A 144,179-nucleotide genomic window follows, 5' to 3' on the forward strand; every position below is an offset into this window, starting at 1 on the left:
TATCTATTTCCACAAGATCAGCTTGCCAAAGATCATCAATACCTTTTATAACTACACTTAATCTGTCAAAGTTTTTTCTAGATGGTTTGTGAATTTCTTCTATAATGTCTTCTCTAACACCTTTACCATCATATAGTCAATCATTCTTTTTAACGAATTGAGATTTAGTAACATCACATACAGAACAAATACCTTTCTTTAGATATCTTCCATTCGTTTTGTTTGTTCTATCCTAATGGTATCTTTCTCTGTATCTGTCAATTTCTTACATTTAACACAATACATTATCATTACTATTTATTGTATGGAAAATCAACGAAAAAATAAAATTTATCATTACCTAATACTATACTTTTAACATTATCGTCATCATCACTTGATTCGTTTTCATCTTCTGTTTCTATATACATAATAATCAATAATAACTTACCTTCTTTCAATTCAGAATCTTTAGATGGTCTAATTGTTAACTGGTCATGTATATTAAAGTGTAATGGAAAACTTTCAACTAATGTCTCATTTAAAAATAAGTCTATAAGATGTTTATTAAGACTCGATTCTATATGCATTAACCTACCTCTATAAAGAAATTTGTAAGCAGCAGCTAAATTTTATACAAAAAAGGCTGGTTTCCCAAGATCATCTTCTGCCAATCGACATGGTAATTCAACAATTTCTTTCCTTGTAAGTAAATTAAACTCTTCTTTCACTGATTCAAGCTGTTCTAATGTTACAAGCTCTTGTTTATCAATAGCATTAGATACATTAACCAATCTTTTGTTCTTAAAATCAACCCAGGGTGTAAAAACTTCTCTAGATTCTTCCTTTATACTTTTAATGTTACCAAAAATATCCATATTTATTATATAGCAAACGTCTTTAGGAAAGCTGTCTTTCTATGTACATTACAACAAACAAAAATTGTCCTTCTTCCATAGCTGAATTTTTATTTGGTTTAATCGTAATTATATCGTTGTTGTTAAAGTTAAAAGGTAAATTTTCAATCAAAGTATCACCCAAATATACCTCTAGGAAGTATTTATCCAAACTTAATTTCATGTGCATTATTTTCCCATTATAAAGAAATTTGTAACCATTAGAGATATTAAATATTCTAAAGATTGGGTCTTTAACATTCTTAGTCCTCAATCGATATAATAGAGGTATAGTTTTTTTGCATGATCAATTTAGTAGTATCCATCCTAATCTTTTGAAAATCTTTCTTTATGTACGTGTCTTGTAACGTTTCTAATGCATCTTCAAATCGTTTTCTATCGTTCTCTAATTGAGCTTCTATTGACCTAAGTTGAATTACGCTAACAACATCATTTAAGTTATCCAACAATTTTAATGTTTCTTTACTAATATCAACATCACCTTTTCTATCTTTAAAATTACCAAATATATCCATACTCATTTATTATACAGAAAATGCCCATTCTAATTTTTGAAAACATTTCTTTAACATCTCTATTTGTTTAGGTGAATATTTAAAATCAATATCAACGTGAACATCATGCTTTTTCAACAGATAGTACAATACACATTTTAAGTTAATAAACAATACTCTTTTCGGATACAGTTCTTTAAAGGTTTCGTGTAAGTTTTCGAAGTCGTTTATAAGTGTTTCTTCCATATGTCGTAAGTTTCATGGTTTTTGATCGGTAACGTGGTAGTGTATTAAATAGACATCATCATAACATTTTGTATATTTGTTTTTCTTTAGTACTTTTAGAACATCTTTTGTTGATAATAAATCTTTTGATATATCTCTAAATTCATCATTTAACACCTTGAACACATCTTCAGGAATAATTCAATCCTGTAAAGCTTGCAAACGAGATAACTGTAACTTAAATCTTTTTGTAGTATCATACCATGGTTTTCTTACACAACTAGCTCTCATTCCTTCATTAGTACTAAAAACCCGACCATTCGCTACAGAACAATAATCACAAATGTAACTACTTATACCTTTTGTTAATGACTTACTACCACAATAATCACATTTTAATGCTCCAGAGTTATAACTTGATAACAAGTCCTTTAAGGTAATTATTGGATATAACTTGTTCAACTCTTCTTCCGTGTACAAAAATTTAGGTCTAAACATTTTCCATAATTGAATAACTGTATATACCTTGTTTTTATCTTTTAAGTCTATCTTACTAACATACTGAAATTACCGATAAAAATTATAACTAATTAGTCCATCTAGTTCATCTTCACGCTTCTGATAATAATCTAAAAATCTATTGTGTATAGCTTCCATATTTATCTTAAAAAAACTTTTATGGATATAAATCATAAAAATACTTAAACTTAATCATTTTGTTCATTTTTAATCATATACATAACGTCAATAAAATAATATCCATGATTTAGAAGATTTAAAAGCTTAACACAAAGATGACAACATATAATTGAATTAAAGTCTTGTATTCGTTCGTCATTGTAAAATAAGTTTTTGGTACCAAGATATTGTACTAGTTGTTTAGGAGGAACACCACCATAAGAATCGAACACGTACTTTTCGTTGTTATCTTTCGAATAGCATATCCAATGATACCAATGTTTTCTGGTTTATCGAGGTTAACTACACCACACTCATTTACATAGGGTTTTTGTGGAAGTTCGTCACTCATAAATACACCTCTAAATTGTTTTATCTTTAATTCTTTAACCAACCTCTCTACATCGAAGTTGGTCAATGGTTTTACTTTTTTGACTTCTTTGGCTTTCCCGCTCCATGTTTTTCTTCTATAGCCATATTGTGTCTTTTTTGTTCTTCAAGTTCTTGTTTATTTTTCTTAGCATCAAGTACAGTTTTAGTAATCGCTGCTGCACCACCTGCTAATGATCCAACTGCTCCTAAAGCTGCTAGAATGGCTGGAATTGTAAAGATAAAAGCACCCATATGCTCTTTCTTAATCTTTTTCATTTGTGCAGTAGTTAAAGTTAAATCCATTCCTTTACCTTCTTTAATTTTCTTAGATTTATCGCTAAGTTGTTTCTTTGTTAATACATGATCGATATTTAAATCTTTTAGTTCGTTATAAGGAACAATAAACATACAACCTTTAGTAGAACACATCTTGGTTTGTGAAAGTACAGTTGTTGTAGCTCCACCAAAATCAATTAAGGAATCATTCTCATCTGTTATCCTTATCTCAAAATTATCAACCTTGTCTTTGGATATAGGAAAAAATAATGGATAAGTAGGCTCGTAAATAATACTGTTTAAATTCAGCATCTGTTTTAAATCATGCTATAATCTCTGTTTCTCTGTGTGTACTCAGTATCTTTAACAAACAAACCATCAGCTATATTACAGCGAACATTAATTGTATCAAACGGGTGAAACTTTGGCAACTTACTTCCAATATGTGTTTTGTTTTTTTCTAAAACCTCAAGAAGATTAAACTCAAGGACAGTACCTATACCCCAATTGTAACATCATTACTATCAGTTCCTATTTTAACTCTATTTCTTAAATGATCTTCCGGTAATGTTATATTGATGGATTGAGATTTTAAATACTCATTAAGTGATTTTAAATTATATTGCCCTACTGGTATAAAAACTTGTCTATCACCATATGAGAAACTGTTTTTTTCTGTAATGTTTGGAGTTAGATATGTACTGTAGAACCCAACTAGTCCTATACTTAAATAGTTGTTACTGTGGTCTAATTCATAATGGAGTTTCTTCTTTAAAACAGAAGTATCACTCGTTAACTTAAATACCTTAGCCATTTATTATATAATAAATGAATGAGTTTAATTTACCTAGAGTAATTCTAAGAGAGAAAGTAATCAAGTTAATAGAAGATATCATTCAAAAGTTAGAATACAGTTTAAAGAAGAAAAAGAGAAAACTACGAATTGTTAGATATGCATACTACACTTTGATCACGTTATTAGTTATACTTTCTGCAACAACTGGATTTATTAATATTCTTATACCTGTAACAATTTACTCAATATTAACAACGTCTCTTGCAACTGGAAGTGGTATTATAACAGGTTTGCCTTCTAAGTTAAACATAAGCAAAAGAAAAGATAAATATAAAACCATTGTCACTTGTATTAAATCATTTAAAGAACAGTTAGAGATAATAATAACATTAAATGGCGAAATGGATAACGAATATATAAAAGATACGTTGCTTAAGATCAGAGAACAACTTAAAGATATAAGATCATAAAAGGTGTTAGCAGACGATTTTCTCAATAATAAATGAGTAAGAAAACTATTAATTGGGATGTAAAAGAGATTAGAAAAGAAACAATAGTTAAGAAATGAAATGGTTAGCTTATACCTGACAATATTCGATGTCTTACCGTCGGTCCATCTGGTGGTGGTGAAACATTTCTATTATTTAACTTCTTATTACAGCCAGGTTGGTTAAACAATAATTACTTCTATATATATTCTAAAAGCATGAATCAGCCAAAGTATGAGCAATTAAAAGATCGATTTGAGAAAGCAGAACTAAAGTTTAAGAAGCAAATAGCAACGTTTTTAAGCAGTAATGATTGTATTGTACCTATTGATGAATGTGAAAAATACTCTGTAGTTGTGTTTGACGATTACATTTTGGAGAATCAAGATACTGTTAGAAATTACTTTACAAGAGGTAGATTTAGACTGTTTCTTTCTTGCACAAACTTATTCAAAAGTACCTAAACAGCTTATAAGAGATAACGTTAACTTCCAATGTGTATTTAGAGAAGATGGTACTAATCTTAAACATGTGTATAATGAGTTTGTTGGAGGAGATATGTCTTATGATAAATCTAAAGAGATATGTTCAAAATGTTGGCAAGAAGATTATGGTTTTATAGTAATTGATATGACAAGGAAGGTAAACAATGGTAAGTATAGGAACAAGATAAAACACTTCTTAAACGTTTGACGTTTTTTCACGTTTTTACATTTTAACGATTGACGTTTTTTCAGGTTTATTGACGTTTGTTCGTTTTTTATATAATAAATGGATGAGAAAGAAATTAATAAGAATATTAAGTTAAAGGAGTTTTTGATAAAGGGCTTCAAATCTTGGAATAAAGAAAGAGCAGGTATATACGATAAATTTAAGACGCAAGAACAGCCTGTAATTGATGCTATTCAAAACTTGGGAAGTGAGATCAAAGAAGTAGCAGAACAAAATAAAAATCTAATAACTGAACTTGTTCCAGCTGTACATAAGACGGCTTCAATAGATCCTAGTCTACTAGAAACACCTAAAAAGATAACTTATGATAGTTCCCCAAGTAGTAGTGATACGCCTATAACAGGAGAAATAAAACAAATGAGAAAACAAATTAAAGACAAAGTCGAAGGAGTAGAACCTTTAACAACACAATCATTTGGTAAGATTGCAACGAAATATTATAGTAAAAGAAATGATAGTGTATTTGGAATAAGAGCTGTAGAAGAAGATGGAAGAATATTAAATAAGATAGGAAATTCAGAAGTTAGAGTGAGGGGTGATGATTTGATAATTAATGGTAAAATTTATAAAGGAACAGAAGGTCTATGGGAATGGTTAACGATGAATACTAATAAAACCATTGAAGATTATGATGATGACGATTTTGAACAGTACAAGGAAATAATAATAGAATCAGATGCTGCCTTCCAAAAATATAATCAAGATAAAAAAGTAGCATCTAATAGAGGTTTTAAGTACATTAATATTATCAAGCTTATTTGGGATGATTATATTAAACCATCTTTACCCCCAACTCCTAAAAGCACTGGTGAGGTAATTAAACAATATACAGAGATACCTAAAGAATATATATGGATGGATGATGTGAGAAAGTTAATTGATCGGTTAATAGTTATAGATGGAGAAGAAAAGGCTGGTAATAACTTTTATAATGAGAAAGTAGGTATAGTGAGTATGATTAATAATAAGCTTTCACAATTTATTCCTAATGATCCGAAAGGTATAGACTATTTGATTAGGATCTTAAATACATTACCACCACGATTCTGGAATGATGAGAAGCTTGGAAAAGGATTAGTAAATGATTTGATTAATAAACTCCCATTTGAATTACATATTCCTAGTATGTCGTACTGTGGTCCGGTGACTAAACTTTAAGAAAGGTTAGAAAGAGGTGATAAAGGAATAAACCCATTAGATGAGGCTTGTAAAGAACACGATTTATATTATAGAGACAATAAAGATGCAGAGTCAAGACTTATTGCAGATAGGGAATTAGAAACTAAAGCATGGAAAAGGGTATTTAGTAGTGATGCGTCAATTGGTGAACGATTAGCTGCTTTTGGGGTTGGTACTGCTATGAATGCTAAGGTTAAGTTAGGATGGGGATTATAAGTTTTTAAATGTTATTATGTATGGTTCTTTTATGGGTATATCAGATAAAAGCGTTGTTTCAAGATTTTCTTTATAATAAATGTATAGTATTGAGAGTTACGAGTTACAGAGCTTTAAAGCGAACACAAGAACATTTAATAATTTGAACGAAGCTAACAAAGATATTGAGTTTGATTTTGATGTGGGGGATGGGTTCATACATCCACACAAAGCAGATTGTCATATGAATTTTGAAGTTGTTGGTGCATCAGTCGGAGGAACATTTGGCGCAAACGATACTATAAAACTTGTAGATAACTTCTTACCATTCTTCTTTTCTCAAATTGAGGTTCGAAAGCATGGAGTTGTTATAGATAAGATTGAACTACCAGGAATAACATCTACAGCTATTGGAACATTAAAGATTTCCAAACCAGAAGTTGAATATGTAAAACAAGCAGGATTTGAAACGGATGATAAACTTGGTCTAAGAAAGGACTTTAGCGTTTTGTACCCATTAAGATTAATTCCAGGCTTTTTAAGTGATTATAAAGAGGTTATGTGGAAAGGTGGATTGAGAATAACATTTACAAAAGTTAACAACAATAACGATGTTTTGTACAAATGGGTTGGAACAGGAGCAGGTGCAACAGCTCCTCATGATGGAAAAATAACAATAAAGAATATGGAAATAAGAATACCTATTGTTGAATACGAATCTAATTACGAAAACAAGTTAAAGTTGAATATTCTTAAAGAACCTAAATTAATGTTTTCATTCCATACTTATCAATGTGTTCAGAAGACTGTTGTAGGTTCTTTCTTGGAGTTCGATGTTACTACTCAATTTAATTCTAGACAATTTGATATGCCTGATTTTGTAGTTGTAATGTTCCACATTGATAGAAGTAGCAAACAAACAGCAAATGCAAGTAAGTTTGATCATTGTAAGGTAAAGAATATCTAAAGAATGGAAGGAATTAGGTATTTCCAAAAGAATCAAGAAACTTAGATATTGCTAACAAGGATTATTTTAAGATATACGAAGATTATACTGCATTTAAGAGAATAACATGTGGCAATACGGAAATATACTATGATCCTAAAGAGTTTATAGATAACAGACCAATGTATGTGATTAATTGTAAGATAAACGAAGATTATACTGCACTTAAGAGAATAATATGTGGCAATACCGAAATGTACTATGATCCTAAAGAGTTTATAGATAACAGACCAATGTATGTGATTAATTGTAGTAAGAGGAAGAATGCATCAGTAAACGAGAGAACAAACATAAAGATTGTAGTAGACTTTGCAGAAGCTGTGGCTGCTAATACTATATTTTATGCGACTTTAATTGGACAAAAGAACTTTACATATGATCGTCAGAATGAGAAAGTAGTAGAAGAGTTTTAGATAGTTACATGTATTTTTGTGGTGTTTATGAAGGTTTTTCCATAAACGAAATTAACAAAAATGATTAAAATATTTTGGTGAAGATAAAAATTGAAGAGTGTTCATTGATTTTCTATATAATAAATACGACGGCGAGTCATATTGAGGTTTTAAATGAACTTGGAAGTCTTCAGCAAAAACAAGTTATTGGATTAAGAGAATTAGAATTAAATACAGAATATAAGATTGTGAAAATGGAAAAGATTAAAACTAAGTTTGGAAAGAGCATTTTTGTTGAGTATGAGGAGTTCAAGGTCTTTCTTCCACCTAGATTTACAAAACACTTAACAGATAAAATGATTGATGAGATCGTTAAAGATGGAATAAAAATTAAATACACTGGTTTAAAAGATAACTATCCAACTGTTGACTTCTGTATGTAAATTTCAAATGAGAAGTGGTTTTATGAATTTCAAATGAGGATGAGTTTTTATGAATATTTTCATAAAACCAACATTTTCCTTATAACAAATAAGAAGCTATGGCTAATCATTTTAATAAGAAAATGACGTTAAAGCATTGAGATTTCTTCGCATAGATGAGTGAGAAGAAGGTAAAGCGTACGAGATAACATTATGGAAATTGATTCAAACTCAGCATTATGGTCAAAGAGTTTTAGTACATTTAGATGAGAAACATAAAACGTTATTACCACAAAGATATAATGATGAAACTGAGCAAGTGTTGAAAGATATGAAAAAATATAAGTTGGTTGTTAAGTACGAAGGTTTGAAAGATTTAGATAATGGTTATAAAATACATCAGTTTTACTTTAGAAATGAATACAAAAAATAGCAGAAGATTCCATTATCAATATCCGAACTTCCAATTTTAAGTATGTTTTGAGTGTATAAGTGTTTTTATAGTATCAATACTATAAAAAACTAAGACCTTTGGATATACAGAACATAACGTCAATTGAATTTTAGACACATGTATAAATAAGGGATTTTTTGAGTTTTTGTAATTATATCCTTAGAGTTATGCAACCTACAAAACATTCAATAGATAGTAAATTTATTTGTCTATTGATTACCGTTTGCAATTTTAAAATAGGTTAATAAACAACGGAGGTACAGCGGTTTCAAATACTATCCTTAAAGGTAGGCAACCATTTGAACACTCAAAAAATTGCAGATTTTTTCTCTGTCGAATGTCGTTTGAATTTTGAAAATCGGTTAATAAATAACGAAGTTATAACAATTTGAAAAAATACTACCCCTTCAATACACCACTAATGACAGGGTTGGTTATCGTGCTCAAAAAATTATCATGTTTACGTTATTTATTACTAGTTCATTTGTAATAGTTTCAGAGCTTAATTCGTAATTTTAACAATTCTGGAAAAACATGATAAAAAGAATTAGTTTCCAACCGTGTTTTCTAGATTATTTGATACAACTTACTTATTGAAATCTGGTATCACTGAATGCTTCAACTCTAGAGATATGTGGGAGAAAGAGAGAAGAAGATGTGAGAAATACATTTTGTATATGGAACACTAGCGCATGCATGTGGCACGTTTTAGAACAAGATGCTGACTCTGTCGACAAGGATGCTAACGGCGAAGATGCATTCGCTTGAATTGTGATCGTTACGACAGAAAAGTTGAGCGAAGAATACAGCGCCCGAGCTATGCTTAGCTGTTAAATTTAATGTTAAGTATATGGGAGGCGAAGAATACTGCGCCGTTACTCCGCTGTTAATCATTCTCTCTCTGTTTCTATTGCACAAACTTCTCTGTCGTTCAAAGCTGATGGGAAGGAAAGAGAGAGAGAATTGGCAAGCGTTCAAGTTTTACTTCTTCTTCTTCTTTGCTATATAGGTACATGTGTGCTCGACAGCTGATGTTGTAAATGTGTGTGTGCGATTGAGCGAGAGTGTATATACACATACATCTAAAAACTGTATGCAATATACTTAACTTTAAGCTTTTATAATTCAGTTATTTGTGAACCAATTTCGATCAAACAAAAGCTATTTTTTCAATTAAAGACAGCGCTATAAGTTTTGAGCTTTAGATGTAAGTTTTTATAATTTTAATTGTCACAAAAGCCTATTCAATCTCACTTTGGGTTATCCTTCTGTGTTAAAATACAATAGTCAGTGATGGCTTCATATTTTTTTTGGTAGTTAGGGGTGGAAGGGGGAAAAGTGTCCTAAAACATACATACATACCCTACTTAAAGGGTCTGGTCGTTGCAGTGCTTCTGCAACACAGCACAGTTTCCAGTGAATGAGAAGGTTTTTCGCGCTAAATAAGCTTTCGGAATGTTATTTTACTAGCAATTAACAAATGAAATTTGTTTATATGCATTCATATTTTTAAATTACGGTACTTATACTGAAGCAAATCAATATAATGACAATTAAAAAAAGTGATAGCCTAATTGCAACATAAGAAAGAAAATATGTAGTAGAGCAGAAATCAAATGAAAGTAGATCCGCATTTACAAGTTAATTCTTAGCTTATATAGATAATAAAGGTTTCTTCTAGAGTAATTTGTGAACCAAATATTAATAAGTCAATATGCAGAATCCCCCCTGTGGATAGTATTTTAGTATATTTATATTTCTTTTATAAAATAAGTGTATTTTATACTCTTGATAAAACTATATGGTGGGGAACGCCACATGGAATTTGAGACTAGTTAGCAATGCTCAGAGGCGTAGCCGTGAGGGGGTCCACCGGGTCCGGATCTCCCACAAATTTCGGATCTTGACTAACATTTGTAGACTTTCCTAACTATACTTGTTTAACAGAGAAATGATTGATTGTTGAGTTGAGTTGATTTTAGTTTAGCGTCCCTTTCAGCAGCGAGGCTATATGAGACGTGGACCTACTGATTAAGGTGGAATCCGAACCACATGAGCTCCCGCCGGGAATCGAACCCGGGTCTCACACGCCAAAGAAATGATTGATGTACGCTAAATATTTTATTTTACACCTCATCATGTACTCTTTCTTTTCTTGTAGAAATAATCGTTCTATCATTTTTTCTAAAAATATAGGTGACAGTAATTAAGAATTACTTATCTTTTTGGGTATAGTGTAAGACAGGTTCGTTATTACGTAGACGTATTGGACCTTCCTCAAATACTTTGGACCCCTCCCAGCTAGCATGTTGTTCCTATATCTGGTGGGTTTCAAGGTTGCTTTCCAGAAAGTTGATAAACAGTTTCGCCTCATGTGGAAGTATATTGTGTTCATCGTGCATTGCGTAACAACCAAGACGGATGATTTGGAGTTTAGATTTTTTCTTTTACGGACATTAGTGTGTGTGTGTGTGTGTGTGTGTGTGTGTGTGTGTGTGTGTGTGTGTGTGTGTGTGTGTTGATATATGAACAAAGTTGCCAACTCTGTAAAATAAAAAACCCGGCACTTCCTCAGAATTCCCTATGATATAGGTCTCAGCGCGAAGTATCTCTGTTCGGACTAGTGTTGTAAATAGAAAAAAAAACGTTCGTATTTTTTCAGAAATGTACGTTTTTTTAGAAACAAAACATTGCCTCTCGTTTTTTTTCTAAATTTCGTTTTTTTTTAAAATAGTCATTTGTAATGCATCTTACGTCGATTTAAGTATGAAATATTTTTATGTAGCTGTAATCACCGTAAAATGCAACTTAAATTAAACGCTAGATACTGATACTCTACAAATATTTTACAATTTACATGAATACCATACCTATTAACAATTTGGGTTTCAGCAGTTTTCATCAATATCAACTAAGAAATAAAAGTAGAAATGAAATTTTCTTTTTTCGTGAAAGCAGGCCTTTAATATGTACGAAAATAATGTCACGAACAGTATAAAATTCAAATAACTTGTCTAAAGGTAAAAACTAATACTAATTTGCCTACTAGTATTTTTCTAAATATCATATATAAATAATTTGTCGACTAGATATAAAGAGTCGGCTCTACCATACCTGTAACACGTGCATTTGCATGGAGTGGCAAGTTTGGAGGGTCCGGCAAAATCTGTTATAAGTAGAGACCGGATGTTTAGGCATTAAAAACTTGGAAAAAAGGTACTTAAAATTTTAAAAAATAAGCAGTAAAATACGCACTAAAATGTAACTCGAAATAATGAAGATAAATACTCATTACAATTCAAAAAATAGATTCGTCATAAATAGGGTTCAAAGAATATAGCAACATACCTGTTTGTTAATGTATTCTTTCATCATTCTATATGTAAAGAACAAAGCTTGATATGTATTATATATATATATATATATATATATATATATATATATATATATATATATATATATATATATATATATATATATCAGGCACGTAGCCAAGGGGTGGGTCCGGGGGGTTGCACCAAGCGTTTGGTTACTCTTTCTTATGAGGAGCTTTGTGTCGAGGAAACTTTGGGGAGGGGTTAAGTTGAAATTGGATATGATTATAACGGAAAATTCCGAATTTCATCTAGCTTCATGCTAATCCTATGGACTACAAATGACGATCGATAAATCAATTCGATCATGTAGTCTCTGAGGAGAACTTAAGAAGATTGAAAGAATATATCTTTTTCAATACTTTTTTATATACTTTTACTCGACATTCTTCATAGTTCTTTATTAAAATACTTACTAACATATCCTAATTTAATAGCCCTAACAAACCAACACGGGTATGTTGCCAGTAAAATAGTTTAGATTGATCGAGCCCGTGGTGTGTATCCAGATTATTTCATGTCATGCCCCCCATTACGAAATCCTGGCTAAAGGAACCTATATACCTTTGCAGTAAAAGACTTTAGATTGATCGAACCCCTGGTGTGATAACCGCAGTATTTTTCCACGGACACCCCTATTGCGAAATTCTGGCTACGTGCCTGATATATATATATATATATATATATATATATATATATATATAGAGAGAGAGAGAGAGAGAGAGAGATTGTAATGTACCATGCGCTTGTGTTATTTACAGTATATAAATTATATATATTTCCCAATTAAATCTGAGCTCCTCCGTGGCTAAGCGGTTAGCGTACGCGCCTTTGGCGTGTGAGGCCCGGGTTCGATTCCCGGCGGGAGCTCATGTGGTTCGGATTCCACGTTAATCAGTGGGTCCATGTCTCATATAGCCTCGCTGCTGAACGTTACGTTAAACTCAAAATCAACTCAACTCCCAATTAAATCTTATTTCAAAGAAAATGCATAGAATACGCAACATTAGGCACTAAAGCAATTATTTAGGCAGTGAGGGGCGAAATAGGCAAAGTAAAATTGGCTGAGATCGAAACTATAATTCCCGATACAAACTTTAAAACGTTATTTTTGATCATATCTTTAGCATTAAAAAATAGGCATTTTGCCTAACATCCGGTCTCTAGTTATAAGTATATTATTTAAATTAAATATTTCTTGTTGAAAACAGACTCATGATGATAGTAGTTACATTTACTAAGCTGACCTATTTGAATACTACATTCATAAATTATGTTTAGGTTGCATTAGTTTAAGGTTACATGGACAATGCTAAAGCAAATGGTCAAATAAATCCGAGCACAAATTGCTTGATTGTTTTCAAATGCAAGAATTCAATTCTCGAATAGTAGTTAATATCTGTTCCCTTTGTTTTCAAATGCAAGAATTCAATTCTCGAATAGTAGTGAATATCTGTTCCCTTTAGTAAGTTATCACAGTTTTGATATGTCTTGATTTTGTCAGAAACAAGTTCCTTATCATTGAAGATAGAAACAAGTTTTTTAAAAAATGTTAACAGATGTAGAAGAAAAATCAAGAAATAAAGATAAAAGAACTAGTTGCACTGCAATTGCAAACCGATACATTGAGATTGAAGCTCGATATTGAATTCTATAAAAAACATTACCATCTTTCCTCTGCAGGTGTGTTTGCTTTATCTTTCACTAACGTAATAGATTAATATTTAAAGAAAAAAGAAACAGACACAACGGAATTGCATTTTTAGTAAGTATTGAAGCCTTTCTGAGTGCGACTACACTTACCCTCCCCTTCGTTGTTTATGCTGGAGTAGCATACTTAAAATCATGACTTTTAAGATTGGTTCTTTCTGGAGAAAAGGGGAGGCGGCAAATTATGCCATTGCACGGGGCGACAAATTGCCTAGGGCCGGCCGTGTGTATGATGATGAAACTTAGTAGTTGATAATAATGGCACTTTTTGTATATGAATATACAAGACATGAGTATAGGATGACTCAATTTGAAGTAATGCAGGGTGTTTCAAAATTAATGTTAGGGTTTTGAAACTTTGTAGTATCTTTTACAATTAACTTACAATTATAAACATTATATCAAATGAAAGAGCAACTCAAACAGTTTTGTTAGCACGCATGTGCAAAGACTTAAAACCCCGATATTCATTTTGAAACACCCTGCATTTCTCACCAACAGCGTTGGAAATAACAAGCAACCCTAGGTATCTATCAGAGCGCAATTTTCATGAAACTTTGTATATAGAGAGAGTACCTCGGGAAACTCGCACAGCCAAAATTGTAGCTGTAGAGTCCAAGACGTCGGGATACTAGGGCTCGAGAAAGATCAAAAATGGAACATCAGTATATTAAGGACATTGTGAGAAAATGCACGTTTTTCTTTAAAACTAATCATTGTAGCGAAACAAAATGAGCATTCATCGATACGAGCTGGTTGATATGATCTGTTAAAAGTTATAAAAAGGATATCAGCCATCTTGAAAGACGCCATGTTGAAACTGGTGCGATTGGTGTAAATGAGAAGAGGGTCGCCCGATGCATTAATTTGAACGGAAATAGTCAGAAAAACCTGTTGGTGAAGTCTGTTGTGGGATTACATTATTCCTGTGCTTCTGGTAGAGTGGTTTAGATACAAGTTAAGCAAAGTGTATCTCTTGACACTCGAGCAAATGGAGGGTATGGAGCGTTATGAGTGGGATCAGTGCAACTAGAAAACCGAGCGAAATATAATCTTAGCACTACATCATTTGTGTCAGAGTCAACATGTAATTGGTGTGGATGTGCTGATATGACGGGTTCAATCTTCATAATAATGTCATGGTTGACATGAACTTGTAACTTTTTATTACACTTAAATTAATTCGAACAGAAATCACAACGTCATATCAGTCCACCTATAGCGTTCCATACCCTGCATCTACTCGAGTGTCATGAGATACACTTTGCTTATCTTGTACCTAAACCACTCTACCAGAAGCACAGGAATAATGTAATCCCACAACAGACTTCACCAACAGGTTTTTGTGACTATTTACGTTCAAATTAATGCATCGGGTGACCCTCTTCTCATTTACACCAATCGCACCAGTTTCAACATGGCGTCTTTCAAGATGGCGGATATCCTTTTTATAACTTTTAACAGATCATATCGACCATCTCGTATCGATGTAAGCTCATTTTGTGTCGCTACAATGATTAGTTTTAAAGAAAAATGTGCATATTCTCACAATGTCCTTAATGTACTGACGTTCCAATTTTGATCTTTCTCGAGCCCTAGTATCCCAACATCTTGGACTCTGCAGCTACAATTTTGGCTGTGCGAGTTTCCCGAGGTACTCTCTCTATATACAAAGTTTCATGAAAATCGGGCTCTGATAGATAACTAGGGTTCCTTGTAAGATGTAAAAAGGAGAGAAAATTTTCCTTATAAAGTTATTGTTTACAACAACGATATTATTATTAGTCGAGACTATAAGTACAACAACAACACGGGTTAGTAGTCAAAAAAATGTAATCAAATGCACACTAGGTGGCTAAAGTGGCACACACGGGTGTGTCACTTTTTTAATCCGCTCCTCTGTGGACACTAATTAAGATATCTGGATATTATTCTTGTCAAATATGATTGGACCATAGTTTATCATATTAATTTCTTTTTCTTCTGGTGTCGAATTTCCTTCTCAAAGTTCACCCGTCAAAAATTCGAGAATTTTCTAATTTCCAATTTTCTTTACTTCTTTCTTCCCTGTAGCTTCCTACGTTGTAGAAAGACTTACTTAAGACTTGCCAGATAGATACTTCCTCCGATGGATACGTGACATCAACTGGACGGGCCTGCGCGTAGTGTTGCCAATTAGGGAAATTAAAACTTCCCTAAATTTGGGCAAAAAATTCGAGGTTTTTGTTTATAAATCCGTACCTATACGTCCGAGTGCAAGTCAACTTACGCCAATCGAACATTTATCCTTACTTAACAAACGCAACTACAGATGATTACAATGGGGTAATTAGGGAGCGCACGAAAAATTCGTATTTAGGTTCTAACCCTTGTTTTTTCTAGTTTTTCCCTTTTATGTTTACCGTAATATATTTTTGGTAATTAGAAGCTTTGTGCCTTAAATACCGCCATAATACTTGTAGGATATATTAGGGGTGTATCAATGTTTAATTTAAGATAGTTTGTGTCTGTCTGGTAGCAGTGTTGCCAGCTGCAGAAAATTTTAATTCCAGATTTTAGGGGGAAATTTTGGAAAAATTATCTGTTTTGTCTCTATTATTTCCCACTTGTTGGTTACATCGGAACAAACGTACCAGTATCTGGAAGTCTCGTCTTTGTCCTACACAACACACTATAGAAAGTTTCAATAGGATAATTAGGGGAAGTACAGTTGAGGTTTACAGTAGACCTTGTTCTCTAATTGGAAAGATAATTGTGATTTTTTTAAGGTAGAATGAGATTTTTTTATTGACATGCTTACTTTATTAGATATTGTCACAATACTTGTAGGATATATTAGAGGGATACGAAAACTTATTTTAAGATATTTTGTGTGTGTCTGATAGCAGTGTTGCCAGCTACAGAAAAATTTAATTCCAGATTTTAGGGGCAAATTTTGGAAAAAATCCCTTTTTGGTTTCTATTATTTCCCTCTTGTTGGTTACACTCGAACAAACGTACTAGTGTCTAAAAGGTTCGTCCTTAGCCTATAGCGCACCATAAAAAGTTTCACTAGAATAATTGGGAGAAGTACAGCTGAGGTTTATAATAAACCATGTTCTGGAAATAGTAAGAAAATGGTAAATTTCTGATGTAGAATGAGATATTTTTTAAAATTTCATGCTTACTTTGTTAGATATCGCCATGATACTTGTAGGATATATTTTTGGAGTACCAAGGTTTATTTTCAGATAGTTTTCGTCTGTCTGATAGCAATGTTTCCAGCCAAAACAATGAATTCCTGATTTTAGGTGAGAAATTTCGAGAATTTCCCTTTTCCCCTCTATTATTACCCTCTTGCTGACTACATTGAAACGAACGTACCACTACCTGAAAGCTTCCTCTTTTCCCTACAGAACGCACCGTAAAAAGTTTCATTAGGATAATTAGGGAAGCTGTAGCCCCGGCATATCTGTTGATTTTTGATTCTGAGACGTAAAAAGTGTCAAAATTTCATGTGTATGATGACAGAGAATTTTTTCTTTCTCTGTTTGAATGGAAGCCAGCGACTTCAGGATTTCACTGTACCTTGTCAACACACCAAAGATTTTTTTAGGTGACTTGAACTCATATAGCACCAGTGGTGCGAGATAAAAAGAGAAATCGGTAGGGATTTTTTTGTAAATTTTCAACCCTACATTTACCTCAATAATTTTCCACCCGTTGGCATCAATGCAATGTAATTTACACCCAACAATAGCCACAACCATTTTCTAAAAAACAAGGCCTTAACCATATCAATCGAATGAATGGTTTTTGAGCAATAAGTCACTAACTGAAAATGTAGGAAAACGCCAAAAATGACCTGGGTCCGAAAGGAATAATCACAGCATTTTGCTCATATAGGTACAAAGAAATAAACTATTTGTAAGTTACGAGGGCTTCGACTCAAGTTCTGTTGATTATTTCAATAATCTGCAACATAAATCAATAAATAATAGTTGCCAGAAAAAAACCAGACATTTAAAAAAAACATGAAAAGAACAATGTTTTTTATTGAAAAAAAGCTTTACAGAAAAAAAACGTTTTTTTTTACAACACTAGTTCGGACCTATCCAATGAAAGGAAATGTACTATCGTGAACAAAAGTGCATTAATATATATATTTTGTATGTCCTTAGAACATAGACTGAAAGTATTTGAGAACAGGATCCTGAGAAGAATATTCGGACCCAAGAGGAACGAGAATGGGGAATGGCGGAAGCTTCATAACGAGGAACTACATAGTTTATACGGTTTACCCAACATTGTTAGGGTCGCCAAGTCTAGGAGGCTTAGGTGGGCAGGTCATGTAGCTAGAATGGAAGAAAGTAGAAACGCTTTCAAAGTCTTGACTGGTAGACCCATAGGAAAACGACCATTAGGAAGACCTAAGCGCAGATGGGAGGACAACATTAAGATGGATCTCGCAGAGATAGGAATACAAAGTAGAAACTGGATGAAATTAGCTAAGGATAGAAGTCAGTGGAGAGCTTTTGTGAACGCGGCATTGAACCTCCGGGTTCCATAGGCCATAGGGTTAGTTAGTTTTTAGTTATGTCCTTAGAACATTCACTAATAAGCTTAATAGATATTTTGTGCTATAAATAAGAAACTGAAATTGATCAATCGGCATTGATCAATTTATTGTATTTACCAATAACTACCATTTCTTTAAAATTATCGAAACAGATGAACAAAAGTATAATAACCTTTACGTGACAATTTTGTATTTGGAAAATGAAATTCACCCTTTAAAATATAGTGTCTATTTCAACTATTGGAAATTGCTTTAAAAAGTCCTTTTCCACTCTTAATAAATGTATAAAATTCCTTGAAAGTAAATTTCAAATTTTCCTTGATACAGTCCCTGTCATCTCTCTAAAATTTTCTAAATAGGTGAACAAAATAGGTGAATCGTTGTTACATGGTGCAAGGTAACAGTTTTGAGTTTACAGAATGACAGCTACTTTTCAATACCTATACTTCCAACTAGATACAAATTTGAAAAAGAAAATGGTTTTAAAGGGGCTGGTGAGAAGTTTGTACCCGTAACCGGCTTTAATCAAAATGACAGCAATTTTTCCGGCCAGACCAATGAAAAGCCGGCTAGTTGTCAGCCCTATGTAGGAATATGTAACATTCGCAATTCATATACCAGTATCTCTTTGGTATCAGCTGTTTTGGTTATTAGTTATTAGATTTAATTTTATTGTGTGTGCTTTAATTCTGCACATAACCTACAAATTCTGAATGAAATGCATACCATGACTTCTGTAAATAACTTTCAAAAAAATTGCCCAGATTTCAACCGAGGAAAAACTTACAATTAAGGCTAAGACAAAACAAGCAAAGTGCTATTCAGGAGAGTGTTCGAAAAAAAAAACGATTTAAATTTACATGACAGTAATGTTGTATGCACTAGATACATTTCCACAATTTATCTTCAATTTTCCTAGATAAATTGTGAATAAAGCGTGTTTAATGTACATTTTTTATAACATTAACCTCTGCTACGAACTTTCTTCAGGCTACACTGAAGAGGAATTCGGATCACTGCCAGGGACTGAGTTTGCTAGAATGAATTTTTCACAATAATCTAGAAAAAATATTTAATGAATCTACAAAGCTTCTGACATTAATATTAACTGTACCTATGGCGTCAGTAAAAGAATATTTTTTCACATCAAAAAGAATTGAAACTTTCAAGAAATTGAATGTCCCAAGAAAGGTTACCACCATTGGTCATGCTTTCCAACGAAAAAGACCTGACAATAAGAATACTAGAGTTCAACCAGCATGTATTAGGCAGATTTGTTCCAATCAAAGAGAGAAGACTGAACTTACTACTTAATTAAGGTGATTAGTCGGATTAAATGTTATGCATTTTTTATTTTTAAAAAACAGACTTTTTAAAAATTTAACATGTCACATAGCATTTGCATCTAAAGTTATGCTGATTAGTAAATGAGTCCACTTTATATCTTCTGCCTCCAATCGTTCGTACTGCAACACCCGAAACCACAATCCACCCGCCGCCACTGGCGCATGGTGTAAATAAATTACGACACCAAAAGAGAAATTCAGAAACAGCTGGCAAACGGAGAAAAAAAGAGTAAAAATTGTCGAAGTGGGAACATAAAATACAAATACAAACAAATATGCTAACAACTAAACACTTGCCAAGCAAAGATCCTGGTGTAGTGGCTAAGACGCTATATTATGAATCCCTAGGACGTAAGTTCGAATCCACACCAAGTAGAATATTTTTTAATAATGCATACAGCACGTGAAAGGTGGTAAAAGATAGCGTACTACCCGTTTGAGAAGTTAAGTAAAAACGAAGTAAAAATTCCAGTTACATTTATTAGAGAAGTGAAACAATGAAAACGAGGAAGCAGGTATATCTATTCAGGGGTATGTATCAGAGGGTGGTGATCGGAAAAACGAAATTTTCCCGAATTTCACACATGTGAGTCTTTACAATCGGCAAACTTCTTCAGAAATATGCCTATTGCAGAAACCATCATACTCCACCGATTACCCCAGCCAAAATTTGTTTAACAAATGGTGTAGTGTTTTTTCATTCTTCTCGATTGTTTCGAAAAACAAACTTGAAAAGGATTTTAATCTATATTGATTAGCTGTATTACTCAGAAGTGCAGCACTTCACCCCTACACTATCTTGTCATGAAACATCATAAGCTAAATATTGTTAAGTTCAGCCCTGGTGTTTGGATCGAACCGGTAATGGTCTTCCTGTAATGATATTTCCACCAAAATTGCATGCCGAAGTTAATTTATTCGATGACGAGACAATTTAGTGCCCACTAATAAACTAAATAACATACAATGGAGTAAAATTACAGAAATGATATCGTATTGTACAGTAATTTCGCCGTGCAAGTTCAAAAGTATGATAATCATTGGCGTATTTAGGGAGAGCTTCTTAGCTTAAGACCCACCCTCGAAATCTTACTTACTATAGTAAAGTATATGACATATCTTGCTGAATTTTCACATTTTCAGGGAAAGCCCCCCTCCCGAAATTTAGCAAACCCCCTCCGAAAGAAAATCGTAAATACGCCACTGCAGAACATGCATACTTATGAAATTATTTTGATCGCAACGCTCACATCAGATGCTTCTGTGGTTCTTATACTTACCATAATTGAGGCATGCAGGAGTAGAAGAGCTAAAATAGCTAAAAGAACTTAAACTAAGAACAAATTCCATGATCAACGCAAGTTGCCAATCATATATACCATTAGTGGACAAATTTTGGACAATGATTGTAATCCTTTTTCCTGAAATGAACATATAGAGCTATCTCTTACACATCAACATAATTCACTTCAAAAACGTTCTTGCGCAACGCAAACTGAGTCACATTTAGACGTACAAGGCTAAGGCCTTCCAAGGGCAAACAACACCGAACACTTTTCTTTTTCATGACAAAACGTCAATATTAATGATTTAATCGAAACTCCTTTCACTGAAACACCACAACATAATTAAAACCGCCTTTTTTCCCAAGAACCTCTTCCACCCGATACTGAATCATTACCACCACCACCAGTTGATTTACTATGGCCAGGATATAAGTATGTCTTTAAAACAAAAGAACAACGAACGAATATTAAAGGCAACAAGCACATCGTTCCTTATGAATGCTCAATAATTTGGGATAGTTAGAAAAGCTCAAGAGGATACAACATCTTCTTGAAACGGTTGGACACTTACAATAAGTGCATTAAATAAATTTTTAAAGAAGGAACCGACACGAATTTGTCTCTTGAACATTGTTAGATAAACTGTAACTCATCAGCTATTCTCCAAGCAATAAGTAATATTCCTGAGTTTTCAGTGGGTCACCCTCAACACTGATTTAGTGCCATAATTAGTAGTGAATGAATAAATTAGTGAAAGTGTGGTACCAATTATTTCCTTAAAAATAATGTTTTAAGTGTGAGTTTTTCCAGAATCTTAACGATTCAACAGAATGTTTTAAGTGTGAAAGTGCAAACCAAAGTACGTGCAAAAATAATAAAAGTAATTATTTTCAATTTCTTAATTATTTATTAAAGATGATGCAATCCTTGTTGTGAGAACCACTGTATCAGCGGATAAGATATACAAGAAAGTCAGATCAAAGGTGACATGCTAATTGTAAAAACCAATTATCTTGCATCCCGCCACACTTAACTCTTGACACAAGCCAGTTCTACTCGGATAACGATATTATTTTGTATGCCCTTTACCCTAATCCTACACACGTATTGCAACCTGCTGATATAGGAGTATTCAGAGGCTTGAAAACTGAGTGGAAACGAATTATTCATGAATGGCAAGGACAGAATCCTAACCAGGTCCTTTCTAATGTCCACTTCTCTCGGAAGTAATACCACGTAGAGCAATACCAGAAGTCATAAAAATGCCTTCAAAAAATGCAGACTTTGTCCATTTGAGCCCAATAACGTTGATTATACGAAGTGTTTCAAATCGAGAAACAATGATTCCTTGCTCAGTAGTGTTTCTGAAGATAGCAGTAAATCTACAATTATTAATGAGAAATAAAAATTGCGCTCAAGGTTGTGAACTATGAACTTGGGTTGGATGTGACACAAAAGTTTCAAAAACTAGTGGAATCTTGTGGAAAAACGAACGTTTCTGAACACGAACTAGCTGTATTTACACTGTGGCGAAAACTTTGTCAATAAGCTGTTGAAAACAGACCCAGTAGTTTGTGTATGGGACGAATGAAAGTTACAAATGAAAATGTATTCCGAAGTCCTACGCCGGAATTGCTTGAAGTTGACGCTAGTGACCAAAGTACTAGTCAAGTTGAAAATATTCTTCAGACTTGTGCACTTCAATCTAGCATTACATCAAGTTCTTTTCAAGATCATCTGTGGTGGCGAGGCAAAGGAACATCAGCGAGGAAGAATAGCAACTGAAGATTAGAGAAACTTCCTTTCGCCGTGTCTTCTTCTGAATGAATAAAATACTACTCAGAGAAAGAAAAAGCTAAAGTCTTACAGGAGAGAAAGAAAGAAGAGCGTAAAAGAAAATCTACGGAAACAAAGGAAAAGATAAACTCTAAAAGCAAGCCAGTTACATTAGACGAAACGTCTACTTTGAACCGAGACAAAAGTAACCAAAATAAAGTTGAAGACAGTGCAAAACGTTTCGTCGCGAACGTGCAAGACAAGGACGAAAATGTAATTCAAAATAACATTGGCCTAACAAATACCATTGGGCTTCTTTCAGTGTGACAGATCTGTGCAAAAGTGTGCCAGCAAATAGGGAGAAAAGCAGAAGCAGAAATGATGTTGGAGATAATGCTGCAAATAGAAAAGTTGAGTGTAAGCAATGTAAACAGTACGTTGACACTGAATTGAATAACCCGCTAAAGTGCGTTACGTGTAAGCAATGTTCCGTAAAAATGCATTTGGTATGCATTCCCAAAATACACCGATCATTTTATCCTGATTTAGAGGCATCAACTGCACACACTTATGAAGAAATTCAGTGTCCTCGATGCCTTTATGGACAAAGTTACTTCAGTGATGTAGAATTTCTGTTGAACTGTAGTAGGATGTAAGCAAACTTGTTAATAATATTAATATTACAGTTCTTTTCACTATACTAGTTTATTAGAAGGGACAACATACAAGAAAAATGTTAAACAGTTTTGTAATATATTGTGATGTGTTTAGGTATATCTTTCATATTTAAGGCATAACTGTCTCATATTTTTAGTAGTCGACTACTGTAAATACATAGATCGACCACTGATTTTGTGTGGTCGAGTACTATACGTTTTAATAGTTTTCACAAAATTTAAATTTAAAACAACATTAGAAGAATTTTACTCAACGTTTGATCCGTTGTATTCTTGTAGAACATTGCACCCTATAAATTACATGTACTTTTTTCTTGTGTAATAAAAGTAAACACTAGCAAAGTTTCAAAGTAGGTAGTTGTCAAATTCGATCGACTAATGTTGCATTTACCCTATATAATTCGATAAGTTCTAATTATCATCTATACGTAAGCTACATACCATCAAACAAAGTTCTATCTTGCAATCTGAAATCTTGATACAGACAAGTTTCCATAGATTAATTTTCCTAGAAACCAAATAATCATATATCTATTATCCCAACAATACAGTATTAATCATTTTCACAATCATACAGTAATATCATGTACTTAATTTGTATCTCTATACAAAAAATAATGTCCTAAACAAATTACTTCAGCAAAATACAAGCTGTAGTCAACCTAATGTTCAAATAGTTGACCTGTAGAATAATCGTCTACCACATATATATATTATGTGGTAGACGATTATGTCAAATTCTAATATTATCGTGTATTGTTAATCTATATATATAAAAGAGAACGTACAAATCCTTTGTTAGCTCATCACGCTAATACGGCTGAACCAATTTCTTTCATTTTTGGGGGGTTATTAAGATTTGGACCCTAGATGGTTTTTATCATATCACTTTAATTTTCAATTACCAGTGTCTTGAGATAATTGACCATTCAAGTGTCCATAACGTACAAATCCTTTGTTAGCTCATCATAGCTAAAACTAACCGTATTTATATGCAACCCACATGACCGTGTCACTCGGCGGGTTAACATAAATGACAGGCGATATAATGTTAACATTTACTCCAATCTTCTATGGTTTTTATCATATCACTTGAAAGCGAAAAAGTAAAAATTATCTAAGTAACAAAGTTTATTGCGTTCCAGGGTGACCGCAGCGAAGCGGGGTGAACGCTGCTAGTTTATATATATATATCTAAACTTGACCAAATATCAATGTGTTGTATATATGCATCACATGTCAATGTGTGGACCACTGATTCCTAGCTTCAATTAAACCTATGAAAGTACTGTCAATAACGATATACTATATAATCAATTCACATATACCGTACTCCATCAGAAAATATTTTTACGGGAAACGAAGACACATAACATAAAATTTCGAGACAGAAACAAATTTTACCTATAATGAATGTGTCAGTGATTTAAATGTGTATAAATCGAGTCAAATAAAACATATGTATTAAAATATTGTTGTGGAACATAGAAAATAAATAATCAGCTTGCATGTCCAGGTGTTATCCAAAAGGCTTCTGAATCAAACCCACTTAACCCTTTCCGGCACCTGTTTTTTTGGGCTATTTTTTAGACTTTCAGTCAAGCAGTTACTGCATCGTCACTATTTATCCTAGGATCATGGATCATATCTCATTCTCTTCAGAATGGAGCTGGCTTTCAAATGATACTACTTGCATGCTCATACCATATACGAGAAGCGGGAAAAATGATGTCAAAAAGAAAATTTCGGAGGGAAATTTTTTCTCGCACTTTGGGCCCCTCTGGAGTGGCTCTGTCTGAACGTGGACATATAAAAAAATCTGATAAATAGTACTTGGTATACTGAATGTGTGTGCCAAATTTCAAGTTTTTATCTTGAATACCAAGGGCGGGAGGAATTTTATCAGGAATTCCAACCATGCCCCAAATTACCGTAAAACACCATGATCTCAGCTAAAAAATTTCCTGAGACATCCCTAATTATCCTAGGGTCATGTTTTGCCCATCATCCTCTTCAGCTTAGAACTGCCTTTCAGGCGGTATGACTCACGTGTCTCCATCATGTATCTAACGCGGGAAAATGAGGAAAAACTGGATTTTTTGAGTCTAAATATCCTTTTTTCAACTTTTAGCCCCCCTGGACCCTCCTGTTTTAACGCAGAGATCTGAAAAATATCTGGTAAATACTACTCGGTGGGCTGAATGTTTATGCACAATTCTAATTTTCCAGGTGCAAAAATAAGCCCGCCAAAATAAAATATACCGACAATGTCCCATATTCCCGTATACAAAGGGAAATTTTTAAACATTCCCTGAGACGTCTCTAATTACCCTAGGGTCATGTTTCGCCCATCATTCTCCTCAGAATAGAACTGCCTTTCGGGCAGCATGACTCACGTGTCTCCATCATGTGTCTAAGGCGGGAAAATCCTCTGAAAGGGATTTTTGGTAAAAATTTCTTTTTTTCAATGTTTAGCCCCTCTGTACCCCCTGTTTTAACGCAGAAATCTGAAAAAAATCTGGTAGATACTACTCGGTGGACTGAATGTTTGTGCACAATTTCAATCATCTACGTGCAAAAATAAGCCCACAAAAAATAATACCGAAAATGTCCAAAATTTCTCTATACAGCAGTATATTTTGGTAAAAATTCCCTGACACTTCCCTAATTACCCTAGGGCCATGTGTCGCACATCATCCTCTTCAGAATAGAACTGCCTTTCAGGCGGTACCATTCACTTGTCTCCATCGTGTATCTAAGGCGGGAAAATGAGGAAAAACGGCATTTTTGGGTAAAAATATCCCTTTTTTCAACTTTTTGACCCTCTGGATCTCACCCTGTTTTAATGCAGAAATCTGAAAAAAATCTGGTAAATACTACTCGGTGGACTGCATGTTTGTGCAAAATTTCAATCTTCTAGTGCAAAAATAAGCCCACCACAAATACTTTACATAATCCCCCAAAAAGTATTACACGAAAATATAAATTTTAGACTTATGACGTCATCACCTCCTATGTCTCTACGCAGGAAGTTGTGAAACCATACGTAATGCCTTATACAATGCCTCTGGACTTGAGAAACAAAAAAAAAAAAAAAAAAAAAAGAAAAACCGGACGAAAAAGCTCAAATAGGAGAGTTATAAGGCAATGTACCATGAAACACCCCTATGGTACAAATTGTACCATGGGATCCCCAAAGGGTTAAGGGTGCAAGTTTAAATATCCTCAGTATATTTACTTCAAAGTGTAATAATGCAGTCATCAACAAGCTTAAACTAAAAACCTCTCTATAAAAGGACTCAACTAAGATCTTCGCCTAAATCAATAGTCTTAGTACCAAAATCATTCTAAATCTTACTTCTCTTCATATATTCCGCAACACTATTTACCACATGAGAAAATAAGTTTTAGCTCTGCAATTATCAGCAATTTCCCATTAAATTCGCTTCAAACAAAGGAATATCCTCTACTCTTACTTATAAGACACACTGCGTAATTGGTAGCGCCAATAGTCTTGGTTCAATTTACGACCATGTATGTTTGTAATGGACAAACTCGTGCATGGGGATTTTTTTAGAGTTGTCTCCTTTTTTCCCAATTCCTTCATTCCACTATCTCATTCATTCTTATCATTCTCGTCTCTTTTGCCGTAGCAGGCATAATCGTAAGACGTTAATTTAGAAATATTAAGTGTTCGGCTGTAACCTCTGGGGCATAAAATTCTTAGTTCATTTCCTGGTAAGACTATCAAAAATCGGGTATTTCTGTAATCATATTTTTATTCAGTAAAAATATATTCATTTCGTCTACAAGGACAGTAGTTATCATGCAATAAACACTTATTCCCTTCAAACGCTGCAACAAGTTTTTTCTAAGTAATCAAAAATATAAATTTCCTACTATAATGAAAAGAATTCTAATTTCAGAGCATAATTCAATTAAGTAGAATGTAAATCAAACCGATAATGTTAATTTCATGCAAGCAAAACAGCTTGGAACTAGTGTAAGTTCTAGTGAAATTAGTACTGTATGCAGTAAATATAGTTTAATTAATAAAATAAACTCTTAACTTGACATAATCCGTAATGTAGTCATTATTTTCAATACAAATTGTATTAAATTAGTCATAAAATTATTAAATTCAAGTCTTATACCTAAAATATATACGCATTAATATAATAAACAAAAAATGCAGCACCCTTTCCATACTAAATAGAGAAGAATAAGTACATAACAAAACAAAAACAGTTTATCTTTAAAGAACCCGCCCTCCAAAATACACAAAATACAATTTCAGTTTGAAATAGATTCATCCTATGTATGAAATATCTATTCTTATACATACCAACATCTAAACAGTGCAAAATTAGTTTGGTAAACCTGTCTTTTACGCATTTTCAAATTGTTTGTTCGCTGCTACCGATTATATAACTCAGAATACACACAGTAAACATTAAAAATATAAATAATACAATCCCAAGGTAAACTAAAATCATGCTCTCCACAAATACTAATTAAAATATTAACTGTGTTATACATATCAATTGGTTGTAACGTGTAACTTCACATTAAAATAATAGGACATGCAATAAAAACGATCGAGTCTACATGCTAAGTACTATTATTTCTATATCCAATTTCATACACTAAAAATGCAATCACACATTTAGCTATAATAATTTTCTGTAAAATACAAAAAAAAAAAAAAAAAACTAACTCTCTCCCGCCAGATATATCATGACAAATAGTAAATATCACGAAGTTCCAATCCAATTTACGTAAGATAATCCTTATTTCCTTAATTCAAATAATAATATTAATAATTATTATTATAAATTGAAATATGCGGTGGTTCTAATAGAAACTGTATTAACAATGGAAAATGCTGCGTACATAAAACATAATTCAAACTTGCAAGGAGCAGCAAATATCCTACAATCAAATGCTGCGCCCGCAATCAGTGTCAAATAAGCCATGATACCGGTAAAATAGCGACATACAAGTACCAGCATGCAACGTCAGATTGCAAACGCATTTAGTTCCAGGTAGTATCCGTATGTCTGACACGGATCATAGAAATATCCATATTGCAATAATATAGTTTCCGTACTTTTTAAAAAGTATTTCTTCAATAAATAATGCACAATATTTATATTTTTCATAAACTTACATTTCAAATTCATATATTTACGCAATTAATTCGTATTTATTAAATTCGGTAATGATCTGAATCAAAATACTCAGCCGAGGTCATAAGTATACTCTAAAAACCATAAATTTCAATTGCGCCAACGCAAAATTTCTTCAATTCAGTTCGCGCCGGAAGTTCTTCTACGTCATAAAGAAGATTACCAGCATCAATGAACCAGCGGGCAATAACAAAAAACCAGCAAATAGGCAGTACCGGAGTAGCGGGTATGTCATCAAAGATAAGTGAAAAAGTATTTAATAAACTTTTCTTCATACCTGAGCTAAAGTGTAAAAGAGCCGACAAACAGGAAAAGGTCATTAGCGTCTCGCAAATTCATGAAAGCTAGCTGCAGTAGTTATGGCAGGCAGTCATACAAAGTGCGCTTTAGTCTATAAAGAGAAAAGTCGCGACGGGGCTAGACAGTGATGGCGCCAGCAAAATAATCTTACATATTAAAAAACAAACAATGCTTCATTATGCTTAATCCTGATAAGAAGTGAACAGAGCTTTCTATGGACTGTTTAAAAATGAACAGGGCTTTCTATGGACTGCTACAAATGAACAGGGCTTTCTAATGCCTAATAAAAAATGAACGGAACCTTCTGAGAAGGAATAAAAACCAAATCCATGTGTCTAAGAGATAATAAAAAAATGAATCGTGCTTTTTAAATGAAAATCCAGGTGAATTATGGATAAAATCAGGTCATTATCGGTCCACAAACAAGTAAAAAGTCCCCTCTATGTACATAAAAGGTATCGTAATGCCCAATATATCTGGATAACTACTCCAAAGGAAAAAGTTTTCCCAATAATATGACACAATACTATTGGCCAAGACTTTCATTGCGTTGTCTCATATGCCCTTGAGCAAATCTGCTGACACATCGTCGTCTGTAGTTGATTTTCTCATTCCGATTGGATGTACTATTTCACTTTTGAGTACACTGTACTCCTTTTTCCTCGTCACCCACCTCTTCCTCTGCTTCGATCGCAATATCTATCGGCGGCTCTTCTGATTATACAGACCTTTTATGTATTCCTCTCAAATTCTGAGGATTCTTTGATGGTCAGTAATTGCATGACTTGGTTGATCTTCGATTCCAAATGCTCGTATGCTCTTGTTAGGTTCCCTCCTGATTCGTGTACTTTCTGATACATCAAATCAGTCTTGGGAACTAACAGAACGTAAGTAACGCGTTACTTTTTAAGTAACGCTTTCTCGTAACGCGTTGTTTTTCCAAAGTAACGGTAACGGTAACGCCTTACAAATTTTTAAGTAACGTACCTAGTTTGAGTTGCTGTTTTCGCGTTACTTTTCGGATTAGTAACTATAATATATGTATTTTTTTCGGAAACTAATGTGTCTTCCCTGTTAGTGAATTTCTCACAATGGAATGATGGAACATGAACGATATCAGTGATCGACAGACACCGAGACACAATGAAACATCAGATCATTGTGCAACTTGCTGGTTTTAGATGATGAAAACAGCGTCAGGGAAATCGCATGTACCGATTGCAAGCACATATAAGATTTTGTCATATATTTTGGCAGTATCAAAACAATATATTCAGTGAGTGAACTACGAGTGCAACGGTACCGGTAGTCTATTTTGCTTTGATTGGTGTGTCTTTTATTAAGATGGAAAACGAAAATATTTTACTGTTCGAACATTTGAAAGATATTTTTTCTTAAAATCTGTGATGATGATACACAGAATTTAAAAGTAAAGTATCTGAAATGCCCCAGCGGGAAATACTTATCGACAACTAGGGTGTCATAATAATAAGGGGTTAATATGAATAAATTGTGTTCAGGTGAGCGAACTACTTCATTACTAGAAAATAGTTTGCTGATGGTATGTAATATTGGAAGTAGAGTGGGGGCACCTGACCCCCGGTAGCTGAAAAACCGCCTTTTTTCCAGGGTCTCCTGAGAGCAAGGACTCAGTTTTCCAGTGTCTCACGATACACTATGACCCACGCACCGTCCACCCACGATCTTTTACGACCTCCATTTTAGGGGTGTATTTGTTCCCTTTTATGAGCACTTTTTAAGGGGGTGTACTCGTTCCCTTTTATGAGCACTTTTTAGGGGTGTACTCATTCCCCTTTTTGATCACTTGTTTCAACCCCTACTTTAACATAGCAGATAACACATAAGATTACGAACATATAGCATAGCAGATAATACATAAGACTCATTCGCTTTTATGATCACTTTTTCCAACCCCTACTTTAACATAGCAGAGACTACGAACACATTCTCCAACCCTTATTTAAACATAGCAGGGAATACATGGAGATTACAATCATAGCACAGATTACATAGCAGAGCTAATAAAACCATAGCAGACAAACACCTATGTAACATAGCAAAGAGGGTGTACTCGTTCAACCCCTATTTATACATAGCAGAGGTAATAAAAGAGTATGGCATATTTTCCAACCTCAATTTAACATAGCAGATAATAAGGGAATGTATTCATTCAACCACTATTTTAATATAACACAGCAGGGCTCAGATGAGAACAGAAAGTGGTGGACAATCTAACACATTGAAAACTTGTTCTTTTGTATGAACAAAGCAGTCAAAAATTTTTATTTCGAAAAAGTTGAAAGTTGCACGATGTTTATCAAACTGGAATAGATGATGCGTTTGATGATCTTAAATCGAATGCTGTTAAAATTTTATTTCTATCTCTCACCGTTTTCCAGATATAACGATTCGAATTTTTCAAAATTTTACTAACTTCGACCCATCTGGTTTCTGAGTTTTTGAAACTCAGTATATGTGTACTCCACTGGAAAGACCGGTCAAAAATGTGGTTGTTTGCTCTATCTCTTACCGCTTTCGAGATATGACGGTCTAAAACCAAACGTGGTTAGATTATACATTTGATGATCCTAAATCGAATGCCGTTAAAATTTTATTTCTATCTCTCACCGTTTTTGAGATATGATGATCCGAAATTTTTTTGGCAACTTGGCCCACCCTTATCGTACAAGATTGAAACATGGTTCCATGAGTTCTTCATGTGTAAAAACGGCAAGGTGTGTCATAAATGGGAGATTTTTGGATTATTTTTTTGATATTTTTGACCGTTTTCGAGATATGGGCCATTTTATGAATTTTGGACACTCAAATGAACTTAGACGTTTTGTTTGGAGTATTTCTTGCAATGACGCTCTGAAAGTCGAGAAACAGTGCTTCAATATGTTATGTTTGCTCTATCTCTTACCGCTTTCGAGATAGGACGATCCGAAGTTTTTTTTTGGCAACATGGCCCACCCTTGTCGTACAAGATTGAAACATGGTTCCATGGGTTCTTGATGTGTAAAAACGGCAAGGGGTGAGGTACGGGGAGATTTTTTGATTATTTTTTTGATATTTTTGACCGTTTTCGAGATATGGGCCATTTTATGATTTTTGGACACTCAAATGGACTTAGAAAATATTTAGCACATATCTTAGCCGTTTTTTGTTTGGATCCAATAGTAAATAGTTTTATTTTAGCCAATGAGATACTTGACTTGCAGATTTTGCTCCAATGAAAAAGTTTTCATTTAGCCAATCAGAGGAAAGCAGAACAACTATATAAGGGCTGAGGTTCGAAGCAATTCTCAGTCAGTTATTCGTTGGATTGCAAAAAGACAACATCGTGTGCAGAGTGAGAGAACATTGAAGTGAATTTTAAGTGTGAATTAAGGGTATTTTTCGAACTTTGTTAAAATTTCGGGTGGTGATTTTTAAGTGTTCCTCATAACCTCACCCATGATTGACTATTTTTTGAAATATACGTTGTGGTGAATACGTTCATGAAAACTAGAGGTCACAGCGGTCAAAAATAAGTGAAATATCGATTTTTAAAAAATTAAGTATTTTTGAACTTCAAAATTTTCGGTGGTGATTTTCAAATGTTCCTCATACTCACCCATGATTGATGTTTTTTTTGAAATATACGTTGTGGTGAATACGTTCATAAAAACCAGAGGTCACAGCGGTCAAAAATAAGTGAAATATCAATTCTTTAAAAAAAATTAAGTATTTTTGATCTTTGTCAAAATTTCGGGTGGTGATTTTTAAGTGTTCCTCATAACTTGCCTTATGGTCGTTGATTGATGAAATATACGGTTTTCGATCATGCTAATTATGAATATTATATCTTCTTTCCCATAAATAATAGTTTATGTGGGATACGCCTAATAAGCGATTTTTTTGGATGATTTTGCAATGTAAGAAATGTAATAATTTGCTTTTTCTCTATTTTCAGGTTTAGAAAATATCACTAAAACATTAGGAAGAATACGTTATTGGAAAAAACACTTCTTGGTGTTCTATAGTGGGAACAGCCCCAATTACAGTAAAAGCATCAAACAGCGGAAATACGTGACATATAGTTTTTGTAAAAAAAACTACTTCTTTTACTACTAATAATAATTGCTAGTTGATAGAATACTATAGTACTCTAAGCAATAATAGTATTTTAAAAAATGGAAAGTTCTAGTAAAATTACAATTATTAACAATATAACAAGAAAGTACAAAAAATTCCGAATGAATGGTACAATGATAACTGCACAACTTGCGAGAGCCCCTGAAAGGGAAAACCCAATTTCCTGGTTGCGAAGTGGAATTGCTCAACTATTGAATATGTTGATAGATGTAGATTCCCACCATCAGGTAGGGCTGACATTATGGAATCAGAATAATCCAGATAGATCGTTTTGGTTTTCATTTCGAGAAGCAGCGAATGTCGGTGAAGACTTCGTCTGGGAGGCTCTGAATCGAGTTATACAGTCAAATGCAAAATTTATGGAACAAGATCGTTTTGTTATTGATTTTCATCATGTGGCTTTACCTATAGGGGAAGGGAGGAAAAGCAAAATTTTACCTCTGATGAAGAATATATGAAAAATGCAATGGTATAGTCGTTATTAAAAATAAAGATAGTAGTTTCCTTGCTCACGCCCTTGTAGTTGCTAAAGGGCTCATGGATAACAAAGGGAAGCCTTATTGTAATCAAAAAAAGAACTTTGTCTTTAGAAGCTAAATTATTGTGTAAGAGTTCTGGAGTTAATTTGATGCATGGTGGTGGCATACATGAATTAAAACTAATTCAAACATTTAACTGATTATACGATTACAGTGTACGACAATTTGACGGGGGAGAAAACATTTTTCGAGGGCATCGGTGGTGAGAAGAAAATTAATTTATTCCTGATAAATAATCACTATAATGTTATTACCAATTTATGTGCTGCATTTAGCTGTTCATACTTTTGCGAAACATGCCATAAGAGATATAATCAGAAAGAAAATCATATAGGGCACTGTAAGGCATTATGCCCTAAATGTCAAAAAAATTCTCAATGTAAGAAGACAGATGAAGTATTAAATTGTAATAATTGTAAGAGATGTTTTTACGGTAACGAATGTATGGCGTATCATATAAAATCAGGTTTGTGCTCACAGCTAAAAGTATGTACAATATGTCTTAAAGCGTATGTTATCAAGAAAAATAGAAATCCTCACCAGTGTGGGGAAACATTCTGTATAAACTGTGACAATATGATGCCCCCCGTCATTTATGTTACATGCAATCACGAAAATATTCAAACGTAGGAAAATGGATGATGATATTCTATGACATTGAGTGTAGGCAAGATGAAATATTCCGTGAACATGTGCCTAATTTGCTAATCACACAGCATATATGTTATCATTGTTTTAAGAATAGCGAGGGTAATTCATGTACTATTTGCAGCAGAAAGGAAAACATTTTTATGGTGAAGAGTGTGTTACTGATTTTCTGGAGTATTTATGTAGTAAACCATCCAATATTAATAAAGTTATATGCATTGCACATAATGCAAAAGGATATGATGCACATTTTATTCTGCGTGCAATGATATCAGCGAAACGATGGACTCGAAGCGTCCTAATGAAGGGTTGTAAAATAATGAGTATTGATTGTAAAAACTTAAAATTTATCGATAGTATTGATTTCCTTCCGATGGCTCTATCAAAATTATCTGATGCATTTGACATAGAAGAAACAAAAGGTTATTTCCCGCACTATTTTAATACGAAAGATAATGAAAGTTATGAAGGACCTATGCCCGACATTAAATTCTATGGTTTTCAGTATAGGAAGGAAAAAGAACAAAAACAGTTTATAGAATGGTATGAAAAATCCTCAAATCAAACATTTAATTTTAAAGAAGAATTAATTCGTTATTGTCGCATGGATGTTAAACTTCTACGGAAGGCATGTGTTACATTCGTAGTAGAATTTCATCAAATAACTTATGTTAATCCATTATTCGAAGCAATTAGTATAGCCTCGGCTTGTAATCTGGTATTTCGACGCAAATTTCTCAAAGAACAGACTATAGGTATTATTCCTCATAACGGTTATCGTTGGTCAGATCAACAGTCCATCGAAGCGATTCAATGGTTGGTTTACGAACAAGAAAGACTAGGTATTACAATCAAGCACGCAGCAAATGGAAAGGAAATGGTTCTAATAGGTGTTTTTAAAGTAGATGGTTACGCACGTATAGATGATCAGATCCATGTATGGGAATATGAAGGTTGTTTTTATCACGGATGTGTTAATGTTTTAAAACAGGTCGTAATAATCCTATATATAATGATCCACATACTACTCTTGAAATACGCTATGAAAACACCATTAGAAAAGTTAATCATTTAAAAAAACTTGGGCTACGTAGTACATGAAATGTTGAGGTGTGAATGGAAGAATGAACTGCGTAAAAATCCCCAAATTGCAGAATTGGTGGCACATCACCCCCTGTGTAGAAAAGATCCTATTAAACCTAGAGATGCTCTATATGGGGGGCGGTGTTCCGCTGTTAAATATTATAAGAAAGGAGGTGCACTACGTAGACGTCATTTCACTATACCCCTACTGCTGCAAGGTGAAAAAATATCCCATAGGGCACCCAAAAATCTATGTGGGTGCTGAATGTCCACCAATCGACAAATTTGAGGGTATCGTGAAATGTACAGTACTTCCTCCCCGGGATTTGTATCACTACGTTTTACCATATCGCAGCAAACATAAACTTTTGTTCCTTCTGTATCGCAGATGCGCCGACACTCTAAATACAGAGGAATGTGACAATAGTGATGAGGAGAGGGCCCTCACTGGGACGTGGGTGGTGGACGAAGTACGTAAAGCCCAAGAGAAAGGTTATAAAATATTAGAAATGCATGAGGTAAGGGAATATAAAGTAGTGCAATATGATCCTGTTAAAAAAGAAGGTGGCATTTTTACAGAATATATAAATATGTTCATGAAATTGAAAACAGAAGCTCATGGTTGGCCTAAATGGTGTAAAAGTGAAGAACAGAAAAGTAAATATATTAAGGATTATTATGAAAGAGAGGGAGTACAGCTAGACAGTACTAAAATTGGAAAGAAAAACAAAGCAAGAAAAAGTATATATATAAATTGGTCTTAAATTGTTTATGGGGCAAATTTGCTCAAAATGATGAAATGAGTCACACTGAAATTATTCGAGAACCTGCCATATTTTATGATAAATTAACAGACAGTAATGCTGAGGCAACCCAGGTAATTCCAATTGGTGAGGATGCGTTATTATTAAATTACCAGATATTGGATGACGCAATTGTTCCATTAAAAATACTAATGTAATTATTGCGGCATATACCACTATGCATGGTCGATTAGAATTATAGAGTTATTTAGAGAAGGTAGATAAAGATGTGATATATATGGATACCGATAGTCTTATTTATATAGTAAGAGTTGGAGGTGTAAAATTACCTCTTGGTGATTATTTTGGCGAGTTAAAAAATGAAATAGATAATGTAGGTCCCGATGCGTATATTAGAGAATTTTGCAGTGGCGGGACAAAAAATTATGCTTACGAGGTCTTCAGTGGAGGTACAACAAAAACATGTTGTAAGGTACAAGGAATTACTCTAAATAGTGAAACAATGAAAATTGTTAATTTCGAACAAATTAAAAATATGGTTCTTAATGATGCCCCTCCTGTAACTATGTCAAACCCTTGCAAAATTGCTAGCACAAAAGACATCAAAATTATCAGCAAAGTGGAAACGCAAACCTATCAATTGGTACATACAAAACGCAAAAGAGTTGAAGCAAGTTATGATACAGCGCCTTATGGTTTTAAGAGAAATAGACTATTGTAAAAAAAGAATAAGTTGTGTAAATAGATGATTATACATTATGGATAAAAAACAACTTTTAAGTTCTTTCTACTTCATCGATAATTCCACAGATCTTTGTGTATATTTGAAATATAGTAGTGATTATAAATTTTATGCGTTTGTAAAATTACGCATTGTTAATGAATGTATTGTGTTATCAATTAATGAATGGTCAAGGTTTTTATCATATTCCATGTATATAAATGATTATTTTAGAGAAGATGAGAATGCAACTGAATACGCACTAAGTGAGAAAACGAAAGTAATACTTGACGCTAATAATGACGATGTTAATTTAATGTATATTTGTGCAAATGATGATAATAGTAGAGTTGAAATAAATTTTTCTACATGGAAAAAAATATGTTACTATTTCCCATGTATTGATGAAGCAATTTCTTCATGTTCTACACTTGCTACTCTAATAAGTAAATATCTATATGAATGTGTTGTGAAGGGTAAATTTTCTAAAGTTACTTTTGTTGAAGATACTGTCACAGCAAATCGTATTCAGCTAGAATTAGTTTCTATGTTATTGGGTGATTGATAAATATTTTATTTTTGAAGAAATATAAAATAGAGAGAAAAAATGGAGTTTCGCCATCCTTTCACTTGCATTATTGCAGGCCCCACTGGGTGTGGTAAATCATATTTTGTAAAAGAGTTTTTAAAACATTATGCCGAAAACTGGAAAAATATAGTATGGTGTTATGGTGAGTGGCAACCTCTGTATGAAACTCTATCCTCAGGTTGTACATTTAAAGAAGGGCTCAACAAAATAGATTATTTTTCAGCACAAGCTGGCCCACATCTTGTAATTATTGATGATTTAATGCGAGAATGTGATACACGAATTGTTGACTTTTTTACTAAAGTTAGCCAAAATTTAAGTGTTATTTTTATAACACAAAATATGTTTCATCAAGCTAGAGGTATGCGAGACATATCATTAAATTGCCATTATATAATATATTTTAAAACCCCCAGAGACCAGGCTCAAATTAATTATCTACCACCCCAATTATATCCTTGTAACACAAAATTTGTGCAGGAGGCCTATCAGGACGCAACACGAGATCCTCATAGTTATTTGGTTTTTGATTTAAAACAGGGCACTCCCGATGAACATCGTGTTTGAACAAAAATTTTCCCCTCAGATTCTTACAATTATGTTTATGTACCAGTAAAAAAATAATCTCAATAACTGTTATATTTTAATAATCAATTTTAGTATAATAGCTACAAAAAATGATTAGCAAAGAAGAGTGCGCATTTACTAAAACTTTTAGCAAAGGCAAAACCTAAAGTACGCCAAGCAATTTTGCAAAATGCTGATCCTGAATTAATTCGCTCTATTTGAGAATGTTCTTATAACGTATTACAAGGAAATGTTCCGTTAAATAAAAAAGAGAAAAATAGATTAAAAAGATATAGAAAGGAACTGAGGTATTTAGCGAAAAAAGGTCCATCATTAAAACAAAAGAAAAAACGAATAATTGTACAAAAAGGTGGGTTTCTTACTGCTTTGCTTGCACCTATTATTGGAGGTATACTATCTACTTTAATTAAATGATTATGCAGCATGCACAAAAGCTTGTTTTAATTGCACCAGAAAAATTGAACCAATATCAAACTATATCTAATTTCGATGATGAGATGAAAAATATTTTAAATAATAAAAATATGAGTGTTGAAGAAAAATGGATACGCTGTAAAGAGGTGTTACAAAAATATTTACACATTGTGCAAAAACTTACTGCAACAACAACAACTAGTTTTGGTACTAAGAAGGAGGAGGAGGAGGAAGAGGCCGATGAAATACTATCTACTCTCCCCGAAAATTGTCTGCGTAAAGCAAGACCTTTATTACGTAAATTAAAACAAAGTTCCAACGTTCATTGGGATGATAATGGTAATGTTAATATTTATAATAAATTAATTCCTGATGCTAATATAGTAGATCTAATAGCAGATTTTGTCAGGTGTCGCAAGAAAAAATATTCCCCCTACAGGTTGGGAACCCTTTGCTGTACTGTTAGCAAAATCCAATATACCTTTAGAGTATATAGGTAACCCACAGCGCATAGAATATATTCGTAAGCTGACATCATCATCTGCCGCTGATCCAAAACAGGAAGAAGAAGAGGAGGAAGAGGAGGAGGAGCCACCACGTAAACGTAAAGTTGTCAACAGATGGCGTGATTATAAAATATGAAGAAGCTGGCCGATATTTATTATAACCCTTCACACTCTGCCTCGTTTTCAACTGCTACGTCATTATGGAAAGCTGTGAAGAAGTAAATTCCTTTACACAAGGTGCAACAGTGGGTAAAAGAACAGCCGACTTATACACTGCATAAACCAGTACGCAAAAAGTTTCCACGTAATCTCTATTTAGTGTTCAATATTGACGATCAGTGGCAAGCTGATTTAAACGATATGCAAAGTCAGCAAAAGTATAATGATGGCAATAGGTATATTTTAACAGTGATTGATTTCTTTAGTCGTTATGCATGGGCTGTGCATGTACGTACAAAAACTGGTGAAGACATTATAAAAGCATTTAAGCAAATATTTGCATCTACCCGTCGTAAACCCTTATTTCTACAAACAGATAAAGGTACAGAGTTTGTTAATAAACCATTTCAGTTATACTTAAAAAAGCAAAATATTAAATTCTTCACAACACAAAACCCCGATATTAAGGCAAGTGTAGTGGAACTTTTTAATCGAACTCTTAAGGAAGGAATTTGGAAATATTTTACAGCAAAGAAGTCTTACCGGTACATAGATGTGCTATCGAAACTTGTTCAGTCATATAATTCTAGACCACATAGAGCTCATCAATTACCACCCGCCAGTGTGAACCAAGACACTTCTCAACAAGTTTGGAATAAATTAATAAAACCGTGGCCTCATACTAACATTGCAAAATATAAAAAAGGTGATACTGTACGCATTACTAAAGCAAAACGGCATTCTGAAAAAGGGTACAAAGAAAAGTGGACTGTAGAAATATTTAAAATAAAACAGGTGATAAATAAGGAAAATAAAGTGGTTTATGTGCTGGAGGAATTAAATGGTGAAGTAATTGATGGTGTTCGGGCCATTCTGCCCTCTGTTTGTTTCATAAAATTAAGAAGAAAAGGGAGACTTATGTTTTTTCAGTGTTTGAGCCTATTGTCAACATTTCCAAAACTTGGAACAAAATATATGTTTTATGTAGTGTCAGTTTGGCTGTAGAGACGTCTCTGCAGGTCAATATGGTTTCTATTTGTAGTATCTTACTCTGGCGGTCTCTTGTCTTTCTTTTCAAAAATACCGTTAGGCCGTCTCCCGCATGTTTTTGTCAGTGTTGTGTTGTGCTTTCCTGTAAAAGCCTCGTGTGCGGGATCTTCAGTGTTTGTGTATTGGATTTTTTATTCGAACAATTATTAAATCCAGCAACTATACAAATTTATACAGTCCACAACTCCAGAAGCAAAATAAATTGTTATTGTTTTCAGTAACTCATTATCTGTTTAATTAAATGCGCAAAACAATAAATTATTGTTTGGTCGTCGTATACATGGTCCATCCGCGCCAAATTACTAGTGCCTATGTGAACTGTTGCTGTGAACAATAATAGACTAGTGATTGAGTGTTTTTTTTCTCACGAACATAGTGCAGTGTTTCAGAGATGGAGCCGCTAAAAATTAAGAAAAGAACATTAAAGTCAAAAATTACGCGCGAAGAAAAAGCCATCACAGAGTTGGACGCTACCGCAACGGCAGCCATCTTGGTGCATCAGGCGAAGGTCAGTGAACTCCAGCAGGAGTGTTCAAAGCTGCTGGATGATATTTCGGCGGTGGCAGGAGACGAGGAATTCGAAAAAGAAGAGGAAGAGTTAGCGGAAATGGACAAGAGAATAATGCAGATGTGTGTTCAATTGATGGATTTTCAATTGGAGGGAAGTAAAGGAGCCCAGTCTTCGTCTTCGTCTGAAAGGCAACCTGCTAGTGACGTAAGACTACCGCAGTTTCAGTTGCCAGTGTTTTCGGGAAACCTCCATGAGTGGTTATCGTTTCATGATTTATTTGTGGCTTCAGTACACAATAACAAAAATCTCTCAGGTGCTCAAAAGTTGCAGTACCTCAAAACATCCATGAAAGGGGAACCAGCACAACTCCTTCAAGCGATGCAAACCACGGACAGCAACTACAAAGAGGCGTGGGACATTTTAAACGCACGTTATCACAATAAGAGGGAAATAGTGAACGCGACAATTAAACGCTTAGTTACGCAACCCGTAACACAACAAGAATCGCCAGCCGCCCTACGTAAGTTAATTGATACCACAATGGAGTGCACGCGGTCCCTCAAGGTGCTCGAGCACCAGTCGAACACTGGGATGTTATCTTGGTTTATCATATCACGGATAAACTGGACAGTGAAAGTCGTAGACAGTGGGAACTTTCATTGAATACAAATGAACAGCCATCATTTGAGCAGCTCGCAGAGTTCTTTGATAACAGAGCCCGCGCGCTCGCAGTGTCTGCCGGCGGGAAAACGCGCGTCGCCGGAAGTAGTGAGCAAGTGAAGAATCGCTACAAGAAACAAACTTCCTCCCATGTTACCACCAGTGAACGTGGTCAAACATTATGTGACGTATGCAGTGCAATCTCCCCCTTTACAAATGTGCGGAGTTCACAAAACTCAAAGTGTCGGATCGTGTCAGCCTAGTGAAAGAGAAAAAACTGTGTTTTAATTGTCTTCGGAAATCGTGTAGAAAGGATACGTGCTCATCTAGTACATGTCGCAAGTGCGCTAAGAAACATCATACTCTCTTGCACTACGAGAGAGCTGAGTCACCAGTGCGTGAATCAAATATCACGGCCCATGTTGCAGCGGACGCAAGTGTACCACAGGAGTTATTATGTACTGCCATCGTGAAAGTAAGAGGAAATAATGGTGTGTATTAACCCCTTCAGAGCGATGCTAGATTGCGCGAGTGATTCTAGTTTCGTCACCGAGAACTGTGTACAAAAACTGGGTCTCAAGAAAAAGAAATCCAGTATTGTGATTTCCGGAATTACAGGAGCAGGAGTGGCGACAGCGAGTGCAATGGTGGACTTAGAGTTTCAGTCATTCGGGGGAACAAGTGAAACTTTTGAAACTCGTGCTGTGGTAGTTCAGAAAGTTACATCTGATCTACCCAAACAAAAGTGTCCTAGTGCTACAATCTGGTCTCATTTAGAGGGCCTAAGATTAGCAGATCCCACTTTCAACGTAGTGGGCCCCATTGACATTCTGTTGGGAGCGGACGTGTTTCCATCACTTATGTTGATCGGGAAGTGTATGGGGCCACCCGGGACGCCTGTCGCATTAGAAACTAGTCTCGGCTGGGTGCTATCTGGCAATATAGGTCCGACAAGTGGGAAGCTAACGGTGACGTCACATCGAGTTTCCTGCGAGATCGATGAAGCTCTTCGCCAGTTTTGGGAGTTAGAAGAGCTCCCACTTACAAAACACATGTCAAAAGAAGAAAGGAGCTGTGAAGAACACTTCGTGGCTACACACCACCGTGACGAGCACGGAAGTTATGTGGTGAGACTACCTTTCAGGGGTAACACAGCCCCATTAGGCAGATCACGTGAAATCGCATTGATGAGACTATTAAATATCGAACGGAAGTTAGCTAGACAACCCTCCCTGCAACAACAATATCGTGATTTCATGAGGGAATATATTCAGTTAGGGCATATGGAACTCATTCCCCCAAGCCAGAGAAACGTTCCAGCTGAAGCTAGTTGTTACCTACCACATCATGCTGTTTTGAAGCCCACCAGCTCCACTACGAAGGTGCGAGTGGTCTTCGATGGGAGTGCAAGAACAACTTCGGGTGTATCTCTGAATCAGAAGCTCATGGTGGGGCCAAAATTGCAGGACGATATTTTCCCGATTCTTGTTCGTTTTCGTGAGCATCGTGTTCCCTTATGTGCGGATATTGCAAAAATGTACTGGGCAGTGTTAGTGCACAAGGACGACGTCGACTTCCAAAGAATTGTGTGCAGAGATTCTCCAAGTGCACCAATCGAAGACTACCGTTTGTTAACAGTGACGTACGGTACTGCATCTGCTAGCTTCTTGGCAACCAGATGCTTGCTCCAGGTAGTTGAAGAAGAAGGGGAGAAGTATCCTTTAGCAGCGAAGGCGGTGAGAAGAGATTTTTTCATGGATGACTTCCTCGGAGGTGCAGCTAGTGTGAGCGAAGCAATTGAGCTACAACAACAGCTGATTCAACTTTTGCGAGAAGGAGGCTTCGAACTTCGAAAGTGGCTATCTAGCGAACCGGAAGTGCTCCAGGCTGTTCCTCCCCATATGCGTGAAATTGACCTACAATTCAACTTTGACACCGATAGCAACATCAAGACCCTCGGAGTACAGTGGTCACCTGTTAGCGACGAGTTTGGGTTCAACGTAGTGCCTCCCTCTCCCCCAGCAGTGTGGACAAAACGAAAAGTGTTGTCAGAGATTGCCAAGATTTTCGATCCCCTTGGCCTTCTCTCCCCAGTAACCGTCAGGGCCAAGATGATGTTACAATCATTGTGGAAGGAAACCCTCGGTTGGGACGATCCCCTCCCCTTTGAAACAAGTGCAGCCTGGCAAGAGTACTGCGATGAGTTGTTTGTGCTCCGTGAAGTGAAAGTCGAACGATGCATTGTGCCATTTGACGCCGTCAGCTGTCAATTAATAGGCTTCTCTGATGCTAGTGAGCGGGCCTATTCTGCAGTCGCCTATTTACGAGCAGAACGTCTTAACGGTCATGTCGACGTGAGACTCATCGCTGCAAAAACCAAAGTTGCTCCCATCAAAACAGTTTCCCTACCCCGATTGGAACTGTGCGCCGCATTGTTGCTGGCCAAATTGTTAAAAACAGTTGCAAGTGCCATCAGTGTAAACGTCCAGGATACAAGGGCTTTCACTGACTCCACTGTTGTGTTGGCCTGGTTAGCCCAGTCACCTGACAAGTGGAAAACTTTCGTTTCAAATCGGGTAGCGAAAATACAAGGAATTTTGCCTTCGTCACAATGGTCACATACCAAAGTGAAGATAATGCAGCTGATTGTGCGTCAAGGGAGTTAAGGCCCAGCGAGCTCTTAGAACATCCCCTGTGGTGGAGCGGTCCAGAGTGGTTGCGCGAAGCAATGTTGCCAGAGCCTCCATATCCTCTCGCTGACTTTACTACAGAAGTGGAAGAAAAGAAAATATGTATCACCGTTATGTGTGTGCAGTCTGAAAATGACATTGTGAACCGTTTCTCCTCCCTAGTGAGATTGAAGCGTGTAGTGGGTTGGTGTCGCAGGTTTGTTTACAACTGCAGGAATCCGGTGCAGAAACGCCAGGGGGCACTTACATCGAAAGAAATGGAAGAGAGCCTTTTGTGTTTGGTAAAGGAGGTGCAGAAAAGAGAATTTCACACCGAAATCCAGTGCTTAGTGGATGAAGAGCCCATTCCCAATAAGAATAATATTTTATGCTTGTCTCCCTTCATTGACGAAAATGGCATCTTGCGTGTGGGGGGGGGAGATTACAAAACGCCGACATTTCTGTGGATAGAAAGCGTGCTGTTGCCCAATAAGCATAGATTAACGGAACTTCTGATCAATCACGAGCATTTAAACACTTTCCACGGTGGCCTTCAATTAGTGTTATCTACGCTACGGCAACATTTCTGGATTGTGGGTGCGAGAAATCTAGTGAGGAAGATAATCCGGAAGTGTGAAAAATGTTGTCGGTTTGAGGGAAGAACAGAGACGCAACTAATGGGTTCCCTGCCCCCCTCTCGCGTAAACCCAAGCCGATGCTTTTCCCACACAGGTGTGGATTATGCAGGGCCGGTGCTACTCAAAGCCAGCCGAGGGCGCAGCCGTTTGAGGTTTAAGGCATACATCTGTCTTTTTGTGTGTTTTTCCACTAAGGCTATACACCTAGAATTAGTAGCGGATGCAAGCACTACTTCCTTTCTCGCTGCCCTAAGGCGTTTTGTGGCTCGTCGGGGCGTACCTAGTGACATCTACAGCGATTGTGGGCGTAACTTTGTAGGAGCTAGCAAAGAGCTAAAGGAATTGTTAAGAGTGAGTGTTCACACGGCCAAAAATGAAGAAACTGCTGCCTACCTCAGCAAACAAGGAATATCTTGGCATTTTAACCCCCCGTCCGCACCTCATTTTGGTGGGATTTGGGAAGCAAATATGCGTAGAGTAAAGCATCATTACAAGCGCATCGTGGGATAGGTGGCGTTGAGCTTTGAGGAAATGTATACCACGCTAGTTCAAATTGAAGCAATTCTGAACTCCCGCCCCCTCACTCCTCTCTCGGATGACCCCAACGATCTGGCCGCTCTTACACCAGCTCATTTCCTTGTGGGAGAATCATTACTTTCTATCCTGGATAAGGATTTCACTTCATCCCAGCTCTCTCATCTGAAAAGGTGGCAATTGGTGCAGCAGTTGTCGCAGCATTTTTGGCGCCGTTGGTCCCAAGAATATTTGTGCAGTCTCCAGTCAAGAACGAAGTGGCGGAAAAACCGAGACAATATCAAGATTGGTGACATGGTTATTTTGAGGGAATCCCATCTGCCTCCCCAGCAATGGAGATTAGGGCGTGTTCAGTGCATATTTTCTGGAAATGATGGCTTAGTGCGAGCAGTTACTGTAAAGACTAGCTTCGGGGAGTTGAAGCGCCCCATCGCGAAGCTGGTTGTATTGCCTTTCAACCCTTCAAAGTAAAGTGAAGTCATGCGAAACGCTACAACCTCGCTCATCAAGCAGGTCTTATCATTGCATATGAATATTTGTCTTGTGTTTTCCTTTTTAATTATTATGCATTATTATTATTTTTCTCGCTTTTAGTGTATTTCTTGTGTGAATCTCCATCATTCATTGTGTGCGTGTGTTATTTGAAACTAGAGCGTTTCAAGGTGGGGGCTATGTTCGGGCCATTCTGCCCTCTGTTTGTTTCATAAAATTAAGAAGAAAAGGGAGACTTATGTTTTTTCAGTGTTTGAGCCTATTGTCAACATTTCCAAAACTTGGAACAAAATATATGTTTTATGTAGTGTCAGTTTGGCTGTAGAGACGTCTCTGCAGGTCAATATGGTTTCTATTTGTAGTATCTTACTCTGGCGGTCTCTTGTCTTTCTTTTCAAAAATACCGTTAGGCCGTCTCCCGCATGTTTTTGTCAGTGTTGTGTTGTGCTTTCCTGCAAAAGCCTCGTGTGCGGGATCTTCAGTGTTTGTGTATTGGATTTTTTATTCGAACAATTATTAATTCCAGCAACTATACAAATTTATACAGTCCACAACTTCAGAAGCAAAATAAATTGTTATTGTTTTCAGTAACTCATTATCTGTTTAATTAAATGCGCAAAACAATAAATTATTGTTTGGTCGTCGTATACAGATGGCACATTTTACGAAGAGGAATTACAAGGAGTGCCTCTGGCGAAACTTTATGAAATAGACGAAATTTTACAAGTTAAAGGTAAACGTGTACTTGTTCGTTGGCGGGGATACCCCCTTCCTTTAATTCATGGATTCCTGTGTCGCATTTAAAAAACATTTAGCCGCAATACAATATTATAAACGACTGTTATATTTGTGAATATAGGAAAAATAATAATGAATGATCCATACTTTAAATACTATACGCATCAAGCAGGAAGTGGTTATAACGTGTATAGTGGTGCACCATATCAAGAAGGTTATGGTATTGGAAGTTTTTAGGTGGTTTATTTCGAAGTGTATTTCCGTTAATTAAACAAGGAGTAAAAACTGTTGGTAAAGAATTGTTACGTACAGAAATTAATGTAGCTGGAGATGTATTAGGTGATAATAGACCTATTGACGAAGCTTTAACATCTCGTTGGCAAGAAGCTAAAAATAATTTAACAACTAAAGCTCAAAATAAAATAAATCATGTATTGGAAGTATCTGGAAGAAAACGAAGAAAAGTTCATTTTCCAAAGATTGGTGGTAAAAAGAAAAGGAAGAGGGAGAGTGATATTTTTGATTAATATGGAACAGAGTACTACTAGCTTTTATCTTACATTACCGAGTAACAGTTCTATGAAGTATTTTCCACAAAATACTTTGTCATGTTATACTACCAAATTATATCATCCATTGGTGTTAGAGGAAGGTGAGTGGGAGACGGCAGTTGTAGAAGTACATTATACAAATTCATTTCAGAATGTTTCCAAATATACTAATAATATTTATTACCGTCTCATGAATACAAAAAGCTGGAACATAACTAAAATACTACCAGGACACTATTATAATGTTGATGATATTCTATCTCAAATTAATCATAAAATTGATATATTAAATTTACAATTAAAATTTAAAGCATCAGTAAAACGAATCGAAGTCAGTAGAGTAATAAAAGATCAAGAGAAGCATATAGAAGTACGTCTATCTCCTGAACTAGCCAGAATACTAGGCTTTGATCACATACAACAAGGAGATATTGCAGTTGTTCATCATGCTCGTTATCCACCTGATTTACAAAAATTGCTACCTACACTTACGTATATTTACAGTGATATTGTAGAACCACAAATGGTGGGTGACACCATAGCTCCATTGTTACGTATTATAAATACAAATATTACAGAGTATGGTATTAATAATGTACATATTTTTGACAATCCTCACTATGTCCCCATGCAACGTAAACAATTTGATCAAATTATTATTGACTTAAGAGATAGTACAGGTAATACACTTCCTTTCCAACATGGGATTGTATGTGTAAAATTACATTTTCGCAAACGTAATACGGTATTATAAATTTTACCATGTGTGAATATTAATAGTAAGAAAAATGCAGTGTGAGTGTATGAAATCAGAATTAGATTTATTTGCTGGTTTACCCACTCAAACCAGTATTATAGGTATTAAATAGTTCGATATAAGCCTGTGGCTTCGATAGCTGATAATGCATCAATAGAATTTGTTGTCCCCGGCCATGGGGATGACTATATAGACATACAGCACACAATGTTTTATATTAAATGTAAAATTACTAAATCAGGTGGTTATAATTTAACTTCTGCCGATAAGAAAATCGGGCCTGTAATTGATTTTCTCAATGCAATGTTCAGTGAAGTGCAATTATATTTAAATAATCAACTTATTTCCTACTCTTCACATACATATCCATATCGATCGTATATTGAAAAACTACTAAATTATAATGCTGAAGCTAAATCAACGCATCTTCAAACATCAATGTGGTTTAAAGATACTGCAGGGCATATGGACAGTGTGGCCGATACTAATGTAGGATTTAAACAACGTTTTCTTCTCACTACTTTAAGTCAGTCATTTGAATTATTGGGTTATATTCATGCTGATATATTTAATCAGGGGAAATTTTTACTGAATGGTGTACAACTGCGCATTAAACTAATTTCAGCTAAACCTACATTTTTTCTAATGGGTGACGCAGATGCTGATGGAAAACTTGTAATTACAGATGCAACATTGCTTGTGAAAAAGGTTGATGTGTCACCAGCAGTTAAAATAGCACAAAATAAAGTATTACAAAATCCTAAATTTAGAACACAATATCCTATAACAAAAATGCAGGTGAAGACAGAAACTCTGCCACAAGGAATTATGGATAGTACACTTCCAAATCTGTTTTCAGACATAGTGCCTAAACGTATTATTATCGGATTTGTTAGTAATACTGCTTTTAATTGTACTTATGAGACAAATCCGTTCAATTTTCAGCATTTTAATATGTCATTTTTTACATTGTATGTTGATGGAACGTCTGTGCCATCCAAACCACTACAACCTGATTTTGATAATAATCTATATATACAAGCATATTCCACGTTATTTACAGGTTCAGGTATTTATTATTCTAATCAAGGTAATAATATTTCACTCGCCGAATATCCTAATGGTTATACTCTACTGATGTTTGATTTAACCCCCGATTCTAGTGCTAGTGCTGCATTTCATACTAGTCCACAACGGCAAGGAAGTGTACGTTTAGAGGTTCATTTTAAAGAAGCACTGCCATATCTTGTAACAGCGATTATTTACGGTGAATTCTCTTCAGAATTAGAAATTGATTTCCAGAGAAAGATATATATTAATTAATTTTAAAAAATGTTAAATACACTTGAACTTTATGAGGCGCTACAGCAAAATCTGCCTAAAAATCATTTTATTAGAGTATATGCTGCAGATGAGCTGCCGCTTTTTATTCATACATTTCCAGCAGCCATAATTATAAGTACACATTCTAGTGATAAGTCTGGTGAACATTGGGTTGCTGTTTATATAACTAATATGCGTGTGGGGGAGTATTTCGACAGCTATGGTATACCACTATATATACATCATCATATAAGGTTTTTAAAACGAAACTGTCTGTTGATACATGGAATAATAGACGAATTCAGAGTGATTTATCTCAATTTTGTGGACATTATTTTTTTATATCTAGCATGCCGTGCGTCTGGTTATTCACTATGCAATTTCTTAAACAAATTCTCATTAACCACTATTGATGCTAATGATATTATGCTTTATTCATTTATGAGATGGTCACTGGCGCGAGATTAAGTTCTCCGTAAACCATGTGTGTGTGATGGTCACTGGCGCAAGATTAAGTTCTCCGTAAACCATGGTCACTGGCGCGAGATTAAGTTCTCTGTAAACCATGTATGTGTGATGGTGGTTGACATGAGATTATATATATATGTGTGTGTGTGAATAACCAAACGTCGTTATTTTTTAAACTCTGCTAAAATGTCTACAAAATGAATAACCTAACCTTTTAACTCCGCCATTGCCGTTCCCAAGCCCAGGATGGGAAAGGAGGAGGGTTGGGGGTAGCTACCCCCGTAAATAGAGGGAATGTTCTGCTAAATTATATAGGGGTTGGAAAAGTGCTCATAAAAGGAAATGAATACATCCCTGCTATGTGTTCATAGTCTCTGGTATGGGGTTGAAAATGTGATCATAAAAGGGAACGAGTCCACCCTTAAAAATGCTGATAAAAGGGAATGAATCTTATGTATTATCTGCTATGTTCAAATATTGGTTGAAACGAGTACACCCCTGCTATGTATCGTAGTCTCAGTGTAATTTCTGCTATGTTAAAATAGGGGTTGGAAAATATGCCATACTCTTTTATTACCTCTGCTATGTATAAATAGGGGTTGAACGAGTACACCCTCTTTGCTATGTTACATAGGTGTTTGTCTGCTAGGGGTTTTATTAGCTCTGCTATGTAATCTGTGCTATGATTGTAATCTTCATGTATTCTCTGCTATGTTTAAATAAGGGTTGGAGAATGTGTTCGTAGTCTCTGCTATGTTAAAGTAGGGGTTGGAAAAAGTGATCATAAAAGGGAATGAGTCTTATGTATTATCTGCTATGCTATATGTTTCGTAATCTTTTGTATTATCTGCTATGTTAAAATAGGGGTTGAAACAAGTGATCATAAAAGGGAATGAGTACACCCCTAAAAAGTGCTCATGAAAGGGAACGAGTACACCCCCTTAAAAAGTGCTCATAGAAGGGAACAAATACACCCCTAAAATGGAGGTCGTAAAAGATCGTGGGTGGACGGTGCGTGGGTCATAGTGTATGGTGAGACACTGGAAAATTGAGTCCTTCCTCTCAGGAGACCCTGGAAAAAAAGGCGATTTTTCAGCTACCGGGGGTCAGGTGCCCCCACTCTATTATTGGAGTTCTTTCAGATCAGTTTCCGTATCCTAGAGTCCCGTTGATTATAGTGTTTGGAATAACTAGCTTCAAAAAGCAAGCATCGATTTTAGAGATACTGGCAAGTTTTGATTCACTACGAATTCATAGATTCTGATTTTATTAGATGTAGTTTAATGTTTCTATATTCTTTATTTTTAATTGTATATAATAATATTGATATTATTATATAATTAGTTGAACAGAAGAATAATAAGCAATCACTTTTTCTAACATATAGAGATGCGAACGAGTCAAGTTAAAATTCGACTCGAGTCAAAGGTAATTTTCTCGAGTCGAGTTCCGAGCCGATTAACTGTTTTTGACGTCGAGTTTTATCAATGGCTCGCTCGTTTTGAAATGATAGCCTGATTACACTGAAAAGCGAAAGCCATGGGAAATGTAAGCAGAAATATGGAATACTTTTAATGTTGCTCATAAGAAAGGATACTGCTTGCATCTCGTTTGTTCTCGATAACGAGATCACAAGATATTTTTATAACGAGCTCAGTGTGGTTTGGCTCAATTGAAGCGATGGCTCGAACCGGCTTGCTTGGGGTGAACCGTCGGCTCCAGCCGGCTTGGTAGGGATGAGCTATCTGCTCGGTTCGGCTCAACTGAGCCAAGGGCTCTAACCAGCTCGGTTGGGTGAGCTCTTGGCTCGACTCACTTCTCGGTGCTGCTCGATAGTGAATGAGCTGCGACCCGAGATGCTATCGAGTCGTTGACTATTCCAAACCCGGACCGAACCGTTTTGAACATATTTGGCCAACGCCCAATAAGTTTTAACAATGTTTAGCTAGAGCCCGAATACTCAACAACCTAGCCTCTCAACCCAAATTCAGAAGCTCGTGAACAATGCCCTTGACTACTAGACTTCACGACTACCGAGCTTGATAATCAACTAGTTATTTGGTATTCAGATAGAAACGTGTACTGTATTTATTATTATTATTATTATTATTATTATTATTATTATTATTATTTAGTGTATTATTAGTAGTATGACACTAGAGGAGATTACTTAAAACTATACGCAGGGTTTGGCTCGATTTAGCTCGGCTCCACTCGAATTCGAGTCGAGTTGGGGAAAATTTTTCCCAGTCGAGCTCAAAACTGTTTCGAATCGAATAGAGTTTGAAAGAAAACTCGTTCGTGTCCATTCCTACGAGTAACACGGTGTGGCATTTTAGTCAGTATTACATTATATGAAAATGTTCATATAGCATTCAAATAAGAAGCTTTTCTTGCATCTACATAAGCGATTGAAAATGTGTAATAATAATAATAATAATAATAATAATAATAATAATAATAATAATAATAATAATAATAATAATAGTGGTAGTAATAGTAGTATGGGAAATTGAAGTAATAAACATTTTTTCACATATTCAAAGTTTTGGACCTGAAGGTAACGCATTATTAACACGTCGCTTTCGATGTAGGGTAACAATTACTTTTTGAGGACAAGTAAGGCGTTACATTTTAAGGGAAAATAAAGTAACTTGTAACCCGTTACACTTTTACAAGTATCACACTCAAGACTGCATCAAATCATTGAAGTTCCATTATTTCTTCACACACCTGTTCTACGCAGTTTTCTTTGACTTTGTTCGTCTCTCTTCTTAATTGATTATTCAGCCTTCTATATTCTTTGATTTTGAAGTTTTTTTTCGGTCTTCTGTGTTCCTTCATCTTCTTAAGCATCGCTTCAGTTATCCTCGGTTTCTTCGATACTCTTTTCATGCCGCCAATGTTATTGTGTACTGTACTAATTAGAATCTTTTAACTTTTCTCTAACTATTTTCTACATTGCCGACCATATCGCCCAATCCATGCGCCACAAACTTACTTAGAGCTGGATCAAACCAGGGACCATATGCAGCAGAGGCAAGCGCTCTACCGCTGAGGCACCATGTAACCCATGAACAGTCGATGTCACAAGGGTTAATGGTACAATATAACTTACCTTTTCCAAGTGTTTACATACTACAATTACATAGTACTAGTTTTCATGTATATATATATAACAAATCTAGAGGTCTGGGACTAGAAAGAATACGTGTTAGCCAGCTGGTTTCGCCTAACATATTTCTCTGAAAGTACAATAGGAAAGTTAAGGGAATGTGTTTCATTTTTTTGGTAATATTTTGTGATTGATCGTATTCCATGACCAGTGGCGGCGGTTGGACGTTAGAAGTGGGAAGACAACATGCTCTGAGCAATTGTATACCAATGTTAGATTTCCTGATTGTTTCTAACACTATCTCAGAAAAGGTTGTATAACTAATAGGATACAACCCTTTTCACTTAAAATGTCGTATATCGTATTTCTATTTTATTAAGTAAATTCATAAGAGCAATACAGGTATTTACTACCCCTTTATACTCTTAAACAACGAAAGTGTAAGAAGTTTGAGTTCTTGCTCATGAACATCTTAAAATTCTGTCTGGAAAATTGCGTGATCAGATTATTTAATATTTGCAAAATAAATAAATAGAAGGGATAATATTAATCATAATAGTAATGAATAATGACGCCTGTTTTCACAAGTTATATTGAGACTGGGAATTAATGAACAATTTATACTTTTAATTCCACACATGCCATTAAATGAATGTTTTTAGTCTTAGAAAAGGAAATACAGTAAATACTGCAACCATATGCTAGGTTATTTAAAAAAAAATATGGAATTGCAATATTAATTGCTTTGAATTGGAATTAAAACGCAATTCCTGTAGCTTTCTTAACTCCATGGGAAGACAAATAACCAATATGTACTCACGCAACAGCAAATATCATATGACTCCATTTTTTTTCTGTGAAACAGTAATAAATACAAAACCTTTACCAGAATGTCCACATTCTGGAAAATAAGTGGAAAGCAGGGAAAGGTCAGGGAAGGAAAAATGTATCATGTGGTCAGGGAAATGGCAGATTGCTCAGGGAAAGTAAGGAGAAAATTGATTTAGGTCCATTGTTCAATTTTGAATTTATGAAATAGGGTCGATTTCTTTACTGTTACTGGATGCAAAATGTGGTGTTCTCAATGATGATATTGAGGGAGTCAGTGTTTTCTGATATAGTCGTTGAAACTAATTTTTTTGCGTAAAACACTTCTAACTACATCCTGGCATATTTGCTCAAAACGGTAGACGCTGTTCTAGAAGAATTGCATGGGCCCAAGAGGATATCTGGACAAGTAGCTGAGAACGCAAAGAAATAGTATCTCCAGCTCACAGTGAAAGCTCAGACTGAAGAATTTAAAGAACACTCGAATGAATTCATAGCCAATGATAGAGATGGTACTGGACTTGGTGAGTTTTTTACTTAGTCTTAGGAAGTGGGAAGAACTTTGTTGACTTATGGTCAGTTATGAAATGTGTTTTACCTTCTTTCACGGAAAAGCATTTTTTGAAAGTGGTTTCACAATAAATAAAATTATCATTGTTGACAACTTACATGAAGAATATCTGGTGGCTCAAGAAAATCATATAGGATTCTGTGATGAGAATAGGTGGATCATCAGGATTAATAATTACAAGAGGCATGATAAATTCAGTGAGAAGTCCAACGAGACAATATCAGGTGTATTTGGAAAAGAAAAGAGAAATAAATGCTGGAGACGAGAAGAGGAGAGAGAAACGGAAGATTCAGCAACAACTAAAGGAACTGGAGGAAGAAAAGAAAATTAACCTGCGAAGACAAGGACATTCAGATCAATGAGTAGAAAACTATGCGAGAAAATATGAAAACAAATTTCAAAATTTGTTGCATTTAACAACTGCACTAGTAAAATTATGTGTTACATAATGTGTGTGTGTTCTTTTTTTTTTAATAATCAGTAAAATCATGTATGAACTGTTTATTGCTATACGTACTATTATAATGCTGTGTAATTGGTATCATAATGTGTAATTTTTTCATATTTTAAGTACTCTGTATACTGCACACATTCGTTTGTAACTTTACATTTTGTGTAATATGTAGGCCTAATCAATAATGGCCTAATGCACATATTTGTAAATTTACATTCCTTTGGAAAGAAAATTGAAAAAGAAAGAAACAGAAGTGGAATAGAATAAGGCCAACTATGTTGAATGTGGAGGCTGGGGTTTCTTTCTTCTTTTCTATATTTTAAGGTTATTCAGGGGTCAGGGAAATCTGCAACTTTTATCATGAAGGATCAGGGAAAAGTCAGAGATCTTTTCTCTAAATTGTATGGACACCCTGTTTACATTTCCAAATGAAATCATATAAATTAGTGCACTTCCGAAAATTGGGGGAGGCAACAGCCCCCTCTTGCCCCCCTAATCGCCGACAATGTCGATGAAACTTTTTGGATAGCCAGTTGAGATTTTGATCAAACTGAAGGCCTCTTCACCTGGAGGCCTCGGGCTATAGCCTCCCTAAGCCCCTAATACGTTAAATGGAGAGTGAAGAAACATTTTGCCTCAAACGCGAAGTTTTGACACTTGTGAAAGGAAAACGCTTTAAAAATTGGCAACACTGATTCAGGATCGTAGAAGCAAATAATGAAGGCGTTGAAATTTGTTGTTTCAAAGAGCAATTATTCTGTATTTTATTAAAATCTGATCGTATGTTTGATTGCAAGTATGAAGTGGGTTGTAAGTTATTTCACTAATACTGGGAAAATAAAATAAAGTGGAAGTATCAAACAGATTTCAGATTTTTACTAAATGATACAACATAATGGCTGATGAAGCGACTGTTAAGTTGGAATTAATGTGCAAAGAAGAAATCGAGAATGACTTTCCCGAGGAAGATCCACTCGATGAGAAAGAGTGGATATCCGAACCGATGACTGATAACGAAGAATTGATATTATCTACAACGAAAGGAGAGCAAAGAAAGGAGAAGGATGTATTTATGTATTCTTCGGATGTGAAATTATACATTGATACGGTGAAATCAGAATTTGTAGTAGAAGATGGTCCTACAGTTAAAAGTAATTTTGAAACGCTAAGAAAAATAGTGGTTGAAGAGGCCCGCACATCCTACTCTAATGACTACAAGCAATTAACAACGAAAGATTTAAATTCAGTTGGACTAGAAAGGTAATGTTAAATTTTCTATACAGTAGTTGTGTTCAGATTGATAATACAGTTACATGGATTCCGAAACTTTATAGGTAGAAAGCAATACTTCACGAGAAATACTTAAATCTAAGAAATGTCGAACATAAAATAATAATCTACAGTTTGGAAGTTTCACGGTACAATAGACTAGCTGTACTAATGATGGGCAATGGGAATATTTCCAGTGAGAAGGAAAATAAAAAATGGGAATATATCCGGTTTTTCTTGCTGGTATAAATTTCCGGGGAGGAATTTGTTTACTTTACCTTCCGAATTATAAATACCATATGACTAATTACTTTATTTTCATTTAATATGATTTTCTTCTAGGTTTTAAATAGTTTAGAGGTGAAAAAAATTAAAATTGGTTTACTGTAATTTATATGACTAACAATATAATTTTTTAAGTTTCATTTCTATTTGCACTAAATAGTAGCAAACCACTAACTTTCAAATGATGAAAAGGAACTAGTGCTAAGTAATGTAGAAATTATGTAGTAACAGAGAAAAAGTACTATTAATAGACCCCGAACCACAGACGCCGATCTGTCTCGTCTCTCACTAGAATTTTTGAAGAACTACTCGGACTTCTCTTACATGTGAATTAACGCATGAAATTTCGAGAAATATTTAGAAAGGAACGTCGTGTGTGGCAATGTTACGTGAAAAATTAGGCAAGAGTCTACTTAGACCATTTCATTCAATTTAACCGTTCAATGAACCGATTCATAAAGAACCGGTTCCTCGGAACAGTTCTTGAAATATCTTCAGGAACCAGTTCCTTACGAATCTAATCTGTTAGAAATTATGGTGGTTCCGACTATAATGATTCTACTATTATTTACAATATTTCATATTTCAAACAGTGATATATATATATAACTTAGAGAACCTCGTACCGTATCAGTTCTAAATATAATAAAACTTAAAATATATTACATATTAAATAATAGATGAAACTACAGCAAGAACCATCATACTTTCGTAACAAAAGCCCCCCCCCCCTTCTTGTAAACGAAAAAAAAACTCTACACATGAGGGGAACATGCCCTCCTAACTCTTTTCTGACCCCTCTACATTTAAAAAAAGACAACATCCAGTAGAAATTCCACAAAACCATACACTTAAAATGAAAGAACAGCAAACAAAACAAAATAGATATTTTACAACTAAGGAAAAAATAATTAAACCAAATACCTCATATTTCAATACCGAACTACAGCCTCGAAACAAACATCTCTGCGTAAGTTGAGCCAATAAGAAACTGTTCTTCTTGAGTAATTTACTAGTAATTTACGTCATGTAGAAAACCAGTTTTTTACGCAGACGTAGAAAACTATATTTCGTTAAAAATAAGATCATTTTGAATAGTCGGTTATATTGTAAGCTTAGTTTTCTTATTTAAGCATTAATGCATTATTATCTTCTAAACATTATATTTAAAAGTAATGGTTTCATGCTAAATAATAGTAATAAAAGATAATTTTGGATAGCCCCTCGCCGACTCGCTAGTTTTCGCCTATTAGCGCACACAAAAGCACAACCACCCAACATATAAGCACACACATTAAAAATATTAGTGTTGGTTCGGATATGTTTGAAGATATCAAGCAACATTTTGATTATAACAATTTATTGTTATATCTTTGCAGCTTTTAATATAAAACTCAAATCCTTTCAGTATATTTTGAAACATATTAGAAAAGAAAAAGAGATTGATTGACTGTTATGCTCATTTCACCTTTATATTACACACTAAGACACACACAAGTCTGATACGAAAAATACTGAACAGAATACTGAAATACTGAAATTTTAGAATAAATTCATTTGTTTTTCTTCCATGTCTCAAAGATACTATATATACCACTTCCCTTAGCACTGGACATATTGAATTTTCAATGGAAAAAAATATTAGATTCTCATTTTAAACGCATACAACTGAAAAAATAGAAAAGCACCCAACAGAACATTATACTACATTATTCGGAATTAATTCATTTATTTTGTTCTTTTCTTCCAGGTCGAATAGCAACACCAAATATATCACTTCACTTAACACTTGACTATCATTTGAATTTTTAATATAGACCCTTTACATGCTCATCATAAACAGACAAAACGAAAAAAAAAAAGAGAAACAGTTTGTCTTTCTTCCTAGTTCGAATACTGAATATATTATTTCACTTGGTTCCAGTAACACTGAGATATCATTTCATTTAAAACTTAGCCTTTATTTTAATTCTAAACAAATGTTACATGCCTTTTCCTTTATAGTTTAGTACAATTCGAACACAATACTCTTAATCACACTAATATTCATCACTTGATTGCTCTTCTAATTTGAGGGTGTAGTATACTTAAAGTAGTTTCTTCGAACGTTCGAAGTTAAGCCGATTCCTTCTGACGTTATAAACAAAGGACCAGTTTGAGAAAAAGTATTTCAATTTGCGCTGAAGATGCTGGGATGTTCAGTAACTTAATAGCAAATCCTGACAACTCCATATGTTGCCGAGTAGCGAAATACCAGAATGTGCGTGGTGTTGTAATTCCCTTCTTCATAAGTTCTTCAAATTTTCCACATTTTCCCCGATATTGCTGGTAGCCAGTTATTCCTGAAGGGCCGAGGTTTTCCAACAGAAACTCCTCTACTTGTTCGTGATGCTTTCCGTTCAATTTCAGATCTTGGTACAGTGGATAGAGAACATTAGCTGCTAGACTGTATATGTCCAAGGATTGACTTCTTCTTCTTTCTTCATGCGTGAAGAGATTCACATGGGCATCAGGGTGACGAAACTTCATCCACAATTCAACAGCGTTTGCAACACTTTCCTCTTGCTTTTGGAATGCATTTATTAGTTCAATCACTGGATTAAGTACTACGATTGTATCGGAAACTTCTTGAAGAAAGGCACTGCCATAGAGAAGGGATTTACCTGTAGTAGGTATTTTATCAGTTTCATTATTGGCAGCAACTTTCCTCGTTGCAGTTAAATTATTAGAAGGGGACTGCCATGGATGTCTCTGAGGGCACCAGCGAGTATCTACAGCGAGGCATACTTTACAGCTACTATTTTCTATAAGTTTATAATTCCGGTCAGGGTGCTTGAAAGTCTTCAACACCATGTTAGCTCGCGATATAATCTTTTTCTCGAAAGCAGGTCTTTGGCTAGAATGTTTCCAGTATGTGCATTACAGGGAGAATGCCAAATTCCATGAAGTTTAACCATGTTACTTGCATTGTCTGAAACAGTGCAATAAACATTCACATTGTATCTTTTTTTTTTTTTGCTTGTTTTCTTGATTCACTGACGTCACAAACATTCTCACCTGTTTCTGATGAACCAAACATATCGAAAGCTTCGAGGAAAACGGTTTCAACTTTGCCACTACTTCCACATGCATTGTGAATAAGTGTTACGGCATTTTCTGTGTTAGTAGATTCGTTTTTCCAACCATCTGTAAGCAAGACACAGTCTGTGTCTTTGATAGTTGTTTTAGTAACTCCAATGTACTCTTCACTTAGTAAATTATCGGAAAGTGTTTTCTGGTTTGGTGGTTTGTAGGCAGGCTGAATTATTTTACAAAAGTTTTTGAAGTGCACTAACTCTACCACACTGAATGGGATGTTGCAGCCATAAAAAGCAGTGGCAAGCGCAAGATCAATATCGTGCTTCATGGTGGGATTCATTCGATCACAAAAATCTGTTATGTGTCCTTTACTCGTGGAAGATTTTCACCTGATAGTAATGGGACATTCTTGATGAGAAGAGGAGGGTTGATTGACTATTGATGACGTCGATAACTCCTCGGTCTCGGAAGCGACTGAGCTGGAACTGGGAGTGGAATGGCTTGAAACTGGAGGTAAAGGATCATCTACGTCTATTGTTATTTCGGACTCCGAATGACCTGCGGGAAAACTGGAAGTCTCTATCTGAAGTGAAGGCTGCTGCGGCAGTGTTTTTGAAGGAGCTTTACTCGAGCTGGAAGTTCTGGCACAAACCTTCCCTTGCAGTATTTTTCACAGTTACTCCACATTCACAAAACTTAACACAGTTGTTGTGTTCAATTTTAATGGAAATAAATCGAAGTTCTTCGTACACGTTATGAAGGGTTCTACCACCTAGATTCATAGTGATGTTAAAATTGTCCCGCACTGTCACCTACGGACACACGAAGTTCTGAAGTCACAATTCAGCACTCAGCCAGAAGCGTAACTCAGATTTCTTCAGCCGCACTACACCAACTAAAGGGAAGTCTAAACTTACACAAATTATGGTAATAACAGAAATTGTGGAAGAAATACAGTTCCTTTATTGTTATATCGCCTTTCCAGACTGTAGAGCAGATAAAGCATAGATAATCCAAGCTGGCTTGCGCCAACAGTCAGCGAGACGGCGACATCAGCTCGGCAAATATGAAGTAAAGTGGGTGGGTGTCATTGCAGAAAATCGTCCTCGTCAGACGTGGAGACCACGAAGGCTTACTATTGTTGTTGCGCAGTAGTCTTCCCCACCGCTTCTCTAGCATAAAACTTTTCTCGATTACACGGGATTTAAAACATGAAACATGATGAAATGTTTTTCGAACAGTCACGCGCGCAAACCGTATTATACAATGCTACTTTACAAAGCCAATACAAAATTTCCAGTTTATGCTTACAGACTAAATTTTGCAAAATCCAGCTAGTTTTCTTTAAAGTTCAGTGTGTAGAAGGTTTTCTTTTAATTTGTAGACCTGTTTCTAATTTTTAAAGTACTTTACGTAGTTTACGTAAACTACGTGTTTTTACGCGTCAGGTACAAAACCTTTATTACTCGTAATTACCCATCCCTGTTTTCAACAATAATAAAGCTGTCAATTCGCACAGGTAACTGCTTCAAGTAAGAACACTGACCTTTATAACATACAAAGTACACTCTTAACTCAGTGGTGCTATTCTAATTTTTTAACAACCGGTTGTCTCTCTCTCTCTCTCTCGCTCTTTCTGTATATATATATATATATATATTATATCCGTCTACTACTATATATAATACACACACACACACACATATATATATATATATATATATATATATATATATATATATATATATGTGTGTGTGTTATATATATATATATATATAGTAGACGGGTAGATATAATTCTCTTATGCCATATAGCGACCTACACAGCATACAAATGGTATGTAGAAATTGTTGCACATCCAATATCTTTGAAACAAATAATCTAAGATAGATGGTTGTCAATAAGTAATTTAAGGACCTTCATCCACCAATGGATCCACAATTGTTGATAATGGTGTATATGTTTTTTTAAATATAAATAACCCTCACTTCTTCAATGTTTCCAGTTCTCATTCTTAATATCTGATCATTTGGAATTAAGTAATAAACGTCTATACCTTCATCTGAGAAATCGTTCTTAACCCTGTAGCTGTAAGAATTATTAAGAATAAAGATACTTAAAATAAAATTTACCGTTCCCCTCGCCTTCCATTAATCTTCACGTATGTACAGAGCAAAGGAATGTTCTTCAAGTAAGTCAATTGTTTTTGGCTGTGATAAACTTGTATTGTACAAACACTGCCCTCCAGCTGAAATTTGCAATGCACACATTTGCTATGCTAACAGAAATACAAAAGATATAAAAATCTTATCTGTATGGTTTATTTTCGATTGCCGGAAATGTGTTCTGTTAAGTGAAGTTACCACCGCCCATTTTGTTTTTGATATGATTTGTTTGTAAATCTTGAACAAACGATCTGCATGGTTCAATTTTCAAATTCTGAAAATAGGTTCTGACAGGTTTAAACACATACTTCGTTTGGCTTCTTTCTTTCACTCTTGGCTTGGTAATCTGTGAGTGTGTGCATATGTGGGATCTAGGTTTATCTCGGCATAACAAACGGTTCTGCGAACTCGAAATATTTTAACAACCGGTTCGCCCGAACCGGCTGACTAGCAGCACTGCTCTTAACGATTATGTCGAAGTGTGTTCAATAGCTTCTTCTTCTTTTCACAGATACCACAAATCCTTTTAAACTTTAGTACACTAACATTAAAGCAAAATCTATAATCATCAACATCATTTCCGCAAATTAATCTTTTCACCTTAGAAATATTTAGATTACCTATGGCTTTTTCATCACGAGAACCTCTACGCCATACGACATTGTACAAACACAACAGCAACGAAGTAGCACTCAAAACACCACGTGTAGTATTGAAGACTGTCACAGAAGATGAAGTCACACCCGATTCATAATTTCCCGTTCAAACAAAAAAGCATTTTGAACCTTGAACCACATCACTTTATAGAAGCATTCAAGTAAGCGAAACAGGTAAGCTCTCGAAACCGGAATAAAATGCTCAAATCACTGAATCGAAAGAATGAATGAAATGGCTATAGGAAACTCTTGCCCAAAATTATAATGATAAGACAGTGTTTTGCAAGTATTGTGAATATAAATATGTATGCGCAAATGTTGATAAAATGGCGGAAGCCTTCTGGCAGTTACCGAACCTAATTTGTTTATCATTTAAAAATTTAATATGATTTTAATGTCAGTAGTAGGGTGAAGTTTAGAAAATTCACTTACATATAAATTTAAACTCTTTAGCAGTGTAAAAGTACGTGCCCTTACTATACCATTTTCTCCACATATTTACTAGCATAGAATATTTGTAAGTAAATAAACACTTACGCGTACTCTCGAAATATATATATAAAAAAACATAATACCGTTTAGAATATACATTTAAAGAATCCTCTGGAAACAACAGTAATAATATAATGTGATAAAATAAAACGAATTTATCTTTGAAATTATAATACAGTAACAGAATGCAATTTTCTTTGTGATTGTACACAAATTCCCGAAAATTCCCATTTTTGGGAATCTTCCCAGGGAACATGCCCAAAGAAGATCTTCCTGGGAATTTGCCCACCACTAAGCTGTACACAAAAACATAATTGATCGATACGCGATATCGCCCATAAAAATCATTTGTTGCTCTGATCTCGAAGGAGTAATGTTTACTTTAACATTGATTACACTTTTCTCACCAATTCTTGTGCATATTTGGAAAATGAACTCTGTAGTAAAAGCCTTCTGATAAAGAACACTTAGCATTACTGAAGGAGATCCGAAATTTAAATGTGACATTTGTTATACTGGAACAAAAATATGGACCTTTGTAATTTTATCCACGATTTATCTCGAATGCGCCCAGCCCATTTTTCCGGAGGTCTTCCAAACACATTAGTGAAACAAGATAAGCGAGAATTATAACCACAAAACGGTGCACATTTATTGTAAAGATCTATACATAAATCCGTTGCATGTTTACATTTTACATTCTTGTATTTTCAGCAATCATTTTTTGGGGTGTGAACTTATAATCATCGATATATACATATATTCTTAGTAGCCTTCTGTGTAAGTAGCCTACACGATAAGAACTATTATGAAAAAGCTAATAAACTTGTGTTAGATGGTCACTAAAACCACGAATGATATGTAAATGTGTCAGGGCAGGAGCGCAGCATGTTGGCCGAGCGACATCCGGGGACGCATCGGGTCGGAGCAATCGCGTCACCAAAATTGTGTACGGTATTCATAAATGAGTGCGGTCTTTTCAGAGATCTGAATGAACAACGTATTCTTGCAAAGAGGAACATTACTTTTCTTACGTTTTGAGTTATACAGTGTGTATCAAAAAGAATCATTCGGTTTTAAAAAAAAATATCTATTCTGTCTTTTCCGAGATGTGAGTGAACAACGTACTGTTGGAAAGATGAACATTTCTAGTTGTACATGGTTTCCGCTAGGTAGCAGCAGTGTGCTTGAGTGAACGCCCACTACGGTTCTGGTTAAAATGGCATCTGGACAACAGAAAGCGTTTTGCGTCCAACGTTTTGCAGAGTGCAAGTCAGTGATAACTGTTCAGCTTGACTTTCGTACTAAGTGTTTCGTGGATCCTCCTACTGCACAGAGCATTAGACGATGGCATGAACAATTTCGAACAACAGGTTTTTTGTGTACGGGAAAATCACCGGGACGTCCTCGAGTGCCCTACGCAGACGTGGAGCGCGTCCGTCAATGTTTTACACGCAGTCCGCAGAAATCCCTTTGTCGTGCAGCTCGACAGCTCAACATGCCCTTGATGTCCGTCTGCCGTGTGTTGCGTCGTCGTTTACACATGAAACCATATAGAATTCAGCAGCAGCAAGCTCTTTGTGAAGGTGACAAAAAACGACGTACGGAGTTTTGTAATTTCATTCTTAGCATGATTGCAGAGGACGACAGTTTTGTTCAACGCTTAGTGTTTAGTGACTTGGCAACATGCCATTTGAATAGAAATGTGGACCGCCATAATGTGCGAATATGGGGAACACCCAGATGAAGTTGTACAACATAAGAGGGACACGCCAAAAGTTAATGTGTTTTGTGCAGTTTCCCGAGAAAAGGTGTACGGTCCATTTTTTTTTTTTTTTTTGGCCGAGAACACTGTGACGGGGATAACCTCCCTTGATATGCTTGAGTACTATCTTTTCCAACAGTTGAAGACTGATTCCAATGATTTCATCTACCAACAGGATGGGGCAACGTCACAAATAGGAAAGTGCGGAGATTTTTAAATCGAACGATTCCACAACGATGGATCAGTCCCACTGAACCAATTGATGCAGCGTTACATTACTGGCTCCCAAGGTCACCTGATCTTACTGTATGTGATTATTTCTTGTGGGGGGTTATAAAAGACTCCGTTTATGTGCCTCCGTTATCAATTACATTGAATGAACTGCGACATCGCATAACGGCAGCTGTAACTGAAGACTTGCTAGCTGCAGTTTGGGACGAATTTGAATACCGCATGAACATATGCCATGCATCTAACGGGGGGCACATTGAACACCTTTGAATAGGTGCAATAAAAACTTTTTGAGTTTCACTGTCATGCAAAAAAAAAAAAAAAAAGATTTGTATATGCTTATAAGTTTTAAAAACACAGACTTGCCAATGTGGATCAATCTTTCTGATACACCCTGTATATTTGTATGGTACTAAATACGTTATAGTAATGAGTAATACCTTATAGTGAGATATGTTTTATTACTTGCATACTTATATTCCAAATTAACATAATAGTAATATAAATTTCTCAATTATATGAACCCCTTAACTCTATGACAATTCTATTGTTAGCACATTGATTTTTGATACTTCATTTCACGTACGATGAATACCAGCTACTTTGCAGGTGAGATTTGATCTCCATGCTTTAATTTTCCGTAGAAAGGCAACCCACATTCAAGAACATTACATATTTAGAATATTTACACAGTATTGTATTAAAATGTTTTTACGAGTTTATTCTGAAAATTTTACACTAAATCAGCACCAATCTTCACATTAGAAGAATGAAACTCGGTTTGTGAACTTCATTTCTAACAACAAATTAACATACATACATACATATACATACATAATCTGGAATAGAGGTTCGGAAAGGGAAAAATGTGAAAATAATCGAAAAGGGTGTTAATTGTGTCGAATCCAGTCTTCAGGCTTTCTAATCTGGTTTGTAGTGGATTCAATAACACTAAAGCCAAGGCAAGCCTAGAATACTTCTCAGCGTACCTAAGAATTGGCCTGTTGATATTTATTTTAGTCGCTTATAATAATAAATTTAATTTTGATTAGGCGATGACAATTGTAATGGAATAGATGTTGCTGTTCTTTATTTATTCTTTTGAAAATACTGTACATAAATATTTTATTTTCGTCCTACTACCGCTGCTTTAGCTGACGCAGATAAAATATAAGTTTTGGCACTATTATAACAGTAATTTGTAACTAAGCATTTGCAATAAAAATTCTTTATTTCAAATCAATTTTAAACAATGCGTTCAAGAAATATAACGGCAAAATATATGTTGATCACACACAATTTTTAGTAATAAGAAACCTACAGCATGTAGTTTATTTCATTGATAAAATTAAAAAAATGATAGTCTCAGAAACTCTCTCCCCCTTTAATGGCGCACACAATCCGCAGAGTTTGGAAAATAAAAACGGATAGAAAGTTGTTTGTGACTCATATCTAGGTCCATCCTTACATTCTTTTTTAGATTCTAAAATTTATTAACTCATTTTATTGTCTTATAAGAATAACGTGATTTTGAATTGTAACCTTCATGGCTACAAGCAGAATTTCTGCCATTTATCGGCCTAATATCAAAACGTTACAAATAGAAGGATTGTGAACTTTTTTGTAACGTGGTTTCTTGACTTGTACTTTGTAACTGCAAGTATTCTACTTCCCACTGAAGAATGTATAATCTAAGCTCTTCTCATTTATATTAAATAAGTGTAATTACAAGTTTTAACTTCCTAGAATTTAGAAAACTGCAACAATGTCTCCAGCTCCCACACAGGATGTTAGTTCTATTCGTTCTATTTCAAACATATTCCAAATTTGAAATCTTGTTTGCGCTGCTATGGAACCTATCGCAGCAATATGTTTGGTATCATGCAATCACTAATAGCAAAATCAAGTAAATGGTAAGTAATTTTCTCAAGAATGAAGAAGGACGTAGTAACGTCTCTACTGACAAGCAATGAAAGGATTCTCGATCGTTGTATTAAAACTTATTTCAAATTTGGGCTTCTGAACGGCTCCCTTTCTGTTTTTAACTGTAGAAGGTATAATTTAGATAGTCATTTCTTTCAGGTGACTCATCTAATTCAGATTATTTGACAGTTTACAAGAATGTGAGAATATCCCTAGGTACAAGCCATGTGAACTTCGCAACTTTTCTATTTGAAGTACGTTTCCTACTTGGACGAGCTGTTGCCAATTATTTTGCTTCTAAATGCAGAGAATATAATCAGAGATTTGATCTCCCTTACCAGATGGGCGAAATACATTATGGGTTACTTTTTTGTAGATTTTAGACGCACCCTAGTTACAAAATCACGCTGTATTTCCTGTTTGTTTTATTTATAAAATCAGCTGAGACTATGCGTATTATTTGCACTACTGTTGCTTCTAACTCTGGATGATGTTTCGACATTATCGTATTTTAATTACACAAGTGAAATAAATAGTTTCCGAATTCCTAAGAGTGAATCACACTCTGCATTTTGTAAAAACGTTTTTTGTATGCTTTATTAAGAAACGGATTGTAAAATCCTGGATCTTTATTTCATTTCTGTTTTTAAAATTATATTATTATATTGCATATATTTATGTTTTATCGTATACGACTGTTGGTGTGTTTCCTTTCATGTATTATTGTATTATAAAGCTTTGTTTCGTGAAAATTTGCCTTTTGCTAATTTTATCTCTGATGCCCTTTCGCAGTGATCGTGGGTATCTGCTTTCGAGATAACTTGTCTGTAGCATCACGAACGTAAGATGTTACATGAGTATCTGTTTCTGCCCCCTTATACGAGTGAAGTAGCGAGTTTTTCAAGCTTTTAATTAACTGTACAATATAATTAGTATAAGCACTACATGTAGTATTTTTTTAACTGATAAAACGTTATGTATATTTCTCTACAGGCATATACATCAGGTTATCTACAGCAAATTAAGAATAGATTTCACAATACAAAATAACTATATGAAGTATCTATCCATAACAGACACTTGATATTTTTTTAAATTATATGTTCTACACGACCTTGGCTTCTTCTGTGCACCTTTCATTTAAAGAGAAATATTTATTTAGACAATAAATCAATTTTAAGCAATGTTACACACATACCGGTAGTATGTATCACCGGTAAATGTATCACATACCGGTAGTATGTAATAAAATAGGTATGGTGGTTAAAATAGGTGTGTATGTCTACATTGTTTCTGCTCCTTACATTCGAAACTTTTTCTAAATGAGTTTAAATGAGGTGAAATTTTCAGGTGTGCCTTAGATTCGATGGTGCCTTATGTTCGCAGAAATACGGTATTCCATTGTTTCCTTTATCTTCCTTTTGCGCTTAGTGTAGGTTATGCATTTTAATTTTTACATGGGCCGCAGTGGCTCAGTAGTAGATCGTTCACCTCTGGTGCATGGGGTTCCGGGTTCAAACCTGCTCCCGCTAAGTGAAATTTGTGGTGGACAAACACCGTGTGCGTGGGATTTCTTGGGTTCTCTCCTTTCCTCCCACTTTCTTCATTCTACTATTTCATTCATTTCTCATAATCACCGTCTCCTTTAGCCTAACCAGCTAGCATAATCGTGGGAAGTAAAACAAAGATTTCATTTTTTTAATTTTTACATGGAGTCTGAAAATTGAATTACTGTCGTTTCTTTCTCTTTTTCTTCTATTTTTTTTGCATTTTTTTCTTAATTTGAAAACAACTACTGCAAAATGATATACTTTATAAACATGAAAATCGTCAAATAGTACAGATTGAATATTAAATCTAGTTTCTGTTCTTCCTTGTCTTCAGTTAAAGACAATATGCATTCTTCACAATTGATCGTCTTAAAATAAATAGAATAAAATGTGAGTTAAAATAAATTAAAACAATTAGATAGTGTTGGCATTCAAAAGGAACATCTTGTATAAGTTTTTTTTCTTTTGTTTTGTTTTGTTTTCGTTGTTTCAAAGATTATTTTGTTATGTTTTTATCCCTGTTTTTGCGATTTGGGGCCACACTAAATACAAACACACTTCTAACTACAGATATATATATATATATATATATATATATATATATGTATATTACAACGAACGTTAACACAAAAATAATGTGACGTTTAGTTCTTCCAGGTTGTTTCGAGGAATGTTTATTCTATTTATAAAATATGCACGTCTTTATCTTAAAGTTTTATAGTTTACTTTAAAGTAATATATGATTCTTTCTCATTTTTGTTGGATTTTTCTTCTTGACATATTCTGCATTATATCTTTAACTAAGTTCAGAATTATTTTAATTTCATATCTTCCTTTCTGATGTTATCCCATGTCTCACGTTTTCTCTTATTTCTAATATCCATACTGATCTCATTTGTTCCAACATTTGGTTAACCTGTTTGTAGCATATTTGATTATATTCTCTATTTAATATTTTAATATTTTAAGTTGACCATGACCTATAACAACGTGTATGATGTCTTAGTTTAATTCTCTCGTTTATTTCTTATTTTAGTGGTCGGAATATATTATTTCAGTTTCTCTTCTTTCGTTCATTCTTTCGTAAAATTTTCCGAGTCTATTACTAATTTTTTTTCTGTGTCTCAGTCCAGCTGTATTTTATAAATCGATTTTTTTCCAATTACTTCTAAAATTTGTGCTAGTTCTTTGTTTTAAAATTTTTTTATTACTTGTTCTAATATAACTAATGACTTGATTGTGAAGGTTGGAGTTATAAGAAATAGTAGCTCTTTCCTCTAGCAGAATTGTCTCAGTATTCATCTGATAGTTGGAAATACAACATAACGATACAGACATGCCCCAGAATATAGCATACCAGAATATTCCTCCATTTGAAGGAAGAAAGAATGTATGAATACCTCAGCATTACCTTGAAAACACAAGGAAGATACGAGAACTTCAATTCACGTGGAGTCTAGCAGCTGAAAATTAATGCAAAGGAAAAGAAAATAGTTATACATAAGCAGCATGCAGAAAAAGAGGAAGCGTGAAATATGGAAAACAAGAGAAGAAGGGAAAAAGAAAGGGAAAAGGAAAAAGCACAGAAATAAATGAAATTTTAACGCCTAAGTTAAAGGTCTGCTTTTGTCGTCTTGCCCCTTTCCCTGTCTTGAGTTTTTCTTCATGAGAGAAATCTCTTTCGGTAGGAATCATGAAAGTCGTTTAGAATGCTGTAAAAAAAACAAGTGTAAGTTTAGGCTGAGAACTAAACCAAGAAGCTTTAGAATTAAGAGTCTCGCATGCTGTCCACATACTTATACGACAAGTGTGCTTTCAAATTACCCATTAAACTTGCAGCATTCTAAGAATTACCGTCGCTTCCATTTCAAGTTTGAATGTTATATCCGCCGTGTATGTGTGAACCTCTTCTGGTTTCAGAAAAAGCGTTTAATATCTAGGTTAATCAAAAGCTGTCCAGGATCTTGCGAACTTTTGCACCAATATACATCTCGAATATATCTAGGATTAAAATATGATTTCTGGTCGCACAGTAATCCATGTGTGTTTTACATCTCGTAGCCTTATTACATAAGACACGTGTCGTCTAAATAGAGTTTCAGAACTCTAGTTGGAAGCTCTGACGTAGCAAGTTGGTAAGGTCTCGACCTGCTGAATGAAACATCCCGAGTTCAAATGTTTACTGGTACGAGTCTTTTTTTTTTTTTTTTTTTTTTTTTTAGAAAATACATTTCTATATGTTCATATTTGTTATTAATAGGTGCTTTCTTCGATTTCTCCGTAAATTCTCTTAACTTAGTGACGATACTAGGCTAGGAGGCTTCTAGGTTTGGTGGAGGCTAGGTCTGGTCATGTATCATTACACTTTTGTTTCTGCTTTTCGATAGAATGGAGTATTCCCCCGACCGGGGTGTAGTCTTAAAGGGATTACAATGAGTATAATACGCATATTTTTTACGAACTAATTCAACGGCTCTGACGCCACCTTGCTCCAATATCACGTTTGTCCACTGTAGATAGAACGGATAAACCAATATTTGCAACTCGATGGCCGGGTGTATGTACGAGTCACGACTAGTGAAACTTTTTTCATTCAAATTATATATGTTAGCTATATTATTAATAATTGTTTTCATCAATTTTTGTTACATTATCTTACATCAGTGACTACAAGTTAGGGTAGAATTCTGTTATGTATGTTTACTGTTTCGTTTCTTTTTTTCAAGATAAAATTCTATCTGCTCACATTTATTAATAATAACCTATTTCTCACATTTTTAATGACCAAGTGTTTGAGGTAGTTGGCTAAGGTTATTTTTGAAGACAGGTCAAAACAATGCCATAGTAAGTTCTTTTTTAACACAATAATGCTATTTCTTTTCTCTGGCACAGAATGATACTGTGAGTGTTCGTAACCTATCTAAGCTTTAACTCACTGTGAGGTCTGGTGGTATTGGCATTGCGTATGTAAATACTGTCAAATCACGTGTTCAGGCACCCATAGTACGTTAGAAATGATCTATGCATTATTACCTTGATGAGAAATAAAAAGTATGTGTTTTAAAATTTATATTGGTTAGGTTAGAAAAACACGGTGCTCGTGGGATTTCCCGGGTTCTCCCGTTTCTTCCCACTTTCTTCATTCCACCATTTCATTCGTCTCTCATCACCGTCTCCTTTTGCTTAACCGGCATATGCGTGGGAAGTAAAACAACGATTTCATTTCATTTTTGTTTCTAGTTTGGCATGATATCATGGCTAAGATTTTCAACTATACACGCAAGTCTCTTTTATATATCATTGTTCATAATGCTTATGAAACGAGAGACAGATTTTTAGAGTTTTAAATTATACTGTTCATAAGTGACGGAATTGTTCTGGAACAGCTTTGTCCGTACTTTCGTCTTCTTGGAATCGGCTCACCGTCCAAAGAATAGGTTCCATCTCCTGTGTTAATTCTCCATCCAAACCTGAAGTACAAATCTGCCATTTCAAGTTTCAACGTTTATCACCACAGAACGAAAACTGTAATATAGCGAGAACCGTTTCTTTGCAGACGATACGGCACTTAAAGACAGCATATTATCACTATCCACTACAAACTACCAAAACCACGATTGGTTCAAATTAAATTGAGTTCAAATTTTAAGTTATTTCCGGCTTATATTTCACTTTCGACGTTTCTCGCAATTGAACAGAAACGATAAGAGATAGCGAGGTTTTTTTTTTTTTTTTTTTTTTTTTTTTTTTACGATTCAGCATGTTAAGTCAGTATTCAAGATTAACAATTAACTCTGCCGAAGTAGGTCAATTTTACTATTACTTCAGGTTTCGAAATTGTTTTCCGTAGAGCATAAGCAGTAAATATTTCCGAAATTCAGTTTCTGGTAATTACAGGGTTTGTCCGGAAAGTAATAGGACTGAGTCGATTTGAAAAAAAAAAATATTGAGCCAATCGTTACAATTCTTTAAAAACTTTCAAAACAGGCTCTTTCTGCGTCGATGCAGCGCTGCCAGCGCGATTTCCAAACATTGAAGGCGTCACGGAAGTCATTCTCCGGAATAGCCGTGAAAGCCGCGGTGCAAGCTGCTTGGATCCCCTCTCTCGTCTCGTCGATGCTTGCCTTTCATCTGGCGTTTCAGGCGAGGAAACAAAAAGAAGTCCGGGAGGGCCACATCTGGGCTGTAGGGCAGCTGCGGAGGCGTTGGGATGCCGGCCTTGGTCAGGTAGCTGTTCACAAGAAAAACGGTGTGAGCCGGGGCGTTGTCGTGGTGCAGCTTCCAGTCGGCTCCGATGTCTGATTGGACTCGTTTGAGTCTCTTGAGCACTTCCACGTAAAACTTGGCGTTGACGGTTTGTCCAGGAGGAACAAATTCATGGTGGACAATGCCTTTGATGTTAAAAAAACAATGAGCATCGTTTTCACTTTGGATTTGCTCATTCTTCCCTTTTTTGGGCGAGGAGACGCCAACGTGTGCCACTCGGAAGATTGCCTCTTTGTCTCGGGATCATACTCAAAGATCCATGATTCGTCACCTGTGATTAAGTTATTCAAAAATTGGGGGTCACTTTCACACATGTTCAAATTTTCTTGGCACAGTTCCACTCGCCGCAATTTCTGGTCGTCAGTGATCACTTTTGGGACAATCTTCGCGCACACCTTGCGCATGTTCAAATGCTCCGTCAGAATTTCATGAACCACAGTTTTTGGTAAATTTAACATCTGGGCAATTAAGCAAATACTTAGTCGACGTTCAAAACTTCGCGCACACGAGTCACATTCTCGGTGTTTGTCGAAGTCGAAGGTCTTTCAGCACGGTCTTCATCGGCGATCTCTTCCCGGCAATCCGGCAAGGCCTTGTGCCACCGAAACACACCACTTCTTGCTAAAGCATCATCTGGGTAAGCCTGCTTGATCATATCAAACGTCTCTGTCGCAGATTTACCGAGTTTAACACATTTTAATCGCGTACCTCTGCTCTAACGAACGCTACATTCTCGGCTTGCATCACTCACAGAAACACGTCGCGCAAAAAAGGCTGTTCTGACTGTCCGTGTGCTCGGAGACAACTGACCAGCCGCTCGTTCGTTAGCAAGGAACGCCCTCTACCGGATCCAGTCGGTGCGCGCACGGTCCGAAGTATAGTCATGGCGGAATAAAATCAGTCCTATTACTTCCCGGAGAAACCCTGTACTTTAGCGTGCAAAGAAAAGTTTACATTTCGTCCCTTAACCCTGTAGTCAAATCGGAAGTTGTTAAAATTATTCATTCTATTTATTTATGTATTTATTTTGCGTACAAGAAACCACAGTACACCTTGTCTCAATAAGGTTGAGCGCATTCTTTATTGCTGTTTCGAGGCAAAAATTTCTAAGTCCAACTTCGGGTATCTTCGGAAAAAAGTAAACCAGGTTTGAATCTCAAAGGCAACCTTTGCAATCGGGAAAAAAGTTTGCAGATGTGTTTTTCTTCTTTTAAACATAATAAGAATTGTTACCAAGTGTATTAAAAAGCAACATTGATTGAAATACTTAATGATACAATATTTCGAAACTTTGTATTAATATCAGAACATGCTTGTTTGTCATTTTGCTCTCCATACTTAGTGGAACATTTAGATACTTAAATGAATATTTCCATATGTAAAAGAATGGTGAATGTTAAGACATAGAACATAATTCTCGCCTGAGGACTAAAATAAATGACAAAGTAGAACAAAAACAACGTTTGCAGTGGATATGAATGTCATAATTATCTTAAATACTGCTATATGTCGCTAGAAATATTTTCCAAAAAGCGCTTGTTTTAGCTCAGTGGTAAGCCGCTGGATTTCAAATCGTAAGGTTGTGGGTTCCTTTCCCATCTGGGTCAATGTTGTTTTTTTATGAAATTATATTTTTCGCAATGCATGAAAAATTATATAAAATAATTACATTAAAATACCTCAGTTGTACATATATATATATATATAACATAATCATTGCAGAACATAGTGATTATTATATTTAAAATATAACAGGTGTTCACAGTATGTTGGTATTCTATATGTGAATGTTAAACACAAATTAAGAAAATAATATCATCACAAGAAATAAATTATGTAGTGTACTTATTTGCAGCTATTTGTCATATAGAAGTTACTTCTCAACATTCGTATTACAGCATGTCATTGATGTTCTTGAAAAATTATCCGAGGCATAAAATGAGGGTATAAACAGAGAATCCAAAGTCGGAACGCTCGCAAGAAATTCATGAACCCCAAAGGTCACGTAAGCAGACCGGAATTGTCGTTATGAATCATGCCACAGCAGAAGGTCTTTACATAGATTTTCAATTCAATATTTGATATATGCTTTTGCAATGTAGAAGAGGTGATGTCTTTGGTCGCTCTCTCTCACTTTCTCGCTCGCTCACTCTGTATTTATATATATAAGAGTGGATGTATGTGTGCGTTTCAACATAACTCTGATATGTCTATAGCAATTTTAACCATATTTCTTACAATATGGAAAAGAGTACTCTCGGGATACTTATCACAAAAGCTAGAAAAGGATCGATATTAGTAACGAATCCATAGTTTTGTGGTCACTTAGGTAAACAGTTCTACTTTCAATTCAAGTCCAATTAAGCTGCCATTAGCACCCAGGGTGGTTACGTAGCGACATAAAAATATCGAAATCAAACGATATTAGAGTCGAAACGTAAGATTTCAGTCCCGCTGACAGTGCCGCATTTGCCATTAGTCAACTAGGCTCATTTGAAGAACGCAGTCTAAAATTTTAATTTTTCCGTATGAAAAAGTTTGGAACTCGAGAGCAAATATACTATTTCATGAGCAATCTTCTTTTACTATTCTAATATATTTAATGATGGAGTAAGAAATCTAAAAATAATTCAGAACATGTTTCCTTTTTTTGTTTGTTAGGCATTTGTATCTGTAGCATCTAGTGAGTGGTATTTAACTCCAATAAATTCAGTAATTAAGCATATTCGAATTAAGTTTTATTTGTAAGTTAGGGATCAAGGGTCGGAGAAATATGTAGTTATTGGGGGCGCCGAGAACAAAAGTGCGTAGTAACGCCGAGCTTCTAAATGCAGCACTGGTCGCTAAATTAATTGGTAGAAATTTTAATGCCATTTGAGACCAAATTTAGTCCTAGTAGTGGCAGTATCCGTTTGCTGTCCTATGAGGAATGAAAGGGGCTGATATCAAAATTATAAAAAAGACCGACTTTAGTATCGAATCTATACTTTTGAGGGTCGTTTATATAAAGAGTGGCATTCCAGATGCCATGTAAGTTAAGCCCCCTATAGCATCCTGAAGTAGTGTCTGAAAGTTGTGCCATGTAGAAGTAATTGAAAGTGACCAATGTTAGTATCCAGTCTATATCTTTCGTAGTCCCCAAGTTCATTGGGAGCAGGTCTGATGACCTTTAAGTTCAACTTCCAGTAGGAGTAAGATCCCCCAGCACATCTAATAAGGAGAGTCGAAGGGAGTAACATATACAATGATTCAAAAGGTCCGATATTAGTGTAGAGTCCATAGTTTCGTTATCACCAAGATATATAGCAACACTTCTGAACGAACATGTCAGCTGGATTTTGAATTTACAGCTGCAGCATCGAAGGCATTACTTCCAAAACTCTAAGTATTTTAATGTTTCTGTATAAATGAATACTGCAGCGTATTTCTGAAATGTCTGGGACAACCTTTACCAAATTGGAGGACATATTACTTTCAACCTAAGGAGAAAATATTGTAGTAGTATGAAGTTATGGAAATTGGAGGTGTGACATGTAAAAATAATGTAAAACGACTGATCTTAGTGTTTTATCCATAATTTTCTCGGTCGTTGAGATCGATAGTGATGTCCCCAATGGAGTTAACATCCAAATTCATCCCCATCCTCACATAATGATGGCCTGAAAGAGCTAAAAATAAAATCTCAAAAATTACTTAAATATTTGTCGAATTCATAGTTTTCGGGGTGAGAAGGCGTTTCTAATAACTTTGAAAGGTAGTTTGTACCAACTTCAAGATTGGCTTTTTAATCATATCAATTTCTCACCTTAAGAAGAAATTAACATTTGAACTATGATATTAGGCCAACCTTCGCAATCGATGAAAAAATTGTGTGGATGTATGTTTCGTCCTTTAAATGAAATGAAACGTTAAAATCAAAGACGAAATGGGTCAATGGGTCGGTTGGTAAGTGGGAGAAATGGGTCAAGATTCGTGAGTCGGTCAGTGGATCGTGGGTCAAAAGGACGTGACCTACTGCGAAACACCACTCACCGTGACTCACACTGACCCACCGGGAGACCATTTTTTTGTCCAAAGAACATTTCGTCCAGAGACATTTAAGCCAAAGATATTTGGTCCAAGGGGCAATTCGTCCAAATGACATTTCGTCCAAAATACAATTGGTCCAAATGACATTTCGTCCAAATACATTTAGTCCAAAGGACATTTCGTCCAAAAAACAATTGGTCCAAACGACATTTCGTCCAAAAGACAATTGGTCCAACGGACATTTCGTCCAGAGATGTTTAGTTCAAAGCACATTTCTTCCAAAGAACATTTGGTCCGTTAACGCTTAGGGGTATGGTGTTTGTTTCTATTAGAAGAGTAGAAGTGATGCATATAACAATTATGACAATAGCTTCTAATTTCTAAAGGAAATTTAAAATAGAGATTCATTCCGCAATTTTCATTTTCGTAGAACAAATATATGCTAAGATATTCACAAAAACGTAAACGTCTGAAAACAAAATGGCCAAACAACTGGAATGAGAGAAAGGTTGCAGTGTGAAGCATGTTGATATAATAACTGCTAACATGACATCTAAAATTTTCATGTTGTGAATGAAAAAGTTCTAAAATAAGTACCGGTAACTAAAATTAATGGAGTTTAAATTTGAGTAAGTTAAATATTAGGTATTCAGACCCTTATGTTAGAAAAGTGAAAAATAATGTGTCAAGTATCTTTCAAGAAATACTGAGATTAGAAAAATACTCATCTGTGAAATATATTCTTAGTGCCCAAAGACAATACTCTTAAACAGTCATATTCTTGGTTGCAATATTGTAAAAAGTGATTGACAGATATAAGATGAAAGTTGGAACATTTCGTGTGGAATATAGGTATCTTCTGAGGTTAACCACAAGTCTGGTTTCTATTCGTAAACTATTGATAGTGTGTAACTAGGGCAGACGTTTCTATATAATTAGTGAGTTGTGTGACAAACCAGAATTATCATCTTATGTTGTATTTTTATTTCAGTGTTACTCCTTATGCAAATATAGTTTATATTTTGGCTTTCATATTAATTTTCTCTGTACAGTACAGTACATTTAGGATATCCATTGCAGAGTATCAAACTAAATGTAAGATTCACATGACCATGCGGAGGCAATATGGTCCTCAAATGAAGAGGGCGTTTGCTCTTCAAAGGGTTGTTTATCATTTCGGGAAGAGGTAAATTCCTTAACCAACAAGGATACAACTTTATTTCTGCGAAGATAAAACTGTATTTTTGTAAAATTATTAATAAAAGCAAAGGAAGGTGGCCATTTAGTTTTCAGGCGTTTACGTTTTTCTGAATATCTCAGCATATATTTGTTCTGTCGAAATGAAAATTGCGGAATAAATCTGTATTTCAAAATTTCCTTTAGAAATAAGAAGCTACTCACAAGTAAGACTTCTTTTCTTTCATGAAAAGAAAAAAATTGTTGAGCGGACCGAGGCGTTGAGTGGCGGAAGATGTGGACCGAAGCTAATGAAATTGTATGTAGATATTAGATACGTAAAATAAGGCCTTTCGTGTTTCACAAGTGTCTCCATCCGATTTCTTCAAATTTGGGAGATCAACAACAAGCACAAACAGTATATTGTATCTTATAGCATTTCAGGAGGCACCTTGCAATGTTTTTCCGCACAAACAAAAACACGTGTCGATTAATTTCCAGTTTGCTGTTGATATGCTAAATTTGAAGCAAAACGGATAGGGCACTTGAGAAACACGAAAGGCCTTATTTTACATAGGGTCTCTAAAATATCTACCCACAATTTCATTTGCTTTGGTCCACTACTTCCTGCACTATTACGGTAATATTTACTTTTTTTCGGAGGAGGCCTAGGCACCAACACTGTTTTTCAGTACAAATTAAAGCACGTTTCCTTTATTGTTTTGCGAAATGTCCCTATACGAAGTTTCGTTGCAATTCTCCATAGTCTTTAAGAACTTCTGACGCATAATTATTTGCACCTTTGAGATTTCGTAATAAGCGGTTTAAGAGGTCCGTGATATACGCAACCGCTTTTCTCCAGGAAAATACAAAACGCAATTATCTCTATTTACGTCTACAATATCTGCGCATAGTTTCACTCAATTCTGTGCAATTTTTCTTGCCTTTTAGGCCTCAAATTTCAATTTTTTTGGTGGGGGATTTAGTCCCTTAAAACTCTTTTTTCGCAGAAAATAAACCCTTTTTTTGCGTATTGTCCCGACACAATGTGTCGTTCCAATTCTTCATGTCCTTTAAGCACTTCTGACATACTGTTATTAGCTCTTTTGATATTTCACGATCAAAGTTTTGTAGGTGTTTGTGTCCCACCCAAACCTTTTTATTTTTTTCAGGAAAATATGAAACCTCTTCCATGAGTATCTCCGAGTAGTAGAATATTCCCTTGCAGATGAAAATTTGGGGGTCTTCACTTTTGAATCACAGTCTTCAACTTGCTTTACCATCAAAGCTGGTTTTAATTTATTTTGCACTGGTACACCGTTTATGACCTTTCTTGGCCCGCGCTCCAAAAAATTTTGTCCTGATGTTAACTCAGTAGTAGTACTCAGTGTCTGAAACCTATTTGTTACCTCAATATCTGTAGCTAATGTTACCTGCGTTTTCTGCACGATTTATGCCGTTTTTTATTTACAGTTGTCCAATTTCTAGTTTTATCCCGCCCCTGTTGTTTTACTGTGTTATTTTTCACAGTATCACTATACAATTCTTGTATATATTCTGGATTCCTTTTACTTTTTGTTCCTTGCACTAGGCTCATGTTTGTGAATTGCAGAAATTTTGTAGTTAGTTCTATGTTTTCATTTTTTAGTTCATTCAATCCAGATTTCAGTTTCTGTATTCTTCTGTTAGAAGTTTTAAACATTCTTCTAGACCTTCTATATCACAGTCACAGTTGATTTCGTTAATGCATTACCTTCTTTCCTTTCCAAGCATGATTGGGGACCTGTAGAGTTTTCAGCTTTGATATACTTATGAATGTGTCCCTGCTTCTCATTTTATTTTCACACGCAGCAAAATGTTTTATGATACTATTGACATTGTTTTTTGCACAATTGCCCAACCTAACCTTTAATTACATTTCTTTCACTGCTGTTTCTGTATATAACCTCTAGCCACCATGTTACCCATTTGGCCTATTATCAACGTTTATTGTCATATAACGAAACGATAACAGATAATGGGAAGAGGGTGTTTTCAAACATTCCAGTGTATATATGCAACATATCATGACTATCTACATCACTGCGAAACCCATCTGTCGCTGAAATTCACTATAACTGTCGGTTTCAATACCGGGTTCAACATTTATCGCGTTTGAATGAAAATAGTACAAGGTAGCAGGATCGAGTTTCTGCCAAGAATTAAGGGTCTCAAGACAAAATACCGCAACTATTCACAATATTCTATCGAAAAAGAAAATATTTCATATTTACTGCTACTTCCGGTTTCAATATTGACTTCCACAATAAAAGATCTCAAGAAGCGGCTTGCTCCAATCAATGAAGCATCTCATTGAAATTTTATTCAAACCAAAACTAGTGAAAAGTAGCCATTTCAAGTTTGAAATTTTATCGCCATAAAACGGAAACAGATAGCAAGTAGATGTCTTGCAAGACAACATAACTGTTCTCAAAACTACCAGATAGTGTTGAAATTTCAAAACAGGAATTGGTTCAATTTTAATATGTCCGGTTTCAATTCTTCTTTCTATAGGTAAGAGATATCGAGATTTTTTAATTAATTCAGTCTTTCAAGACAAGGTTCACATTATCCGCTAATCACTATTCAAACCGTAACCGACTGAAATTAGCCATTTATGGTTAATATATGTCACCAGGGGACGGAAACGGTAGCGGCAAACGGTTTTGTGGAATCAGTTCATTGTGTGTACAGAACACATCACAACCCACAGAACTCTAAAAAATTCAGAAGTGATTGAAATTTACTACCACAGGTAGTTCCAATTCTGATTTCTAGAGAGTAAATATGGTAAGACATAATGAAATGCAATTTGTTATAATTGATTCAACTTCCGAAAAATTCGAACTGAGTCATCTTCTCAATTAACCGTGTATACGAACCGTAAGTTGTTCAAAATAGCCTTTAATTCGTACAGAGCGAAGACCGTAAACGACACCGGAGAACGGCTTTCTGCAAACAATTTAGCGTTTAAGGTCAACACATCTTGTTTATCCACAACATTCTATCAAAACATGAAGCGGTTCGAACTTACTATTACTTCATATTTCAATATATTTTTCAAGTTTTATTAGTATAGAAGAAAAAACGGAACATGTAATAAGAAGAAGCAGTCTTCTGCTACGACTCAGCGTCTCAATATGATACAAAATGATTATCTACAAGATTCTCAAACTCGAAAATGGTCCAAATTTATTATTATGTCTAGTTTAAATACTGACTTTCTTAGAGCAAGAGCGCGAAAAGCTATCAAGTTGCGCTTTCCTGCAATCAATTTGCCAATCGAAAAATATATTTATTTCCTCCATTGAAATTTAGCTCAAGCTAGAAGTGTTTACAATTACCCGTTTCTGGTGTCAACGTTTGTAGCTAAAGAACACGCTCATAGATAGCGAGAAGCGTTTACTGGAAACGGCTCAGCGTATCAAGACAATATATTGTGACTAGTCACAATAAATGTACAGACTCGAAGTCGTTCAAATTTGCCATTAGTTCCTGTTGTAACACTGATTTCCATAAGGAAAAAATGGTAAGATATATCGAAATGTGAATTTCTGCAGTCTAGTCTGTAATGTTAGGCTCAGTGTTAAATGAAATAACACAAATAGGCCTACATCCGGAAGATATATATGCAATATTAATAGCGGTCTCCCCCACACCAATTATAAATCAAGTCTGTAGAATGAAAATATATTAATAAATTTAGCAATGAATGGGTTGTTACTCTGAAATAACTTATATGAGGTTTGAAGTCCAATACTTACGTTTCCTGTTGGATAACATAGGACATATGGTTGATAAATACGTCTAATGCCGACACAAAGTTGCAATTATCAAACCAACATTCTTAATAATGCTTTCGCTTAAATAAGTTATTTTCAGTGGAGCACCATATTGAATAATGAATTACTGTATATCACTTTCACGCAAAATATAGCACTAACAAACAACCCATATTACTAGGCGCTGCTAAAGAGGAATTAAAAAAAAACTTGCTCCCGCAGGTCAAGCAGATTTCATGGCTTCTAACCTGTTCATGGATGACAAGGACCAGAAACCATAAAATTCCACTAGAGGCAGTACAATAGAAGCTTACGTAGATATATATATACTCCAAGTGCACCAAGGAGAAGAAGTTAATACATTCCAACTTGACATGTTTACCAACATTTAAATAAAAATTACAGTGTAATAAATTAAATTTAAAGAAGACTTAGGTAAGAATAATAACGTAAAGATGGGAGAGGTAACGTTACACCCCCACCCAGCACAACAAATAAAATGAGATTTTTCTTACTGTAACCAAGACGATAATAGCAAATACATTAGAATCAATTTTCTTACATACCGTAATATCACCTTCTGTTACAATAAACTATAACAAAGTTTCATTTTTGTGATCAAAAATTTTGCAAACATTAGACAACAATAGCAGTATTAATAAATAGAAATGACGTCAATTTCTTTTTTATATTCTGGTTTACTTGAAGAAAAAGAGCTCCAAATCAGGTATCTCGACGAAGAACAAGAAGTAGAAAAGCAGAAGAAAGAGAGGAGGCCTCCTGAAGAAAAGAAAAAAGTAGAATTAGTATCGTGCAAGAAATATATGCATACATATAAAAATGACTAGAGTATTGAGAGGAGCAATATGTATAATTTTATTAGAAAAATTCATACGTCATGTTGAATTAATCCATCTTGATAACCCCCAATTTTTACGTTACTGATCGAGCTTCACGAAATTTCTGTTCTAAAGATACGTGACTTACGAACATCACGATCATCTCTAACATTCCGAAGGAATAAAGTATTGGGGGTTAAGTATTTTAACACCTGATACGGGCCCAGCCATCTAAATGATAAACCTCTATTTTATCCAGGGGGGATTACTTGATCTGAGATTTTATTAAAACTTTACACCACACTTCAAAATCTGAAGCCGTTCGATTTTTATCATATAAGAGCTTACGACGGTGTCAAGCCCTTTCAATGTTCTGTATTGCTGTTTCCAATAAATTCCTCTTAGGTTTAGATACAAATACTTTGTCGAGCCTCAATCTAACATCTAATGAGTCATTAACGTTATAATTATATCTTAATTGCATAGGAGAGACTTTAGTTTCTTTGTGAACAGAATTATTAAAGGAAAAGTCAATCTCCCCCAACATCGTATTCCATTGATCTTGCTTATTATGTACGAATATTTTTACCACGTCCGTAACACCACGAATGCAACGTTCTGACGAGTTAGAAGCAGCAAAATATGGCGATAAGATACATACTCGGATTCCCAAGCTATACAAAAAATCAACGAAAACTTGTGAAGTAAACACTGAAGCATCGTCGTGAACCAAACGATGAATATATTGGTGTCCATTTATTAATTTCCTCAGAATTTTAATAACCAAAAAACTTTTTATCTCTCTCAGTGGCTCAAGCATCAAGAATTTGCTACAACAACCACTATAATTAAAATATAAGTCCTGATTTACTTCGAACCAATGGACCAATGAATTCACGTGCTATTCGGAGTTAATAATACTATTTATTTCAGAAGATAAAACACCTTTTGGACGAGTGTTTGTAGCCTTTGCCTTTTGGCACAACTCGCACGAGATTATATAGGCGTTAATTTCCTCCCACATTTTCTCCCTGGTATAACGTCTAGATATCCTAGCTATACCTTTCCTTACTCCTAATTGAGTTCCGAGCAGAGGATCATTATGATATAAATCGATAATCATTGGCCGAAAAGAGACAGGAATATATTTTATATGGTCGAACATTAGCTTTTTTTGCCTTCCATAAGATGCCATTGACAAGTTTATACGTTTTAATTTCTTCCCCTTTCTGTAGACGCTCTATGATTGGAGAACATTCCGGATCTTTTAATTGGTGCCGCTTTATGGAAATTGAGGTACTTGGATTATCCCATATATTAATATTAACTAGACTTCGATCTACGTCCTCTTTTCCTAACGATGTTTGATAAGTATCAAAATCGAAGGAATCATGGACACGTGAAACAAAATCTGCACCTATACTTTGGACAGATGATTGGTGTTTTACATCAAAATTAAAACAAGACAGTCTATCAATAAGACTTCCATACTTTTTCATTTGTCTTACATTACTTAATGCAAACGTTAAAGCTTGATTATCAATCAGTAAATCAAATCTATTATGTAAATACAACTTGAAACGTTAAATACTCTCAACCACCGCTAATAATTCTAAATTATAAATACTCTTATAAAAATCTGAAGGTTTAACTTTGCGAGAGAAAACCGACACAGGCCTAATATTTCCATCGTCATCGATTTGCTCGAAAACTTCCCCGAGGTCCCGCATTGATGAATCTGATCTTACAGTAAACTTAGTCACGCAGTCTATTCCCATGCCTGAAAAGGTTTCGTTCTTACGCTTTACACTATGAAATCGTTCAAATTTCGACACTAATCCATCATCAATTAACGAAACGGTCGAACACTTATCGATTGCGCCTTCAATCTCCCTTCCGAAGATACGAACTTTCATAAAAATAGCAAGAGTCCTTTGGTCTTGCATCTTTTTTCTACCACCACACATACCGTTACGCCACTGTTCATTAGATGAATCACTAATTTCATGTTTATATTGTTAAAGGTTTTTATTAGCCGTTTCCGCATACCTTTTATTTGGACAGTTCATTACCTTATGCGCACCAGAACAAAAATGACAATTTTCTGCGGCGAATCTTGATATGACTGTTCATACGTTAATATAACCCGTTGGTAGTTAAGATAATGTAACAACTCCTCTCTCGGTTCATCTAAACTATTTTCGTAACGATACCGAAAAATTCCATATCTTAACTTTGGGTGCATGCCATTCATAATATAATGTAAAAGCGAGTCTGGATCGTGAGCTCCAAACAATAAGTGATGGGTATCACACAAATGGTAATGGTAATCTATAATATTTTCATGTTTATTTTGGAACCGTTCTAAATAATCTCTTTTCTATGACACGTACCCCGTGTTACTAATGAACTGTTCACGTATACGAGTCAAGACACTTCCCAATCAGAATTTACGGCAATATTATGTAACAACACTTGACGTAAAGAACCCTCAGTTCGTGCAAGAGCTGCCATAAATACATCAGATGAATAAATACCATTTTTAATTCTATGATTGCCCAATAACCATTCACACAACACTTTTTCATTATTACCATTACATAATGGTAGTGTAGCTATAATTTATTCGAAGGGCACAAATGCCACAGAATGATACAACTTATCAGACTTTATAGGAAAAACATTGCTTTCCTCGTTAAAACCATGTCCCAAACAAACATTCCTATAACAAGGCAACGAAGTTCTTTCTGTTTCTTTCCTCACGTGGAACGAGGAAGAGGGATGACCAGGTGTTAGCAGGTCGCGCGACGTAATGAACTGTGACTCTGTAGGTGTATGCAACTGCTGTGATAGCATAACAGGAGTACCTCGGCTAACAGCAAGACAAGGATTCAATATCAACTTTTTCGTTTGTGAAGCCCTTTCGATATCCCCTCTTTGAGAGCTCGTGGTTAGATCTATTGGTACATCCAATGTTACATTTCGCAACTGGTTTATCAAAGTATTCACGTCCGTCAGACCATCCGTAAAATGTACAGTCCATGCAGTATTAACAGAAACTTGAACATTTCGTAAGCTGACCTCATCGTCTATGACAATATTAGGGTCACCAACACTTGTATTTTCAAGGCTATTCGTTCGATCCATAGGTAGAATAGTTAACAATGTTATAAATTTAGATTTTGTCAAAATCATAAACCAATATAAATAGAGAGACAACGCACAAAATTCTTCCAATGCGCTCTGTATCAATATTGCATATGAAACCTTGTACGAAAGGCAACAATAAATATATTTACATAAGCGTATGACCTATTAAATAGCTTAATGTTGCTGCTTCTCGAAATTTCACAATTGTACGACTGAAAGTTAGAGCGATAATTAGACACACGATCAAAGAGTAAATCAGAAGCCATGAAATGTGTAATGTGAGACTGAGTGCTAAATAAAATAACACAATAAGACCTACATCAGGGAGAGAGATACGCAATATTAATAAACGTCTCCCCCACACCAATTATAAATCAAGTCTGTCCACTGAAAATACATGAATAAATTTTGCAATAAATGGTTTGTTACTGTGAAATAATTTATATGAGGTTTGAATATAATTTTGATTTAAGTGATAATTTCAAACATTGTAAAAATGGGTGAGGGATATTTGTAACAAATATCTCAACAAAATTGGCGATACAAAAAAAAATAATAATCCAGCTATAATTTTAAGAACAACAAAATGCTCTAAATCGAAGGTATCATGCCAGAATAGTATTATATTAACTTTAATGATTCTACACTGGTTAAATTATCTCGTACTTCGATGAGACGGAAGAACGGATTACAAACCCGAAATACCTCGTGATACAACAAATCAAAGAAAGTACGTAATGTATAACGAAATTTAAATTAAAAAACATCAATTAAGCAAGCAAAATGACTAGTGAAAGCAAATAGTTAAATTATAGAAGACGAAAAAGTTCAATACTTACGTTTCCTGTTGGATCACGTAGGGCATATGGTTGATAAATATTTCTAATGCCGACACGAAGTTACAATTAGCAAACCAACACTTTTAATAATGCTTTCGCTTAAATAAGTTATTTTCAGTGGAGCACCAAATTGAATAATGGATTACTGTATATCACTTTCACCCAAAATATAGCACTAACAAACAACCCATATTACTAGGCGCTGCTACCGAAGAAGAAAAAAACTTGCTCCCGTAGGTCAAGTAGATTTCATAGCCTCTAACCTGGTCATGGATGACGAAGACCAGAAACCATGGAAATTCCCACCAGAGGGCAATACAATAGAAGCTTACGTAGGTAGATATATACTCCAAGTACACCAAGGAGCAAAAGTTAATACATTCCATCTTAACATGTTTACCAAATTTAAGTAAAAATTATAATGTAAGAAGTTGAAAAAGACTTAGGTAAGAGTAATAACGTAATCATGGAAGATCATACGTTACAAGTCAGGTTTCCAAAAAAAAAATGTTCCATCTTAACCATTGAAACTATTCAATCCGGAAGTGGATAAATTAGCCATTTATGTTTTCAATCTTTATCGATATAATACAAAAATGATAACAAATAGCGAGAAGCTATTTTTTTACAAACTTTGCAGCTCCTCAATAAAGGATAGCACGTTATCGACAACACTCCACCTAAACAGAAAAATAGTTCGTTTCAATACTTATCTCTATAGATCATAAACGGTAAATGGTCGATATGCGTTTTTTCAATTGATTTAGTCTGCCAAGAATAAGTTCAATCCTTCCACCCACTGTTGAAATCAGATGTGGTTCAAATTCTTCATTTCTAGTTTCAAATTTTATCACCATAAAACCCAATGGTAATAACACAAATGGATTTTTTCGAATACCACTTCTCATTCGTATATGTGTCATCACAACCCTCATCTCTATATCCGAAACGGAAGTGGTTTAATTTACGGGTACTTCCGGTATAATATTCCATAGAGAAAAGCTGCAAGAGATGTTGAGATTTTTTTTTTTTTTTTTTTTTGCTATAGATTCAGCGTCTCAAGGATATTTTCTATGTCCTTCGTTGATCCTCTATTCCAATTGGAAGTGTTTCAAATTAACATTTTTTCTACGTGTATGTACGTAGAATGAATGGGGTAAGATATGGACATTAATGTTTTTTTCTATGAACTCAGTGTTCAAGAAACAGATCCATCTTTGATCTTGTTACTCTGTTGCAACTAGTAATGACAGATGTTCTACCTGAAGTTTTGGATATTGAATTCGCATAGTTTGGAAGTCATAGTTTTATATTCTGAAACAATATTCACTTATTTAACTTAGATATTGTTAGTCATAACTCATGTAATACATGCAATCAGGTTGATACTCAGCCATAGATTAAATAGTTTTAGCAATGTAGCATATATTTGGCAGAAGTTGTGTGAATTGGTATGCCTTCACCTTTATCCTTGTCGTGAGTTGCACAAAAGAAAATTTACGCCACGAGAGGTATATTGATTTTCGCAATACGAAGAGATCACATATTATTACAAGAAAAATGAAATAGAATTGTCTAAGGTAAGTGAGTAAAGATCGTAAAATTATTATGTATTAAAATTGTATATGTCTTTTTCAACAATATATATGTAGGATGTTTGGTAAGTAAAAGCAATAAGAGAATATTGAACAGGTTCCTATGAAAGGGTAATTTAGTTTAGTCCAGGATGATATCTAGTAAAAGAGCTTTATTTCTGAGAATATGAGCCTACAAGTTCGGTTAATCATAAGATGAATGAGCTACGTAAAGTACTGAATACATACTAGTGTTTAACTATCAATTGTATGTTCTATTTTTCAGTGTTTAACATTTGCAGCTGGAATTATACAGTGTAAATTACTATCAAAATTTCAAATAAACGTCAGGGCTCTTGCAAATATTTAAACATTTTTGTTCGTAATGTATACTTTAAAAAACGTCTGCTCAACCAGTTTATTTATAGCGAGCGAACAAAACTGATCACGAAGGTGCGACCACTGCAACAGAATGTTCATAAAACCGATGCGTAACTTAAGTTTTTTATTTCACAGATCGTTCAATATATTCAAGGGGGTAAACTTATGCGTATCGCCCGTTTGAAGATATGTCATGCTTTGTATCTTATTTATTACTGGAATGAAATGTTGGCCAGTTTCAGGACGCATTTCTATAAAGAAAAAGAACTTTAACCAAGATAATATAAACAAAGTACGTACTTTTTTCGGAACACGGAAAAAAAAAGATATTTACTATAGCTTTATTTTAAATGTGAACTTCTTTTCTAGTTTCGGTGTTATAAGAGTTTATAAATATTGAGTGTTCTTAAGAACGTTAGGCGTATAGTATAATTTTTACTTTCTTAAGCCTTTGTTCAGAAAAGTATAAGGCCCGTAAAATTATGTATACTAAACGGTGTCCGCAAAATGTTATCCTGTGAGCATTGTAATGTAATAACACAGAAAAGAAACAAATAATATGACTAAAAAGTCTGGAGGAAAAAAGTGTGATTTCTAACATAATCCGATCGGCAGATACCGTTTTTGAGTACATTTTAAAGCCGTTCTCTTACTCATAAGAACATCGTTCTAATGACTTTAAAAAAAAAGGAAAGACAAAAGTAAAAGAGCCAGCTGAGAGACAGTCCTAACTGCTGTGTAAAATTTATTTTCAAGCGATTCTCTCGTTTTTAGAGGTAATGACAGACAAGCTGAATATTAAGTTTACGTACTGAGAAGTATGCCCGCAAACACTGGTGCACACAACAGTTTATTTTAAATGATAAACTTTTACCCTAAGCTTTCACTCCCTTAGAAATAAGACATACGAGATAATTATGATTTATATCGTAAATCCTCTTCATTTTGCTACGATACCCATTTTAATAATACTAACGTGATAAAAAAAATTATCCAGCTGTACGTAGGCACTCAACATATTGAAATTTTTTTTCAGACAATTCAGCTGCCTTTTGCAATATAATGTATACGATGTTGCTTTCACACTCTTAATGTACAGAGTGCTGCATTTATCTTGACGTACCCTTTTAACTTTTAAAGTAATAAGCAAAAAACTCTGATTTTTTTAACGATGCAAATAACTCATGGGAGACACTGTTAAACACTCTTAGCAATAGCAGTATTGTTACTCCAGTATCTAATTTTCTCTTGTATATGGCATTACATCAGGTTATTACAAATTTAAGTTCTACGTGTTAAATAAAATTTAAAATAGTGCACTTCTTTGTATGTGTTGCAAACTAAGGACGTTACAGCATAAGAACTTTCCAAATTTCAGAAGCCTCTATCCGTAATAACCCAAAGAAGGAAAAGGGAATGCATAGCCTCATTACCTTAGCGGCGATTTCTACAATCGTAATATCAGGTACTTGTTATAACTAGATTAAAAGTTACAAGGAATTGAGAACTCGCCTTTTCTCAAAAGGCTTTATTTTCTAGATGTTCTTAAACGTTGTTCACATATAAGCACGTAGATATGTTTCAATAGATATTAGGATCGTAATGAGGATTAATATTTGAAGTCTCAAAGAATTCTGATGATTTGAAAAAACATGAGTAGAGATGAATATATTGCTGTATATTACATGTTTTGTGCAAAAGTGTGAACATAGTTATAACCTTTCGTTTTTCTCTGTCATTATAGTTATAGTTTCTGGTGGTTGTTATTAGAATAAAGCTCCCAATTTCTAAACTTTCTGGTGAAAAATTTAAAGATAAAAGACATTAACATCTTCAGTGACTCGTACCTACATTTTTACTTATAACAATCAATGTTCATTCCCTAGTGTAACGTATATCTTGGTATGTATTTCATTTAAGTCTGATATCGTATATATTAATGTCGATACAACTTTAGATAGTGAAAGAGAGGATATTCTCCAGTTTCGAGAATAGAAACACTATCGAAACCTCTCGATACTTCTCGGTTGCATATTATTAAAATATTTCAGATAATAACACAATAGTATCAGCCTTCAGTTTATCACAAACTATAACATAAGAGTTCCTGATATACTTCACATTTAAGGTGGAATAAGAATATTGAAAGACAAGTATCTTACCATTGTTTAGGTATTTAAATACGAAAAGTTTGCATTTTCTTGGTGTTTCATATAATTTATCTCCATTTCCATGTCTTTGTTTATTGAAGTTGTAACTGATCCATTAACCTACTTTCGCAGAAAGCCGAATACGATTCTTACACGAAAGGAGATAAATACTCATTCAGATGAGCAATATAGTATTTCCAAGGAGTTTCACAAAGAATGTACTGGATCCGATATGACGCAACATACGTTAGAAAATACAAGTGAGCAACCTCACTCATCCAAGGATTGTGGAGAAGTACTTATTCAAAAATTACATTGCCCAAGCCACCTGTTAATACATTCAGGTGAAAAAACACATACTTGCAAAGAGTGCGGTAGGAGATTTATTTACAAATCATACTTGTCAAGACACATGTTAAAACATACAGGTGAAAAACATCATACATGTCAAGAGTGCGGAAAGAATTTTTTTTCCAAATCTTGTTTAGCAAGACACATGTTAATACATACAAGAGATAAACATCACACATGCGTACAGTGTGGAAAGGGATTTATCCACTATTCAACGTTGACTAGGCACATGTTAATACATACTGGTGAAAAACCTCACACGTGCCAAGCGTGTGGAAAAGGTTTTACTCAAAAATCAAATTTGGCAAGCCACATGTTAATACATACAGGTGAAAAACCTCATACGTGCACAGACTGTGGAAAGAGATTTAATCAACGTTCGCATTTGATAAGGCACATGATGATACATACAGGTACAAAAACTCACATTTGTCAGCAGTGTGGTAAGGCATTCAGTCAACGTTCTTATTTAAAAACACACATGTCAATACATTCAGGTGAAAAACCTCACGCGTGCCGACAATGTGGGAGAGCATTTAATCAAAGGGCAAATTTGGCAACACACATGATCATACACATAGGTGAGGAATCTCACACATATTGAAACTGTGGAGAGGGATTTATTGTAGTATCATATTTAGCACGAGACATGTTTAAACATACAATTGAAAATATCACAGGCTAATAATATATAAGAGGGATTTACTGAAAACCGCTTCTGACGACTCAGGTTAGGGTTTGAAAACCTAACCTTAAACGCATGATGAGTTTGAAAAAGTATTCCATCAAAGTCCAAACTGGCCAAGACTAATGTTAACATATACAGGCAATAACGCTCACACTTGCAGCAGCAGTGCAAAATTTAATCCAATTTCAATGTAGTAGTAAAAATGTTGAAACAGGTGAATATTTCACAATGTTTCAAAATGTGAAAAAAAAATGTTTATTGAAAATTTAATATTCGCAATGCACAAGTTAACACAGAGAAATGAACGCACAGTATATGCCAAAAATATGAAGTTATTTGATGTTCATATTTGGAAGAGAACTTATTAGGACATGTAGAAAAGGAACTTTCTGGGTGTCATGAATATGGTAGGGAATATTTTTAATATTGTTTCGTTTGTCAGCTCACGATATTTGAACAGGTAACATCAAATTAATGAGGAAATCAGTGAAACACCACGGGACTCTCTTCCGTTATATACAGTGATGAAGAAGTAAGTTGCTTCTCAACAAATTATGCTTTATATGCAGGATGATTAAAAGCAATGACTCTTCCAGAAATCATGCATACAATTTGTGACATTATTCTTGAAAATTGCAACATTTCCGCCAGTGGTGGATATAGCCCGGGGCCGGAGGACCTAAGCCACCCCAGTTTTTGAGTGACAAGAATAATTTAAGCTATTATCATAGCGCTTTGAAGAAAAAGTGTGGATTCTCCCGCTCTAGTCCATATAAACTGTCAACCCTCTGTTGTTTCCAATTCTAGGGTTGCGCTGCGATTCTTTTCAGATTTCACCAGAGCGTAGTTTCTTCCCTGACATGAAAGACTTTGCCGATGCTTTGAAAACTAAGATCCCTTGCTCTGGACTTTTTAAAAATTGCTCACACCATAAAACTCTGCAGAACATGTATTTAATCAACAACACAAAGAACACTTTCGCATCTGAAAGAACACTTGAATATCTTTGTGTCATCATTCAAAGTACATTGGAAATAACCGAATATTTGTGGAATAATAGTTTTCCTACATATTAACATCAACATTTAATCAGGATCCACTGGAATGACATTTCGGAATTATAAGATCATCATCATGTGATGATTTCCCTTCTATCCTTGAATTTCTTCATTTGCATATGTTGCAATCTTTGTACTTCTATTATGTTCCTGTAAAAAAACGTGCATTCATCAAGATCAAACTGAGAACGTCAAATAATATTTCTCTCTCGACTTTTGTTAATCAAATAAGAAAATTGGCAAAAAATCACTGAAGAAAAAATAAATAACTAAAGAAAAAGGCGTTACAAAATATCATTTTCAAGTTGATTTTGGTTGAAAAGGGTACAGATGCATGTGACTGGATAAGTAATTTTCCACCACTTCCAAAATCCAGTACTGCAAAAGAAGGTCTCGTTTATCATTTGTCAGGTTACATAGTAAAGAGTCAAAATTCACTAAATGTACATGCTGTGTAAACAAATTACGAAGAATATCTTCAAAAGAAAGTAACGGCGCTGTCTTCACTAAATTAAAAGACTGGGAATTCATTTCCAGTGTATTCAACTCAAGAAGTGTTTAGCGTGTTATTGCAGGCAGAAAAGTAGTGACCGCTAACATTGCATCTAATAAAAGCATGTAAGGTGACATATTTTTATGATACTTTGGACAGTTTGAATGAAATGAAAGTTGAGGCTATAGTGTTGGGATGTAGGAAGGAACATTCATTCCATGGAACTAATTCCCAAATTGAAAAAATGAAATGAAATCTTTAAGTTTTACGTCCCACAGTTATACCGGTTAGGATTAAGGAGACGGTGATGATGAGAGATGAGTGAAATGGTGGAATGAAGAAAGTGGGAGGAAACGGGAGAATCCCGAGAAAACTCACGAGCACGGTGTTTGTCCACCACAAAGTCCACACGGCGCGAGCTTGGATCGAACCAGGGACCCCAAGCACCGGAGGTGAACGCTCTACCACTGATCCCCCCCAATTCCCAAATTGATTTTACATTATATCAAATGCCGTTTCTCTTTTCGCTCAAAGGAAATTCGGAAGGAGTTAGCGTCGTCAAAAATCGCAAAATTATCACATAAGTTTTCAAAAATGGCTAGTGTCGTTAATTACTGACCCAGGGCTCAACGAAGAAATCTTGCAGTATAGTTATAGGTAGGCCTATATTTCCTACTTATGATAAAATATTATCTATGTTATCAATTTATTTTTATAATGAAACTTCCATAAAACACGGAAAGCAATGGGTCCGACATTTTTGTCCGTTTTGAACAGATTTCGGTTTTATACAAATTTGAAGAGCAATATAAATACACACCGGGACTTTGAAAAGTTTCCGTTAATGACAGATTTCCACTTTATTGAAGTTCCGGTTCTTACAAGTTTCATTATATTTTAAAATGTAACTTGTGTTTTATCTCAATGCCATGTATAAAACATACAAAGACTTTATTAATAGATGGAAAAATATTATATCAAATTTGCGAGTTTGGAAGTTTTTGGGTGCGGAAGTTCTTTTTCAGCTATTTTTAAAATTTTATGTTTATCTACAAATTACTGCTACACATGTATTAAGTATACAATTTAATACTGAAATCAATTAAGTACACGCTACGTTTCTGTAGGTGAATTAACGAACTGTTAAAACAAGAAGAAAAATGTATGAGATTTACATTTATTTCCATAGCGTTTCATACGAAGTGGGATCGTAAAACTACGACAGCGCCTCTCTGTGGTGAACCACTCCAACTAACTGAGCGTTTACACTTTCTCTTCAAAGCGCTATGCTATTATTTATATAGTTTTTAAAGTGTATAGTAAACTCACCATATACTTATTATAGTCTGAGATTTGGCTGCACCCCGCTTTCTCAGTTTTTACCTTCTCAACAAAACTTGTGTCAGAAACTCTGGGAATTTCTTTGGAACTCGTCGGTAGCATAATTCAGAATGGCTTGCGTACGCTCAAGTTATCATAATAGGTTCCCAAAATATCTGTCAGGAGAATAAAAGAGTGATGACATTAAAAGCAGTCTGCTTCCAATTTGACCGTAAATCTGATCAATTTCGCTCACGAATAGTAATCATCGATGAAATATGGTTGTACCACTATGATCCTGAATCGAAACAACAGTCAATGGAGTAGTAGCACTCATTTCTCCATCGGCACAAGAAGTTCAAGACACAGAAATAGGTTGAGTAACTTTGCAACATTCTTCTGGGATATGTATGGAAACTACTCAGACTACCTCCGCAATGGTAAGGTGTTTAATCCAGAATCTGTACATTACTCAAAAAACTGAAAGAAAATTCAAAGCTCAACGCCGCGGAAAATAAAAAGAAAGGAATTCTTTTTGTTTTAGGAGAATACACCTGTCCATCAAGCCCCTGCGAACACAATTGACATTGCATAATTTAGGATTTCAATGTCTAGATCATCATCCTTATTCCCTAAATTTAGCTCCGTCTAACTATTTCTTGTACTTATTTCCCAAACTTGAATAACACTTGCGAGTTAGTGTTACGAACAGTCGTGCGAGGAAATCTCCAGATTTTTTTCAACTTTTCTGAAAAAACTGGAGCACTGTTCAAAGGTAGTATATTGACTCTCGGGGGAAGTGTAGAAGTAAAACTTCACCATTCCACGTCCACTTATTCTGGTTTGGGCCACGAACTTTTCAACAGTTCTTAGTCAATATGCTTAGACGTCAGTACTTTCAAATAAAATAAGTAAGGGAGCACTAGTATAAATCAATTACTAACTAAAGATCAGCACTTTGACAATACGTTTTATTGGGAATCAATTTAATTCCATAAATTTATTATTATCTTTTGCAGAAAGGGAAAACACAACTCTCTTTATTCCCTTCAAAAAATTAAGCCCTGGTAGTTTGAAACTAAACTGTTATAAGCACATCCTCTGAATATTGAAAGCCGAGAATAATGTTTCGGAAAAAAGAAGTATAGAACCTTTAAATAAATAAAATATGAAACTGAAAACTTCAAACGTAGATAAATACAAACAAGTTACGTAACTGGTTTTACCTTTCTTTTGTTTCCAATCGAAGTTGATCCAATGAGAAGAAAACAACGTCGACCAAATCTACTATTGTTCGCTAGGCACAATAATTAAAAATCATAAGAAAGAAGTATAACTAAAATTTACCTCAAAAGGCGCTAAATTAGAAAACAGAAATATGCGTGCATACCCAAACGCTAATCGATGAAAGCTTAAGGACTAAACTACCACATAGTAAATGCATGGAAAGTAGACTACAATTTGACAATGAGATTGGTTATGATACTGAAATAAAATACTACATGTAGAATGTTTAAAGATTGTAGGAGTCTTGGGGGGGGGCAGAAGTAGCTACAAGGTGGGCGCTCGCCCCCCTGGCGTCGTCACTGGTGGCAAACGTGGAGAAAGTGATATTTTTTTCCAACACACGTGAGCGTATCATGTGTGCCAACAACTAGGAAAAGAGTTTAGTCAGAAGTCAAATTTTGCTGCTGACTTAACAGATATAGCCAAAAAAAAAAAACTTCATATAAGCCAAGAGTTTGAGGAAAGACAGCCTAAAATTAAATTTGTCAATACATATATTAAGAGATATAAGTGATACACATAACTTACATCAACATTGTAGGGAAAGAATTGGTCAAAGCTTACAAGTAGGCACACACACACATAGAACATAGAGGTTAGAGGCCTTCGACGTCTGAAGAATGCGGAAAGAAAAAATCTTTTAAAAATCAATTTGGCGAGGTCCTGGTTAACACATACAAGTAAGGATATAGAGGAGGAATATAATCTACAATTGTGAGACTATGTGTTTGCACATACTCACAAAACTCTTATTCCTCTGAGGGGGCGAAGGAATTTAGTTGAAAATAATTTCACAACATTCAAAATCATTTCAAACCGTATGTAATAGAGCGGATATTATAGTAAAGCAAATTGCAGAAAGTACTTGTATTTGATATATACATACACACATGTGTAAATATCTATGTACACCTTATATGCAAAATTAGCTTCACTTGGGAAATAATTTCTTCCTAATATAAGAGAAATAAGTCAATACAATTACCCTTGGAAATACCCTTTTGAAATGCTGCTAAATACCTTGTAAAATCTTTAGGCACTTTTTAGTACTGATGTATTACATTATCTATAAGCACATTCTGATTTCCTTTGAGATTTTGGAGCGAAAGGCTATAAATAGATGGAACTTCAATTAATACTTTAAATGATGAAACATGACTGGAAAACCTGAATATATGTTAAAAAGTAAAATTAATTCAACGGGATGGTGTATTGATAGCGTTATAAGCCTTAGTGCAAGCAATGTTTTTATCTTGGGTGTAGTCTCACTCTGTTTCTACAATTTAATTTTTCATAAAGTGCAATACGTATAACACTTTGAAACTGATAAGAACTGGAGCAATGTGATACGTAAGTTAATCTTATTCAAATTTCTCCTTAAATGTCATAATAGTGCAAAAAAGTTGCGTAGTAGGAAGAAGTTGAACCCAGCCATGTCTCCTTGCTAATGCAGTGAAATAAAAGTGGATTCTGATTACATGGAATGTTTTCCATTTGCTATCTGAATTTTAGAAACTACTTTAGCTCTCGGCGTAGGTATACCTGAAGTTGACTTTACATCATTGAAAACATATAGAAATTTATTCACGTTACTTACAGGAACGGGAAAAGTGTAAATTTCTAGCAAAACACTTCGGGTAGCATTCAGAAAAAAATCGTTAATCAATAGTTAGTCACAGACTAGTTAGTGGCATACTAGCTCTTCAGTAAGGAAGGTGTACTTTTTGGTATTCAGAGACTACATTGAGTACAACTAAAAGGTTGACTTGGGTATGACTAACTAATATAACCCCAATGCATCAGGTGAGAAAAATAAAGGTGGCAACTACGGAAAAGAGATGTGCGCATGCGTAGTCTGTAAAAGTAGAAATATATGAAATATGAAATCCGAAATGTGTCGCACAAGCTAAACCGTGGCTAAAAGATTACTCTCTGCTCTAGATTAATTAGTCGCATGTAATGAACTCCGTCGATTACTACGTCCTAATCAGGGACACTGAATACATTTTTCATAACCATCTGTTAGTCAAACCAATAGTAAGGCATTAATCAGACATCAAAACGACTCTGCATAAGGCCCTTCAAGTTTAGCAATAAGCTCTCATTTTAGTTCGAACTCTGTGACTAAATGTTTAGCGTACGTGCCTTTCGCTTGCGAGACCCTAGTATCATTTGCGGTAAAAGCTCATATGGTTCGGATTCCACGTTAATTTCTAGGTCTACGTCTCATATAGCCTCGCTGAACTTATTTTCGTTAGATGTGACTGCCCTCGGTGATGTTGCAAACATCTCACCGCAATTCAGTTTCTTCCCACATTTGTTCTAGCTGATCGGACGTAACAGCAGCGCAAAAGCGATTTCTCAGAAATTTTTTGGGTAGGGGCAGAACATACAATCTTTCTTTAACAAAACCCTACACGAAGAAATCCGTGTGAAATCTAGGGAGCGATGTGGCCATGGAATTGAACCTGCATCGCCAACTCATGCACGTGGGTAGCAAATATCAAGGGAATTTCGAACTTCCTTGAAAAAATGAGGTGGTGCGCACTCTTATTGCTACTAATAAGTCACGTCTTATTATTTGTCTTCATCTATCTGAGGAACTAAAAAAATATATCAATTTTATGCGCCTTTCCGGCTGTTTGCCGACTGTTGGAAAGGACATCTTTTCGACGTCGGCTTCCCGATTCTCCCCCTGGCGGCATCCGACTTCTTGCCGCAGTCGAAAAGTAGCCCTTTGCCGACTGGAAATCAACGCTTCAGGAAGGCAAAATTTTCATCAGCTTTTACATTAGTCTTGCCTAAGTCTTCCTCCATGCTATGATTTCTCGACAAGGAGCACCCTTGCAAGTTCCTGAAGTATAATACTTGCATTTTTTTGTGTGTCCCAGTATAAAATTTGTTCCTTTTTGCTTTTTTGCAGCACTCTCAACCAAAAAAAGATGAAATTGAATGGGACATGGAAGTATTATATACTTTCAGAACTAGCAATTGTGCCCTTCATAAGAAATCATAGCACGGAGGCAAACTTAGGCAAAGCTACTGTAAAAGGTGTTGAAAATTTTGCCTTCCTGAAGGGTTGATATCTAGTCGGCAAAGGGCTACTTTCCGACTGCGGCAAGAGGTCGGATGCCGCCTGTGGAAGAATTGAGAAGCTGACATCGAAAAGAGGTCCTTTCGAGCAGTCGGTAAACAACCGGAAAGGCGCATAAAATGCGCCGGCGCCGCCGGTGGAAAGTTGCCTTTCCGACCAGTCGACAGACAGCAGAAAAGATGCGTAGCACTGCAATGAAAATCATGGCGGATTCCCACCAGTAATGTTGCACTCGGTACATACGCAGTACATTTCTACAATTCTCAGTACGATTTAAGTGCTATATAGAGGGAAAGTATCTGTGAATGACTTACAAATGCTTAAAAGCGACCTAAAAATAACAACTCAGCAGCTAATAATGAACGTTAAGAATAATTCAATTAACATGTCTGTAGACCTAATGTGAAAAACTTCTAACAGTCAGTACATTTTCCCCCTGAAAGCACATTTTTCACTATCACGACCACTAGGAACAACACTGTTGTATGCAATCAAAATTTGCTAGTTGCAAACGCTTTCTTCGGGAAAAAAAAAAGCCGCAGGTATCCGTCGGAATACGGTCTTTTCAGATTGTCGTTTTCCCATCAACTATTGGAAAATTATTTTAAACATCAATGATTTTCTAATTTTTTTAAAGTACAGGGGTCACACTCCCAATGGAAAATGAGATTTAAATAAAAATTAATGAAGTAAAAATTATAAATAAAAATACTGTAATAAAAGGTATGTGGTGGCGGAGAAATTCAAACCGAGCCTACACGCAAAAACAAAAAAAAAGGTTACTAGTAAACAAGAAAAAGGTCGACAGTAAACAAGTTAGTTTGTCAATATATGGAAAACAGAGACGTGTGTCCAAGCAGCCAAGCCAAAAAGGTTAACGAGAGAAGGTGATAGCAACCTTGCGTTACAGGTTATTATTGCTAGGTTACAGTATAATAACTCACAGGGGTACGCTAACCGATCACGTAGTTACCACTATCTATCATAGTCTGTAACCGGTAAATTAGTTAGTATGTTGGAATAACCGACTGCTCGGTTAATGAAACAGGGTGCATCAACTCCAGTAACCGAGTATTTTGGTTAATATAACATATTCAATTACTTAAAGTAACCCATTTACTGGGTTAAAGTAATACGGTAGGACAAAAGTATAACCAAGTAGATCGGTTCATATAACAAATTAAATTATTTAAGATAACATACTTACTCGATTAATGTAATAAGGTAGAGCAAATGTTTAACCGAGTAGATCGGTTAATTTAACCTGTTCAGTTAATTGAAATAACCCGTTTACTCGGTTAATGTAATATGGTAAGTTAATCCTAGTTACCGAGTATCTCGTCTAATATAACCTCCTTTATTAGTTGAAATAACCATGACTCAATTTGTTATAACCTCTTTTGCTTTGTTGTCCATATATTGACAAAGTTTCCAGGGTTAAAATTGTGTTTAACCTTTCTGAAGGTTAAAATTTTATGCCCAATTCAGAATTGTTCTTACTTTATAATTTTTGAACCACTTAACTTAGCGATGTGAAACAAACGTTTATGTACAAAACTAAATTTTTCTCTAGTTTATAAAACCACATAAAGTGACGTACTTATTTTCAATATGAATCCGAGGACGATGTCTTATACAGAAAGGTAAAAGCATTGTTTAGAATGATTCAGAATGAATAATAGTATAGAAAAGGATTATCATTGCAATGTGAAATGCTAATTCCTTAATTTCCTATAGTAATTTGCTAATTGAAATTTGAAAAATTATTTCGGCTACAACATAACAGATTTCTAAAAGTACAGTAGAGGGTCTATTTAATAATCCATAAAATTATGTTACTACCTTTCTGTATCATTCGAAGAAAGACGAAAAATGTATAGTTTTATAAAAGGGAAAGAATTTAGCTTTGTGGAATGGATTTGTTTCACGTCAAACTTAAGTGGTTCAACGGTTTATACTGGGACACATTTCTGGGTTCGAAATAAAATCTTAACCTTAAAATCAATACAAAATTTTAACCCTGAAAAATATAAAGCGCTTCATAGTCCTGTAAAATATAAAACTTTTATAGTCCTATAAAACACAGTAGAACAGGAGCTCTGTGAGTTTTTACACATTGTGAACAATATGAAACAATTGAAATAAAAGCAGAACAATGTTATAAAGAGTCATGACAGTATCCCACCGCCCTTAATGTGAATTCTACTTTCCATTTCCATACTGCAGATTTTTTGATATTCTGTCCAATTTACTGCAAATAGATGGTGAATATAAAATTAACTCGAAAAATTATTCACAGAGTCAAATAAACTAATAAAATATAATGATACTGCAAAATATCCGTATATCTCAGCCGTTAGGGATTATGTGTATGAATCAAGCTTCAAGTACTGGCCACAATGTCAAACATTTTTCACTAGCAATTCCACGCCTGCGTCTCTGAATGCATTCATTTTCTTATACTACACTAAAAACAAAAATGTCTCTGCATTTGTTGTAACTTTGGTATTAAAAAAAAAAAAAGTGGCCGGAGCGATCACTTGTCTGCTTGTCCGGCTATGGTCGAAAGTGTGAGGCAATAATTTAAAATCTCCGATACTAATGCATCATGTATGTATTGTTGAAACCAGGGTCAAGGGCGCCGATCCTGGAGGACCTAGCCCCCCCAAAGCTCATGTGGGCTTCCTCGCATTGTATTTATGAATATACCATATTTGGTATAATTTGAATGCAATTTATCTTTAAATCCCTATGTATGCCTTTTGCATGTGGCTGCCCCCTCCCCCAAATTTACAGAGAAATCGGCACCCTTGGCCAGGGCACAGCTTTACTTGCACCCAAGGGTAAAAGTGGATTTGAAAAGGTAGGGAGACGCATGAATTCTCCCGTACCTATCTTTGCACATTGTAATTAAGTTAGAAAATGGGGGGACGCCACGGATATTTCCTGGAAGTGAGGGGACGGCGTCCACCCGCATTGTCCACACTTTTACCCCTACTTACACCCATGACTATATTCGTAGAAACCAAACACTGAAATGCACTAAACACAAGTTCTAACGACTAAGCTATCAGTTCTAACTCTATGCCTTAAATGTTTATTTAAATACACTTTAAAAGTGGAAATCATATTAAGATAAAATAACAATTAAGTAGATAACTAATAGTTCATTTAATTCGTTTCTATATGATTTATACATTAATTGTATACAATGAAACAGAAAAATGTGAGAAAATAATTTATATCGAATGTGAAACAGCCACATGTACAGTATACTCATAGTGCATACCCATTATATAGAGAAAAAAAGGTTATTGAAGTCATTTACATAAAAAATGAAGTGTTTTAACATAATACTTTGCAAAGATCCTTTGTTTTCAAGGAATTCTTTAAGAGAATAAATGAAGGGAAGATCATATTTTTTTCTGGTCTATATTAGCACTAAAGCACACCAAATTGTATTAACAAAATACAATGCACATCGTATTAACTTACATACATTAGCCTATGTAATGAACCTTATCATCCAATATAAGTTATATGTAATATACCTTCGGATGTACTACTATTTTTTTTTTAAACAGAAATTTGTAGCATTTCATAACATTGAGTTTTAACACAGATAGCCTTCATACAGTATGTAAAATCAGAAAAGCAAATATATATGAGGTGATTACAATGTTCAAAAAAGCACTATATTGTTCTAAAGAATTCCTGCTATCCATATTTTGTCTTGAATAACTCCGCCATTTTTCTTTTTTAGCTCATTGATATATACGAGGAAATCTTCCTCTGTTTCTTTGAGATTTTAAGGGTTTTACTTTTTATTATTTTTCTTCAGGTCTATTTAAATGTCTCTTACTTTGTGGAAACAAAATTCTGTGTTGTATGTTTTTAATATTCATAAATGACATCTAATTTAAATAATAATATACTTATATATACTAAAAGGTCATTTTGACAAAGGAAGGGAAATTTAAATAAATATATTCAGAAGAAATCAGTAAAATCAGAACATCAAAAATTTTATTCATTTCAAAGAAAAGGAAGAATACTTCCCCTACAAATCAATGGGATAGAAAAGAAAGGAGGCGATGGTACTGAACCTCACCGTTAAGGAGCTTGTACTCTGAGAAATATAATTACACTTTCTCTCTTAACTGATTCCACACACACACAAAAAAAAAACGAACAATATGAAACAACAGTTGTCTTTATAATTGAAGAAAACTTCAACCCTATGAAATAGTAATGTAGAATTTAAATAGCTCAAAATCAGGATTGTGAGAATATAGAGAGATACAGAAAATTTTACAACACTGCATAGAAAAGATGAAGTAATAATAAAAAAGAATTTAACGACAAAAACTGGGATAGGGAGACTAAGGTAATATTGGCAAAACAAAAATTAATTTCAAAGCCGTAATTTTCAATATTCGCTTCAAAGGTAAGTGATGACCATCATTTCCGTGTGATTTGAAATAAACCACATTAAAATGGGAAATTTTTTACAAATGTTATGATTGAATGAAATTTACCAGTTCTAAAAGGAAAAAAAAACTGTAGTCCCACATATATCCTACCACTCTTCACAAATATCTTTAAGAATGTTAGTACATATGATTTTTGTCAACACTCTCCGTTAGTGGCGTAGGGAAGGGGGGCCCAGAGAGGCCGGGCCCCAAAGAGGTCCGACAGTGTAGTTTGATGTTTGTAATTTTTTATATATTTTTATGTTTATATATTTTTTGTTTGGAATTTTTCCATATGTACCGATAACAGCACTTGCCCCCCAAACACACATCCTGGCTACGCTACTGCTCTCTGTGGGTCTTCTTCCATTGCAACACTTCTGTCTTTCTTGAGCAATATTTCCCCTCGCTTCCAGAAATAAATGAAGTATCTAAAATAGAACAAATATAATGCTTTGTAAAATATATTCTTCAATGTGTACGGCGTTGGCACATCACGTATATTTATTACAATGGAATATATACTTCATCACACCAAAACCAAACCAAACTACACAGTGTAATAGACCTTGTTGCAATGAACCGGCTTCAACGCTATATGTTAGACGCTATATGTTACAAGAAAACCTGTAAGAGTAATGAAAACTATAGTCATTGATGAAGAATTCAATTACGTCGAAACAGTTAACTTTTACTTAATCTTTATTACAACAGTACGGTCGCCACCCCAAACGAGAATCAGAAAAGAAAAGAAATCCTGCCGTATATCCAATGGTAGGAATTGGAGTTTCTTGAGAAATCTTTGAAACATTACCTTGAAGGTGCAAGTTAAACAATAAATCCCTAAGTCCCTTACCAGACAAAAAGATGTATTAAAATAGAATATTATATTTATACTGAAGATAACATTATATTACTTTGAAATAGAACTTCGATACGCGTCAGGGTTTTGCGACACTATTGTGTTGGCAATTGAGAATTTTGTATTCGGCTGAATACAAAATATTACATCTTAAAATAAAACCTTGTTAGTGGAACAAATAAAATGCACATATACTTAAATAAACTACAGGTAAAATCGATCAGGTGGGCAAAAATGATAAGAGTTTCAAAACAAATACATTTTATGTTCTGCTTAAACACATATCGAAAGAATTCAATCGAATGAACATAACTTTGAGAAATGCTAAAAAAATCAAAACTATAACTCGGCAGCAGAGACTCCAATATTTAAAGGATAAGACATAACACATAAACCGTATTACGTTATTAAAAAAATATATTTAATATACAGCAACGGGAGAACCCCGAGAAAACCCACGCACACGGTGTTTGTCCACCACAAAGTTCACTTGGCGGGGCCAAGGATCGAACCCGGGACCCCAAGCACCAGAGGTGAACGCTCTACAACTGAGCCACCGCGGCCCACAGGGTTAACACTCGGGGTGACTACTGCAAAACCTATTATGGCCCGTTACACACAACAGGATACCGTTGCGAAACATTCACCTACGACAACTACTAGAAGAAGGCCTGCAAGCAAAGTGACACCCGTAGTGCTAAGGGGAATCCATCGGCTGCTAAGAAAATCTCCCAACTCAACGTGATATGGTCCACAGATTTCATTTCGTACCCTCAAACAGGGTTGGCAAAAACCATGGTTTTTATTGAAAAAAACAAAAAAACTTTTTTTGTTTAAACCAGGTCTTTTTGGTTTAAATAATTTGCTCTATGTACTTACACCTCAGATGGACAAAAACAAGTTTTTCTTTCGCCTTGGTGTTATTATGCAACAACCGGGTTATGCTAGAAGGGGTCAAATAAGCCCAAAGTGGAATCCAAAACGCTTCTCTGCTTACATCCGAGAGAAATTGTCCTCCGTTTAACTCGGAACCAGGACTAATTGACCACAAATGCGATACGTCTGCCGACTCACTCACGAAGGACTCCTGATAAAAAAAAAAAAACGTTGTACTAATCTTTACATACTTGTTAATATAATTGTCAAGAGTCATTTCCGAAGGAGAAAAGACAATCAGTTGCACAAGTGAAACCGTTATACAGAATTACATATGGACAATTACAAAGTACTGCTGAGTACCGAAGAACTAATTTAGTCCAAGTTAGTTCACTACGACTTTTATTAGTCCAAGTTAAAGAAATACAACGACTTAATTTGCATATCAGTAAGAAAAATAAATAAAGAAACGAATTATTTAAGTCAACTTTGGCCCTGACCCATTTATACATAAATAGTTACAAAAGATAATTCTGATTTCAATAAATGCCTCTCGTGAGTTTTGTAACCCCCCCCCCCCCAAAGTATGGCATTTCAATGTATTTTATCAATAGTAAACATTATTAAAACGAAACAATATTTAGAATTTCTTTGACTGCAATTGCATAACAATAATAACAAACTATTAAAAAATCACAAAAGAAACATTCATAAACTTATATATTTTTTTTTTTAAAAAAAGTTGCTTTTGTAGTATAATCTCTTTGAGTAATGAATGGGGAATTAAGGTCTGAGCATAATACGAATAATATACGGGAGTGAAATGTGATAACCCACAAATGTGTGTTCATCAAGATTTTCCGAATACTTACACTTTTACGAACATTTTTCGTTTTTTGGTTTTAACCAGTTGGTTTTATTGAAAAAAAAACTGTTGGTTTAAACCATGGTGTAAGCCACCTTGGTTTAAACCAGCTAACCCTGCTCTCAACAGTGAACAAAAACATTTGCAAGGGCCTCAGGTTGAAGTGTGCGAAGGCCCGTGTACATCATCTTCTATCTCGTCACTTTGCCGAACGTAAGACGAACTGCAGGAGAAACTGTATGAAAAGTATCTGGCGGGTTACAAATAGAAAGTCATATATCCATATCACTGCTGGTGGTCAGATTCGAACGACCACATACCGTGACCAAGAATGTTATAAAGTAGGTGATCTGCCTATCCGTATCTTCATCCTGTGAACTCAATGAAGGCAAAAAAAAAAAAAAAAAAAAAAAAACAACCACGCATCGTTTGAGCCGGTACGGTTGATTGGCTACTCTCGTTTCCGCCATGATTGTTGTCTCGAAACATTGCCATCTTACTGACGCGAAGCGGGCAGAGTAGGTGTGGCGAAACTGTAACATATGGCTTCACGATTTTGTTGTATGGGCAGAATCCTCAATTTTGTGACATTCTTGACCATGACATTGACGGCAAACGGCGCAGCAACTTTGTTCGTCAGTGCAGGGAGTTTCCCTCGTGGATTTATGGTTGTTACGGGATTCGGATATGAGGGTACGTTGATGATACGCAAGGTCGAAGAAAACCTGAAGGTGGATGCCAAATACTTCCAAGAATCCATTCTGATATTTACCTACTGGAGAGACATCCCACAATTGTAGGATGTAGGTTGTAGGTAGTAGATCTTAGTAGGTTACTAAAAAGACACTAAATGCTAGAGAATACTAAAAAACATAAACGTTGTCGTGGCACTAAGACTTACGAGAAATTGTCCACGTTTCTCTAAGATAATTATCTTTGCTTTTTGTAATTTAGGCTTAAGACTTGTACAAATCCGAACTTGCGTTCGTGCAGGTTTACTTTTGCAGCACTACCTGGAATAATTGATAAAAAATTATAATTATTTCACCAATTTTTTTCTTATTGCTTCTAAAATATTTCCACATGGTGACATGAAAATATCACACCTGGCATACATAAAATTATTAACTGATTCTTACAGCCAAGGGGGGCGCGGTGGCTCAGTGGTAGAGCGTTCACCTCTGGTGCTCGGGATCCCGGGTTCGATCCCAGCCCCCGCCAAGTGAACTTTGTGGTGGACAAACATCGTGCTCGTGGGTTTTCTCGGGGTTCTCCCGTTTCCTCCCACTTTCTTCATTCCACCATTTCACTCATCTCTCATCATCACCGTCTCCTTTAGCCTAACCGGCATAACCGTGGGACGTAAAACTTAAAGATTTCATTTCATTTTCATTTCTTACAGCCAAATTGCCCTCTAACCTCCAGTTGTTTACTGATTATATTTCTCAGTGTGCTACTCAACGCGCTAATGTTTTTCCCCTCAAGTACGGATTTCTGCTTGGAAATAGCGTAATTTTTATGTTATTGTAGGGGTGCTGCCTGTACACCACCTCGCTTTATTAAGTACTTTTGCCATAAGAAAACGTAGCGGGTCACTTTTACACTCTATTATGCAACAACTATTCACAAAAAGACAAAATCAAGTTATCACCTCTAGCAGTAAGCCGGAGCTCTTAATCTAAAAATTATCCAAACTAACCTAACCTAAATTTAGGGAATTACTATTGTATCACAGGACCAATTTGAAAATCGAAAAAAAAATGTACCAAAACGTACTCCAACCGGTTCTATTTGGTTGGATTAGATTAAGTTACGTTCGATTACTTTACATTAGGTTAGGGGCATAAAAACTACAGTGCGAAAAAAACACAAACAAACCTGTGCTAGTCAGGGGCGGATCCAGGACGGACTTCTGAGGGCGGTAGGTTGTAATACTACTTAAAGGTACTTTTTAAGAACTCAAAACTCTGGAATGGGTCTTATTTATATATAAAATAAAAAAGTTACCTCTTGGGAGCAAAGGCAATTGCCCCGATCACCCTCTGGATCCGCTCCTGGCGCTAGTTGGCTACTAAAAAGCAAAAATTTTATGTAACTGAGTCACGGCAGTGCAAAGCTGATGGGCCCGCGCGGTAGCGCAGGGGTGTCCAAAGGGAGCATGTGCGTCAGCGACGGTGGGTATACGCGTAAGCGAGGGTAGTGAAAACATTTGGGCTTTGGTAACAATATATATTTCAATATAACTTGTTATGGTTTCATACTAGCACTGCTTCAGTTGTAAACATAAAATACAGCTTTCGCACACTGTGCAGAAATACATTGCCGTACTCTTCGGTTGAGTTAGAAGTCACTTACATTAAAAACTAAGGCATGTATACTTTTGCAATTTGAAGAAGAAAATCATGTACTACAGTTTCTTAACTGTCGTTCGTTTTTTTTTTTAAATAAAAAATTAAATGAAATCTATAAGAATCGTAGGGGGAGCCACCGCGGCCCCTACGATTGTAATCGAGTTCTTGATATACCTTAGGGGGTCCGTGAAGGTAAGCAGATGATAACAAATAGAATCGAAGTTAATAAACAGATTGGGCTAGGTAGTACCATTTAAATCACTTTCTTTGATGTCCCCCCACAAATTTTTATGCAGAGACGCCAGTGCGCGGGACCATACTATAACCGAATCATTTTCATGCGCAGCAACAATTAACATATGGAACACAACATATAAAATTTATGACAGTTTGAAATGTATATGCATAATATTTCATGAACTCACCACATGTATAAACTGTAGATCTTTGCACATGGAATACTTATGTGCAGATTAATATTTAATTTATTCGTCTTCCCCACCATGTACACTTATACATAACTTGAAGTTGCAATGAATCAATATTTTTAATACGAAACAATTTTTTCCACTTGTAAACTCATCTTCACTTGACTATAATAATCAACGAACTTTGTTTTTAAATAGTTCACCCACACTGCATCACTATGTGACAAATGAAGGACGCGAACCGAACATACAGACAGCGTGACCAGACTACGATTTCTCCAATCAGGCTCTTCGGCGGCTAGGCGCCAGTCCGAGCATCTTTGCCGAGATCGACCCGTCAGCTGTTTGCCGTCTTCTTCCAAAATGTTTGTTAAGGATCCTTTCATACTTGTAATTTAATTTTAAATATTTACTTCTCATATATCCTTTACGCGCAGTCCCTTCACTACATTTCTTTTCATTCATTTACCCTTTTTATGGTCGGCACGCCGTCAACGTTTCGACGTCTTTACAACCATTACTTGCTGTTGTCGTTCCGTCCTCTTTATGCCGACTTTCTGCCGATTCCGTTTACAAAAGACATATTTTATGGAATTAGTGCCCACCCACAAGAAAAACTTTCGGACAGTTTCAATTTTTACTTCATCATTAAAGAAGATACAGGCTCTATTCATTTTCCAAAATTCGACTCTTTGCCGCTGGTACGCGTTATTACAACTTTCGCCGACGTCGTTTTCAAGAAATTGCCGGCAGTCTCTTTTTGCAGTCGTCGTCCGACTTTCTGCTGACTGTTTCGAGAAAGCTTTATACGAGGAAAATATAAGCCCTAATTCGTATTTTAAAGCAAGAAATTACCTTCTAACTCTCTTCGTTTTCTTTTGGTGAACGAATCTCTTTTTGCTCGTCGCGGTCGAAAATCGAGCGTAATGACGCCGGTGTCCGGCGCCGGGAATCCGACCGCGGCATCTGGTCGGCATGGACAAATTGTCCGACTATAGGTGGCAGGATCCTGATGGGGCTCTCTCCTTTTGAGTGTCATGGATGTGTTCAGTGCGTTGATATGCGTTTTCGCCCCAAAGATTTTACAGTTGTGAGTGTTCACCATGCCATTGATATGAAATTTACTCTCATGCCTGAAGATAGCTGTGTTAAGAAATGTCTTGTTTTTCTGTGTCTGATCCACATTTCAACACAGAATTCTCCACGAGCAACCTTATCTACGTCATTAGTTTGTTGCACCATTGTAAATCTGTTAGGTTTCATGTTTAAACTGGTCCGTAACATTCGCCAAACTGCCTTTGGTGTAGAGCTCCTCCGTGGCTAAGCGGTTAGCGTTCGCGCCTTTGGCGTGGGAGGCCCGGGTTCGATTCCCGGCGGGAGCTCATGTGGTTCGGATTCCACGTTAATCAGTAGGTCCACGTCTCATATAGCCTCGCTGCTGAACGGGACGTTAAACTCAAAATCAACTCAATTCAATGTCTTGTGGAATGTCTGTTTTGTGAGACGCATGCCACGTTGATTTTTTGGAACTACGGACTAAGTGTTTCCTAGCTTGTTTCACAAGAGCAGCAGCAACGGTGGGCGACCTGATGATTTCACATGACGAACAGAACTAGTCTGAATATAATTTTTTGTGCCAACTGTAAATTATAGGCCTGCTAGGTGGTTCCTTACCTTGTCCCGTGCGAATGTACACTGAACAGCTGTGGCAGAATTCGTTTCATGAAGTAACAACGCCGAGCACGCTGCGCACCAATGAAAGTCACTGCTTTAAGAATGCACTACGTTGGGCTCGCGTGACCGAGTGTCGTACTGCGGCACTACGCAACTTAAGTTTTTTCTACAAGTTGACACCTATATCGATTCTGTAAGTTACATCTGTACATTTTCGTTCTTTGAATGTTATAAGGTTCTTAACTGTTATAAGGTGAGTCTTAACTTATATATATACTGGTGAACGGAACATAAAATTTTCGTTTCAGTTAGTGATAATCTTCACAGTGATTATAATTTCTTGTTGCATTATCTGTATTGCAATCCGCAAATTTTGTGAAAACCAATGCGAAATAAGGTATCTGATCTTATTTTCTTGTACTTATGATAGGAGACGATTATTCTCTATGTAGGCTTTTTCTAAATATAGAGGAAGCCCTACTCCCACAATTCATTTTTTTCCAAGAATCTTAAATTGCTCAGTGTAAATTTATTTTTTATTATTTTGAATAGACGCCCCAAATTTCAAGACTAAAAAGAAAGTATAGTCACGCACTTTTGGTTATTAAAATATAATTGAATAAAGATCAACAGTCACCAAAGTGAGTCATACAGAGTAGATTATTCTTATTAGTTAAATATTGATGACTAATTAGTGTGGGACTTTTTTAATTTCTCGCGACTAATATTAACTTATCTTTTGGAAGAAAATCGCGAAAATTAGAGTTTTGAACAATTTAGGAGGGACAGATTATTGAATTCGGGATTGTCTCGGATGAACTGGGGCGTCTGGGATCCCTAGTTTGAAACATCGTTGCATCAATGTTTAAAGTGGATTGTTTCAAAGAAAGAAAGCGTAATTGGTCAATGAAACTTTTAACTTTGTAAGAAGGGAGTCAGTCATTGTGATTATAAGTGAGACAGGACTGAACAAAAGTACTGTCTCCAAACCGCTGAATGAGTTCAGACAGCTTCTTTCTATGTGGTTGGTGGAAAATATCCCCCCCCCCAAAAAAAAATAATTAGAGGCATAGGACACATTGTTGAAATTGACGAGAGTGTTTTCGGAAAGCGGAAATACAACAGAGTTCGAATAATACATGCCCAATAGGTAGTTGAAGGTATTGATACGGACACACAGCAAATGTTTTTTATATTAGTTGAAAGAAGGAATGTTGTAACTTTGGAGAATGTAATTGCCGACAACAAAGTCATTTCTGGAGAAGGTATAGCTGATTGACACTTGTAGGATACCAACACGATACTGTTAACCACAGTTAATATTTCGTAAACCCTAATGACAGGTCAACATGTAACCAGAGTATAGAAGGATATTCGGCTCGACTAAAGCCTAACATAGGACAGCAAACTGGGAGAATTAGCATAATTAGCAAGGAATCGTTCCTATATGAGTACGTATGGTGTAGCAAATTTCCCAGTCCTAAACTAAACTAGGATGCAGGGCACTAGCGGATCCAGAAGGATCGTTTGGAGGGGGCGGTTCGCTTTCTGGAAGGTGAGTGTAGAATCAAGGTGACCTGGGATGCTAATGAATCCGGGGCTGAAGGGGGGGGGTAAACCTGATTCCCAGATTTCATTTGGGATCCGAATTTGCATTTTTTTTAAATGAAAATGTATTCTTTCCGTAGATTTAAATTAAATATGCACTTCCGTTTTGGAGGCGTGGCGGTGTCATGATTCACTTCACAGATAGTCTCCGCCATATATCAGATGCGCTGTTTTGCACAGTATTTGTACAAAACAAAATACTATATTGACGATGGCATTCATTTTAACGAAAGAGTGTACAATTTGCTCTAATAATTTATATTTTAAATAACAATTGCGGGACAACAGTTGAAAAAAAAGGACCGGTCTACGCAAAAATAGATAACGGTATACATGCATAAAGAATAATACAAAATGTTAACAAATTACAAAAGACATTATGATATTTCTATGCATTTCTTGGTAGCTTAAAAATAATACAATAATTAATTATAAAGTGATGTTCAGTAGTATATAGTACACAGTTTTCCAACTGGGCCAAAACATAGGAAAGCAATCTTTACATATTGCATTCATTTCTATTTATATCAGGATATAATTCAGCAGATTGAAAATTTAAAAGAAAAAAATATAATATTCAAACTGAACTCCAAGGATGTATTAGTGGCACCGTGAATATTCCCCTTGGCGATTGCCCGAACATGATTTTCGTAGTTTTTCTCCGAAATAAAAATGTTATGGTTTCTCCCTTAAATAACTAGCCTGCTTGCTCAAGAGCACAGATCAAGTAGAAGAGAATGAAATGAATGCACTTCCTAATGCATAATACTAATCATCACTGCATTTAAACACTTTTGAACTACTAACATGAACCCAGAGCGACGGTTTGAAGTCAAACTACAGCAGTAACATATAAAGAAATGAATTGTGAATATAAATCCTATATAAATATATTGCAGTACTCCTTAACCATATAAATGACTAGTTACTACGCAGGAAAGTGCATAATTTATTCAATAAAATACTCCAAATAATGTAATAACAAAAATATCAATACTAAGTGTTCTCTTATAAAAACTCAACAGAAATTTTTTCAATCTAGTACGAAATGTGTATACGTTTTACATGAATTAAAATATGAATTAAAATGATATGGAATTACAATATAAGCCATTATAATGCATAAATAGTAAAAAAAAAAAAAAATCCTCTGGAAGACTAGCAAAGCCTACAATAAAATGAACGAAAGATCAGAAATGTAAAACCAAAATGATATTTCCGTTCATTACTGCGCACAAACCATCCTTCTATTACATACCGACTGGTGATATTATTTGACAATGTCAGATATTTCAAAAATACAAATTAAAATTTAATATTGAAAAATTTCACCGTTAAACGAAATTACAGTTCAGAATAAAATACGTATAACTTAGTTTTCTTTCATCTCACAATATAATATGAACCCCTTTTGGCCTAATGGCTAAAAACATGCTTACCTTTGGTGCGCGTGGTCCTGGGTTCGATTCCCGGTGGGATTACAGTTAAACGAAAAAATGTGGTTCGGATTCCGTTATAATCAGTAAGTAGGTCCACGTCTCCTTTACCCGTCTTGGCACAACAGTGGGACGTTAAACAAACAAAGCTAATATCATATGCATAATATATAACTGTTTATTAAAATATACTATATATACACATTTGTTTACGATTGTAGCTGTGCCCTTTTGTCTCATTTAAAAGTTTAGAAAAGCAAATTCAAAACTTTTTTTTGAGTTCGTCTTTCTTGATTTTGTTTGGGATTAAGATACATCCAAGGAGTTCAACTGTAGACTCAGACTCATGACTTTCGGGGAGTACCCACGAGTTGAAAATGATTATGGGCAAAAACCATGACGAGCGGAAACCCACAGAATGGTCTTAGTCACCTTGCAGTCCATCTCTGTAAAAAGTACAACACAAAATCAAATCTACGTCCTTTCTTGTTCCTGGCAAATACCATGTTTCTAACCTTCAAAGATTCTTAGATATTGATATCATATTATAATAATTGTAATTTCCGTCTCTTTTCTTTCCACCTCTTTTTCCCTCATTTAAATAAATTATCAAAAAACGTTGAAACGCGTGTCAAACAATTTTAAATGAGAAATCCAAATATCAAATTTCAAGTCTCTAACCTTAAGGGATTCGGAGAGATGGCCACCTTATTAAAGTAATTTCCACCCCATCGCCTCTTCCTTTCTTCGAATTTCCAAAAATATCCTTTGTTAGTGATACCCTACCTCACAAACCTTTTCAACTGTCCGAATTTCAAGTTTCTAGCTCAAGCGGTTTGGCCTGTTCGAAGATTAGTTTTTCATTCAGGACTTCGTCTTTTATATATGAATTACAATAACAGCTTGTGTTATTTCCCAAGAAAAGATGAAATGCCATTAAAAGTCACAATGAATCCCTGATGCCTTCCTAAAGTTTCCCTGTTGAACCCCAAGAGACATTGCTCTCTTTGTTGATCTAGTAGCTAGCAAAGCTACCTTTGATCTTTGATACATGAGGTTCTGTGGTTTGATTCCAGGTGAGTATGCATCAAACGCTATACAATGGTTCAGATTCAACTTAAACTCTAGTTTTCGTTCTCTAAAGCATCGCTTTTGAGAAACAACATAAATACATATCAATCAATCAACCAACTAAAAAGTTTCAGATTCAAAGAGCTATTCGGTAAGGAGCGCTGAAGACTCTGATTCTGTTTATTCAAGGTACAGGTAATTGAAGTTTCGGAACCCGAATTCAGTTTCCATTTCTTTTTCTAAAACACAATTTTAAAATATACACTTTTAGTTCAAAGAGTTAGCCGTCTTACTCTCCTTCCTACAGCTGTTCTTCCGTCGAATGAATTATATTCTCGCTACTTTGGGGTTTATGGTGACCGCTTCAAGGAACTAGGGACAGAAGTATTCACAATTCAAATATGCCTATATTAAGTACTATTAAGTACCACAATTTTGATTAGACTCTGCTAGGCTTGTCACACAGATTGGAGCGGTCTGGAAAAGACCATATTTGCATTTCTCAACAGTAAATGCTGAAAGTAAAAAAAATACCTTTGGGGGGGGCGGTCGCCCCCTCCGCCCCCCACGTGGATCCGCCAGTGATGCAGGGTAAAAATCCTTCACTGGACAAAATGACCACCTAGCTTTGAACTGTGGCAGAAAAGTGACACCAATATTTTATGAACAGAATAATTAGATCATTTTTCGAGAAAGTTGACATGTATTTTCATCCTCCGTTAAAATACCCTAATGTACAGGGTAGTAAGAAAATTCGAACCCTCCATCTAGAAAATCTTATTAAAAATCTTCCGCCGTATGCAGAGTCGTTTTGACGTATGACTAGAGTCATATTAAAGGCATGACTACTGCAGGAAACGTATGTTAGTCGAATTCTTTAGTATGACACTAATCACGCGTCAGAACGACTCTGCATAAGGCCCTTTAAGTTTAAAAGTTGGTCTTGATTCGTTGGATGGAGTGGCCTCTAGGAAACTTAACATTTGCATCCGAACGGACGGATATAAAAAAGACCACTTTTTGACACCAAAGGGCCATAAAACGTGTAAATTTGTCGAAATTTCGATTTTTCATTATTACAATACTTTCGTCTCACATCGTGACTCCAAAGAAACAATAATTCAACACATGTTTCAGTGTTTAAGAAAAATTCGACTCTAAGTGGGAAATGGAGTTCATTTCTATCATATTCAGATATATCTTTTTACACAGTAAAACCTGGTGGTGCTAATTCAACACAATGACTCCATGTTACTCTAGTGGTGTTAAAATGTGTCACACTCATGGTGTTATTTCAACACTATCACACTTTGGAGTATGTTGTTAATATGGTAATAATTAAATGAGATCCCCCGACTTGATGAAACATGAATTAACATTTTAGTAACACCCTATTAGTAATACATACATATACCAAATTTCAGAACCCCAAACCAGAATTAGGCTTATATCAACAAACTGAGCGAAATATTACAAAAATAATCGAAACGTATCATCGTATCGCCCTCTCTCGATATTAATCAACATACATAAACATACTGGGCGGTATTCAGAGAGAATTCGTTAATCGAAGTTTAGTCTTAGACTAGTTAGTAAGCATACTAACTTTTTACTAAGGAAGGTCTATGTTATGGTATTCAGGGTGTACTTTGAGTACAACTAAATTGATGATTTGGGTATGATTAACTTATATAACCTCAATGCATCGGCTGAGAAAACTAAATATGGCAACTACGGAAAAGTAGATGAGCGCATGCGTAGTCTGTAAAAATGAAAATTTATGAAATACGAAATACGAAATGTTGTGTTGCACGCTAAACCGTGGGTAAAAGATAGCCTCTGCAGTAGATTAATTAGTCACATGTGATTAACTTCGTCAAATACTACATCCTAATCAGAGACTGTGAATACACTTTTACTATCCAACCGTTACTCAAATCCGTAGTATGGTGTTAATCAGACTTCGAAACGACTCTGCACAAGGCCCACTAAGTTTTAACATCATACATAAACATATCAACATACATAAACATACCTCGACATCTCTAACTTGGGGGTTAGGGTTACAAGCAGTGAGGTAATGTTTGGTATATCAATCAATCTTATTAAAAGTCGGCAAAGGGCATTATAAAGGGAAAAGTCTATCTATTAGTTTTGAAAAGCCTCACATCGTTTTGAGATACAAACCTACTTCTGGCTTCAGTAATAAATTTTAAAAAGTCAAAGATGTTGTGACGGTTGAGATTTAGTATGCATATGTTTCATGGTGGGTTTCGCTGCCCACTGAATAATGTTAGTACCATGGTTCATTAGAGCGTTCACCTCTGGTGTGTTTAGGTACCTGGTCATTCCACACTAGTGTCAAGTGTGCTTTCAACCGTTTTGTCCCACTTTCTTTGTTTCACCATTTCATTCATTCTCATCATCAACATAATACAGGGCTTAATCGTGAGACATAAGGATCTTGCTCAACATATTTGCTGGAGTCTTTCTAATACCGCGTGGGGACACATTCCATTTCAGCAATGTGAATACTTGCGCATCACAATGCAACGCCAAAAATGCCAAAAAGCAATTATAACTGCTATACTGATTATCGCAAACGAAGACAGACATTTTGCGTTACGTCGACGCAAACCACTAGATAATGATGTCCATGGCAAACCATATCACCGTGAACAAACTTTTAGTAGGGACTTGCGTCAACGCAATCCAAAGTTCAAATTTTAGTTTGCGATAATCTGCATAACAGTTCTAATTACTTATTACATTTTCTTGCGCTGCGTTGTGGACCTAAGTTTGGCGAAGACTTGATACAAAATAAGGCCTCGTCACGCTCTTCCTATTTCCGTGTTTATTCACATAATTCTCTAAAATTGCTTCTGCGTTATTTAGACACACCTAACACTATCGCTCTGTCAATTAAGTAACACGAGAACTGTGTTAAACCGTAACACTGGAAACTTGGTATTGAAACATGGGCAAAGTGGTAGTCATGCTGGGGCCACTACATCTATTTCTTTCTATTCCTTTCTTTTCTTCTTTTCTGCATCTTTCTTTTTTTCTTGCTACGTATACAGTATTAGGAAAGTGTCTAATGTGAGGATTCGTTTAAACTGGAGGCAGGCACATACTACGTACGAAGGAATTTACTTCGGGAGGAGTCCAATATCAGGATAAATCATGAAAATTTGTAAAATGACTCCTAAATTAGATTAAATTTACAGAAAAGTCTGGGCCATTTCTTGCGGGACATGTTTTCCTAAGTCCATTTTATTTCAAAGTACTGATATTTTGCTCAATCCATTGTCATAGGTCATAGTACTATTCTTGTATTATTTATTTATTTTAATTTAGTTTAACTCCCACGGTTATGTTCAAAGGCTAAGGGAGACACTAATGATAATAATGAATGAAATGGTGGAATGAATATGACAAAACGGGAGAAACCCGAGTACAGGGTTTGTATGATAAGTAATGAGACCAGGTCTGGAAACATTGTTTTATTGATCTGATCTGTACAGGGACTTAAAAGCTTTCGAAGTACTCTCCTCTTGCGTCGATGCACTTCTGCAATCGATGTTTCCACGCTGCAAACGCCCCCTGGAAGTCAGCAGCCGGCATGTCCTTTAGAAATGTGGTCACGGCTGCTTGGATGGCTGTGACGTCTGCAAAACGGGTTCCTTTCAAGCGTGGCTTCAGCTTCGGGAAGAGGAAGAAGTCGGCCGGGCTCACATCTGGGCTGTAGGGTGGTTGTGGAAGGACTTCCACCCCAATCCGGGTCAAAAAGGAGGTCACTAAGAAGGCGGTGTGGGCAGGGGCATTGTCGTGATGCAACTTCCACCGGCTAGCGATCGCCGGTCTTTTCCGCTTGACGCTCCTGTGCAGTCTCTCAAGGACTTGTTTGTAGAAGGCGGCGTTGACGGCTTTTCCTTGGGGTACAAACTCCTTGTGGACCACCCCCACATTGTCAAAAAAAAAAACAATCAACATTGTTTTCACCTCTGACTTCGACATTCTGGCCTTCTTGGGGCGCGGGGACGCAGGAGTGTGCCACTCCGCGCTTTGACGTTTCGTTTCAGGGTCGTACTGGAACACCCACGACTCGTCACCTGTTATGACGTCATCTTCAAAGTTAGGGTCACTGTTCATGAGGTTCAACAGTTCCTGACAACAATCAACACGTCGTTGCTTTTGTTCGTCAGTCAACACTCGCGGCACCAGTTTCGCACAGATTTTTCTCATTCCCAATTGTTCCGTCACAATCTTGTGCACTGTTGTGTGGTTCATATCGAGTTCATCAGCAATCAATCTCAACGATAATCGACGGTCTGAGTTCAGGAGATCCCTCACTTTTGCCACAGTTTCGTCCGTAGTCACTGTTGTCGGGCGTCCAGCCCTCTCCAGATCCTCAACGCTTTCCCGGCCGTTCCGGAACGCACTGTGCCAACGAAACACCTGGGCTTTGGATAGGGCTTCCTCTTTGTAGGCCTCCGTGATGAGAGAAAGCGTCTGAGTAGCCGTTTTCCCCAGGCGAACGCAAAATTTGATCGCATAACGCTGTTCGATGGAACCCTCCATGTTTGTTGATTTTCCGCCGTGACAAGAATGTTCACAAGGGCTTTGTCCAAGGCTTGTCCGCGCTCCACTAAGGCTCGGAGCCAACTGACGCGCGGTGCGTTGCTTTGCTCGGACCCCCCCCCTACATCCTCCATCACCGACAAACCCGCTCCAGCGACACGCGCGCCGCGGCGCGGCGAGTCTCATTACTTATCATACAGACCTTGTAAACCTATACACACGATGTTCTTATAAAGCACACTTGATGAGAGCTGATTCGAACTAGGAATCTCGCGCATTAGAGACGAGTAGTGGTTTGCATTTTTGCCGTTCAACCGGAAGGGCCGAAATTCGAACCTGGTAGGAGACAATATTTAAGTTTCCAACAACTCCATCACACAAATAAAGCGAGGTTTGGTGGTAATTTTCAATATAGGAACCCACTTTCTGTGTTAAAGATAGTAAGATTTGCATTATCAAAGAACGTTTCCGAACAAAGCATGATCCAGGCCGTAGACAGGCTTGGATTTAGTCGGAAAGGCATCGTTTCAGGCAGGGTTTTAAATATTTTCTTGTTGAATAAGATTGAAAAGTACACATTGGTGCTTTAAGACTATAGAGGAGAACTACAAGTTATGTTGGAACATAATAATTTTTAGATTTACAAATCTGAGTATAGAATCTTTATAATGTCAAACTAAAGATGGCAATTTTTTTGGCTGCACTGATTTGTTTTCAACTTTTTACCTCCCCACTCCATCCGCTGATTCCAGTCTTATAAGAAATGAATAGTTTATTCTCAAAGTACGCAGCAGGTGATAAATATGTCCGTTTGATGTTGATTTGGTGGAAAATCGACTAATGCCTTTTTGGAAAAATCTGGTTTTCAATTTTCGAAACTTTCATTTTTCGTTTTCTCGAAAACAGTTTCCGTTTTTCAAAAAAATTCGTTTTTCGAAAATGTTTTCGGTTTTCATTTTTCGAAAAAAGTTCGTTTTACATTTTTCGTTTTCGAAAAAGTATTTTTCGAAAAAATGTGGGCATCCCTAAACTTGACAGGTGGCAAATTGACCTACACCCGACTTACAGATGTCCAGGTCATGCGAGTATTTCTAAAAACGTGAAATTTTGTTAAAAAATACTACTTCTGTTAAAAAATACCACTTCTGTTCATAAGAAAAGAATCTTATGAAATACGTATGGAATTCCAAAGTTCATGGTAGTTCCATCTACGCATAGTGAACAGAGGAAATTCGAGGAGATCTGCCGCCTCGTCCCATAAATGTTATATATAAATAATTTAAAAGACCGTTAGCAAAGTTTTTAGTATTCTACTCGATTGGTATTTGCTGTTCCACTATAACTCTCGTAAAACTTTTCAATTTTGATGAAACTTTATATGTGCCTTCACTCTACTTCCTGGAACATTCGTATTGTACGAAGTTTCAATCCATCGAATATAAGGGGTAAAGGGATGAAATACATCCCGTCCTGCAAGTTTACACGCGTTCCTGCAAGACAATTTTCCAAGCTAAGCAGGTTCAATTCTTTTGTAATATGTCATATATTTTCTTTTAGGCCTCACAATGATTCAGTCCTCATGAAGCTGAAATGGTTAAGATTGACGTTGGGTGAGTATTCCTTGCCCCGATTTGTTTTAGATTTAAATAGTAAAAAACTTATTTGGCTGTGATACAATATTATGATATATTGTTATATGGAATTTTTTCGTTTACTCTTTTCCGTAATCCTCATGTGCTTGGGGTTAAAACCAGTCAAGAACATTTTGTGGATTTAGCCTCAAAATGTGATACGGATGAAAATAGTTGGCTACATGGAAAGATGCGTTTGACGTTTGCTTAACACGCAGGCGAAATCTAATATTCGTGGAGAAAGAGAAACGCACACAGCAGAACCCTGTATTCCGGATCCTAACTGAACAGGAATAGAAATTGCTGTAGAGAAATTTTAAAAAAAATCACATGTGAAGACAAAATTCCGGCTGAGTTGTTTTAGCTGGAGGGGGAAAATTGTGGAACAAAATACACAATCTCATTCTCCTCTTCTAGCACAAGGAGGAATTGCTACAAGAGTTCAACGAATCAATCATTGTTCCAATTCACAAGAAACACGTCAAAATTGATTGTAATAATTATCTAGTGTTCTCTATCCGTTCAACATCCTATAAAATCATTTCTCATAGGCTGTTAGTAAGATTAACCCAAATGCAGATGAAACTATTGGAGACTATCAGTGTGGATTTAGGCGAAATCGTTCATATAAATTATCGAAAGGAATGGGGATACAAGACCCTAGTGCATCAATTTCTTGAATTTAGTGAATAGTGCATCTTATTGAATTTCTCATACCGAAAAGCCTTGTTAAACGAGTTAGGTTAGTAATTAAGATGTGTTTAAATGAATGTCAAAGTAAAGTTCGCGTACAAAAATACTTGTCCACGAGCTTTAAGTTAGAGAATGACATGAACAAGGAGTTCTACTGTCCTCATTATTATTCAACTTTGTTCTGGAGTACGCTGTAAGAAAAATCAAATATAGCAAACAGGGCTTAGAGGTAAATGGTATTCACCAGGGTATGGTGTATGCTGATGATTTAAATCTCATAGGGGATGATAAGTGAAAATTAGAAACTAATGCAGAGGGTTTGTTAAACGCTAGCAGGAACATGGGTTTACAAGTAAACACAAAGAGAACTAAATACATGAAAATTGACCGGGATCATAATAATGCAAATTATGGATACGAAAAAATATCAAATAAAACTTTCGACAAAATGGATACCTTTAAATATCTAGGAGCCCAAAGTCATGGCCAGAAAAAATTAAAAGTCACCTGAAAGCAGGGAATTCGTGTTATTATTCAGTTTAAAATCTTTTGTCTTTCCGAATTCTGTCGAGGAATTTGAAACTTAAAATGTATAAAATGATAATCATGTCTGTTGTGTTGTATGGTTGCACAACATGGCGGATTCCTCTGGGGAAAGAATGTAGACTGAAAGTATTTGAGAATAATATTCAAACCCAAGAGGAACGGGAACGGGGAATGGAGGAAACTTCATAATGAGAAACTGCAAAATGTATAGTGTTTACCAAACACTTTTCGAATGATCAAGTCTAGGAGGCTCAATTGGGTAGGTCATTTAGCCAGAATGAAATAAAGTAGAAATTCTTTCAAAATTTTAACTGGAAATCCAATCAGAAACGACCTCCAGGAAGATTTAGACGGAGATGGGAGATTAATCTCGGAAGAATAGGAATAAAACCAGACATTGGATCCAGTTGATTATGGGCAGAAGTCAATGAAGAACTCTTCTGAATGCAACATTGAACCTTTGGAGACTGATAGAGCACTTATCTTTGGTGCGTGGGATTCTTGGTTCGTTACCCGGCCAAGTAAGTTTGTGGTGGACAAAATCGTGTCAGTGGGTTTTCCCAGAGTAGTCCCGTTTCCTGCCACCTCATTCCACCAATTCTTCCATTATCATTCACTTGCCTTAATCGTCGTCTCCCTTAGCCTTACGAACCTAGTGGTGGGACGTTCAACTGAAAGATTTTGCAACATTGAATCTCCTGATTCCATAGGCCATTGAGTTAGTTGATTATTTAATGGGATATGGATGATCCCCTAGATATAAAATTATAATTCATTAAATATTTAGTAAAACTATTATATTGGGATATTGCATATACTCTATTTAAAGTTTTGCAATTCTCACAACTTGGATTTAAAATCAATCCAGAACTAGAAAGTGAATTTTCTCCTTCTAGTTTTAAAATGAGATTTCCTTGGAATATGTCGCATACCTTTCGAGACTTTAAAATCTTTCTCAGTACTTGGATTTAGTGATGGGCACGACTCGAGTCATAGGTAATTTTCTCGAGTCGAGTTCCTAGCAGAGTCACTGTTTCAATGTTGAGTTTCGAGTTGAGTCGAATTTGATAAATGGCTTGCTCGTTCAGCTCGTTTTAGCTCTTTTTGAGATCATGGCCTGATTAGACTGGAATCCGGAAGCCATGAGAAATGTAAGGAGACACTACTTGCATCCGTCTCGGCTCGATAACGAGACGACAATAGATGTATAACTAGACAGCCTCAAATATCATGAGCACCAATATAAGTATACGTATACGTACTATGGTTCTTATCATCAAGGCTTCGACCTGCACGGTCGAATTTTTGAGGCCAAGCATAAGCCCAAACCGGATAGTGATGTCAACCGACTCGGCTCGGTTCAACTGAGCAAACAGCTCGAGCTGGCTCGGTTGGGACGACCCATCGGCTTGGCTCAATTGAGCCGATGGCTTGAGCCGCTCGGTTGGGATGAGCAACGGACTCGTGTCAGGTGAGCCATCGGATCGAGCCAGCCGCGTTGGAAAAAGTCCATCGGCTCGGTTCGACTTAACTCAACTAAGCCGATGGTTCGAACCGACTCGGTTTGTGTAAGCCATTAACTTGGTTCGTTTAGGCTCTGATGACCCATTGGCTCGAGCCGGCTCGGTTGGGTGAGCTGTTGTATTGGCTCACTTCTCGGTTCGGCTCGATAATGAATGAACTGTGAGCCAAGCCGCTCGAGCCGTTGCAACCCTAAACCAGAGCCAAGGAGTTTTGAATATGTTTGGCCTGTGCCCTATAACTTGTAACACTTTTTGGCTTCAGCCTGGATATCTGATTTTTCGGAACTCGAACACAGAACCTCGTGAACGACGTCCTTGTCTCTTAAAGACTTCTCGACGACTGAGATCGAAAGTCATTTAGTTTTCAGTATTCAGATACAAAGAGCTTATCTTTCATGCTTATATAAGGTGCTGTTATAATAATAATAATAATAATAATAATAATAATAATAATAATAATAATAATAATAATAATAATAATAATAATAATAATAATAATAATAATAATAATGTTATAGTAGTAGTAGTACTATCATTAATAATTATATTGTCTATGTTTTATAAAGGGTGTGACAAACAAAAGTGACCCGGAGAACAGAATTCCAGGGTACAAAGAAACACAGCAAAGGAGAGGAAATAGTTCGCTAATCTGCATATAGTAGATGTTGAAAATGCCCACAATTCATCTCTTAGATGAACACATGAATTAAAATGACCACAATTTCAAGTGTTTGGACATATTTGAGAATGCTTTTTGCCTTGTTCAAAACAGATCCTGTCTAATGCCATTTTCTAACTAATTGTTGCAGTGCACTTTGAGATCATGATATTCATGACCAAACAACTAACAACACCTTTTCCACGAATTTGTTTTTACGTAGCTTTCTACAACTAACACTCTCTGCCGCACTCTTAGTACCACTGCTCAACTCACACTGACACAGCCCGCACTAAGATCCAAACAGCTGGCGTGCAAACACGTGATGTGTGCGTCACGTGGTATGATTTCGTGCATACATTCACGTCCAATCGTATCCACTTTTCAAATTGTATTAGGTTCATTGACTAATAAAATAATTGAGATTTAATGTCCCTTTTCAGTATTATTTTATATAAGATGAGACTTTAAAATATAATACGAAATAGTACTCGACGTATAATTCGAGGAAATTATCTTCCTCTGCTGAGATCGGTATTATATTTAATAATTATAATAGAAACAACCTAAATACTTCTTCATTCATTTCCACAGAAATTAAGAAACTAATAAAGTATTCTATTTGTTAAGAAAAAATTGGAGAATAGTTTCGTGTTACGACTCAGAAGATAATAGTTGGTTAATTAGAGTTCAGCGTCCCTTCCAGCAGCATGCCTACTTAAGACGTGACGTGAACACAATTCAAAAAAGGATACGAACCACATGAGTTTCTACCAAGGTTCGAAAGCAGGTATATCGCGCAAGGGCATATAGTAGTAGAATAATGAATGTGCTTAATATTCTGTTGTCAGCGATGGCATTTTACGATTTAGTAGACCGTCGACCGCTTTTAGATTGTAGTTATATATACTTTGTGTGCTCTAAGTTAGCATACATAAAAACATTCATACATACAGTAATTTAGCATATATATACTAAAGGTATCATACAAATATTACCATTTCGTCGATACCGAAAAGTTTTGATTAATTATTGCAATTATTTATCTTTATATTTTTTATGTCCCAAAATTCAATGTGCAGGATATGGATATGTTCCGAACAGTATTGATCCTACAGAGTGTCGGTCATACGCCGCTTCTGTTCTATGCGGTTTTGATCGTATGGCGGTTTTCCCCTATATATCTTGAAGAAAATAATTGCTACTTAATATTGTGAAGAGACAAGTATTTATTATTTATTGATTTTCGCTGATCTCCCACATTCATCTCCCACATGCATGACCAGTGTTTTCTTTCTTCTTGCATGCAGTACGTAATAAGCAAATACATTACATACACAATTAATTATAATGGCAGTTATATATGGTGTTCAATGGTCAAAACACTACAAAAATAAAGATTCATCTTAAACTGGAGAAATGGTTAGTTATCTTTCCTTTTTCATTATTATTTGGCCATGAAACAAACGCCTGAGACATATGCAACCCCCATATACAACAGTGTGTTGTTGGGATTACAACGCGTAGGATATGATGCTTTAGTTTTTTCTTTAATTTCAACACTTCTAGTGTACCGTAAAAATGTAATAAAGAAATAATGGCCGTGTTTTTTAAATATTCAATGAGAACTGGACAATCTACGCAAAAATTCCAATCGATCAGTGGAAACGTCAACTTTCTAGAGAGTGTACTTACCGAGATCTCATTGTCGAAAGGATTGACCACACATATATAAGCGTCCACAACATGTAGTTTAAAAGAAGTCGGAAGATGGAAGCATAATTCACGTGCATTCTTTTTAGAGAAGGCTTATTAAAATTCAAAGGCTTTGAACAATAATTTTATATCATAAATTCTATGAAAAAGATCTATTTAACTGATTTATTTAAAGTACACATACTTCCAATATTTGTTTCTGTTAAACGTGAAATCACACACAACCGTAAATGAAAGATTTGAAAGCCAAAGTTGGAGCTGAGGCGCTTTTAATCGAAAAAAAAAATCGGTCTTAATGTGACGTCCAAAGCACTGCATTTCATCCATTAATTACATTTTCATTTTCTTTACTGCAACCCTCAACATTCTTTTCCTCTCATCATCAGTGGCGGATTACTAAATAGGCCCACTAGGCACGTGCCTAGGGGCGGCAAATATTTTCTCCAGAATATAAAAAAATGTCTTACATACACAGTAACAATTTAGACCTTCCGTTTCATACGAAAGAAACCTTGGTGTATCGTATTTATGTGTTATCGAGAAATGTTTCGTCTGCTCTGCCTCCTTGAGATTCGAATTGAAGCGTCAATCACTTTGCTTTTTAATCCGTGCTGTGACTTTTATTGCTTACAATGACAATAATGCAAGCCGCCCCAACAACCTTGCTGGTTTGTTTTTGTAAATAAACCGTCGATCTCTCATTACCCTTGCGAAACCAATGGCTAGGCGACAAAGAAGATTGATTGTTTGAAATTCGCATAGTCGCATTACCTGTATATGTCAGTCTTAAAAAAAAATAAAAAAGGACAGCGAAAGAAAATACAGTCAGTCATTTTTGAGACTGCTGTTAGGTGTCAGTGCATGTTTCGTGTGGGCTGCGAAAGTGATTGTTTTTGAACCGTGTTATTAATCTACTCGGAGCTACTTCTCTTATACAGAGACGAGTATTTGTGCTTTGCAATAAATAATTACGCATATATCTAATCCGATGCAACTAGTTTTTGTCTTATTGTATTTTCTGGTGCATTCAGTTAGTTGCTAGTGCTCTTGCGATCTTTTTTATCCATAAGCATGAAGCAAACAAAATTAAGTGGGGCGGCTTATCGTAAACTTGCAAACGAAAAGCAATGCTAGTGAACAAGAAGCAATCCTACAGAAAAAGCTTGGTACAGTGGATACAATTTTTAGGCTGAAAGAGCAAGTGATTTCCGGAAGCAGTTCAGTAACTGAAGTAGAAGCGGTTACATCGGATGAACTCTGTGAAACGAAAAATGTTGGAAATATTGTGGGTTTAGTGGAGGAAGAAAGTGCACTTAAAGTAGTGTCTCCTCAGTTCATAGAAGTTTGTGATTGTGACAGTGAGAGTGCAAATTTCGTTACTGACGATCCTGCCGAGTGGTGTCTGAATGAGTCTACAATTGACATTTTTCTAAGACATGGAATTAATCAGAATACTGAAAACAATTTTCCTAAATCGCAAAGATTAATAGCAGGCAAGACAAGAGTTTTAAATAAGAGTGCTTTTTTCTCCGTAAACTTGTAAATGGCGAATCGATTTTGCGGTATTATTTGGTATATTCGTGTGGCACTGGCGCCATTTACTGTGCATCATGTAGGTTGTTCAAAGGCAAGACAAAGATCGCAACTCACGGCATTTCAGACTGTAAAAATATTTTAAATATTCTAGCATCACACGAAAATTGTGAAGAACACAAAAACTGCGAGTTTGCACTCTTAAAAAAGCAGAAATCTGTTGGGACCTTGGAGAACCATTTTCAATCACATATTCGGACAGAAAATACGCACTGGGTCAGTGTTTTAAGAAGAGTATTTTTTCTGTCGTAAAGAAGTTGACAAGTCGCGGGCTTCCCTTATATAGTCACAAAGAAAAATTCAATTCTCTGCACAACGGGCAATACATGATTTCTTTAGAAGTTATTGCCGAGTTTCATCCATTTCTTGCGGAACACATTGAACGGTATGGAAATCCGGGGAAAGGCCATACAAGCTACTTGTCTTCCACAATTTGTGAAGAAGTTGTTGAACTGCTTGCTGATAGAGTGAGAAAAGAAATTATTAATGACATAAAGCAAAGCAAATATTTCTCCATAATAGTTGATTCAACTCCAGATATTTTGCCTACTGATCAGTTAGTTTTTGTGTTAAGATTTGTTAATGAAGAGTGTAAACCTGTTGAAAGGTTTCTTTCGTTTCTGTCAAATCCAGCTCACAAGTCTTAAAATCTATCCGAAACTGTAATAGATATTTTGACCAGACATTCTATTAACCTTACTAATTGCAGATATCGTACAATGATAACAATATGTCGGAGGCATATACATGTTTACAGGCTCGAATTAAAGGAATAAATTCTAAAGCGTATTATGTGCCCTGCGAAGCTCATTCTTTAAATTTGGTCGGAAGTAGTGCAGCAAGCAGTTGTAGGGAAGCATGTTCTTTTTTCACTATACTTACAAAGATTTACATTTTTTTCCAGTTGAACAAAACGCTGGAACTTACTTGCACCTTTCATGTATCCAGGAACGAAAACACTAAAATCTTTATCACAGACAATGCAGCAATCATGTCAAAGGAACCACAAGTACACTGCATTTTCCGAGTGGTTACGGAAAACAGACTTGGTGAAAGGTTATTTAAACAGCTTTAAAATTAGATTGAATCAGTTTCAACTGAGACAGATAATTTATTATAACAAATAACTTCAACGAATAACATATAAATATAACAAGAAGAAAACCGATTTCTGGTGAAATTGCTCCGCAATCACGGTTTAATATCGTTCGAAGTAATTTAACTTTCTTTGACCAATTCATTCAAAGTCCAGTAATTTCTATTCAATTTATAGGTTATTATGTTCAATGTAATTCCAAATATTTTACCAAATATAATGTTGTTAATTACATGCACTATAGATCTAATAGGAGTCGGGGCCATTCTCAAGTGGGTGACCAATACTCACCTTAAAGTTGATAAAAATATGGAAGAATAAAAAAAGATATTTAAATTTAGAATATGTGAATATTAATCACTCGCTCACAATGCTCCCGGTTCCTTATACAAACCACTGATATACTTCGTTTAACTTCTCATAATCACGACACTATTTCCAAACAATTTCACTACCACAAAATTTTACATGTTGACTTCGTGTATTACCTTTGCTTACTACATGGTTCGATAGGTCAATTTCTACACGAAACTTAGTAGGTGGCAGCACATTAACTATTCGCAATGTTCACCAATGTTTCCATCTCTGATAGCAATCACAATCTCTTATTACTTTTTTTTCTTTTCATTTATGCTTCATATTAAGTTCATCCCCTCTGGGAAGTTGTACTTCTTAACATTGGTTTAACGAAATGAAAAAGAAAGAAATATAATTCACTGAAGAAGTCAAATCACTGCATGCAGATATAAGGATAGTTCGATCCACCAAGAGTAGTCCAATCACTCCCAGATATTACTACGTTTACCAATGTCCGGACGTCCTATCTCAAGGACCAGAAGTAGATGCTTACAACAAGATGAGGTCTTCTTCCTTATCCACAACAGATTGACTGGCGGGACCCATAAGATTACAATAGTGGAAACAATAATTCGCCTTAAAGTTGTCAAAATTGCCTTTCCTCGACCAAGCAGTAGATACAGGGTAAATAGATGTCTCAGACGCAAACACAAACATAGTGGATCCACATAATTCTGTACCTGCAGAATTGTAAAAATACACAACAGTACATTTCTTATAGAAACATTACATAAACTACACACAAATATATATATACAATTTACATTATCTTGGAAATGAACAAATTTCTCTTTAGTTATCATTATTATTACTAATGTTTGCAACACTGTTTACATTTCTTGGAGGCAAGTACTTCTTTATAAATTGAACATGTCGTTTTAACTTCAAATCAGGATTACTGACTAACTCAACCCACACAGTATTGGGTGTTACATAGTTCAAAATCTTGAATGGACCTGACTATTTAGTATCAAACTTGGCATAATATTTCTTATCCAAGGATGATTTTAACATTTTCTTTACAAGAACTAATTCTCCAACAGGCAAATTACTAGGTACATGTTTTTATTATAAGCTTGTTGTCTCCTTTTCCAAGCTTTCTCGATGTTATCGACTATAGTATCATTAATTTCTTCTTTATTTTGTGATATCTCCATTATACCCAAATCTAAAATCCAGTTAACATCTAATGGATTGAACTTTTTACGACCAAGATACAACTCACTCGGACTTTTCTAAGTTTCACTATTTTCAGTTATATTCAAAGTATATTGGATTTGATAAAGATAGTTAGCCCGTTTAGTATGATTCTTATTAATATATGCTCGGAGTATCCCTTTAATCGTCTTATTCATACGCTCAGTTCTGTTCGAAGACATTGAGTAAGGTGAAGTACAAATATTTTTAATACCTAAGCTAAACAAATATTATTTGAAGTACTCACTAGAGAAGTATGAAGCATTATCATGCAAAAGAGAAAATGAATACCCGTAAGTAAGAAATATCTTTGTTAACTTAGAACAAATTAATTTCGAATTCAAAGATCTTAAAGGTTCTATTATAACAAATCGAGTATAACTATCTGTCAAAACCGTAATATATTTAAATCCATTACTAGTAGGCAAAGCTCCCATACAATCTAAGTGTAGGACCTTATTTGGGTAACGAGGCTCCTTAGAATAATAGGTACCATACGGTTTCCGATTAAGTTCTTGGCTCTCTTGACAAATTTCACATCGTCTAACGAAATCACTAATTTCAGCATACATCTTATCCCATGTAAACCTAGATGCTACCTTAGAGATAGTTTTCTGGATCCCACCGTGACATCCCCCCACTAATTCTTCGTGCCAGTACTTAATTACAGAATTGCGCAAAGAATGGGGAATTACTGCAAGTAAACCACCATATTTTCTACCATTGGGTCTTTTTAATAGTACACCTTCCTTTAATATGTATGGATCCTTATTTTCCTTTCTCTCTAAAGCTAAAATTATTTCTTTTAACTGAGGATCTTCTCTTTGATGTTCAGCCAGTGGTTTATTAAAAATAGAGTGACTCCAGAAATTTACAAAAGAAAGATGGACCTTCTGCTCATTAATAGTAATAATCTCTACTATGTCACTGTTGGGTGGAGTAAAATCTACATAATTATACATACGGCTGATGTAATCGGCGAGATGGTTTTTGAAAGAGCGCAGGTGAATTATATCAAACGAGTACTTACTTATTTTCTCGATTAAAGAACCATACTTCCTTTGTCTCTTATGATTTCTTAATATCCAAGATAGACTAGCATTGTCAGTATAAATAGTGAATTTCTTTTGTAAGTAAATATCGAACTTATTTAAAGAATAAACTAAACTTTTCATTTCAAGATCGAAAATTCTCTTAGACCAATCACTAGGTGGAATCATTTTCGAAAAGAAATATACAGGACGAAGACACCCTTCCTCATCATACTGACTTAGGATAGCGCTATAGGCTCGACTACTACTATCTATGTGAATTACAAAAGGACTAGAGAAGTCTGGAACTTTCAATACTATATGATTAATATTTGCCTCCTTTATTTGATCTAATATTTCATCTTTTTCTTTTCCCCAACGAAATGGTATTTTATTTGATTTTAAAGCATGTAAAGGACCCATTAGTTCACCATAATCCTTCACAAATTTTAAATAATATGACAAAAAACCAATCATCTTACTAACGCTTTACGATTCTTAGGTCGTGGTAGATTTTTAATTACCTGAAATCGGTCATCATCGACCATCATATAACCACCTGCAAATATATAACCTAAAAATTTTATTTTATTTTTACATAGTTTATTTTTTCTTTTAGAAATTGTGATACCCCATTGTCAAAGTCTCTGCAAAACTAGCTCTAATATTTCTTTATGCTTTTCTATAGTATCAGTATGAATAATAATATCGTCACAAAATATATCTAAATAGTCTCCTAAGAGATCCCTAAAGATTTTATTCATGATACTAGAAAGGATAAACGGTGATTTTTGAAACCCATCGGCATTTTCAAATATCTTAACAACCTAGTTGGCGTAGCAAAAGTAGTATATTGCCTAGAGTTTTCGTCTAACATTAATTGATGAAATGCTCCCTTGGCATCGAGGACACTGTAAATCTTATGTTTACCTATATTGGCAATAGTAGCTGGAAAACCAGTTACAAGCACTTTAGAATTAATATTAAAATAATTTACTATTAGCCGCTTGGTTCCATCGCGATTATTAACGAGGAAGCGTGGAGAGATATAGGCAGAACTGGAAACTTCCTCAGTTACCTTTTTCTTATTAATTCATGAAAGTATTCATCTAAATCACGCAACTTATGACGTGGCATCGGATAAGATTGAGCAATACTCGGACTTAAATCGTTCATTTTAATTTCATAAACAAAGTCTTTAATAGTTCCTAGTTCTTCATTTATAACGTCCTTATATTTGTCTAACACATCCTCGACATATGGTATTAAATCGCCAGAAAAAATATTTTCATGAAGGTTTACTGTACCTGTATTTTCTTCCTCCGGATAAATATCATGGATGGTTGGATTGGAAATTGGTACTCCAGCTGGAACGTCTTGATACTGTTCACCTCCCTAGCATCATGATTCTGAATTACAGTGGAAGATCGCTGGCTGGTCTCTGGTTTCGGTTGCTGGGCATTGGACCCCTCCCTACAAAAATTCCGCTTGGCTCTCCTGCGCTGCGTATGGAAACACTGCTGGGCTGACCTGCCGCTGTTCCGTGAATCAGCTGATCGAAGTTGACAAGTGGTTGACGGCTGAAACGTTCGCTGACTAGGTCTGGGTTTCCCCGCTCCCCCTGCGTCAAGGTCGTGCAACGACACAGAGTTCTCAGGACCAGACCTAAAACGAGAAATTTGTGGGCACAGATCACTGGATTCACAACTAGTGTATCACACTATATCACACTATATCGGGTGTTCTAAAAATGGCGCCCATAGACCACAGAACACTATTCTACAAGTTAAAATAAACGAAATATATATATATATATATATATATATATATATATATATATATATATATATATATATATTCACCTTTCTGGTCCGCGTCTGGAGACGCGAATTGCGCTATGTGACAATATCGCAAATAAAGAACCTACATTAGATCTACCGATCCATCAAATAATTACACCGATTCTTGCCAGATGACAGTTAAAGTCAATAAAAGTTGACACTAGCACCACTTATTACCTTAACAGTGGATGTAACTGTTCGGTGGGCTTGTAGAGCAATGTTCTATGGTTACAAGTTAATATGCGATATTGCCATATAATAAAATTTTGATTCCCCATAGCGGCTGAAGGAGGCCCCAGAGATCATTCCATCATACAACATTTTCGCTTTATTTTGACCTGTAGAATAGTGTTGTGAGGTTCGTGAGCTCCACTTTCAGAACACTCGATATATATGAAATTTCCAAGATACAGCACAATTTTGCCATTTTACTCAGGAAAATGTTAAGAAACAGGAAAAAGAAAGAAATTGAACATCAGTTGGTAGGTAAATAGATACACGAGCTCCATCATGACAAACACAGGAATCTGTTTTAAATTCAATATGAGAATAAATTACATTAAACATTGTAAAATGACCCATATATTAAACTAAAATTACAGAATATCCGGAATTTTTTTGGGAGGGGGAAATCCAGATCCATTTGCGTACATGGCTTTGATTCTCGGTGGGAGCTGATGTAGTTCGAACCACTTATGTCCAGTGTTTCATATAGTCTCGCTGCTGAAAAGGACGCGAAACTCAATGCAAACCTAAAATAAATGCGTGTATCGCGTAATCTCATACTTCAAAAGTATTGTGCAGTCGCCCCTTGTCGGTCTGAGAGCTCAGATAATGTACTTACAAATGACGTAAGGGGGATGTCAGAACCGACAAGTTGCGCCTAGGATTTTGCATACATTGAACTTGACAAAATGTGAGGTACGGGATCCAACCTGGGTTGCATTTAAATAAAATCTGGCATGTGTAAAAGAAACAGACTGTGATGTTAAAGGGGATGAAAAGGGGTAAGAAGGGAGTAACTTTCAGTAAAGGTTAACCTATTTGCACTTACTTGCAGGTCTGATGGTTGCCCTCTTGGCGATTCCTCCAGCGGGCCGACGTCCATCCATCCCTCTGTTTGGCTGGTTGGTCATCCCAGCAATTGAAGGTTAAGAGTCGGCAAACCCGGACTGAGACACCAACTTTACGAAGACTGCAGGTTTAGTTAGAGTCAAAACTTTTTCTCAAAAAACAATACATCGTCGTAAACAGCTATCTGACGTTAACTGAAACAAAGGTGCTCTCTAGGACAGAGCAAGGCTATATCAGTCGTAAATTCCAAAATGAGGTTCGTGGTCTACATCTTAACTCGTTTCTAACTCCATGTCGACCGTCCATTTAAAAAGTCTCTCAATCGATTTTGTATAGCGTTCCTTCCGGGTTCACATCCTCAGTTATTCACTCTGATTTGCGTCTCGATGAAAAAGTGCATGCTCGTAGATTAACCAGGGTAAGGTGATGGTAGGAATGCGGACGGGGAAGCAATCTGTTATTTTATTAATTGAAAAATTACAAACCTAAGAAGTAAATGACAGACAGCAAAGGCGAATGAACTTAGAAAAAAAAAGTCGAAAGGTGATTTAACTTAAAATGAATTGTTATTCTTTTCACTGTAATGTTTTTTTCTAAAATAAAATGTCCCATTGTTCAAAATAAGATACTTTGCCATGTGTCCAAATACACATATCTTCACAGTATCTTCAGCTTTTAAACGGCGTCATTAACTTGTTCCGCCACCAATGAATTTCAAGATGGTTTCTTTTGCATCGTTTTGTGCGCGTTTTGTGCCGTTTTGTGCGCCTATTCCCACGTTTTGTGCGCCACCGGAAGTGGGTCAAAACGGGCCTCCAAATATGGCGGAACAAGTTAATGCTGTTCCGCCACCAACCAATTTTGAGGTCATTCCCATCACATCGTTTTGTGCGTGTTTTGTGCCGTTTTGTGCGCCTATTTCCACGTTTTGTGCGCCATCGGAAGTGGGTCAAAATGGGCCTCCAAGGTGGGGCAAAAGTGACCCACTGTTCCGCCACTAACGAATTTCGAGATGGTTTCTTTGCATCGTTTTGTGCGCGTTTTGTGCCGCTTTGTGCGCCTATTCCCACGTTTTGTGCGCCACCGGAAGTGGGTCAAAACGGGCCTCCAAGGTGGGGCAAAAGTGACCCACTGTTCCGCCACTAACGAATTTCGAGATGGTTTCTTTTGCATCGTTTTGTGCGCGTTTTGTGCCGTTTTGTGCGCCTATTCCCACGTTTTGTGCGCCATCGGAAGTGGGTCAAAATGGGCCTCCAAGGTGGTGCAAAAGTGACTCACTGTTTCACCACCAATGAATTTCGAGATGGTTTCTTTTGCATCGTTTTGTGCGCGTTTTGTGCCGTTTTGTGCGCATATTCAAACGTTTTGTGCGCCATCGGAAGTGGGTCAAAATGGGCCTCCAAGGTGGGGCAAAAGTGACCCACTGTTCCACCACTAACGAATTTCGAGATGGTTTCTTTTGCTTCATTTTGTGCGCGTTTTGTGCCGTTTTGTGCGACTATTCCCACGTTTTGTGCGCCATCGGAAGTGGGTCAAAAGTGGCTTCCAAGGTGGGGCAAAAGTGACCCACTGTTCCGCCACCAATGAATTTCGATATGGTTTCTTTTGCATCGTTTTGTGCGCGTTTTGTGCGCCTATTCCCACGTTTTGTGCGCCATCGGAAGTGGGTCAAAATGGGCCTCCAAGGTGGGGCAAAAGTGACCCACTGTTCCGCCAACAATGAATTTCGAGATGGTTTTTTCTGCTTCGTTTTGTGTGCGTTTTGTGCCGTTTTGTGCGCCTATTCCCACGTTTTGTGCGCCACCGGAAGTGGGTCAAAACGGGCCTCCAAATATGGCGGAACATGTTAATGCTGTTCCGCCACCAACGAATTTTGAGGTCATTCCCATCACATTGTTTTGTGCGTGTTTTGTGCCGTTTTGTGCGCCTATTTCCACGTTTTGTGCGCCATCGGAAGTGGGTCAAAATGGGCCTTCAAGGTGGGGCATAAGTGACCCACTGTTCCGCCACTAACGAATTTCGAGATGGTTTCTTTTGCATCGTTTTTTGCGCGTTTTGTGCCGTTGTGTGTGCCTATTCCCACGTTTTGTGCGCCACCGGAAGTGGGTCAAAACGGGCCTCCAAGGTGGGGCAAAAGTGACCCACTGTTCAGCCACTAACGAATTTCGAGATGGTTTCTTTTGCATCGTTTTGTGCGCGTTTTGTGCCGTTTTCTGCGCCTATTTCCACGTTTTGTGCCCCATCGGAAGTGGGTCAAAACGGGCCTCCAAGGTGGGGCAAAAGTGACCCACTGTTCCGCCACCAATGAATTTCGAGATGGTTTCTTTTGCATCGTTTTGTGCGCGTTTTGTGCCGTTTTGTGCGCCTATTCCCACGTTCTGTGCGCCATCGGAAGTGGGTCAAAATGGGCCTCCAAGGTGGGGCAAAAGTGACCCACTGTTCCGCTACTAACGAATTTCGAGATGGTTTCTTTTGCATCGTTTTGTGCGCGTTTTGTGCCGTTTTGTGCGCCTATTCCCACGATTTGTGCTCCATCGGAAGTGGGTCAAAATAAGCCTCCAAGGTGGGGCAAAAGTGACCCACTGTTCCGCCACCAATGAATTTCGAGATGGTATCTTTGGCATCGTTTTGTGCGCGTTTTGTGCCGTTTTGTGCGCCTATTCCCACATTTTGTGCGCCGCCGGAAGTGGGTCAAAATGGGCCTCCAAGGTGGGGCAAAAGTGACCCACTTTTCCGCCACCAATGAATTTCGATATGGTTTCTTTTGCATCGTTTTGTGCGCGTTTTGTGCCGTTTTGTGCGCCTATTCCCACGTTTTGTGCGCCATCGGAAGTGGGTCAAAACGGGCCTCCAAAGGTTGGGCAAAAGTGACCCACTGTTCCGCCACCAATGAATTTCGAGATGGTTTCTTCTGCTTCGTTTTGTTCCGTTTTGTGCGCCTATTTCCACATCTTGTGCGCCATCGGAAGTGGGTCAAAACGGGCCTCCAAGGTTGGGCAAAAGTGACCCACTGTTCCGCCACCAATGAATTTCGAGATGGTTTCTTCTGCTTCGTTTTGTGCGCGTCTTGTGCCGTTTTGAGCGCCTATTTCCACATTTTGTGCGCCGCCGGAAGTGGGTCAAAATGGGCCTCCAAGGTGGGGCAAAAGTGACCCACTGTTTCGCCACCAATGAATTTCGAGATGGTTTCTTTTGCATCGTTTTGTGCGCGTTTTGTGCCGTTTTGTGCGCCTATTCCCACGTTTTGTGTGCCATCATTAGTGGGTCAAAATGGGCCTGCAAGGTGGGGCAAAAGTGACCCACTGTTCCGCCACCAATGAATTTCGAGATGGTTTCTTTTGCATCGTTTTGTGCCGTTTTGTGCGCCTATTTCCACGTTTTGTGCGCCGCCGGAAGTGGGTCAAAACGGGCCTCCAAGGTGGGGCAAAAGTGACCCACTGTTCCAGCACCAATGATTTTCGAAATGTTTTTTGCATTCTTTCGTGCGCGTTTTGTGCCGTTTTCTGCGCCTATTTCCACATTTTGTGCGCCGCCGGAAGTGGGTCAAAATGGGCCTCCAAGGTGGGGCAAAAGTGACCCACTGTTTCGCCACCAATGAATTTCGAGATGGTTTCTTTTGCATCGTTTTGTGCGCGTTTTGGGCCGTTTTGTGCGCCTATTCCCACGTTTTGTGTGCCATCATTAGTGGGTCAAAACGGGCCTCCAAGGTTGGGCAAAAGTGACCCACTGTTCCGCCACCAATGAATTTCGAGATGGTTTCTTGTGCTTCGTTTTGTGCGCGTTTTGTGCCGTTTTGTGCGCCTTTTCCCACGTTTTGTGCGCCATTTGAAGTGGGTCAAAATGGGCCTCCAAGGTGAAGCAAAAGTGACCCACTGTTCCGCCACCAATGAATTTAGAGATGGATTCTTTTGCATCGTTTTGTGCGCGTTTTGTGCCGTTTTGTGCGCCCATTTCCACGTTTTGTGCGCCGCCGGAAGTTGGTCAAAACGGGCCTCCAAGGTGGGGCAAAAGTGACCTACTGTTCCGGCACCAATGAATTTCGAGATGTTTTTTGCATTCTTTTGTGCGCGCTTTGTGCCGTTTTGTGCGCCTATTCCCACGTTTTGTGCGCCATCGGAAGCGGGTCAAAATGGGCCTCCAAGGTGGGGCAAAAGTGACCCACTGTTCCGCCACCAATGAATTTCGAGATGGTTTCTTTTGCATCGTTTTGTGCGCGTTTTGTGCCGTTTTGTGCGCCTATTCCCAAGTTTTGTGCGCCTATTCCCACGTTTTGTGCGCCATCGGAAGTGGGTCAAAACGGGCCTCCAAGGTTGGGCAAAAATGACCCACTGTTCCGCCACCAATGAATTTCGAGATGGTTTCTTCTGCTTCGTTTTGTGCGCGTTTTGTGCCGTTTTGTGCGCCTTTTCCCACGTTTTGTGCGCCATCGGAAGTGGGTCAAAATGGGCCTCCAAGGTGGGGCAAAAGTGACCCACTGTTCCGCCACCAATGAATTTCGAGAAAATTTTGCATCGTTTTGTGCGCGTTTTGTGCCGTTTTGAGCTCCTATTCCCACGTTTTGTGCGCCATCGGAAGTGGGTCAAAACGGGCCTCCAAGGTTGGGCAAAAGTGACCCACTGTTCCTCCACCAATGAATTTCGAGATGGTTTCTTGTGCTTCGTTTTGTGCGCGTTTTGTGCCGTTTTGTGCGCCTTTTCCCACGTTTTGTGCGCCATTTGAAGTGGGTCAAAATGGGCCTCCAAGGTGGGGCAAAAGTGACCCACTGTTCCGCCACCAATGAATTTCGAGATAATTTTGCATCGTTTTGTGCGCGTTTTGTGCCGTTTTGTGCGCCTATTCCCACGTTTTGTGCCCCATCGGAAGTGGGTCAAAACGGGCCTCCAAGGTGGTGCAAAAGTGACCCACTGTTCCGTCACCAATGAATTTCGAGATGTTTTTTACATCGTTTTGTGCGCGTTTTGTGCCGTTTTGAGCTCCTATTCCCACGTTTTGTGCGCCATCGGAAGTGGGTCAAAATGGGCCTCCAAGGTGGGGCAAAAGTGACCCACTGTTCCGCCACCAATGAATTTCGAGATGGTTTCTTCTGCTTCGATTTGTACGCGTTTTGTGCCGTTTTGTGCGCCTATATCCACGTTTTGTGCGCCATCGGAAGTGGGTCAAAACGGGCCTCCAAGGTGGGGCAAAAGTGACCCACTGTTCCGGCACCAATGACTTTCGAGATGTTTTTTGCATCGTTTTGTGCGCGTTTTGTGCGCCTATTCCCAGGTTTTGGGCGCCAAAGGAAGTGGGTCAAAATGGGCCTCCAAGGTGGGGCAAAAGTGACCCACTGTTCCGCCACCAATGAATTTCGAGATGGTTTCTTCTGGTTCGTTTTGTGCGCGTTTTGTGCCGTTTTGTGCGCCTATTGGCACGTTTTGTGCCCCGCTGGAAGTGGGTCAAAACGGGCCTCCAAGGTGGGGCAGAAGTGACCCACTGTTCCGGCACCAATGAATTTCGAGATGATTTTTGCATCGTTTTGTGCGCGTTTTGTTCCGTTTTGTGCGCCTATTCTCACGTTTTGTGCGCCATCGCAAGTGGGTCAAAACGGGCCTCCAAGGTTGGGCAAAGGTGACCCACTGTTCCGCCACCAATGAATTTCGAGATGGTTTCTTCTGCTTCGTTTTGTGCGCGTTTTGTGCCGTTTTGAGCTCCTATTCCCACGTTTTGTGCGCCATCGGAAGTGGGTCAAAACGGGCCTCCAAGGTTGGGCAAAAGTGACCCACTGTTCCTCCACCAATGAATTTCGAGATGGTTTCTTGTGCTTCGTTTTGTGCGCGTTTTGTGCCGTTTTGTGCGCCTTTTCCCACGTTTTGTGCGCCATTTGAAGTGGGTCAAAATGGGCCTCCAAGGTGGGGCAAAAGTGACCCACTGTTCCGCCACCAATGAATTTCGAGATAATTTTGCATCGTTTTGTGCGCGTTTTGTGCCGTTTTGTGCGCCTATTCCCACGTTTTGTGCCCCATCGGAAGTGGGTCAAAACGGGCCTCCAAGGTGGTGCAAAAGTGACCCACTGTTCCGTCACCAATGAATTTCGAGATGTTTTTTACATCGTTTTGTGCGCGTTTTGTGCCGTTTTGAGCTCCTATTCCCACGTTTTGTGCGCCATCGGAAGTGGGTCAAAATGGGCCTCCAAGGTGGGGCAAAAGTGACCCACTGTTCCGCCACCAATGAATTTCGAGATGGTTTCTTCTGCTTCGATTTGTACGCGTTTTGTGCCGTTTTGTGCGCCTATATCCACGTTTTGTGCGCCATCGGAAGTGGGTCAAAACGGGCCTCCAAGGTGGGGCAAAAGTGACCCACTGTTCCGGCACCAATGACTTTCGAGATGTTTTTTGCATCGTTTTGTGCGCGTTTTGTGCGCCTATTCCCAGGTTTTGGGCGCCAAAGGAAGTGGGTCAAAATGGGCCTCCAAGGTGGGGCAAAAGTGACCCACTGTTCCGCCACCAATGAATTTCGAGATGGTTTCTTCTGGTTCGTTTTGTGCGCGTTTTGTGCCGTTTTGTGCGCCTATTGGCACGTTTTGTGCCCCGCTGGAAGTGGGTCAAAACGGGCCTCCAAGGTGGGGCAGAAGTGACCCACTGTTCCGGCACCAATGAATTTCGAGATGATTTTTGCATCGTTTTGTGCGCGTTTTGTTCCGTTTTGTGCGCCTATTCTCACGTTTTGTGCGCCATCGCAAGTGGGTCAAAACGGGCCTCCAAGGTTGGGCAAAGGTGACCCACTGTTCCGCCACCAATGAATTTCGAGATGGTTTCTTCTGCTTCGTTTTGTGCGCGTTTTGTGCCGTTTTGTGCGCCTATTTCCACATCTTGTGCGCCATCGGAAGTGGGTCAAAACGGGCCTCCAAGGTGGGGCAAAAGTGACCCACTGTTCCGCCACCAATGAATTTAAGATGGTTTCTTCTGCTTCGTTTTGTGCGCGTTTTGTGCCGTTTTGTGCGCCTATTTCCACATTTTGTGCGCCGCCGGAAGTGGGTCAAAATGGGCCTCCAAGGTGGGGCAAAAGTGACCCACTGTTTCGCCACCAATGAATTTCGAGATGGTTTCTTTTGCATCGTTTTGTGCGCGTTTTGTGCCGTTTTGTGCGCCTATTTCCACATCTTGTGCGCCATCGGAAGTGGGTCAAAACGGGCCTCCAAGGTGGGGCAAAAGTGACCCACTGTTCCGCCACCAATGAATTTAAGATGGTTTCTTCTGCTTCGTTTTGTGCGCGTTTTGTGCCGTTTTGTGCGCCTATTTCCACATTTTGTGCGCCGCCGGAAGTGGGTCAAAATGGGCCTCCAAGGTGGGGCAAAAGTGACCCACTGTTTCGCCACCAATGAATTTCGAGATGGTTTCTTTTGCATCGTTTTGTGCGCGTTTTGTGCCGTTTTGTGCGCCTATTCCAACGTTTTGTGTGCCATCATTAGTGGGTCAAAACGGGCCTCCAAGGTTGGGCAAAAGTGACCCACTGTTCCGCCACCAATGAATTTCGAGATGGTTTCTTGTGCTTCGTTTTGTGCGCGTTTTGTGCCGTTTTGTGCGCCTTTTCCCACGTTTTGTGCGCCATTTGAAGTGGGTCAAAATGGGCCTCCAAGGTGGGGCAAAAGTGACCCACTGTTCCGCCACCAATGAATTTCGAGATGGATTCTTTTGCATCGTTTTGTGCGCGTTTTGTGCCGTTTTGTGCGCCCATTTCCACGTTTTGTGCGCCGCAGGAAGTTGGTCAAAACGGGCCTCCAAGGTGGGGCAAAAGTGACCTACTGTTCCGGCACCAATGAATTTCGAGATGTTTTTTGCATTCTTTTGTGCGCGCTTTGTGCCGTTTTGTGCGCCTATTCCCACGTTTTGTGCGCCATCGGAAGCGGGTCAAAATGGGCCTCCAAGGTGGGGCAAAAGTGACCCACTGTTCCGCCACCAATGAATTTCGAGATGGTTTCTTTTGCATCGTTTTGTGCGCGTTTTGTGCCGTTTTGTGCGCCTATTCCCAAGTTTTGTGCGCCTATTCCCACGTTTTGTGCGCCATCGGAAGTGGGTCAAAACGGGCCTCCAAGGTTGGGCAAAAATGACCCACTGTTCCGCCACCAATGAATTTCGAGATGGTTTCTTCTGCTTCGTTTTGTGCGCGTTTTGTGCCGTTTTGTGCGCCTTTTCCCACGTTTTGTGCGCCATCGGAAGTGGGTCAAAATGGGCCTCCAAGGTGGGGCAAAAGTGACCCACTGTTCCGCCACCAATGAATTTCGAGATAATTTTGCATCGTTTTGTGCGCGTTTTGTGCCGTTTTGAGCTCCTATTCCCACGTTTTGTGCGCCATCGGAAGTGGGTCAAAACGGGCCTCCAAGGTTGGGCAAAAGTGACCCACTGTTCCGCCACCAATGAATTTCGAGATGGTTTCTTTTGCATCGTTTTGTGCCGTTTTGTGCGCCTATTTCCACGTTTTGTGCGCCGCCGGAAGTGGGTCAAAACGGGCCTCCAAGGTGGGGCAAAAGTGACCCACTGTTCCAGCACCAATGATTTTCGAAATGTTTTTTGCATTCTTTCGTGCGCGTTTTGTGCCGTTTTCTGCGCCTATTTCCACATTTTGTGCGCCGCCGGAAGTGGGTCAAAATGGGCCTCCAAGGTGGGGCAAAAGTGACCCACTGTTTCGCCACCAATGAATTTCGAGATGGTTTCTTTTGCATCGTTTTGTGCGCGTTTTGGGCCGTTTTGTGCGCCTATTCCCACGTTTTGTGTGCCATCATTAGTGGGTCAAAACGGGCCTCCAAGGTTGGGCAAAAGTGACCCACTGTTCCGCCACCAATGAATTTCGAGATGGTTTCTTGTGCTTCGTTTTGTGCGCGTTTTGTGCCGTTTTGTGCGCCTTTTCCCACGTTTTGTGCGCCATTTGAAGTGGGTCAAAATGGGCCTCCAAGGTGGGGCAAAAGTGACCCACTGTTCCGCCACCAATGAATTTCGAGATGGATTCTTTTGCATCGTTTTGTGCGCGTTTTGTGCCGTTTTGTGCGCCCATTTCCACGTTTTGTGCGCCGCCGGAAGTTGGTCAAAACGGGCCTCCAAGGTGGGGCAAAAGTGACCTACTGTTCCGGCACCAATGAATTTCGAGATGTTTTTTGCATTCTTTTGTGCGCGCTTTGTGCCGTTTTGTGCGCCTATTCCCACGTTTTGTGCGCCATCGGAAGCGGGTCAAAATGGGCCTCCAAGGTGGGGCAAAAGTGACCCACTGTTCCGCCACCAATGAATTTCGAGATGGTTTCTTTTGCATCGTTTTGTGCGCGTTTTGTGCCGTTTTGTGCGCCTATTCCCAAGTTTTGTGCGCCTATTCCCACGTTTTGTGCGCCATCGGAAGTGGGTCAAAACGGGCCTCCAAGGTTGGGCAAAAATGACCCACTGTTCCGCCACCAATGAATTTCGAGATGGTTTCTTCTGCTTCGTTTTGTGCGCGTTTTGTGCCGTTTTGTGCGCCTTTTCCCACGTTTTGTGCGCCATCGGAAGTGGGTCAAAATGGGCCTCCAAGGTGGGGCAAAAGTGACCCACTGTTCCGCCACCAATGAATTTCGAGATAATTTTGCATCGTTTTGTGCGCGTTTTGTGCCGTTTTGAGCTCCTATTCCCACGTTTTGTGCGCCATCGGAAGTGGGTCAAAACGGGCCTCCAAGGTTGGGCAAAAGTGACCCACTGTTCCGCCACCAATGAATTTCGAGATGGTTTCTTGTGCTTCGTTTTGTGCGCGTTTTGTGCCGTTTTGTGCGCCTTTTCCCACGTTTTGTGCGCCATTTGAAGTGGGTCAAAATGGGCCTCCAAGGTGGGGCAAAAGTGACCCACTGTTCCGCCACCAATGAATTTCGAGATAATTTTGCATCGTTTTGTGCGCGTTTTGTGCCGTTTTGTGCGCCTATTCCCACGTTTTGTGCCCCATCGGAAGTGGGTCAAAACGGGCCTCCAAGGTGGTGCAAAAGTGACCCACTGTTCCGTCACCAATGAATTTCGAGATGTTTTTTACATCGTTTTGTGCGCGTTTTGTGCCGTTTTGAGCTCCTATTCCCACGTTTTGTGTGCCATCATTAGTGGGTCAAAATGGGCCTGCAAGGTGGGGCAAAAGTGACCCACTGTTCCGCCACCAATGAATTTCGAGATGGTTTCTTTTGCATCGTTTTGTGCCGTTTTGTGCGCCTATTTCCACGTTTTGTGCGCCGCCGGAAGTGGGTCAAAACGGGCCTCCAAGGTGGGGCAAAAGTGACCCACTGTTCCAGCACCAATGATTTTCGAAATGTTTTTTTGCATTCTTTCGTGCGCGTTTTGTGCCGTTTTCTGCGCCTATTTCCACATTTTGTGCGCCGCCGGAAGTGGGTCAAAATGGGCCTCCAAGGTGGGGCAAAAGTGACCCACTGTTTCGCCACCAATGAATTTCGAGATGGTTTCTTTTGCATCGTTTTGTGCGCGTTTTGTGCCGTTTTGTGCGCCTATTCCCACGTTTTGTGTGCCATCATTAGTGGGTCAAAACGGGCCTCCAAGGTTGGGCAAAAGTGACCCACTGTTCCGCCACCAATGAATTTCGAGATGGTTTCTTGTGCTTCGTTTTGTGCGCGTTTTGTGCCGTTTTGTGCGCCTTTTCCCACGTTTTGTGCGCCATTTGAAGTGGGTCAAAATGGGCCTCCAAGGTGAAGCAAAAGTGACCCACTGTTCCGCCACCAATGAATTTAGAG

At 36.5% G+C, this 144,179-nt stretch overlaps 3 protein-coding genes across 6 annotated transcripts; all 3 read left to right on the forward strand.

Annotated features, from left to right (window-relative positions):
- The first annotated feature begins 42,494 nt into the window (after nt 1-42,494).
- Nucleotides 42,495-43,877, forward strand: LOC145661226 (uncharacterized). The gene has a single exon (XM_081726684.1). It carries the CDS (start codon nt 42,495-42,497, stop codon nt 43,875-43,877), a length of 1,383 nt encoding a protein of 460 aa, XP_081582810.1.
- Nucleotides 43,878-43,939: 62 nt separating this feature from the next.
- Nucleotides 43,940-45,028, forward strand: LOC145661227 (uncharacterized). Its single transcript, XM_081726685.1, has one exon. It carries the CDS (start codon nt 43,940-43,942, stop codon nt 45,026-45,028), a length of 1,089 nt encoding a protein of 362 aa, XP_081582811.1.
- A 9,955-nt stretch (nt 45,029-54,983) lies between these two features.
- Nucleotides 54,984-102,142, forward strand: LOC145660733 (uncharacterized). 4 transcript variants are annotated; one of them, XR_014126869.1, is made up of 3 exons: nt 55,000-55,609; nt 89,217-89,303; nt 90,121-102,142. XR_014126869.1 is itself a non-coding variant. In XM_081726138.1 (2 exons), exons 1-2 carry the CDS (start codon nt 55,245-55,247, stop codon nt 86,294-86,296), a joined length of 579 nt encoding a protein of 192 aa, XP_081582264.1. In that variant the 5' UTR covers nt 54,984-55,244; the 3' UTR covers nt 86,297-88,160. The 4 variants fall into 4 exon arrangements, 3 of the variants coding, with proteins under 3 accessions (XP_081582264.1, XP_081582265.1, XP_081582263.1); XM_081726138.1 differs by lacking the exons at nt 89,217-89,303; nt 90,121-102,142 and adding an exon at nt 86,083-88,160 and having other exon boundaries at nt 54,984-55,609; XM_081726139.1 differs by lacking the exons at nt 89,217-89,303; nt 90,121-102,142 and adding an exon at nt 81,278-81,487 and having other exon boundaries at nt 54,997-55,609.
- The last annotated feature ends 42,037 nt before the right edge of the window (nt 102,143-144,179 follow it).

Source organism: Thermobia domestica, chromosome 9 (genome assembly GCF_964235325.1).
Source record: "Thermobia domestica chromosome 9, izTheDome1.hap1.1, whole genome shotgun sequence".
NCBI lineage: Eukaryota > Metazoa > Arthropoda > Insecta > Zygentoma > Lepismatidae > Thermobia > Thermobia domestica.

Coding starts and splice junctions, on each gene's coding strand:
- LOC145661226 (XM_081726684.1), top strand. CDS start 42,495: ATGGAACTCATTCCCCCAAGCCAGAGAAACGTTCCAGCTGAAGCTAGT.
- LOC145661227 (XM_081726685.1), top strand. CDS start 43,940: ATGTTGCCAGAGCCTCCATATCCTCTCGCTGACTTTACTACAGAAGTG.
- LOC145660733 (XM_081726137.1), top strand. CDS start 55,245: ATGGCTGATGAAGCGACTGTTAAGTTGGAATTAATGTGCAAAGAAGAA. Junction 55,610..90,120: donor AATTCAGTTGGACTAGAAAG/GTAATGTTAAAT, acceptor CTACTTTCGCAG/AAAGCCGAATACGATTCTTA.